Consider the following 124,364-nt stretch of genomic DNA (forward strand, 5'->3'; position numbering starts at 1 on the left):
GGTATTACCAAAAAAATAAGAATACACAAACACACAAGGAGAGCGCCCACAAGTACCGATGCAGGGGCAGGTGCTGGGGATGGGAGGGGGGCCAGGGGGGGCTCACAGCCACCCTCCAGTCGCGGTCGTGGGGAATGGTAAAGCGGATTTTTCCCCACTCAGGAACACTGACTATTTCCAGAAAGCCCAGCAGGAGGCAGGAGAAGCCTGGGAGAGCAGAAAGGGCGCTGGATTCAGAGTTTTGAAGACCCGTGTCCTATTCCTGGTGGTGCCGTTACTGCGTTGCATGACCACAGGTGAATAAATCCTCCACCTCCATTTTTGCAAAAAGGAGAAAATGCAGGTTGGGGGGTGGGGGCCACTGGTTGACATCACCTCTAACAAATTTTCCTTTGATAAGATTTCAAGATCGACGAGAGACTGTGTACGAGGCAGTTGGCGACGCAGACAACCAAACCTTCCTGTGCTCGGTTCATCATCTGTGAAAAATAAAACGAAGAAGAACAGGACCTACTTCACCTACTTTGTAAGGTTCCTGGAAAAAAAATAAGTGAATTGATATGTAAAACGCTACCTGGCCCTAGGTAATTGCCACTTGAGTATTTACTATTATAACATAAAGTGCTCTTAATTCCTTATCAGTCCTTTAAAAACCTCGTTAAGCCAGGCAGAGTGAGAGGAATTCTGAAATGGCGAAGATTCTAAATTATGGAATATTTTAAAAGCGAGTCAGTTTTAAAGTGCAGGGCATTTCCTTTCCCTGCCCCTTTAATTCTGGCCCCAGAGCAGCTCTGCAGGAGAGATCCCATCCTCAACTGCCCTCCACAACACCACCCCGCACACACCACCCCGCATACACCACACAGCACACACCACACCCACACCCACCCCACACACACCACCCCCCACACCACACACCACACCTGCTTTTTCAGTCCATCGCCTTATGACCAAGGTTCGGCCAGTCAGAGCTCTCCGTCCCCTGGGCTCAGTGATGAGTTCAGGAATAGACACCATTTTTCTCTAGGATCAATAACAACTGTGAAAAACTAGAATCTTGGAGCTACCTATGTCATCGTGGCTGTCACAGAGAGAGCTTGCCTGAGGAGGTGCCCGAAACAGAAGTGGTCTGAGCCCAGAGATGGAAAGAGAGTTCTGAGGGCATCATCTGAATTCCTGACCCTGACACTCCTGACTCCAGACCCACACTTCTGAGTAACATAGGCCAATAATCTACTTTTTATATCTTAAGCTGGTTTGAGTTGAGCTTCACCTGAAACCTTGCTAACGAGTCCTATGACAGGTATTATAGAATGTCTATCTTCTGTCCTGTGAGGCTCTAACCTAAATGTCTTTCTTTGTGGAGGAAAACACCCATCACCACAATGCATGACGGGTAAGTGCACCCGTTGTACAGATGGGGAAAGTCAAGGGAGTAGCATGTCAAGGTCACACAGGTGGCAGAACTTGATTAAACCTGGCCTAGCCAACTCCAAAGGCCATGCTTTCGACATTAATCCACATTACTTTCCCCGAACCCGCTCATTCCCCTCTGCCTGGAAGAATTACTCACTAAAAACAATGGTGTTCACTGTTGATTGGAGGATGGTTCCTGGACCAGCAGCAGCAGCATTGCCTGGGAACGGGTGAGAAATGCGATTCTAGGCCCCACCCAGACCTACCAGATCGGAAACCGAAGGTGCGGACCGTGAAATTGTTTTAACAAGCCCCCCAGGATAGTCTGATACACGCTAAAGCATGAGCGTTTCTGCCAAAAGTGAACAAATCGGCTTCATTTTAATTTAATTAGTGATTTGCTGAGCGCTGTCTGCCAGGGCTAGCAATATAGAAAAAGGCCAGATGAGGCCTTTGACCCTGAAGAGCTCCCAGCCTGGTGGGAACAGCCCAGTCTGCACTCCACATGCACCAAACCAACTTCCCTGTTTTGGAGGCATCTGTCACCAGCACCCTGCTTTCTTGGCCATGACAAACACCTTCAAACCTCCAGGCCTTCTCATACTCACCCCGCTGGCCTCTACCCTCTCTACCTGGAAGAATGTGGCTCTTGCTTCAACATCTGGCTTCAGCGTCACCTCCCTGAGGCCTCCCAGAAGAATCAAACACCCCTCGCCTGGGAGGGGTCCCACAACCCTTTCTCAGGGTGCTCATCACAGTGCGTTTATGAGCGGTGATTGTTGAACATGGGTCTCTCCCACCCAACCGAAAGTGATATAAGGGCAGGCACTGTGGTCTGTTCCTCTTCTACCCCAGAGCCCAGTGCTGAGCCTGATTCACGGTAGCTAATAAATATTCAGTGAATGGGTTAATAAGGGAATTAAAGGCAGCAGCCTCGAAAGATAGAAAAGGCTCAAAACCACAGTCTGAGAGGGTGGAGAGCCCTCCACTTTGCTATTCCGCGTGTGGTCCCAGGGCCAGCAGCATGGGCGCCGGCATCCCCTGGGAATTTATAAGCAATGCACAGGACCACCTGGACCCGCTGAGCCAGAGTCTGAACTTTAACACAACGCCCAGGTGAGGCGTGCATCTCAAAGCTTGAGGAACTGCAAGGGGCTGTCTCGCCCCCTGCGTTCATGCTTCCGGGAGTCGTGTGAAACACACACAGAGGCACCATCGGCTAAAGCCGCTTTCTCTTCCTCCTGGGAAAACTCCCAAACTCGACACCCTCCAGAAACCAGAGGGTCCAGGGACAGAGAGCCTCTTCTGTCCCCACACCCAGGGCACAGCTTGCCGGGCCGCCTTCTGAGAACAGATACACCTCTTCCTCTCTTGGCCGAACTCTTGGCACGGCAAAGGCTTTCAAGAAAGATATACAGAGCTTATTTCTGGTGGGAAAGTCTCCGCTCATCTAAGAACGGAATCAATAACGGCGAGGGGAAATCGATGGCTCCCGGAGATCGATCTCTGTGTATTTATGGAGCGCGGATCCCAGGAGGGAGAGGTGGAGGGAGGCTCCGGCGAGTGGGACAGTCTGTGCCTGCTTCTCGGAGATCCTGATTCCCGACCCGAGAATTATGGGGTGTCCTTTGTCTCTGCTCGATAACACCCTGGAGTTACAGAGCCATTTAGAAACGAACTGGCTCGTTTTTCTCCCTCCCCCTTGCTCAAAGTGACAGGTCGCCCCAGCCTAGGAGTTATGGAAGGGACAGATAGAGCACTGCTCATTCCATCTGGCCCCTGTCTGGCTTCACCAGCTCCCTCTGTCACCAGCATGGCCTGAAGCTTTAACTCCTCATCAGACATATAACATTCCATAAAAAAAAAAAAAAAAGTTGAAAAATTGAGGGGTAGGCATTTTATTTTATTCCAAGTATTTATTTCCCCCCTTGGAGAGAGAGAACATAGCTTTTTTTTTTTTTTTTTTCCTGAAAACTTTCCCATTTTTTTCCATCTCTCAATATGCCATACCTAATAATCCCATGAGCAGATGGAATGACAATGCAGGGTTTATGTTTCCCAAAATTAGCAAAGCCATCTAAAATTAGGCTTACTGCAGGAGCGGGATTGAGACCAGGCTCTCTTCCTCTCTGGGCCTCAGTCTCCTCACCCACGAGGAGGATAATCCCAACTGCTAAAGGCACTTCAAGGAAAAGTGCTTCATACAGTGCCTGGAGCATAGGATGTCCCAATAGTTCTTAACTGGTATTCATCGATGATGTACCATCGTGAGACCATTTAACTGCCACCCACTGCGCTTACATGTCTTGGGCCCCCGTGAGGCTGGTGTCATTTATCACAGGGAGTGCCCTGTGCGGTGGTTAAGGCTTTGGCCCTGCTGGTTATTAGCTGGGGATACGACATCAGGCAAGTCGTCTAACCCCTAAGCATCCTCATCTGTGACATAAGGATGATAATAAGGATATCATACAGAGGAGGAGGGAGAGTTAAATGAGAATATATTTAGAAACCCATCGGGAACAGGGCTTGGAATGGGGTAAACCACCATCACATTTCATCTTCGCAGAAACCTTGATTGTAATTGTCACTGTCCCCATTATACTAATAAGGCCCCTGAGACTCACCTACAGGAAACTGCTCAAGGTCGCACAGCCAGCCGGCAAATGGCAGAACCAGGAAGTAACCTCGGGGGTCTGATTGCACCGGGTCTCACTGATGTTGGAGTAAAACCAGCTCAGCTTCAGAGAAACCGGCTGGAGCTGCCCTCACACTTGCCCTTGAGCCCCCTGTGCCTGCAGGTATGGAAGAGAGGCAAGGTGACCTTGACCCAGAGGCTCCCTGGCCCTCTTGCTTCCTGCAGTGGGAGGCAGTACAAGGCGACGGGAGGGAAGGAGGAAAGAGAGGACAGAGCATTTATTCCCTGCTCCCCCCATGCCGGGCCCTGGTTGCCAGTGGCCGTCTTCCTCAGCCCGAAGCCCAGCTCCCAAGGGCCTCTCCTCCTTCCTGAAAAGCTCCCTTTCTTACAACTTCAGACCTAGGGCTGATAGAGCCTCCGGAAGCTGTCAGGCCGAGGCACCTTCACCATCCCTCGCAGGCTTCCTCAGCTCCACCTACACCTTGTAAACAGTCCCTTGAGCAAACTCTCCCCAGCCCTCCAGCGGGAGTGAGTGAGCCCTCTGTGGCCAGCTGGGCTTTCTGCTCGGAAAGGAGTCAGACTGACCCTCCTCTGAGGTGCCTTTGAACTCTGGGGATAGGTCCAGCTGGGCAGGTAAAACACATCACCTGGCCTGGGGTGTCATTTCCTTGTGCCCTCTGAGGTCCCTTTGGTCTTTGACACAGTAGGGCTCTCAGGCCACAGGCAGGAGCTTGGACCGGGGCCTTGGGGCAAGCTCGGTGTTTTTCTCAGGCAAGGCTGGCTGGTGGGGCCCCGCCTCCCCTCCAGGCTGAGGGCCCTGTTTAGGGCAGCTCTCCGGGCGCCATTCCCCTCCTCAGCAGTAGAAACCACGGCTCTGAATGGTTTACAGCCTCCCCCAAACCTCTCTACTCACCCCCGCCCTAGACGAGAAATCCTAAGGCAGAGGGTCTGTGAAGTGGGGAGGAGAGCGTACCCCCAGATTAATCCTGGTCCCCGAAGGGAACTCTGGAGAAACCTCCCAACACAGAGAGAAGGAGCGCCCGCACCCCCACTCCCATCCTCCCATCCCCCCCACCCCGGGAAAATGCAACAGAACGAAACGCTGGGTCTGACTTTAAATTCTAGCTAGCCTTTTCCCGTGGTCTTCAGGCAACTAGCTCCTGCTATAGATATGCTAATCGTTAAAGGAATTCTGCTCGAGGCTTGAATTTTTGGGAGCATCGCCCCGCGCCAGAGAGTGCCTCTCTCAAGGAGTTGGGGAAACGTGCAAAATAATGGTTGTTTATCCAAGATTTGAGGGAGCCTCAAGACCGGACTCACAGCAGCAGGGGGCGAATGGGACTGGAACAGAGATTTAGAGATTTCGTTCTCTTCCTTGGACCCCTGTTGGCGCCCAGAGGTCTGCGGTGTCAATCACCTGTTGCCCCTCCCATCCTCTCTTCCCTTGACAAAAAATAAGCAGCCTGAATGCTGGGCTCTCTTAAGATGGATTTGAGGAAGCCCTAAGGCTCCCATCTTCTGATCAATGAACCTTTCCCTACTCCAAACTCTGAGGTTTTGAATGTCAGCCTTTCGAAGCTTCGGGCACATGGACTTTGGACCAGTAACCAAAGGCGTCACTTGGGCAAACCCAACTGGCTTTTAGCGAAAGCTGCAATGGACTTCTGTGTTTGAGTCACGTGCATCACGTAACCTCTGGGGTAAGCGGCAGAACAGGTGTCAGTGAGCAGACCCAGAAGCCGGAGTTCTCGGAGTTTGAATCCTGGTTCTGCCTTTTACTAGTTTGGATAAGCTAATTTCTCTGTGCCTCGATTTGCCCATCTATATAAAATGGAAATAATAATAGTCCTCGCTCATAGGCTTTCTGCGAAAATGAAGTAAAAATATTCTATGAAAGCCTCTGGCGCATATTAGCACTCAGTAAGTGTCACTATTATTATCCCGAGCATGGTTCGCTGCCCACAGGACAGGCCCTTTTATGCTTTTGTATCTTCGCACATACTGTTTCCTTTATGTGAAATGCTGTCTCTCTCTTTCTCTACCTGGTAAACTCCTATTCATCCATCAAGACCCAGCTTAAATATCGCCTCCTCAGGGAAGCCACCAACAAGGATAAGGTGCCCCCTCCTCCCAAATCTATAGCAGCAGTTGTCAACCTGGGGGGCATCAGATCCTGAGAAGTTGAGGGAGTGCACGGGTCCTTGATTCAAATGCACACCTGTCACCCACTAAAGACGAAGTAAGTAAAAGGCCCCACGATGTAGAAACAGCTGTTCTGCCAATGGCTGCTGCCGCTGCTATGATCAACAAGATATGAAATAAATAAGAGTTGCTAAAGTCATAATAATCATGTCATGTAATTCTCCTATCCCTGCGGACTCAAAGTGCAAGGAGATATCTTAAAATTACATTTTCGCCATTATTTTGTGTCTGTGCCTTTAATACTCATTTTAAAAAGGTCTAAAGGACACACCACCAGCCACCAGTGCTCACTCTGGAGAGTGTGGGCACAGGAACCCCTACGAAGTCTCGGGGAACACTTCTGCTCCCCTGGATCCTTGGGGTGGGCTGGAGGGGACTTGCCTCAGGTTGGACTCCCCCTTTTCCCTCTGAGTACCCTTCACGTACGCTCCTCCTGCCGACCTGCCTCCCCACACACACACACTCCCAAAACTGCCTTGTGCTTGACTCAATTCTGGCACTACTGAAACCTCAGACACCCAAAGACGCCGAGAGAAACAGAAACTGAGCCAGTCAGTGCGGGACGGCACGAAAGCCAAACTCATCAAACATACCGTAACATTAAGGACCCTTGCAAACCTCGAAAAGCCCAGGTTTTCGGGAAAGACGACTAAAACAGAGCAGGGTGTTTTAAATTCCTTTTTTTAAAAAAAATTGAATAGTACTATTCCACAGAAGGCTTGCTAAGGGTCTCAAGGAAGGATCAGCCCAGGGTCAAGGCCAGGAAAGTTAGCAGGGCTGTGAGGTTCGCCCCTGGGGTGGCATCAGCAAGGAGGGCAGTCAGGGGACAGGCCAGGGCTACCTGTCTGAAGGGAATGGCAAAGAGTTTGGGCTATTTGATGAATGAGGCCTAGGGGTTGGGTACAGGTGCTACAGTGCCTCAGAAGATGTCAGGATGTGTGGTCAGCAAGAGGGGCCTCACCGTGGCAGGTAAGCCACCAGGCAGAAAGGGCCCCAATCAGTGGATGAGGACCAGAGAGAGAGTCTAGGCTCTGGGAAGGGAGTTGGCTATGGCTGGGCAGGATCTCAGGACCCCAAAACCATAGGCTGCAGGGTCAGGAATGCAGCACAGTACACGCAGAAAATCAGACACGAGTCAAGGCCAGGGCAACCTTGGCAGAGGTGGGGGTAAGGGTTTCAATGTGGCTGCCATGAAGATGCCCAGCGCCCAGCCCAGGTGCTCCAGATACTGGGCTTATGGCAGCAAGACTACCCCAGGCCTCGCTGGCCGGTGGGCCTGTGGACCCTCCTTAATCCTGTCGAGTTTGGTTCACAGAGCTCGTAAGGGACAGAGCTAGGACTTGAACCCAAATGGGTCGAACTCCAAAGCCAGCGACAGTGATTATCAGGACACATACATCTGCACTAGATGGACGACCACAGAACAGCAAACCCTGAAGGAACCCCCAAAATCTTTAGGCCCCCCCTCAGTTTATAGAGGAGGATACTGAGACCGAGAGAGGAGAAGGGTCCTGCTTCGGTATTGCTGGGACTACAACAAGTCATCCTGTCAAGAGCATGCTTCGGAAGGCGTTTCTGTGCGTGACATCCCCTTAACCTGCTGCCACTCCCAGAGAGGCCGTCTCATTCTGTTTGTGATGCAATAACAAAAATAACACAGACCGAGTGGCTTATACACAACAGAAATGTATCCCCCACAGTTCTGGAGGCTGGGAAGTCCAAGGTCAAAGCCACAGCAGATTTAGTGAGGATCCTGCTTCCCGGTTCGCAGATAAGCTGTCTTCTCAGCGTCACCTCACATGGTGGAAGGGATGAGATCTCTCTGGAGCCTCTTTAATAAGGGCACAAACCCCATTCGTGAGGGCTTCACCCTCCCGACCTAATCACCACCCAAAGGCCCCGTCTCCTAATCCCATCACATTGGGGGTTAGGTTTCAACATCTAAGTGGGGTCGGGGGATACAAACATTCCATCTACAGCAGAGGGACTGTCTGTTTCCTTCGGTCCTCACTTAGTAGAGTATAGTTTCATCACCAAGTGTCTGTGTGACCCTTAGCGACTCCCATCCTCTCTCTGGGCCTCGGTTTTCCCTTACTAAAATGACGGGATCTAGATCAAGTGATGGACGCTATCCAGAAGCCACGCCTCCTCTAAGAGTTGTCATTCTGTTAGAAAGATTCCTACAGCGCAGAATTTCCAAAGGGAGCAGGAGAGGAAAGAAAAGATCCTTCTTTCTCTGATGAACCTGTAAAGAACCATTAAGCACTCAAAAGTATAAAGCAACACAAAAATGCTTAGTAACTGCCAGGGATTATTTGTGAGGAATGGCAGAGAGAAAAGAAATGGGGAAAATGAACGATTTCAAGCCTACAAAGTGATTTTGCTCCCAGAGGACCTAAGAAAGATGCTTAAAGTTCAACTTCCTTTGAAGACAAAATGAAAGATGCAAAAGCCAGGGGCTGTGAACACAATAAAGTGAGAGCAAACATGTACCAAAAATATTTCAGAACGAGGATTAATGTCATTGTATTCAAAGATTCATACAAATAGATAAGAATAAACATTAACCCCTAGTGGAGAAATGAGCAAAGAAGAGTCAGTTCACAAAAGGAAAAATAAATAAGTGAATGGTTAATTTTAAAAAAATAAATAAGCCTGCATTAACAGAACTGTACATTAAAATAACAATTAGACACAATTTTTTTTACCCATGAAATAAGCAAAGTTGTTTCTTATTAAGAAATGTCCATTAAAACATGTCAAAAACTGAGACAATGTATTCCCCGATAGGTGTAAATTTGTCCAACATTTTTTTTGAAATGCATAATAATAGTCATTAAAAGTTCATATCCTTTGGTGATTTAATTCTATTCCTAGGAATTTAACCCAAGGAAATAATTAAAGACATGAACAAAGATTCATCTATAAGGATAGTCATCACAGGACTAATTATAATTAAAAAGTATCAGAAACTACCCAGACATTGAACAAAGAAATGAGTTAAGTACATTCATTTAATGAACATGAAACGCAAGCATGCATAAGAAGTCATATTTTCCAAAAACATTTAATGGCACAGACAATCACTCACAATATAATGTTAAATGAAAATATAAGACACAAAACTGAATACATAATAATACCCATAAGTAAAAATATGTAATTTTGGAATACATAAACATGGGTATGGAAGAGAACATGGAAGGAGATACATCATGTTCCTTTTTTAACAGTGAGAGTTTCATCAAGGAAAAAATGTTTAAGATATAAAAGGCCTTTGGGATCCTAAAGGAATGATTAGGCTGAAATCAGATTTCCTTTTAAATTATATGAAATAAGCTGCGAATTGTTGGGAGCTGCGCCCTTGGTCTCTCAAGCCCTCAGGCTGTGAGAACCAAACCCATGATAAACAAGCCTTTCCCAGAACTGGCTGACCACCAAAGGTGCTGATAGTCTCCTGCTCTCCCCCCCCACCTCGTACTTCCCCCTGTCCTTACCGCTCCTCACACCACCAGCTGAAGACCAATCATATTGCAACAGGTACCCTTTGCCTGCCCCCCTTTGTTCTTGCCGTATAAATATGTTTGTTATCCAAAAATAAAATTTGAGGCTTGATCAGAACACTGTCTTGCCTCCACTCTTTTCTCTCGTCCGTGTTACCCCTCTTTTCTTTAGGTTGGGTTCTCCTCGGTTCTCCCACCAAATAACCGGTCCCGCGGGCGGGACAGCGAATTCCCCTCTCTCCAAACAAAACTCCATAAAAAGAAAAAACATTATTAGTCATTCTATAAACACTGACAGAGCTCTTTTAGGTCCAATATTGTAATAGGTTTACAATAAGGATGTAGAGATGACTAAGTAAGAGACCCCAATCCCAGAGACCTTGTTTGCAGTCAGGTGTTGGGAGAAATATACACTAATAATTACAGTAAAGTACAGGTGACCCAAAAGAAACAGGAGCAGGGAGGGACTGACTCCCAGCACCCAAAAAGTGCATGTAAACTTTCTTGGAAGGAGGAAGGGGCAGATATTTGAATGAGTCATCAGAAGTTAGCCAGATAGACAAACATAAGGCAGAAAATTCCAGGTAGAGGGAACTCAACTCCATGTGTTGGGAGGCGAAACAGTGGTCCCCAAAGATGTCCATGTCCTAATCTCTGGAATCTGGGAATATGTCGCCTCATATGGCAAAAGGGACTTTGCAGATGTGATAAATGTTAAGGACTTTGAGATGGAGAGATTGGCCTAGGTTATCTAGTTAGGCCCTATCTAATCACCTGAGCCCTTAAAATCGGAGAACCTTTCCTGGCTGCGGTCAGAGAGAGATGTGACTACACAGGAGTGGTCAGAGAGACGCGACGCCACTGGCTTTGCAGACAGAGGGAAGGCTGTGTGTGACAGCCTCCGGAAGCTGCAAAACGTAGGGCAACAGATCCTTCCCTGGAGCCCCCCAGAAGGAAAGTGGCCCTGTCGACACCGATTCTTAGCTCAGGGAGGCGTGTTTCAGACTTCTAACCTACAGAAATGTAGCCTCATAAATTTAGGTTGTTTAAAGCCACCAGGTTTGCGGTGATTTGTTACAGTAGCAATAGAAAACTAATACATTGTGCAAAGGCGTGGAGATGGGAGACGGAAATGCATATGGAAGGGACTACAGTGAGCTCAACGGCACACTATATAATATTTATTGATCACCTGCCAAACTGCTTTGTGCAACACCTCGCGGAGCTCAGGGACCAGTGATTAAAAAGTTAACAGAGGGCTCTGGGAGGCTCAAAGGCGGGCAAGACCAGTGTGCCTGGGGCACTGGGTCATGGCTCCATCGAGAAGGAGACCACTGGGTTGGCCCTGGAAGAGCAAGTAGCCACTGACTTGGGAGAGGCACCTTCCAGGTTGAAGAAGAGCATGAACCAAAACACTGAAAATGCCTGAGCTTATCTGGGGAAAGGCAAGTGGTCCAGGGGAACCCAGAGTCCGGGCAGAGCTACGGTGTGGGAACTCCAGCCGGCGAGGAATGATCAGTTTGTGGAGGGACTTGCATGGTGGGTTAAGGAGTTTGAACTCCGCCCTGTAGGGAACAGGATGGGACACCTGATTCTTGGCGAGAATGAGCCTGCTTCTCTTTCTAAATCCCTGAGGAACTGGTATTTTCTGAAGAGGACTTCCAGGTCTGGGGTGGTGGGAGACACTCAGACCATGCTGGGCTGGGAGGCTAGGAGGCTGGGAGGCTGGGAGGCTGAGCCGTGGGAAGGCCAGTTTGGGACTGGCCAGCCCGGCTGGCAACGGCTTTGCTCACACCTGCCTCCAGGCCTCTGGGCAGCACTCCCTTTTCAGGAGGCATTCCCAAAGGTCAGCAGACAAGGACTGAAGAGCATCAAGCTCCCCCAACCTCCTTCTTCTTCCTCCAGACTAGCCTCAGTGCCGCTAGGGAAAATGTTTATCTCCATGCCTCCCCATGCACACTCTAAATCCCCCTTGGCTGTGCCTTCCCCCTCCACATCGAGGTCCCCGCTGTGTGCTCCAGAAGTAATATATGTTGGGCACATTCTCTGAAGGCATGAAAGGCTAGGGCGCAATCGTGGTACTTGGTCCTCTAGCTTTTTCTGCAGACCAGACTCTCCCAGAAGGTCCTTCCAGACCTGCTCGTGCAAGGCTACCTCTCATCTCCCATGCGTCCCCACTGTGCACTTCTCCTGCTAAATGACACTTACCTGTGGAACGCAGAGCACACCTGGGGTCTGATGCTCACCAAACACATCCTTTTCCTGGGTTCACGGCCCAGCTCCATTTCCCAGCCCCTCTGCATTAGGTGGGGTCATGTGCCTTGTTCTCACCAATGGAAAGTGAGCAGAAATGAAGTGTCCCTTCCACGACAAGGCAGTTAAGGGCCAGAATGTCTCCTCGAGGCTCTTCCTCTACCTCTCACTTCTTCAGAGGCTGTGCATGGGGCTCCAGACAGAAGGAACCAGCACCTGAATCGCCACCAGGAGAACAGTCTGAACAGAAGCATCCACAGAGGACTAAGCCCATTATGAGAACCTCAGGAAGGTACAGTCTTCTGTGGCCTGCAGGCAGATGCCCAAGGGCTGAAATCCGTAATTCCAGCAGGGCCAGGTCCTGAGGTCAGGGTGGGAGTGATGAGTAAGGACTCCCACGACCAGGCAGAGGACAGGTCTCTCCCCCCATCTCTGGACTTCTCTGTCTCTGCATTGCCACACTCAGTTTGCATCTCCTCCTCCATCGTGAGCCCACAGGTCCAGGTGGGGTAGTATAAGCCCAGATACTTGTTGCTTTTTTCTTTTTCGTAATGGAAGTGCCTGATCGAAGCTTCCACCACCAAGGCACCCACTTCAAAGACAGCTATCACCAATAAACACAGAACCAGCTCTAGATAAAGAGCCAGGCCACCACCCCGACTAAGGCTCCTTTGTTTTAGAGATTTTGGTTGATTTTCGATAACTGATCACTTATTTTTTTTCTATTCCCCAGCTTCAAATGCCTGCTCCTATGTTTTAAATTCACCAATAAAGGCTGAGCCTATGAAACCCTAAGACTCACCTCTACCCCAACAAAAGCAGAACCCCAAGCCCCACCCCTCTCTGTCTCTCTGTCTCTCTCTGTCTCTCTGTCTCTGTCTCTCTCTGTCTCTCTCTGTCTCTCTCTGTCTCTCTCTCTCTCTCTCTCTCTCTCTCTCTCTCAATTCACAAACTCGCTGTGTGGCCCCAGGTGTGCCATGTAATTTCCAGATCCTGCAAGTAATACACCTTTTATCCCCCCCAAAGTTTCCTGAAAACCATTGCTGAGAATGTCTTGTGTCGGGAGCCATTAAGAGATACTGAAGAAGTCACATAGCTGATAGCCATGAAGCAGCTGCTGAGACTGCTTAACAATGGTTCAAGGAAGCAAGATGTTAACTTAAACATTACTGACCCTGGTGGGGAGACTTGCATCATAAAGAAACCCTTTTAAGATAGTGGAATGTTTTACAGCCCAGAAAAGGATGTTCGTACCCTGAGGGAAGGATATACAGGAACTTATGTAAATGTCAGCATTCCTATGGTAATGCACTTTGTGCTTTGCCATTGTACTCTGTACTTTACTATATTGTACCCTGTGCTTTGCTATTGTATCCACAAACTTATATCAAGGCTGTGCTAAATAAACTCGGGCTGTATGCCCTCCCGAAGCGCTTTCCTATCTTCTCTTTTCTTAGGCTTCACCCCCCTCTTTCGGGTACTGATCGACTTTAGCTGGCTGGCTCCGGCAGTCTTACAATCATAAGAACCACAGGGGCCAACGCAACCACAGGCCGAGATCTGTACAAAACGGACGGCATCTGTTTGCCTTGGTTTCCCCAAAGCCAGGCTCAGTGGCCCCACGCATAGGAGAGCTGGAGAATGTTTACAGAAGAAACGGGTGGGTGGAGATGGATGGATGGATGGACAGACGGATGGACGAATAGACAGATAGACGGAGGAAAGACAATTGAGTAAATAAACAGAACTTGGGTATAAGGTAGAAATACAGTCCCAGAGAGGAGACAGAGCCCATCTCTGAGACACAAGATCAGATTAGCTCTAACAGCAGGAATGAAATGAAGACAAGGCGTCAGTTTTATGACCTAAGGTTCTGCAGTCCCAAGAGAAGACCGTCCCAGAAGCCGAGGGCAGGCCCAAGCCTTCAGGTCAAGGGCTTACAGCTCTGAGAGGCGGAGAACAGGGAGCAGGCAGGTAATGCTCTCTGAAGCCTCCTTCCCACCAGAGGCTGGGCTGTGGATCCTTGTGTCCACAGACTGCAGGCAGGATCGGCGGCTCTGGCCACCTTCTGGACAACCCCTGGAATGCCCCTGAGCACTTCGGTGACTCCTTTTTCCTTTCTTTTGGGCCCATGGGGCTTATCATAAATACTGTCTGCTTCTGAGTCTATAGGAGAAAATGCCTTCTAAACCCATTAAGTTGCTAATGTATGCATTCACAGACCAGAAAGAAAGGTGCGGGATTGATGGATGTACTTGTCATATTTACGGTTTGTAGCCATGTGATTAATGGGCTTTGTGGTTTATAATGCAATGCTCATCTCGCTCTCTTCTTCAAGATCCGGGTGATTTATAGGACGTGGCACTGCTGTGCATTTCAGTGGGATGACAGTGATAACATTTTATCACCCTGGATTATCAGTTAGTCTCCTCTGAGAAAAGGGTGCCCCAGATTCGGGAAGGGAACGGGATGGGGAGAGGGGATGCTTCTTGAGAGCATCTGAATCTGGCCACCTGGAGATCGTGGCCTTTCTCCCTGACGGCCGTGCCCTAATTCATCTCTAAGATGAGAGGCTGAAGGCACTCGGACACGGGACAGGATCAGGGGCCCTCCCAACCCAGAGCTTCCCCTCACCCTTTACCAGTGGGTGCCAAGGACCCTCGCGGGTCTCCTTACCCCCTCCCTGCCCACTCTAATCCAGTTAACGCATATGGCCTTCCTTCCGAGGGATTGCTATGGACGGACTTGCACCCTAAATTCGTATGTCAAAGCCCGAACCCCCAGGATCTCAGAATGTGACCATATTTAGAGATGGGGGTCTTTGAAGAGCTGATTAGGGTAAAGTAAGGTCATTGGGATGGGCTCTAATCCAGTAAGAGAGGAGATCAGGACAGAGACACACACGGAGGAAAGACCGCGTGAGGGCACAGGGGGACTCAGCTACCTACGAGCCAAGGAGAGAGGCCCCAGGAGAGACCGACCCTGCTGATGCACTTTGACCTTGGACGTCCAGCCTCCAGGACTGTGGGGACAGGGGGAGTCAGCCACCTACAAGCCAAGGAGAGAGGCCTCGGGAGAGACCGACCCTGCTGATGCACTTTGACCTTGGACGTCCAGCCTCCAGGACTGTGGGGACATAAATTTCTGCTGTTCAGCCCCCCAGCCTGTGGCCCTGGTTGTGGCAGCCCCGGGACACTAACACAAGGGACCCCCCTGGCACATTCGCATCTTTTCCTAAAAACTCCACAGCCCTCACCACCTTCTTACGGCGTGACCCTGGCCATATCAGTTAGCCTGTCCGAGCCTCAGCTTCCTCGTTCGTAAAATGAAAATAATAATGATAGTTATACTGAAGAGTGGCCGAAAGCATTATAGCGCTTAGTGTAGTGCCTGAGACACACCCTATGCGGCCTCCGGCTGCTACTCCCTCGGGCCAGAATGCCCTTCTCCCCGACTTCTCTGCCCAGTCAAATCACATCCCTCCTTCGAGTCCCAGCCCAAGTGCCCCTGCTCCCTGAAACCAATCTGACTCTCCAGGCATCGCTTCTCTACACGAGTCCCATTGGTGCTGTGCCTGCCTCTCTTTGCTCCACAAGCCTTGTCTCACTATGAGACTGCAAGTTCCTTTAGGGTGGGACTGAATCCAAGCCTCCTCTATCACCCATGCTTAGTGGTGCTCCATACGAAGACCCAGAAAGGCCAAGGGCAGGGCGAGCAAAAACCTGGAGCACAGGTATGAAGCCCAGGCATATACTGGTGAGAACTCGGTAACCAGACAGGACACAGCCAATTAACAAACCCAAGTGTGGCTCCGACCTGCTCACACGTGGTCACCCACCCCTCTCCCTTTCTCCCTATTTCCCGTTCTGCTTCCGCCCTTGGTCTGTCGCCCAACAGACATGAATCAATGCCCACGATGTGCCAAGTGCAGATACACACAAGGATCCAGACGGACAGGGCCCTGCCCTTGGGAGGTTGGAGCCTGGCGGGGAGTCCAAAAAAACGAGTCGGCACAGAAGTGCACAATTACAAATTTGACCTGAGCTATGAAGACTAAAGAAGGAAGTGAGGACCCAAGGAACAGGTGATACCTGCTCCAAACGGGGCGGTGGGGTTGCCGCTCCAAGGAACCAGTATTCGAGACCGGTAAAGGAGCAAGGCTGGCAGTCAGGGCTGGCGCTGGTCCTGCGGGGCCTCTGTGTAGATCAGACAGGGCCCTGAGCACGCGCTCACGGTGAGAAGAGATGAGGACCAAGAGATGAGGACCGGCCGGGGGAGTTCAGCCCTGCTTACCCCGCCCCCCCAACCCCCCCCCACCCTCCCCACCCCGCACCTTTCCTGTCCCCCTGCCCCGGGGCAGACCTCCCGGGGCAGACCTCCCCCTGGGCAGTTCACAACCTGCACAACTGAACACAGCATCCGTCCCCATCGGAGTATCCCATTTCTAGACTCAGCCCACATCTGGACTTGGATGACCCAGCAGGACTTTCTGATTTTGACCTTTTGTGCTTCCGAGAGCCTAAGCTCACGTTCATCACTGGCCCCTCCTGCTCTTGGCTGCCTAGATCACCCCTCGTCCCGCAGATCCAGCTCCGGACCCTGAAAAGCAGATGTTTGGTGGGAGCTCCTGGCCAGTGTTACCTAGGAGATGGCGTCAGGCCCCCAAACCACAGGGCACAGACGCCAACGCAGAAAACTAGTCGGCGAGTGCTAACTAGAAGTTAGGACGCGGGGTAAGCAAAGAGGGGCACTAGCTAGGAGCCCCTCAAGGGCAGGGACCACGGTGCCTTCATTGTCTGGCACAAGAAGAGGCATGCGGCAACACCCGATGGGAGGGGCGGGAGGAAGCGGGGAGGGAGGGAGAGAGCAAGGGAGAGGGAGGGAGGGGTGCGGTAGGGGAGGACAGAGGGAAGGGAGAGGGAGGAGGGGAGAACCTCGCTCGGGATCGAGAACCCGGACGGGCAGTCTGAGCAGCAGGTCCGTGGGGCAAGGGCGGAAGAGGGACACCAGTCAGGACCACTGGTGTCGTCCAGTTGGGAGATGACCGTGGACACAGAGCACACGCCGGGCATAGAGAGAGCGCACATAACTGAGATGGATTTGCTGACGGGCTGGATAGGGAGTGAGGAGGGAGAAGAAGGAATTGAGGATGATCTCTGAGTCTCTGCCTTGGAAAAAAAAAAAAATGGATGGATATAAAACCATTACCGAGGTGGGGAAGACGGGGAGAAAAGCAGGCTGGGGGCAGGGATGGGAGGAAGTAGAAGCAGGAGTTAGTTTTTGGAGTCGTAAATTGGAAATGCTTGTGAAAAAGATACGTAGAAATAGGCAACTGTCAAGTAGGCGGCTGCACAGAACACATCCGAAGGTCAAGTACGTGTGGGCTGAAGACGTAAATTACAGAGAAGTCGCGGTAGAGCAGAGGTCCATGGGGCGGGCCAGCCCCTGGAAGTTGAAGAGGCGCACGAGAATGCGAGGGAGCAAAGCAATAGGAAGAAGCCGAGACGGGGGGAGTGTGGGTCCTCGAAGCCAAGCATTTCTAGAAAGAAGGAAGGGCCGGCAGGGTGAAAAGCCGCTGAGAGGTCATCAAGACAAGAACGCAAGCCAGCCGTGGCCATCTGGGGTTAAAGCTTGCGGGAGATGTAGGAACAAATGCCTGATCTGAGTCAAGAGTAAACGAGAGGGGGGGAATTCGCTCGAGAGTGGATGGACGACAGGAGCAGAATAAACCCTCTCAAAGAGTTTTGCGGTAAAAGGGGGTAAAGAAAGGGGGGAGTGGTGAGCAGGAGGGGGATGTGGGGGTCGAAGAAAGGTTTTGTTTAAGATGGAAATGACTACGGCATGCGCGCATGCCGAGGGGAGTGATTCCGCAGGAGCGGGGAGAGCTGCTGGAGTCGCGTCCTCAGGAAGGCGGAGCATCTCTAGTGCACAGGTGGAGGGGGAGGCCTTGGCCCGGACAGCGCATCAGTGGTACCCGGAAGGAAACAGACCCGGACAGAGCAACAAGCCTCGCACACACGCGACGCTCAGCGTACGTAAAAATCACACTCTACCGCCCACTCCATCTCCGAGTGGTTCGGCCGTTTCTCATTTGTCTTCCTGGCCCAAACCCGCTGCTGCCGTCTGCTCGTCCCGGACAGACCCGTGGTCGCCCGCTGTGACTCCTCCGTGCTTTTCAGGCCTGCGTCCCCCACTGCTCCTCGCCTGGACGTCCCGCCGCCGGCCTCCATTCTCCACATTCCCATCATCCCGGCGACAACCAACGAGGTGCCGACAGGCAGTGCTGTGACAGGCGCCGGCCGGCAGGGGAATGTGGCCATGCCCTTGGGGGCCGCGTGGAGGATTCGAGAAGCCGGCAGCCCAGGAACTGGCCATCTGCACAGCCACACAACGTCAGGGACCTCTCGCCAAATGTTAATGAGATGTCTGAATGGAAAATTAAAATGCCGCGAGTCCCCGCTCTGCTTCCTCTCCTCTCTGGAGCAAGTTCCTTCCACGGCCACGTCCCCCAGAAATCAGAGGAGCGAGGCTGAGCCAGGCATGTCTGCCGGAGCCAGGGGCAGCCTTGATTGACCAGGGAACTGGAGAGCGCTGAACATCACAGAAGCATGCAAGGGACGCCAGGGAGACGCAGCCGGTGTTCACCGCGGGCTCCCGGGCCGGGGCGTCCCCCCGAATGTGCAGCACTACACGGTGGTCACATGGCTGGCAGAGGAGAGGGGCGCAGTAGGGGATGCTCCAGCTGGTTCTGCATGGTCAGAGCTACCTTCCTGGTCGTCTTTAGAGGGATTCGCCCCAAACGAAGCTTAGCTTAGCGGCCTGGGGACCCAGGGAAAGCCTCGGCCTCAGCTGGGAAGTGGTCGTTAGTTCGTTGGTCGGTAAATATTTCGAAACAGGAGATAGAGCGAAGGCTCCGCCTCTGATGCGTCAGGGAGAGCGTGACTCCCGACGGATGGACCTCTCCGTCTCTGCCTCTGCCCCTCCTCTTCCGTTCACGCCCGCGGCGTTTGCCTTTCTTTTTCCTTCCTCCTCGGTCTCCTTCTCTTTTCTGCCCCATCAGTCCCTCTTCCTTTCACTAGTTCTCTTCCTTCATTGCCATGCTCTTTCTCTCCTTACCCGCCTCCTTCTTCTACAACGATCAGGAGAGGAGGACGTGGGCATTAATATTTGCTAAGTAGCCTCTATTCCATGACTGCGAGTGTTACGCGTTGAACTAAAATCATTAACTAATACTTTATATATGCATAGGTTTATATACATAAATATAACATATATTCCATACAATATCCCCAAAGGGTAAAAATTAAAAATAATAATAATAATAATACATTTCCAGTATGCCAGGTGTTTTCCCAAGTATTAAAACACATTTAATCCTCACAATAACCCTAAAGCCAGGTGCTATGATTATCTCTTTTTCACAGATTAAAAAAAAAAAAATAGAGGCACAAGTAACTTAATGCCCAAAGTCACACCCTTCTGTACTTTGCAGAGTCAGATTTTAAATTTAAGCAGTCTGGATCCAAAGCCAGTGGCACTGAGACTCAAAGAGATCGACTGACCTGTCTAAAGTCACAATGTGGAGGAGAATCCGTAGGGCCAGAATACAAGCTCAGGAATGTCTGATCTTGCCTCCCATGACAGGATCCCAACTTGGAATGCAGAAGAGATGGACATTCTACACTTTATTCTGTAATGCCTTGTCAAATTTAGTTTTTTTAATAGGTAACCCTTGACAAATTATTTTCTCCCTATGGATCCCAGACTGTCACTAGGATTAAAAAATTCCCCACCCCTGACTCTACCTGAATCGTCACTCTTGAAAGGATACATACAATTAAGCATACTTCAGCTAAAATTGCCATGATCAGGTATTAATCGTGTTTTTCCTTTGAGGATTTACCAATGCCAGTGATCCACATGTATTAGATCATTTAACCAATGTATTTTGAGTGTCCACTGCATGTCGGAGATAAAGTATGTCCGTCCCAGCCCTTGAAAAGCATTCAGTCTGGAGGGGCAGATAAGGCAGGGCCATGAACTCTCAGTCAAGGCAAAAAAAAAAAAAAAAAAAAAAAAAAAAGTAATAGGAGCTGGAACAGGTAAATATTACAATGGGAGCTCGGGGGCCAAAAGGGTCCCGGAAAGCTTCGTAGGGGAGGAGGCACTGGAGCTGGGATCCTAAGACGCACTGGATTCGGATATTTCCTTTCTTGCAGACTCTCAGCACCACCCTTAGCCACCTTGCAGGTCTGAGGATGCAGAAGGTTGTGGAGAAGGGGCAGATGCTATGTCACGTCTGGAAGGTGGATTTTTATTACTGTTAACCCCCCTATGCTCACCTGACCTATATCACTTTATGTGGCATAATTGGTCTCTTTTTCCCAAAAAGAGAAGGAAAACATTTTTAATATATATTTTTTTCTGTTCCTAGTTGTCTCAAGACCAGAAAAAGAAGGCTAGTCTTCTTAGAACACCATTTTTATCATGTCTCTCCTTGGCTTAAAACTCAGTGCCTCCCCCACCCCACAGGCCTGTGGGACCCCATCCGAACACAGCAGCTTGGCGTGGAGGCCTTCCGCGACCTGGTTCCAGATGACGGTTCTGGTCTTACCTCTCACATAAGCACGTTTTTCACTCTAGGTGCACTGTGGGAGTGCCCCACCTGCTGAACAAAGAACAGAGACTGCTCTGAGGAAGAGGGTGGAAGAAGCACCCTAAGGACCAAAATAGCACTACGTAAAGACCTAGGATGTTCCCCACCAAGCTGGCCCTTCCCCGCTGAGGTTTCCTAACTGGCTGGAAAGAGAGGATAGACAGAGCTCTTCCTAGAGACTAAAGAGCTAAGCTCCAATCTTCACTGACTATTCTCTCTCTCAGTTCCAGAGGATCTGTTTGTCCTCCGTGGTGGGAAAATGTTTAAATCATAATGCATTCTTACCTCTATATTGAGTAGACTAGAGACTTCATGTGGTGAGCTCATCGAAGCTCAGGTTCCTTCTTAAAAACCTTGTTTTCAACTTCATTTCTATATGAAATTCAAAAATTTATCTTAGACTCACAGATCCAGTAAGAACAGTGGACTCCAAGCAGGATAAATACAAATAAATCCACACCTAAGCATATCATAGTCAAATGCTGAAAAGATAAAGAGAATATCCTAAAAGTATAAAGAGAAAAATGCCACATCATACATAAAAAGGGACAATAAGAAGAAGGACAGTTGATGTAGAAACAAAGGTGGCCAGGAAACAGTGGAGCAGCATCTGTGAAGCTCTGGAAGAAAGAAAATTCTGTCAACCGAGATGTCGACGTCCAATAAAAACATCCTTCAAAAGAAAAAGTGAAAGAAAACCATTTCGGACAGACAAAAAAGCCAGGAGAATTTGTCTCCATCAGACTTTTACCCTAAGAAGTGCTAAACCAAGTTCTTCCAGCTAAAGGGGAATGAAATCAGATGAAAGCCTAGATCTATGGGAAGAAAAAGAGAAAAAAGAACGATAAGGATAAACACGAGGGCAAATGCTTATGTCATTTCATTTATCTTTGTTTTATATATTTTAAAAGACTGTTTAAAGCAAAAGCAATATGGTTTTGTGGGGGTGTAAAACATACATAGAAGAAAATATACAACGACATATTTTGAGAGTACAAAAGACAAGAAGGAGGTAAAAGGAAAAACAGTTTTTCAAGGATTTTACATTGTGAAACATTATAATAGTACGTAAGATACAGTGATGAGTTAAAGATACATGTTATAATCTCTAGAACAATCACCAAAAACATACACAAAGAAGTACAGCTAAAAATAATGAAGGAAATTGAATACTAAAAAGCATTTGACTCACTCAAAAAAAAAAAAAAACTCAAGTAAGGAAGAACAGAGGAACAAAGAATAGATGAGACAAATTAAAAAACATATCAAAATCAATACAGAAGATCAATAATGTCATTAATGTAAAAATGACTAAGCATTCCGATTCTGAACCAGAGAGTTTTGAGTAAATGAAAAAAAAAAAGTGACCTAACATGCTATTTGTAACAAAAACATTTTAAATACGAAAGCGAATTAAAAGTATTAAAAAAGACATACCACTGACTACTAAGCACAAGGAAGCTAATGTGTCTATGTTAACATTTGGCAAAGTGGACAGAGGATAAGGGCGATAAACTTCCTGAAAAACACAACGTACCAAAACCAACAAAGGAAAACACAGAAAGTCCAAATGGCCTTATATCTGTTGAAGAAATTGAACTCTTAACCAAAGACATTCCCACAAGGATGTTTCTGGGTCAAGATGGTTTAACTAACGAATTGCAACCCTTAAGAAATAAGTCAAACCGTTTTTACATAAATTCCATCATCGGGTGACCTCCGCAAGAAATAGACCTTGAGACAAAGTTTCAGTGGTGTGGTTCATTGGAGGATGTTCTTGTGAACAACACCTATAATGGAGCAAAGGAAGAAAGACCGAGCAGAAGTTGAACGATGATGGAATTGCAGCAGCGGTGTCAGCCTCTTTGAAGTTGGCCCAAACGAAGGAGGGATCCAGATCTTTGTAGTCCTACATCAACTTAGTCACTGGGTGCAGACTGGGCAAGAAGGCTCCATTTGTCCCAGGGAAATTCCTGGGTAGGAGTCACCAGCAGGCACCATTCCCAGAAGCTCCATAAATGAGTCCTTCATTCCTTAAAGGCACATCTGGAGTGAATGGGGGTACACAGGATCTAGTACAGATTTTTCAAAAAGCGGAAAGAGAAGAAATACTTTGCAACTCATTTTATAAGGCTAGCAAAAAGTCAATAACAAAAGAAAACTGAAAAAGGTCTGACAAGAAGAAAAATTACAGGCCAATGCTCTTCTTGAACATAGATGCAAAAAGATCAATAAATATCAGCAAATTGAACCTGCAATGTAGTAAAAGGATAATATATTATGACCAAATGATGTTTATTCCAGGAATCTGAAGTTGGTTTAAAAAAAAAAAAAAAAAAGGAACGCAATTCACCACTCTAAAAGAATAAAGAGTGAAAATCACATAATCCTCTCAAAAGATGCAGAAAAGGCATCCGACGAAATTCAATTCCCATCATGATTTTTTAAATTCTCAGAAAACTAGAAATAGAAGGGAGCTTCCTCAATCTGATAAAGGGTATGTATGAAAAATAGACAGCTAACATCCCACTTAATAATGAAACACTGAATACTTTTTCCCTAAGATCAGAAACAAGTCAAGGATGTCTGTTCTCACTTCTACTCATCATCGTACTGGAAGTCCTATCCAGTACAATAAAGTAACAAAACGGAATAAAAAGCACTAAGATTGGAAAGTGACACAGAGTGACACCTTTATTTACAAATGAAAGTATTGTTTATACAGAAAACCCTAAGGAATCTACAAAAACACTAACAAAACCGACAGGTAAATTTAACAAGGTCACAGGATAACAAGACCAGTGTATAAAATTAACTGTTTTCTCTATGTACTAGAAAGGAACAATTGGAAGATTAAATTTTTTTAAACAATCTAATTAAGAATAGCATCAAAAATTAATTACCAGAGAATTATTCTAACAAAAGACCTGTAAGACCTCTCTATTCAACATTAAGGATCTAAATAAATGGAGAGATACCATGTCAATTCTCTCCAAATTTATTTATAATTCAATCCAATCTTAATTAAAAACCCAGCAGTCTTTTTTGAAGGAACTAATAAGATGATTCTAAAATAGATGGACATGTAAAACACCTCAGATGGCCGGAAAAGTCTTTTTAAAAGAACAAAGCTGAAGGACTTTCACGACATGATTTCAAGGTTTACAATAATGTTACAGGAATTGAGAATGTGTAGTAAGGCAGTGTAAGGCAAGGACAGAGGGAACTTAAAGTATGACGGAGACATAAGAAACAATCAAGATTACCAGGTATATTTTAAAAACAGAATTATATAAATAAAAAATATAATTAAAATTGAAAACTCAGTGGACAGATTAAATTAGAACTAGTTAAAGACGCAATCAGTGAAAGAGGAAATAGGTTTGAAGAAATTGTCCAAAATGTGCATGAGATAGAAATGGAGTTAGAAAATAAAAAAAGGAAAGTGAAGAGTAATAGAGAATAAAGTGAATATATTGAACATCTATCTAATTGGAATTCTAAGTGAGAGAATGATGAGGAGGCTATTATTTGAGGAGATAAGAAGAAAAAGGCTTAGATTTTACTGGAATTCGTGTAAGACATAAAACCAAAAATTCAAGAAACCTAAGAAAGCCCTGAGCAGATTATATTGAAGAAGAAATCCCCATCTTGATATATCAAAGGCAAATTTCAGAATGCCAAAGAATGTAGACTTCATAACGAGAAGGAAGGAGCATCGCCTACATGATAACCATTAATAAATACTTGCGCAGTGAATGGATTAAGTAGGAAATCCTAAAAGAAGTCAGAGGAAAGGGATCCATTACCTACAAAGGAATAAATAGACTGACAACTGATTTTGTAACAACAATGGAAACCACAAGTAGCTTAATATCTTCAAAGTGCTTAAAGTAACTGTCAACCTAGAATTCTGTACCAAGAAGAAAAAAAACTATACTTTAATAAATAAAGGTGAAATAAGGGTATTTGTGAGGTGGGGGAGAGAGAGAAAAGAGACTATTAACTAACAAACTTTCACAAAGGAAACTTTTAAAGGAGGTGCTTTACAAGGAAGAAAAATAATCCCGGAAGGATTCAGATACAAGTAGAAACAGGATAAATAAATGGGAACTCTATGGATAAATCTAAACAAAAATCGATTTTATAAAACACTCACAATAATGTCCAATATATAAGGTCGAAAAAAACAAGAATTATAATTCTGAACAATGACAAATAAGTTGGGAGGCAGGTAATAATAAAGTATTCTCATACCTTGCTTCGTTTAGGAGAAAGGTAAAGATGCTAATTAATTTTAAAATGTTGTCATATATATTTGTATACAGCCTTATATTTTGATCACAACAATATCACGCGATTACCTAGTAAATGTTATATAATTATATTACATATTTTATATATATATATGTAAGTGCGTGTATATATATTATATATATAATATATATATATTATATATATATTTCTAGGGAAACCCCCAAAAATTGAAACATAAGTTTAGTATAACTTCTAAACAAGCAGAGGTAAACAAATGAAATAAAGATAAAAATATCTCATTCAAGGCAAAAGAAAAGGAAAGAAAAAAACTAGAAAAAGTGAGATGCATAGAAAGTAAAAATTAGATGGCAGAAATGAATCTAAATACACACATACACACTTACACATACATACCACAATCAACATAAATGGGCTTAACTCTCCAATTAAAAGACAGAGACTATAACACTGGATTAAAAATCCAATTATATGAGTTGGAGAATGGATTCTACCTGGCAGCCCCTAGAAGTTTTCTATTCTGATGCAATCTCTGGGGTCAGGATGGGGTGGAACAAGGAGATGGATGAATATTTATTTGTCGGTACCCTACTTGATGTCCAAAAAAAATCAGTGTGGCTTACAGAGGTGCATTATAGTAAAACATGATTTTTATGATAAAATCAAAGCTAAAGGAAAATAGGATGAAAATATAAAATGAAGTCAGATTAGCACACAATGCATCCATAAAGCCTTGTGGGTGTTGGCTGGAGAGTTAACTTTGAGACTCCAGCAACAAAAGCAAAGAGGAAAACATGGGCATTTTTATAATATTCCCAATACCCAAAGCATTAAATCCGAACCACACAGAACAATGGCAGCTTTCCCTGGTGCTGAAACCTGAGAGAAACGAGTCTCCAGTAAAGGGAAAGCATTCAAGGTCATGGACACCATTTCTGATATATGCCCATAACAAACCCAAGGACCTATTTTTTGTTCTAGTTTGTCATAATGTCCTTCAGTGAAGGACAATATGAAAACAATTCTACCAGGACCAGGACAGTAAAGTCCAGATGCACAGCTCTCTGGTGTCCCACTTGATCCAAGGACAAACGTGTTAAGAACTGGGAGAATGGTTCTACTCTGTTTGGGCCACTCTGAGAATCCAATTAAAGCACAGGGGTGTAAGAAACACTTCCTGAAGGAGGAAGCGCATTTGCTGAGTCTCAATTCCAGTGCCCAGGAGGTGGTGCTGCATTGGTTTGTTACCTTTGGATTCCATTAGAGCTGAATAATAATAATATAATAATAATAATAACAACAACAACAACGACAACAATAATGGCAATTAATAATAACGGTAGCAACAAGAAATGCTTACATAGTATCACATACCAGGTACTCTTTAAAGCACTTGGACAAATTTCATAAACCCTTCCCCACCCACACGTTTCTTGGGCAGCCTTGTATAGATTTTCTTTCTCTAGAGAAGGAGTAGGCATCACAAGGCCATGGCTGGTTCTTTGAAGAAGTGGAGTAAGACGAAGACACCTGTCTCCTTGCCTAGGAAGCTAAGCGACCTGAGATGAGAGAGAGGAGAAGCAGGAGGACCAGCGGGGAGGGGCTGCAGTAAACCTGGTGAGAAGTGGTAGCGAAAGGATTAAACACACATATATGAACAGAAGAGGCAACAACGGCCGACCGATTTGATCCAAGGCGCCGTGGAGAGGGAAGACTTAAATCTAGGTGGCCTTGAACTCGCTGCTTTCTTCTTCTGTGCTCTGAGTCCCCACATGTAACACAAAGGCGTCGGGCAGTCTCCGATGCTCTGATCATGTGAGCTGGCACGTGGGCCCGGCAGTCGCAGGGCAATAGTGAGTGATGCTTATTATGTGTGTCGATTGATTTAAATTGATCACCTCGAGGTACTACCGAGCCTTCTGAATGAACACCGAGGAAAGAGATTAAATTATAGCCACCCAAGCTTTGTTGTTGAGCATCTTTTCTTCATTCCTCAGGGAGTTTTAGAAAGCCTACTATGTGCCATGCACCGAGTTGGGGGCCCTGAGATAAGAGAAGAGTCCCCCATCTGCAGCCCCTGATCTGGGGGATGAAAGATCTCTTCTCTAGACGCTCAAAGCCCAGCCTGGGAGGCAAACACATAAAGATGCAGGAAAGGCCGGAGGAGGGCGCTCTGCCTGAGTCCGCACGTGGGCTCTGGGGGCTCACAGGAGGGCTCGATGGATTCCCGTGCTGCACTTAGAAACAGGATGTTGATCCCTGGGAAAGCAGGGAACCCCACGAAGATGATTTTGTTCTCGCAAAAACCAGTTACGTCTTAAAACCGTATTGCATGGGGAGAAAAATGTCAGGGGGATTTGAACGCCATTAAAATGTAATCAGGTCTCTTTAAGCACGTTGGTTTTTTTTCATTGTCGGTTACAAAAAAAACACAAACTTTTGTCAAAAAGTAAATAAATAGCTGAATGCCAATATCGATGTGGAGAGGCGGTCCAGTGGGACGGGCAGAACAGTGGGGTAGGGACTTTGTCTCGTCTGTCCTATGCAAGTCATAACATCTTCACGGGTGTTCATTTCCTGGTGCATAACAGAGCCGTAACCATTCCTGCCCTGCTTCTCTCGTGAACTTCATGGCTACTGTTTTCTGAACACCTACCACACACCAGACACCACACTAGGAAGTTTACACGCATTGATCATCTCAGTTCACAAGGACAGACCGTTACTACTTCCCTGTGACTGAGGCCAAGAGGAGTTGACGTAACTTCGCGAGGTCAGAGGGCGTCGTGGTGTGGAGCTACGTTCTGTGCCCAGCGCTGTCTCGCTTGACGGCCTGTGCAACTGACGCCATTTGGGGGCAGATGGGAACGCCGAGGAAATAAACTTGGCAGACGCACGCCTGATTGGAAAGCACCCTGACCGCTGGGCTGAGGGACAAGGTGACACCATCCATTCTTTTGAACCACATCTTCCCCTGAACTAGGCAACTCCGCGGCCAAAATTAAGCATCCAAGTGTCCAAAGAAAGACGTAGGTTCTGAGCACTTGCCACTCAGTTGACGGATGCCTGTGAAGACATAGTCACAAGTGGCTGGTGTTGCATGAAACTTGACCCCCCGCCTCCCCTGGCCTCTCTCTTGCCTCCAAGAGCTTTTCACCCCAACCCCCAGCCCCGCAGAGCCAAGCACGCATGCAGACCCACACGGGAATCCCGAATTAGCTCAACCTGCCTCCCAGCTGCTGGATGAGCCTAATTAGACCAAATTAATAATTTATTCAAGCAAAATGAGACATGCCAAGAATCTCCAGGGAGGCTGTAAAATGATAATGCCGTCTTATTAGAGGAATGTGTCAACACCCCATGCCAACTCTTTGGTTCTGGGGGAGAAGTGGGAGGCCAGCAACTCTGATGTCGTTCACCTTCCGAGGCTAGCTCCTGGGTCCTCCCGCCTGCATCTCTCCAGGCGTGACATCTCATGTCTACGCACTCCTTGGCTCCCCCTCCTCCCAGCCTTCCTCCTCCTCTTCTCCCTCCCCTGATCCTTCTCCCCCTCCTTCCCCTCCCCCTGCTCCTCCTCCTGCTCCTCCCTCTCCCCTTCCTTCACCCTGACACATCATTAACCTAAACTCTCAAGATCATTCTCCCCCGGAAGAAAGGAAAGCCAGGCAACAGGCTAATATTTCCATGTCACACGCTGAGTGATTCTCACATAAAAATTAACAGGCACTTGACAAAGTCATAATTACTAACTAATGATGCATTATGCAATTTCCATAATGAGTCGTGTTATTGATATTTCTTTCCCACCCCAGTGCAGGTGAGGCCACCTTTATTTACAGGGAGAGAAATGGCCAGTCCACGTGCAGGCTGTTAAAAGGGAACTTTGGGAAGAGACATTCCTCTAACACTCACGCAGACCCAGCGCACACCCTCCCGCAGGCCGGTCGCCTCTGGACCTGATTTCTCTCTTCAGAGCAGCAGGAACAAAGCAATCAATGTGCACAATTGTCAATGTGAGGACATCGAGGGGTGGCGCTTGGGCAAAGTTCTCAAGTGTCCCAGCCATTTGAGGCATGTCGTGAAAGCAGATGCGAAAGTCAAAGACTTTTAAGAACTTTGCAAACAGCCTTCTTCACTCACTCCCCGTGCCCAAACCGCCCCTCCTGGAGGTTGTGTCTGTCTATTAATTCATTCTGCAGACCAGAGGACCGAGGCTTAGAGAGGTGAAGCAGTGAGCATGCAAAGCCGGGACGCAAGTGCACGGCTTCCGATTCGAAGCCTGGGAGGCTGTGCTGTCTCCTGGGCTCAGCAGGTTCAAACACGGGCTCCTACACAGGGTGTGGTGAGGACCAGGTAAATTCCTACTATTGTGTTATAAATTATATTACCAAGTGTTACATTATATTGCATTACGTTACATCGCGTTACATTATATTGCATCGTGCATCCCTCGGTAAGGTGGCGCTACTTTGCAGTTTACCCACAGAGGTCCCTGTTTCAACAGCTGCCCCACTGTAATTGCTAGTGCTGTTGTTTCCCTTCCCAGAAGGATCCCAGAGTGGATCATAAATTATATAGACTCCTAACTGTAAAGCCCCTTTGAACCCCCAGAGTCTGTAATTCTCTCCCTTATGCTGTCACCTCTCTCCACCCTCGTCAGCTGCAGGACTTGCTTGAATATCACTTCCACCAGGAGCCCTGCCCTGTGTCCCCCGAGCAGGCATGGTCCCTGAGGGAGAATGCCTGTTGGTTCCATCTGCCCAGCAGCGTGTCTCCTGAGCACCCGCCTGAGCTCCCCTCAGGGAACCTCTGTGGGTTCTCAGGGGTGGGCAGGGTCGGCATGTGACTCAGCCTGGCCAATCGGAGCATCCTGTCCACCCAGCCCACGGAAGTCAGTGTGGGAATGGAGGGTCCGCCTTGAGAGCCTGCAGAGAACAAAGCTCACACGGAGCGAGCTGAGCTGAGAGATGAAGCAGAGACCTTGTGCTAAAACCACTAGGATTTAGCTGTGCCCGAAGCCAACCTACCCCCAACTTGTCACTTAACTGAGCCAGTAAGTGTCCCTGTTCATTAATCTGGTGGAGTGGGGTTTCTATCGCTTGTAGAGGAAAGACATCAGAGTGCCTTGCACTTTACCAGTGACAACTCTTATCACACTTGCCTGGAGGTCCAGACGTGGCCTCTGACTCTCCCACCAAAACAAAGCCAAGGACAGCGAGACACCTGCCTGAAACCTCCCAACCCAGTGAGGAGCGTGGCCCCCTTCCTCCCATCATTGCTGTGTCCACAAAGGTGACCTCCTTAGAGAGGCCTCCCCTGACCGCCCCCTCTAAAATCGCTCCTCCCATGATGCTCTGCCCCTGAGGCCATATGGCTTTTCTTCTGAGCATCTACCCTGCCATTTTATAATCTTTATAATCAAACACTTCTGTTCGCTCATGGCCAGTCTCCTCATGAAAACGTAAAGTAATGGACCTCGCCTGGAGCAGGCACCTTGTTTCTTGGGTTCTCCACTGTAGGCACACTGCCTGGTCCCGCACGGCATCCAGTAACCATAATGAGCAAGTGAGTGAGTGACTGAGTGAGTGAATAGCCAGTGTTGGCTAGAGACCAGATGAGATCGTGGGTGCACCGAGCTTAATCGAGCACCTCGGTAAGGGTAGGGTGGCTCGATAATTGTGGGCTCCTCCTTCTAGCACCACTTTTTCTCTAATTATTCTTCCCGAGTGTTAACCACACCCGGCTCTACACCGGGCGCTGTAAGTGACGCAGCTCACGCATTCAGAGCTAGAGCTACAAGCTTTACACACATTGTTTTGCTTAAGCTTCACAGTGACCCCAGGAGGTATTACTATTATCATGCCCAGTTTACAGGTAAGAAAACTGATGTAGTTTAACTTTCCTAAGGTCACACAGCTAAGTGGCCGAGCCAGGGCAGGCGTCCTGGAAGTCTGGCCCCGGCATCCATCGCTCAGGCACTAACAAAACAGCCTCTGCCACGTGGAGACAAGGCAGAATCTCTGCTCCCAGCGAACGGGCCAGATACACAGAACAGAGTAAGTTCCCCATACCTGACTAATTGATCAATTAATTACCAATGCATTGCATTGGGAGGAGGGGAGCCACTCTGGGCCACAGAAGCCACACTCACTCAGCCTCCTCTCCGCGGTCAGCATGGATGTACCCTCACTTAAGCCAAGCGGTCATTTAAGTCATAATTTCAGCTTCCCGCACCTCTGGATAAATCAGAAAAAAAGGGCACTTTTACCTAAGATCTTTTCCTTCGAGGACTGCAAGGGGAAGAGGTAGGAGTCCAAGGAGGGAGGCAGAGGGGGACCATGGATTATTTCAGGATTAATTTTGAAATAATTTATAAAGTGACGTGTGGAAAATGGGCCTTTACACGGAGCCCGGTCCTCCACACTGCCATGTCTCCTCTCCCCATCCATGAGAGGTGCTCCCGCTTCCCTCTCTCTCCTCCCACCTCTGAGCCCTGTACGGCGGGCGCATTCCAGAGAGGCCAGGAATTCAATCAAAATTACGTTCCTCTGGCTGTCTCTCTGACGAGTAAAATGGTTCGCTCTCATTGGCTCCTGGAGGCTCGGGGAGCCAGGCGAGGGTTAATAATAATCATAATACTATGTCTTCGTAGACCGCTGCTCAGCAAGGAGCACCTGCAAACATTATCTTGCCGCCGCCTGTGTTGTTAACTGGTAACAGCTTTCAGCCCTAAGTCATAGGCTGGAATGAGGCCCCCGAGGCTAGTGAGAACTGAAAGCCGCATCTAAAACTGGCCGCATCCAAGGATCAGTGCTCTGTGCGAGCAGCAAGTGTTCCCTCATACCTGCCCTCCTGTCCGGAGATCTCAGGGCCTTCGCCTATAAGATGGCGCTCACCAAAGGAAAGGCAAAAGGCTCTTTAAGTGAGGAATATTTTCTGCTGCCCGTGATAGAACATTGGCTAACAAACAAACAAGCAAACAAGGGGCAATTTGGCAGAGTCAATTCGGCATCTCCAGATGTCAGGGCGATGTCCTTACAATTCTCCAGTCCTTTCCCTCATGGTTATGACATGGCTGCTACAGCTCCAGGCATCGGGCCCCGCATTCCAGGCAGGGCGAAAGGCAGAGGAGAGTGAAGACGCGTCTCTCTATCCCATTCACCAGTAAAGCACAAGCTTTCTTAGAAGCCCTGTCCCCAGGCCCAGCTGATGTCCACTTACACCTCATGGGCTAAAATGGGATTCCATGAATACAAACACACCTCGCTATACTCTAGGTTAATCATCTCACCATGCCTGCAAGGTGGCTGCCCCGGCCCACAGCATCACAGCTTCATGCGACAATGTCCAAAGACAGGAAGGAGCAAGTCTCCACCCTCTGCCCCTTTTTAAGAATAAGAAAAATTTTCCCAGCAGCCTCGCCGGCCAGTGCGCCTCACATGCCTGAGCCTCAACTCATCGCTGGCCAGGAAAAGGCGATTACCGCGTTCAGCCTACACAGATCAGCACACACTGCCCGTCCCCCAGCTAGGGAGGGGCCCCTGGGTCACCTGGGCACCCGTTACCCGGAAGAAGCCTGGATGCTATAGGAAGAAAGGAGGCGGAGAGGCAGGGAGTACGGGGGAGACAGTGAGTACGGGGGAGGCAGTGACTGCAGGGGCGTCTGCCGTGGATGCCTACACTTTAAACCCAGTCTCCTCCTTAGTTACGCTTCGCCCGTGGGCAGCTCATTTAATTGCTCCCCAGTGAGTCACTGCCTTATTCTGCTGTGTCCTTCGCAGAGCCCTCGTCAGGAAGGTGTGGCAGACAATGATGCCAATTCACAAAGCAGGGAACGAGAACTAAAGAAGCTAACCCTACCAGGTAGCGACAAAACCGAACTGACTGCCATGCACGAGGGACACCCCAGAAAAGGCTCTTTCCATTGAGACATAGTGTCTCCCCGACGAGGGTTACTTTGTGTACAAAGCTACTTTCCTTGGGAGAACCTGAAATCTCAATCTCTCTCTCCCTCCTTCCTTCCCTCACCCATGTCTATCTATCTTAGCCCTTTGCTACGTCATTACTCTTATTCCGTGTAACCCCTACAAAACCAAACTTCCTGGGGTCCTCCCTAAGCACAATAGTGCATTTGAAGACGTAGTATATTCTAAACTAATAGTCCTTACACTGCCTTTTTTTTTTTCTTTTGAGAAGCATCGCCAATCCTTACCTGGCCCCTCACAAAGCTTCTAAAGGATATTCTACCTGTAACATACAACAAACATCTCACAATCCTCTTTCTCCAATTCTCTCAATGTCTCCTGCGAAACCCCCCCTCCTCAAAAATCTTCTTCTCCCTTTCTCCAAACTTCCCCAAACTCTTCCCCAATCACAGTCCCCTTTAACTCCTTTCTTCCACCTTCTCTCAATTTTCAGATTATTTTATTTTATTTTATTTTATATTTTATTTTTAGACGAGGCAACCCTTGATTGACCTCACAGATTGCAAGGACCTTGCCATCTTACAATCCCTTATTTTTTTTATTCTTCAGCACCTGGTCTTCCTCGGTGATCTCCCACCCAAGTACTAACCAGGCCCGACCCTGCTTGGCTTCCGAGATCAGACAGGATCGATCAGGCTCGTTCAGGGTGGCATGGCCATAGACCAGATGCATTCTTTTTGCTTGGAGCTGTATCTGTCTGCATTTCCTTCTCTTCCCAACATAAATCAATCCAGCCAGCCTGAGCGACCCGAGCAACCATTTCTGACTCATTATCTCGGCCCTGCACGAGGGCCCAGGAATCGACCTAACCGAGACAGAAGAACCCCCTTCAGCAGCCTGGGAGGGAGGGGGATGCACCGTGGCAGGCGGGAATATATTTTCCTGTCCCAGTCACAAGTCAGAAGTTCAAAGAGCGTCTCACACCAGCGCTGCCTCTCGGAGCCCCCGGTGAGGAAGGATACGGTGAACGAGAAAACACGCAGAACCTGGCCCCACAACCGGGGTGCCTTTCCAGGGTCTGGAAAGCATTCCCTTTGCCTGTGAGGCGACTGTCACATTCACCCCCATTTTACAGCTGCAGAAATTAAGAATCAGAAAATAGAGTCGTCTGCCCAAGGACAGAGCCAGAAGGAGACCTGGGACAATTCTGGTGCGTGGCTGTGGCATAAACGAATGCCCCCTGGGACGCACATGTGCCTGGATGGATGGGTGGGTGAGCGCGTGAATGAAAGACTCCAAAACCCATCCAAGGTTCACCACATCACGCTGTCCCCAAGACAAACGCTACTTCCGAAATCTTGCTCAAAAACCTCTTCTCTGAATTTCCTTCTCACGTCGCTGCTCCCCTGGCTGAGACGGTGGCACTGGATGGAAGGCGATTGATTCCCCGACAGGAATTCCAGGGTCCATTTCGACAGTGGCATCGGATTTACCCTGTAGCCCCACAGTCAGGTCCCACCTGGGCCCCGATCCCCACAACCAGGGTCATTTAGCAGCCCTAGCTCTGCTGTGGGCTTGGCCCCACTGTCACATAAGACAGTGTGAGGCCTGAGCCTTGGCGGTGTGGATCTAAACACTAGCCACTCAGACAGCACCAGCATCTGCTGGGAGCTTGTGCGAAAAGCAGAATCTAAGGGCCCCACCCCTGACCTAATGAGTCATAATATGCATTTGAATAAGACGTCCAGGCTGCCAGCAGGCACAAGCCTTCTTCTAGGGCACAGCGCATGCTCCTAGCCTGATGACCCTTTCCTGGGCCTCAGTTCCACAACTAGAGTTTTGCCTTGTTTCCAAGAGAGGTTCCTACCTACATTCCACTTATGACAGCTATATTCTAGCATCGCTTCCTGAAAACCAAATGCTTTGGGGGGCCCTGCCTACCAGCCCGGGCTCTCTGGGCCTGGGGGCCCCAGTCCAAACTCCTGCAGTCTTATTAGAAGAGGGCAGCTTCCTGTAAGTCCACAGATCACGGACAGACTTTGGAATTAGAAAGACCTGGGCTTCAATCCTGAATTGACTATTTCGCTTGAAATAAAATTGCAAACTCTCCATCCCCAACCTGTAAAATGAAGGCAATAGACCTCTACTGCAGGATTTCTATGAGTAGTACATGGATCACAGAAGGAAAAGTCATGGGCCCAACGTAGGTGTTCAATAAATGTTAGTTCTGCTGCCCTGCCCCACCCATAGACAGCTGTGTCACACCTGCAGACAAACCGCCATGGTTTTGACATTGCGAATCAGGGATTAGTCCTCCCCAGTCTAGTAGGGTGCTCTGGGCTACAGGTAATAGAAGATCTAACCAAAAGCAGTTTAGAGGATAAGGAATTTATTATCTCACATAACAAGAAGCCCAAAGAAGTCCAGGGTTGGCAAATATAGTGGCTCAATCCTACCTTCAAGGACCCAGGTGCTTGCTTGCTTTCTGCTCTGTGATCTTCACCATGCCTACTAGGCCCAAGAAGTCTGCAGAACTTCCAGGCATCGCACCTCACATCCAGCAAAAAAGCTGTTCCTACCACGTGTGTGTGTGTGTGTATTTTTTTTTTAAACTTTCCAGAACAACAACAGACTTCTTCTCAGTTCCATGACCCAAGACTGGATTATATGCCTTAACTATTCACTGGTCTGGCCGATAATGACTTCCTCCTTGGGGCTGAGAAAGGGCCTAGCATGTAATGGAGCACATAGCTTCTCTGAGTCCATTAATCAACAGCGTCGCCACACACCTGCTTGTCAGGGCTGGCCTTCCCAACACTACCTGCTACACAAAAGCACCACCCAGGGCCCAGGGCCCAGAGCCACACTCTCGAGATCCCCATTCTACCTAAAGCACGGCCTCTCAAGCTCGCCTGTGCCCTGGAATTGCTTAGAGAATTTTTTTTTTTCATGCTGAGGCCTGGTCCCCATCCCAGAAATTGTGATTTTAATTGGTCTGGGGTGAGGCCTGAGCCTGGGGATCATTTAAATCTCAAGAGAGAAGCTACTATTTGAGAACCACTTGTCTGTGCCAGGAACTCTCAACCTTTAGGGTACATCAGAACAGTCCCCTGATTTCTGATCCGGCAGATGTGGGGTGGGGCAGCATTTCTAACAAATTCCCCCCTGGGATACCGATGATGCTGATCCAGGGGCCACACTTTGAGAACCACGGGTCTCAGATTAGTGCTTTTTAAACTTCAATGTGCTTATGAATCACTTAGAGAATCTTGTGAAAAAGTAGATGCTGGTCTAGTAGCATCAAATGGGGGCCAAAGGTTTGCATTTCCAATAAGATCCCAGCTGAGGTCTAGAATGGAAATCAGCAAACAAGGGCCTGTGGGCCAACCCACACTGTTTTTGTAAAGAAAGTTTTATTAGAAACCAGCCTCGCTGGTTCAGCCTGGGCACCAAGTTTTTATAAACTTCCCCAAGGATCTCCCAGGCCTTGCGTCCATCAGGTCCTGCGGTCTAGCAGGCCTCGGCTTCCAGGCTCCTGCTTTCTCAGCCCCGGCCGGGGCCTGAACTGTGCCCCTCCCCCAAAGAGCAGTTTGAAGGAGTTTCTGCCCATTCAGATAGGGAAAGTGTCACATACTCTTTGGCAATAAACAAAAGAACATTCCCATCCCTTCCCAGCTAAATCTCATCAGGACTGAATTTGCTAAAAAGTCCATCCTGCCCCCATCCCATTGAGATAGTCACCACTGTCTGGACTGAGCCGTAATATGAAACCACACACAGGATGTGCTTCTGAAAAAAAATGGAAATTGTGCCACCTGGAGAGAGGAAAAAAAAAAAAGAATTACTGGCAACAGGAAGAGTGGCTTTTCAGGCCTGCATTTCCAAATCAATGGGCTCCAATTAAAGGCCCCAGGAGCCCCCGGTTAAAATATTTGCATTGTCCTTTAGAAAACCTAAACCCCAGCTTTAGAAGAAAACTGTTTAAAAAAAAAAATCAAATGGGCACTGCTGTCAAGTCAAAAAATAAAAACAGTCCTGCTGTGTTCTCCAAACCCATAAAATACACGCCAAGAGTGGCCCCCAATGTAAACTATGGGCTTTGGGTGATTATAACGTGTCAAGCTCGTCCCAGTGTACCCCTGCCCTGGGGACGTTGATAAGGGGTAGAGGGGACGGGCGGGGGCGGGGGGGGGGGTGCGCTGTACGGGCGCGGCTGGGGGCAGCGGGTACATGGGAGACCTCTGCACCCTCCCTTTGGCTTTGCTGTGAGCCTAAAACTGCTCTAATAAACAAATAAACAGTTCTGCCACTTTCCAACAACACACTCTTGACCTTGGGGACTTCAAGAGACAGTGGGCGGGTATATAGTATTTTATCTCAAAGGCCTTTCCCCCTTATTCTAGAATCTCAGCTACCTTCAAGAGGACCCTTCCATCCTGCCCGACCATTAGAGCCGCCATCTCCCTCAGCCTCGGTGCCCCTGGCCACAGGGGGTCAGCTCTGGAAGGAGCCAGACTCAGTTTGGGCCAGTTATAGGATCGCAGCACCCTGGCCTCAGGAGACTGGCCTAGAGCTGGGCTTCTGACTCAGGCCGGGCCAATCAGAGCCCTTCCCTGGGATACTGGGGCAGAAAAACAATGAATCTCCATCCCTATCTAGTCACAAGGTTGATCTCTGTGAGGGAAGAAGCATCAGCAACCACGTATCTCATCATGGGGACAAAGCCAGCCTGAAAGAACGAAGCCGACAGACAAAGCAAAGATGGGGTGAAGAAAGAGGCCTCGCTTGTGTGGTTTGCACTGCCTTCTTGTGCTCCATCCCTGGCGGGTGAGGACCACGCCCTGGGGAGATGCTGGTCCCAGAACAGAGACCGTTGAAGCAAACGTGAACCTGGAGCCAAGCTCACCCAAGCCCAGAATGGCCTAGAAGAGCCAGAGCCAGAGAAGCAAATGCTTGTTGCTGTATGCCGGTGAGTTTGGGGTTGTTTATTACTCACCATTATTTCAGCAGACGCCTGACTGATACAGGAAGTAACTGCTATAGGAAGCAGTCACTACGCAACAGGCACTGTGCCAGGCGCTTAACACGTATCTTATTATTTAATCTTCACGATAACCCTATGAGGTAGATATTATTATCCCCATTTCACAGGTAAGGCAACTGAAACCCACGGTGGTGATCTTCCCGATTAACACTGGAGATAACGACAGAATCAGATATTGACACCTACTGACTCCTTACATTGTAATGCATGTACATTTTTTCTGCATATGCTTTTTTTTTTTTTTTTTTTTTTTAGAAAAGAAACTGTTTAACAGGGTCTCAGCCCTGACTCTGGGACGTCTGTTATCATCAGATCCATCGTAGTACAATGCGGTGAGCTCCGTGGGGACTGCGCTGTCAGCCAGAGGGAGAGGAAGTTCCTGCTGGCTCCTGCCAGGCTGAGGGAAGAAGCCTGCTATGCAGGTTCGATGTGTAGAAAAGGTCATGCGTAGCCCCTATTGACATTCAGTGTTGTTCTGACAGATGCCAACGATGGCCTGCCGAGGCGCCATCCTTCCCCTCCCCTTTGTTAACAGTACATCGGTTTCATTCAGGTGGCAAGTGACCCGCTCAGGAGGTGAACCATGACTGATTGGTCCAAAAGAGTCATGCAATCCTACTTCCCTTTTCCAGATACGGACCAGGTATGAGAGTATTCAACCCAGTTATGGAAAATAAGATGCTCGAGAAAGTCTACAGGTGCTCCTGGAAAAGTAATTTCTCCTTAACCATTGAGAGAGAGAGAGAGAGAGAGAGATCCTCTCCCTAACTGCTGGGTCACTGTGGCAAGGACGTGAGGCTCAAAGCTGAAGCAACCATATTCCGATCATGATAGGAGACGTCAGCCACCACACAGAATGACAGAGCAGAGAGACAGAAAGATCTGGGTCCGATGATATCACGGAGTTGTTGGAACTGTAACTACCTAATTCCCTGTTCCACAAACAATCTCCTTACACTTGAAGCCACTGGTATCTGGGTTTTCTGTTACTAGCAGCCACACTCATCCGTGTTAGTTATCTACTGCTGCATAAAATTACCACGAACTTAGCCATTTAAAACAATACACACTTATTATCTCAGTTTCTGGAAGCCAGGAATCTGGGCACGACGTAGCTGCGTCTTACGCTTCGGGATGGCAGGAGACTACAAGCAAGGTGTCTGCTGGGCCCGGGGTCTCATCTCATAAGACCCTGGTTGTGACAGGATTTGGTTGCCTCCTGGCTGTTGGCTGACAGCCACCTTCGGTTCCCTGCCACGTGGGTGCCTCCATAGCACAGCTCGCAATGTGGCAGCTGGCTGCATCGAAGCCAGCTAGAGAGACAGTCTGCAGGCATGACAGAGGCCAGGACCATCCATAGTCTATTCGCAGAAGCAACGGCCCTTCACCTTTGCCACATCCCATTGATTAGAAGCAAGTCACAGGTCCCACCCACTCACATGGAAGAAATTAGGCAAGGGCCTGAGTACCAGGGGGTGGCAATTACTGATACCTAGCACCCCTACCTAGTACCCCGTCCATATCGACGCATCTACCCCATTTATTCCGAAGAAAATCCTCCCCACCCACCTTGCCTGGATCCTGAGTCAAACAACCCAACTCCTAAAAACTACTTTTGAGGTACATGGGATATTTTGAATATAAACTACATATTAGATAATATGAAGAAAAGAGTGTTAATTTTGTCAGATGTGCTTACGGCATTGTGATTACATAAGAAAAGGATCATTTTTTTAGAAATACATAATAATGTATATAAATGCCATGATGTAGAAGTTTACTTTCAAGGATTTCCGCTGGGAAAAAAAGTTTTAAAAAGAATAGAACGAATGTGGCAAAAACATGATAATTATTGAATCTGAATAACGCATATGCAAGAATTCATTGTACTATATCTCAACTTTTGAGTATGTTCAAATCTTTCGTAATGATTTTTTAAATCTGGCTCTCCTTTTATAACCTCCATTATGCCGAGAACTCCACATTAAATACATGGGGTTGAGCTAAACTGTGTTGAGAACATAAGAGTGGCTCTGAGCTGAGGACAGGATTGTCCTCGAAGGTCTGTCCCCACTCCTCTCTCCATCCTGCCGCTGTGGCCCTGCCGTCCAGCCACACCTGGTTCCCCCACACAGATCAGCTCCTGCACGGCCCCACCCCAAGCTTTTCCATGTTCCAAACCTTTGCCTGAGGATGTCTTCCGACACCTTCCTTAATGCCATCTATCCATCTGGTCTCCCTCAGAACACGACTCAAGTGCCACATCATCAGTAAAGATGTCCCTGACCCCATCTGCTAAGCGGAGTGGACCCTCCCTCCGTGGATCCCCTCTGTGCCTTATGAAGATGAGTATTATAGTATGTATCACAATATATTACAACGATTTATCTCCTTGTCTGATTTCCCCACCAGGCCAAGAGCTTCTGAAGAAAACAAAGGTTTTTCACTCGCTTCAGTATCCACAGTGACTAACATAGGGCTTAGCACATGACAAGTACTAAATAAATGATTCGATGAATAACTAAATGAATGAGAAAAAGTCTAGTGCCTGTAACAATAGCTATACATCCAATTCAATCTACTGATCAGATGGAGATGAACCCTGGAAGAGCTTCAGCCTACAAAAAAATTTCTGCAACAGAGCCATGCCCTCCCCCACCAGGCTCCCTTGGTCTAACTGTGGGATCATCGCAAATCCCAAAACAGAACGAGACTCCAGGACACTGAAATTAGGACAAAGCACCACGTGCAATTCCATTGTGTGGCTCGGAAATAAGTACCAATAACAATTCCCAAAGAGAAGCTTCAGAAATTGTCTTAGAATTCATCTCAGAAAGGAGAGCTCTGTTGGCAGCCACCTTCTACGCAGGAGGTACTCGGAAAAATGGGGCTATGCGATCGAAGGCAGATCTGGGCTCAATATCAAGAATTTTCATTTAAAGCTTGAGTTGTACAATAGTGGAACGAGCTGCCCCCATAGAATCTGGAGTCCCCCGGCTCATCCAGAAGTTAACAATGATTTTCTGAGCACCTACTGGTCCCGGTGTTGGATTATTTCAAGGCACAATACAAGCGGTAACTAACCGTGGGAGATGATACCGCAGAAAAGCCGAGACAAAGCCTGGGTGATCCCAGGAACTCTGCAGGGGGGGAAGGGGGGCTCTCGATCTGCTCCCAGATACTGGACCAGACGACTTCCAAATGTAAGATCTGTTTTTCTCATCCTAATGATCCTTTCCCAGTTAATTTCACGTAGGACTACTGGCTTCTAAGGATCTCTTAGAGAGACTGGAGAAGATATGGCATAGTAAACTTATATCGCAACAAAACTGGGGGTGGAGAGAATGTAAACTTGAACCTGTGCTCATCCTACTTCCTCTGCACGTAGGTCCCTTGTCTGGCTTAGGTGCAGCAGCACCACTCACCTCTCTAAACAAGCATCACCTCCTCTATCAAGACATTCCTGACCCTCCTGACACTGGCCCTGTAACGAGGTCAATAATAGGACAGCAGCTGATGAATGTGTATTGAGTACTCACTGTAATCAGTCATTCCATCCTCCCATCCACTCTCAGCGAGGGCTATTCCCATTTCACGCATGAGGAGCCTGAAGTGGAGCCTCTTGCCCAAGGGGCAGGGCCCAGATTCAAACACCAGCAGTCTGACCCCAGAGCCCATAACCCCGCCCATTCTCCTAGCACAAGAACACTCTATCGGCGGACCTGTTCGACACTTCTGTCTCTCCCCGCCAGTCTCTGAGCTCCGCAGGGCTGGGACCTGGTCTGATCTGTTGATCCGTCTCTGCATCTCTGCGCCTCTGATGCCTAGCTCAACACCTGGTGCATCTTGGACCTCGCAAAGCCTTGGGGAATGAATGAATGAATGAATGAATGAACGAACGAATGCCTCAACCTCACACTGGCAGCCGCCTGCCACAGTGATCAGAAAATCCGCAGTGCCTTTGACTGTGGTTATTAACAAAGCATCTCAGTGTGGGGTAATGAAAGTTACGGTGTGTGCAGTCTGTCCGCACAGCCTCCCTCCGTCTCCATGCAAGCACGTCTGAGCGGCCAGATAACTCACACTGAGATGTACTTAAAAGGCATTTAACTCGGTTCTCATGTCTGCCGACCACGCCGGTTGCTCACGGTAACCTATTCCGAGCATTACCATTTTGATTTCTAGCGTTGGGACAGTGGCGGCTTGGTAGGGTTTTTTTCCCCTCCCCCCTCTCATCAGTTGAGTTACTGTCTGCTTTTGTGAAATAAACTGCTACAAATTGAGTTACCGGCACTCTAAAAATGGGGAAATATATTCTCAGTGTTATATGGGCAGCTGACAACGTTACGGAAATAGACAAAGTGTGTGCCCAAGGTTATGTGAATGGTGATGAGTAGTGATGGATGTGGTGAGAAGGGGAGGGTGGGCAATGGTGGTGGCCTCAGGCAGAGACACTCGCTGGGTGCTCTTCCTCCTACTGCACCTGAGCTCGGGGAGTTTTAAAGGTAGGATGCTGGAAAGATTAAAGCTATGAGGATGAGCAAGGGGGCTAACTGCTGGAAAAACCAGCTTGAGGCACAAAATCAGCCCAGTCAAAAGTGTATTGAGGACACTGTCGGTGCCCCGACTAGGACCCATCTCCCATATCCAAAGGCCGTCGCTGAAAACTGTCTTCGGAAGCCTGCCTCAGGCTACTGGAGTGGCTTTGAAGCTTTGCAACACCCCCGGGGCCAGCTCTTAGCCAAAGATTGTCTGGTGTGAGCGGATGAAAGCCCGGCAACCTTGCTCAGAGTGGGGACGACTGGGGACGAGCTCTGAGGTCCAGCATACACTCCAGAGCTTCCCGCAGAATCAGACCGATGCTGGGGCTTCATCCAGCCGCACGTCTGCTCGGCTCGCTCTTCCCTGTCTTCCTCTCCCAATTCGCTTACTGCAGTAAGAGATGATGTCGTGACACCGGGACTGGCTACCCAAAGCCATTCGCGCCCTCCTTTCCCCTGCCCCCCTCTACCACAGAGCCTCTAAAGTGAAGGAGTCACCCACCCTGATCCCCCTGCAGCCGGGGGAGCTCATGCCACACAGTTCTGGCCAACAAGATGCAGATGGAAGATCCTAGAGAGGGGTTTCCTTCCCAATTAAAAAGACAAAGGCTGCCAATTAGGGGTTATGGCCTAGAATGTGGAAATGACACTTGGAGAAGCAGCAGCTATCCCGAGACCATGAGAACCAATGCCGAGACTCAGAACGGGGGAATATAAAACGCAGGAAGAGCCAGGGTCCTTAACGACACCCTTGGTCTTCTGTCCCAGTCCCGTACTGCCTACTCCAGACTTCTTTTTGCACGTGGTAAATATACCTTTTACCTTTCTAAGCCACTGTGGCGGTTTTGCTGTACTCGATCCTAGCCGATACGATGAGGGTTTGACCCCGAGAAGCTGTGGAGGATAAAGGGTACAATGTGGGTGACATGTAGGTGATATGGCCGGTAGGAGATCTACCTGTGATAATCGATACATAGGAGATATACGTAGGATGCTTAACTGATGTAATGATGCCTGATTGGACATGAGAGGAGAAAATCAGGGATAAGAAGGGACTACCTTTCCCTGAATAAGGAACAGAGGACTAGAAGCAGGCTTTCGTGGACAGAGGTAAATAATCATTATTTTAATAAGTTGCTACAGACTGAATTGTGTTTCCCCCCCCAAAAAAAATTCACATGTTGAACCCCAGTGCGATGGTATCTGGAGATGGCGCCTTTGGGAGATAATTAGGCTTAGATGAGGTCATGAATGCGTGTCCCTCATGATGGGATGAATGACCCTATAAGAAGAGGAAGGGACGCCAGAGCTCTCTCTGTGCCACGTGAGGACATGGCAAGACAACGCCAGCTGCAAGCCAGGAAGACAGTTGTCGCCGGCAACCAAATCAGCCAGCACCTTCGTCTTAGACTTCCAGCCTCCAGAACAGTGAGAAATTAATATCTGCTCCTTCAGTCACCCAGCCTATGGTATTCTGTAGTGGCAGCCAAGCAAACTAATACCTAAGTACTCCGTACGGTGCTAACGAATGGGTTTTTTCTCCTATTGTCCCCAAATTGTGCATAAACCCCCGAACTGAAGACAATGAGCACCAAATACTCTAAAGAGGGCTATGTCACAGCCAAGAAGGATGAGCTAAGAGAGGACAGAAGCCCCTCTGCTCCCCAGTCATCACCCCTCTCCAAATCCCTCCAGGCTCGACTCATGCGGAAGAGCTAGAGGAATTCAAGGGGACTCCTTGGAGAAGGGAGCCTTTGAACCAGAGGGAGGGGGCTGCCGCTTTTCCTTTCTTGCCACACAGCATCTCACACACACACACATACACCTCAGCCAACTGCAAGAAAACCACTTACAAAGACAAGGGCTCTGCCTCAGTTTGCGTTTCCCCAGAAGGAGACCTTGAGATGGATTCGAGGACAAGTGACCTCCTTGAGAGACAATCCCAGGAAACGCCAGGAGGAGAGTGAAATGGAGAGCTAGAGAAGGGAAGGCCGGGAAAGGGGTGTGGTTATGGAGCAAGTAGCCCCTGTGAGCACTGGGAGATGAATCCTGCTGGGGAATGAGGAGGGCAGTGAAGAGCACGCGTCCCCGCCATGCCCTGGGGGGCGAGGGCAAGGGAACTGGGTATTTATCATGTGTCGTTGGTTCCTGCTGGGGTGTTGACTCTGCACTTTGGCTGCCACTCTTGCCGCGGGGCCCACAGAAAGCTCTGGATTAAAGAGACACAGGGGCCACCACAGAAGCCAGCCAGTGAGCACTGCGGAGCCCAAGGGGCCGGGCGGAGCTTCCAGCATCCACAGAAACCACCAATGAGAACTGCGGAGCCCAAGGGGGTGGGCGGGGCTCCCAGGGTGGGCGGAGCTCCCAGCATCCACAGAAGCCAGCCAATGAGGCCTGCCTGAGGAGCCCAAGGCGGGTCGGGGCTCCCGGTATCCGCGCCAGTCCACCCAGGAGAAAGGAAACTGTGTCCTGTGTTGAGGCTGCGGACCTTCCGACCTCCCACTAGATCTAACTGAACAGGGGAAAAAAAGAATTGGAGTTGGACACGGAGGAGCAAGAAGCTGTGCGTTCCACTGTCAGCAGTGGGGGTTGAGGGTGGTCAGAGGTGCCCCCACCTCCCCCAGAGGCATGGCCGGCGCCAGAGGGCAGGACAGTGGGGATGTCTCCACGGGCCCCCTCTGCTCTCATCATTCCCTAGCCCCCTGCCAGTGCAGGTCCCTGGAGCCACAGGTCAAACCTGAACTGGAGAGAGGAAGGTGAGCACTAAGTTGAACTTGGAACTGAGTTCTTAACATCCAATAACCGAAGCGCTACAAGACCTGCCTGCCACGTTGTTACAGGAACATGGTAGCGCACAGTGTGTCTCCACCTGGCTAAGAAGGTCCAGTACTTCCATCCAGAGGACAACCAGCCACTGAGTACCAGACACAGAGCCAGGTGCCGCCATGGGTGAGTTCACGTCGCCCTTTCAACAACCTCACGAGGAACGTATTACTGTCCCTGTTGCACGGCTGAGACCGTGACACTCAGAGAAGGTCTCCGGTTTGTTCAGGGTCACACAGGCGACTCATAGCAGAGTGCAAATTCAAACCCAGATTATTAGATGAACTTTGGATGCCTTCTCCACTGACCGGTAGGTGGAAAAACACATTACGGTACATCCACACAACAGAATACTGCTCAGTAATAAAAAGGGAAGAACTATCGATACAGGACAGAGCATGGGTGAATCTCGAAAATGTTATACTCAACAAAAGGAGCCAGACCACATTCCATAGGATTCCATTTATATGAAATTCTAGAAAAGGCAAAATACAGTGACAGGAAGTAGATTAGTTGTCTGGGGCCAGAGATGGGGGAGGAAAGGGAGCATAAGGAAATTTGGGGGAATGATAGAATCGTTCTGTGTCATGATTGTGTTTGCGGTTACACTGCTGTGTGTGTTTGCGAAAACAATTGGCCACTTGGAATGGTAGATCTCATTGTATAAGAATTAAACCTCTCTAAAGCTGATGAAAATCTTGGATGAACCGTCAGAGCGATGAAAGGGAAATCAGAAATGGTGTCCGAGAAGTGACCAGAGGGCTGTTATCTCAGTCCCGAACTCTTTCCTGGCTGACGGGGCCCTGGAAACCACGGAGGCAAAGTGGGAGGACGAGTGAAGCTAATGGAGGCAGCAGAGGAAGATCAGGTGAAAAGGGAGCAGAGTCTTCCCCGCTGCTTGAGCGAGAGCAGAGGTCGCTGACCCTCTCCCTCTCCCCCTGCCTGCTGCACTCACCCAGGTTATCCCTGGTTCTTCAGACACTGACTCCACTGAGGACTCAAGACCTCCCCCAAGCGTGTTAACAGAGCCAAGGAAGCTCTGGCCACAGTATCGCAAGGGCTAGAGGGAGAAGAGAAATAGAGAAGTTAAAAGAAATAGAAAAGGGGGACGAGGACAGGGAGAGGAGCTCGAGCAAACATCTGGCTGGAAGGAGCTACAGAGATGAATTCTAGGCCAACCTCCCCTCCCCCCCACACACTTCGAAAGCTGAGAAACTGAGGCCCCAGAGGAAGGAAAGAGGGAAGCAGCGGCACTGGTGGGTGCTGACCTGTCATTCGTTTATTTGACAGCCGGTTTCAGACAGCATACTGTGGTCTGCATACCCGGGAGCCAAGGTCAAATAGGGCAGAGTCCAGCTCTGTGGGAGCCCACAGCCCAAAGCTGGGGACAGACAGGTCCTGCGGAAATGTACTAGCCGTGCTGCTCAAGAGTATGAGTGTCCCAAGTTCCCAGCTCTGAATTATCAAAGTGTCTGCATGAGACGGGGTGAATACAGATTTTGAAGACCTGAAGCTTATTCAGAGCCCTCTTATGAAAAAATAATGCAAAACTGAATTTTAAAAGAAAAATGCAAGGGGTCTGTGCAGGTGAGACACTCTGAAGCTTAAGCTTTTTTTGGCTTTTACAGAAATTTCTCCTCTGACCACACTAAGTTCGAAGGGAAAGTACTTCTAAAATTGGGCAAGCAGCACCCTCTAGTGGACACAAGGAGGAAAGCCTCAAATTGCCCACAACCTCTCAGCCACACCCACCTACGCATCACAAAGCCAGGCTGGTCTATTTGGCTATCAACTAACTTCCAGGAAATTTCTCCTCAGCCTATAGTCGCACAGTTTACTTGTAGTCTGATTTGAGGCACCTAACTACCCTTTTCAGCTTCAATTCCCTTTACCATAAATAAGATGCATCTTAATAAGATTAAGTATGTGTGTATGTCAGAGGGTGGCTCTGAGGATTTCATAAGCTGACTCACGTGGAGGTGCTTTACACAAAGGGCATTTGATATGTGAGCTATTTGTCAAGAAAAATTTATTGAAGTTGACATATTTTTCTGCTTCCGCATCAACTCTTCTGAGGAAATCACTTCCTATGCACTCAAGAAAGCCTACCCCGGGCCCCAATTACACTACACAGTCTGCACGGGGACTTCATGCACCTCTCTGCAGACCGCAGAAGAGTAAGAAGGGAGTCTGTTCACTCCCAGAGTCGCCCCCAGCATTTCCGTGTCACGTGGGCCATCACAGGCTTTAGAAAAACTAAGGATGATGGATGACCGGAAGGGGCCCCAACACAGACATGAGACAGATGGAGCTAAAGGAGCATTTTCTTCTTTCTTCTTCTTCTTCTTCCTCCTCCTCCTCCTCCTCCTCCTCCTCCTCCTCCTCCTCCTCCTCCTCTTCTTCTTCTTCTTCCTTCTTCCTCTTCCTCTTCCTCTTCTTTCTTCTTCGTTTCTAATCATATTTTCACATAATTTCGGATTTAGGAAAAAGTTGCAAGGAGAGTGCAAAGACTTCTCAGGCACCCTTCCCCCAAATCCCCACGTGTGCACGTGGGCCTCCCGGGCCTTACTTACCCTTCTCAACTCCCCAGAGAGGGGAGGGCGTGTGTGCTGTCTTCTGAACCATCTGGAGTGAGCTGAAGACCTAATATTCCTTTGCCCCCAAATCTCCAGTGCTGATTTTCTAAAAACAAGGACACTTTCTTACATAATTACAGTCCAATTACTCAAAATCAGGCAATTAACATAAACATAATACTATTGTCTGCTGCATGAATCTTATTTAGATTTCTCCAATCGTCCCAACAATGTCATCTATACAAAGGGAAATCCAGAATCATACCTCACACTGAGTTGTTTTGTCTTTCTAGTCTTCGTTAGAGTACAGGCCAGTCAAATTGTAGTATGTCTTTCATTCTGGGTTGGTCTGAAGTTTCCTCATACTTAGATTCGGGTTGCATGTCTTTGGGAAGAATACCAAAAAATGTATAGTGCCATTGATGTACTGTGTGACCTTGGAAATATCACTCGACCTCCTGAATGTCACACTCCTCCTCTGAAAACGATAGGATGAGACCAACCAAAAGGGGCCTGAAATGTGGATCTCAAACCATCCCCTCTACCCTGCACAGTGTAACCGCGTCCCCGGGTGGGCCTTCTTGAGTGCCCAGTGAGCGGTTTCTTCAGAAGAGCTGATGCGGAAGCAGAGTCGGCATCTGGGAACGAGTCCTGCATTTGCTGGGAAGTATGGAAAACTGACAAAGGTGTCTACTACGTCGATTTCTCTTCCACTAGACTTTACTAGGAGGTTGCGGCTTTGAGAATATTTTGACAGCAAAATTCAAGAGGTGATTAACATTATCTCAGGAGGTACATCATCTAAGGTTGAACATCATCTTTCATGTGCTCATTCGCCACCTGAATGTCTTCTTTTGTTAAACGTCTACTGAGGTTCTTTGCCAATTTTTTTAATGGTTTTTGTTTTTTTTTTTTTTTTTTTTTTGCCACTGAGTTATATGAGCTGCTTTTATGTTTTGGATGTTAACCCCTTGACAGACATACGGTTGGCAAATATTTTCTCTAGTTTAGTAGGTTGCCTTTTCATTTTGTTGACCAGTCCTTTGCTATGCCGAAGTTTTTTAATTCGGTGTAATCCCACTTGTTTATTTTTACTTTTGTTGCCTGAGGTTTTGGTATCATATAAAAAAATAAAAATAAAAAAATCTCCCCAAGACAAATGTCCAGGAGCGTTCCCTTATGTTTTCCTCCTGGAGTTTCATGATTTCAAGTCTTACAGTTAAGTCTTTCATCTATTTTGAGTTGATTTTTGCGCATGATATAAGAGAAGGAAGGACAGGCTTTGGGGTCCAAGCTCCCCAGCTGGTCTGCCTTCTTCTCGCCAACGTTCAGTGTCTCCTTACATTTGTTTTGCACGGAATGTCCAGAGTTTTTAATTGTACTTAGCAGGAGGAATAGGGAAAAGTCTATCAACTCCATCTTCCCAGAACCAGATGACTTCTGGAGTTTCTTTCACATCGTTCATGCCTCTGGTTAGCATGCTTAATCTTCCTCTCCCTTCTGGAACATACAAATATAATTAGTTTTTAGTGTCCTTGTCTACTCATTCTAATACCTCTGTCTTTTCTGGGTCTGTTTATATTGATTGGTTTTTCTCTTCACTATGGGTCACATTTCCGTGCTTTTTTGCATGCCTCGTTATTTTTATTGAACGCTCGATAGTGTAAATGTTACCATGTTGGACACTGGATATTTTGTATTCCTATAGATAGTCTCGCACTCCGTTTTAGGATACAGTTCATTTACTTAGACACAGTCAAGAGTGTTTAAGCTTTGGTAGGTGGGATTAGCACAACCTTTATTCTGGGGTTAATGTCCCCCCACTACTGAACGCTCTAGCAAATATCCCATGAATCCTGAGGTTTTTCTATTCTGGCTGATGGCAACCTGAACTCTTCCTAGCCCTGCATGATCTACAAAGGTTGTTCTCTCTAATCCTTTGAGCGGTTTTTTCTTCCGGCCATTGGTAGTTTCTTTGTACACGTGCACTGATCTTCAGCTGAAGACTCAGGAGGGCTCTCTGTGGTGCCCCAGATCTCTCTCTGAGCAGCACTTCCTCTTCAATACTCTGCCTGAGAGTTCCGGCCACCTTGACTTCCCAAACTCCCAGCTCCATCTCAACCCCCGGGCCCCACCTGGGTTGCCCCTCCCTGCACTGTAGTCAGGAAATTCCAGGCCAGAAGCCCAGACGACTGTAGGACTCACCTCACCTCCCAAATCTCAGAGACCCCTGTCCTGTGCTGCCTGATGTCTAGTAGCTACAATCCCTTGTTTCAGATATTTTGTCTAGATTTTTTTAAATTGTTTCAGGCAGCAGGACAAATCTGGTCCCTGTTATTTTGACTTGGCTAGAAGCGAAGTCTCCCAGAGATGTGATTTGAGTGAAAAACACAAGTTGTTACCAACGGGTACATCCAGTTCTACACCACTTACGTTATCTTTGTAAAATGGTGCCAGTATGGTACAATATGACATAACACCCATACTCAGGAGAATAAACCTTCCAGGTAGTGGGCACTGCTGTGTGAGTACTGTGCTTACCTTATTTCCATTTTGAGAAGAGAGGGACTGGGGCCCAGAGATGCCTAGTAACTTGCTCAAGATCACACAGCTGGAAAGTAACAGAGTTAGACTTTAACCTAGGAAGTCCGGCTCCTGAGTTCGTGCCCTTAGCCATTAGTTGGCTCTGCCTGTCATGCATATCTGTGATCAGAACATGGACAGGTGGGACACACACCAATTTTAATTCCTCTGAGAAGAGAAGGGGAATTAGTTGTGGGTGCTGGGGACAGGGATGGAGCTTAAACTGTGTTCACATGTTTTCTTTTCTAAAAGAAAATAATAATAATTTAAAATACAATTTAAAAGCTGAGGTTATTATACGTAGAATAATGTTGGCATTTGTTCAGTCCGGGAGGTGGGTACATCGATATTTGTACTTTGAAATATAATTTTTAAATATTTTCCTGTGGAGGGGAGGAGGAAAGATGAAGTCAAGGGCCACTATCACAAGCTCGACATGCCTGACGGGAGAGAGGGGCAGGCAGGTCAGGAGGAGAAGGCAGGGGCTGGCCCCACCCCTTCCAGGCTAAGCACAAACTCTCCGTGCGGCCCCGACCTCCCCCAGCCCACTCAGAAACTGTCCCCACGGACAGGGACATGCCACTGCTTGTCATTCTGAGGATATGGTGCAGCCCTGAGCCTCCTTGCCTTTTACAGGGTTTTTCCCTCCAGGAATGCCCTCCCATCCTACCCCAAGGTCAAGGACCAGCTCAAAGATTTCCTCTTTCCTGAAGCCTGGGGACCAGCCAGAGTACCCAAAAGGGAAAGGATAATAAAGCATGGGAGGGGCAGGGGACAGCTTGATGGAGCCTCCCCGTGTCTTTCCCATATTCTCAGACAAGCTCCTCTCCAAGGCCAGAGGCATGCTATGGGTGGTCCCAGGTTCATGTCCTCATCATTTGGATGAGAGACACAAAGGATCTCTTGCCTCCGTCATCTGAAGTTTTAAAACAGCCCCAGGAAAGCTCTGGCAAAGGTATTATGATCACCTGAAGTCTGGGCAGTGGTGACAGATGGATTGGGCAGACCAAACCCATCACTACTACACCTTCTGCAAGTCTCCCAAGCAATTGTCATCTCTGTCTCCTGAGTCCCCCCCAAAAAAATGATTTGCCCCACTCTTCATTCAACAGCTAATCAAAGGATCCATTGAACACCTACCACGTGCCCAGGGGGACAAAGGGGACTTAGAGCCTATCCCTGAAGACTAGGGAACTGAGGTTACGCAAAAGGGTTGTTGCAATGCAAAGTGGGAGGTCAGGAATAGAAGCGTGTTACCGAGTGTGTGGGCACCCCAGAGGGTGACTTTCACAGGGGGCATTCCAGCTACACCTTGAAGAATAAATAGGAGCTTTCTCGGTGAAGAGTTGGCAAAAGGCGTGGAGTTTGGGAGACACAGACAAGGGAATGTGTGCACAATGGCGGGGCGCACGACGGAGCACTGCAAGCCCAGGGGACGGTGAGAGGGTCCCTGGGGCTGGGGCTGGTTTCAAGGGATGTGAGAATCAAGGCTGGAGAGGAATTTGAGACAGGATAAGAGAGGCCGTGACTGTCTATGGTAAAGGTTTTGCTCTTTGTGGTGCAGGCAGCATGGAGCTACTAAAATTTCATTAACTAGAGCATAACCTCATCTTCGCAGTGCTTTATCCTGACAGCTAGCGAGGAACAGACTCAGCAGTGGAGAGGGGGACCTGAAGGGCAAAAATGAGTTAGGAAAAGGTTGTAACAGCCCAATGAGGGATGAGGGCATCTATCGTGGGGCATCTTTCTTTTCAATTTGTATATGTTATTTATGGATTTTACAGTTCCCACAACACACACACACACATGCATGAATGCACACATGAGAGTAAGCTCCTCAAAAGCAGGAACACAGGAACACTGCCTCCCTATAAGAGATTTATTATTCATCTTTCAGAATAGAGTCCTCCATTCTTTTGTGGACCTACTCCTGCCCCATTCCTCGTTCTGCCAAGAACAATCCATCACAATACTGACTGAGCTAATGACCTCAAGCCAGCCAATCAGAGTTCTTCCCTGGGATTTTTTCCCCATAGACCTAGTGTGGGGAAGCCAAAAGACAGACTTAAGACGTAAGTCTGTGGCCATGGGGATGGCCAGCCTGAGACAGTGCTAAAAGGGATGGATCTAAGTCCCTGGCCTCAGTTGTCCAGAGGGCCAGCTTCTCTCTGGCTCTGAGTGTGTGTGTGTGTGTGTGTGTGTGTGTGTGTGTGTGTGTGTGTGTGTGTGTTTTTACATGTGCCATAAATTTATTCTCGTCTCTTAAGGTAGTTTTAATTAGGTCCCATCAATCTCAGTCAGGAGGCCCCTGACTAATGTGTGTACCCATCACCACATCACCTGTCAGACTTAGCTCAAAGAAACTGCTCCAAACGCATCTGGAAAGAGCCAAGCATGGAAAAATGGTTGGAAAAAAGAAAAGGTCCAAATCGAGCACAACTGGATGGGCCACCACTGGCTACTGCCATGCACTGGGCAGTGTGACTTGGGTCGGGTGGACCAGAGAACAGCCCCAGCCCAGGAAGCAGCCAGTCTTCACACATCTCAGATGTCATCCCCAACTCATCACAGGACAAGGCATCCTACTCACAAAACTCACTGCAATCAAGTTCCTCTCCATCTCAGGCTACCAAGAAAATTCTCCTTTTTCTCTTTCCAAGTTTCAGAAACAAAAGAATCATAACGGGATATTCAATAGAGAACATTTTTCCACTGAGCCTCAGAGGAAGGCCTTGCGTCCATTCCAAGAGCTATATGACCTCCTGGCTCCCACCACCCCTCCACTGCTGACTGAGCTACGCTCCAGGGTACATCTCATCAGAGAAGCCTCCCTGATGACTATTTTAAAGAACAACCCTTCCCACTTCCACTCCCTCCTGGCTTTTTTTCTCCACCTTTGATCATCACCCATTTATTTATATTCTGCTCTCAAGCCCAACTAGAATGGAAGCTCCAGAGAGCCAAAGACTCGATTTTGTTCACTACCCTATTCTCAACACCTAGGACAGTGCCTGATGCACATTTTCCGTAAATATTTGTTAAATGAACGAATGAGTGTACATGCAGCGATACAAGCCTGGGAGCAACTCAGTAGAGAGCAGACTGAGGAGTGAGTGACTTTCAGGTCTACAGGGGGTTAAGATGAGTAATGACTTGATATGTCCATCCTCAGGGGGGGTAAAAGAAAGAACGGGACAAATGGGACTCATGAAGCATTCAGGTCAAAACTAGTGGCATAGTTGGGTAGACAGCTATCGTTTTTGCCCACCTAGCACCCATTCACCGTTCTGACAATAATCTCTGATTTTCCTTGAGTCTACCTTACTGTGGGGGAAGAACATGTGACCTGATTTAGCCAATCAGCATAGCTCACACCCTTGTTCACAGCGACTGCTGTCCGTTTGGACACCTGATCCAATTTGCCAACAGGAATAATACCAAGACATCTACCAACACAAGTCGGAAAAAGACACTTCCTCTCCAGGGACACTGCTAGTAGTAAAGACGATAAAGTCTGGAGCTGTTGGAATCACCATTCTGAGCCTGATAACAAAGCTAACTCAGAGGAAAGCACCCTAGAGAGATGTCAAGAGACCTGAGTCCCTCCTGGGATCCAGTCATGCCTGATGGTACTGGACATTTCAATAAAGCCAACTGATAAATTCTCTTCTTCTGAGAATGACTTCGAATTGGATTTCTGTCACTTAAACTGAAAACATCCTGACCAACACTGAAGAAGAGGAGAAAAATACATCCTTAAGGCTCTTCAATACTTCACAGGGAAGCCTCACATCAGACGAGGTGTCCCGGGAGTGCAACCCTGTACGTTCCGGTGAAATTTATTGCCTGTCTTTTTGGTGAGGAGGATGGGGGTTGAGGAAAAAGAGGCAATGATGCTAGTTTCATTTATTATTTGCTACGTTTTCAGAATAAAGTCAACAGCTTTGTCTCAAGTGTTTTAACATCTCAGCTTCTCAGTTGTAAGAGCTATGATTAAACAGAATCTGATTTTCTACTTAGTGCAGAGGGAGAGAGAGCATGACATGGCGAAAAGACCGCCGAACTGAATCCAACAATCTGGTTTCTTTCTAATCTTCATCTGATCACCATTTGGCAGTGTGGTCTGAGACAAATCATCTTGCTTCTCTTGACTTCAATTTCTAAGTCTGTAAAATGAGCGCAGTATAACTATATCGCTTTCAGGCACCTGTCCGATTTTGGAATGGCAAGGCCACTAGGATTGGGCTTTCCAATCTTCAATGAGATCTAAACCCAAGAAACATATCCACGTGCATAAACACATAGTTATGCATACAGTATTATGGGGTTCACAACTCTAAAAGCCCATCTATATCTCTAACTGCTCCACTCTACAGTAACTAGGACACTTCTGCTTGTACTCCTCTGGTGACAGGGAGCTCACTATCTCACAAGGTAGCCAAATACAGTTAAACAGTTCTAGGAAAATTCATCTTCATATTGGACGAAGATCTGCACATCGTAGTTTCTACACATTGGTCCAAATTCTCCAGACAAACACGAAAAACGCGTCTCTCTACTGTATGTGACATCCCTTCATTTCTCTGAAGACTGTTTCTAACTTTTAAATGCAAATAACAGGAGAAATGCAGATGATCTGCCATGCAAATTATTTTACAGTGTGCTGTTATAAAGATTCTTTCACTTCACTCCAAATATGCCCGACACCCAAACGTAGAGGCTAAATTCCTAACAGGCACCACTGCATTAATGGGCATGGATCTAGGTTTTGCAAAGAAGAGAATTACTGTATAAGAATATCTTGAAACAGCATAGTCTTCCGGAAAGGGCACTGCATTACGAACCAGAAGACCAAGGGTAATAACCTGCCTCCCATTCTAGACACCTGTGTAGCGCTGGGCAAGTCACGTAACCTCTCTGAGCCTGTTTCTCATCTGTAAAATGTGACGAAATCTACCTCAAGTAGCATGCAGTGAGGAGTCAATGATAAAATGTTTGTAAAGCTCCTCGCCCAAGCTAGGCGCAGAGCAGATACAAGCTCTGAGAGCACCGGGGTGCATTCGATGCGATCGGCGCTCTCGCCTCCGGGATTCCCCTTCGCGAGCCGGAGTCTGCGCTCTGGGCTCGACTGAGGCTCCCTGGCCGCTCGCGCTCTTCTCTCCTTCTCCAAGATGGCGGTGGTCGGCGGCGCGGAGGCGGGATCCGGGCGAGCTAAGTGAAGGTAGCGGCGAGCACAGCCCCCACGAGACTGGGCTGGGCCCCCACCCCGAGGCGGCGGCGGCCCCGACCTGTCGCCACCCGCCGCCCGCCGTCCGCGACACTGCCCTGGGGGCGCCCCAGGCCCGTCGCGGCCTAGCCCAGGGGCCGAGCCGGGGACTGGAGTAGCGGCTGCAGTCCGCCCCCGGGAAGGGGCTGGAGCGGGCCGAAGGAGGAAGGCGGGCGGGCGCTGTTCAAATGGGGAAGGCGGGAAAGCTGCGGGGCCGGGAGGGGGCGTGCGGCCGCCCCGGGGGCCTGCGGGCCGGGGCCGCCCCTCCCCCTGCCCGCGCCGTCTCCGCCCTCGGGGGCGCCGGGAGTCCGCCGGGGACGCGGGAACCCGGGTCCCGGCCGCGGTGCGCGTGCGGACCCGGGGTGCGGGGTCCCCGGGGCTGTCAAGGCGAAAGGGCGCCGGGAACGGGGCAACGGGAGGGCTGGGTCCTTGGCTGGCAGGGGAGGATGCGAGTAGCTTTATTTGCACAGAGCTTTGTTGAACTAGCTGTTGCTGTAAAACAGCCGGGAGAATCCCATTGGTTTGCCGTGGGGACCACAAAAGTGGTGGTCCTGGGGGGCTCTTCGTGATAATAACCTGGTGTCGGCACTCTGCGTGTGGCCCAGTTTGAACGTGCCTTCGTAATGGTCTGCTTTCTCCATAAGGGCCCATTTCCCCCTACAGCTTTTACTTGTAGATTCACTTTATTTGATATGCAAAAGAGAAACATCTCCCTCCTTTCTAATGGTTAAGCTGCTGGCCGACTCTATACCTTCATAGCAGAATAAATAAAAAACTGAAGCCCAAGTCGAGCCTGTTGATTGGAGGAGGCTTATCAAAATTCGTATTGCTGGATTTTTGGAAATGTGTGTTGTCATCCGATCTGTGCGGTGGTCGTGGTTCCGCTTAATTGCACTGCAATGAGAGGATTCAGTCCCCACCCCGGGCTGTCGGCATCTCTGCAGTTTCCAGAGCTGGCAGGGGCTGTGAGTGCTGCATAGGTAGGTTCTTGGAGAGGGGAGTGGCAAGAATTCGGAATCGCTGTTCTGAGATTGGAGGAAACCGCGACGAGTATGAGAAGATAGCACCTGCTCATATCCTAGAAGTAACAATACCAAAAATTCAGACACTGGCAACAGCTGGATGTGCATCTTCCTTTTCCTACGCTGCCTGGCAATCTGAGTTCCTGAAAGGAGTTCTAGAAGAAGAGAAGGTGGAATCTGGAACAAGACACTCATCCTGGACCAGACCTGGATTTAGGATTTGACTCACTGCCGGGTTTCCTGGTTCACTTCGTTCACTCGTCCAATACTCATTTACATGCTGGGATAAAGAAATTTGTTAGTGATTGCCGGGGCTTGGATTACATCAAAAACATCTGGAAAAAAAAATTTTTTTTTTCAGTATTTACAATTTGAACTTTCAAAATAACAAAGTACTTACTGTATTGAGGATTTGAGGTTTTTCCCTAATTACTTTGGTAATCCAGAAAGCTGTGACCGGACATGATGCGCATATGCTTATCTACGAGAAGAAAGCCACTCTGCCCCCCACCCCCGTTTTTTCATATCCTGAAGAAAAGTCCCAAGAGTGCCATCTAACAATTTGCACATTTTATAAGTACACATTTTTTTGATGGGATATTTCTTACTTCCAAAAGCAATATGAAATAATGAACTTTTACTTATGTTGTCAAGTCTTTGCACACTGAGAGGAACAGAATTGTAAAATTATCCCTGCCTCTTGGAAGTTGTCAACATCGAATTCTATAAACCAAAATTATGGAATTCAGGAGAATGGGTTTTAACACCTGTTTTATATTTGCCAACATTTAATTATGACCTGTTTTCTGATGCGAAAATCAAACCTAATATTTTTCATTTTCATCCTCACGATCTGCTGCCTAAGCCTGCACTCTGAATTTGCCATGGACAATATTCAAGACCCAGAAGGAATATCGGGAGTCCTGATCTTATATAAATGTTGCCCTAACTCTGCCTTTCTTCCACACTGTTGCTTAAGACTTTATCTGGTTTCATCTTTCTTCTGTGAGCCAGCAACCAAAACTTACTCCTTGGCTGCAATATCCTGATGTTAAAGAACTTAGAAATTCAGGGTCCATCAGTTCCCAGCTGTGAGTGACACAATCCATTGTGTTTAATGTCAGTTTTTTTAAGCTCATGGCTGTCCCAATTTTTTAGTGAATTGGACTTGTCTCCAGGCCACGTTTATTTTTTCTTATGGGTTATTTACTCCTATAATTTATAAAATGCTCTCTAATGTTTTTTATCAAAATTTAAGTAGCAGCAGGCCTAATTCCAATACATGATGCTAAAGCAGCACATGTCTTCGGTGTTGGCGTGTGCCTCTGAGAATCAGCTCCTAATTTTCTGTTCCCTTTCACAACTTTTTATATTTGCTGGTAGTTTTTCAAAGCAGTCACCTACCTGTGAGACCATGAGCACTTTTTCATAGTTTAGTAAGTGGCCATTGTTTTCTTTCTCGTACTGTATTCGGAACTTTATTCTGTCGCTCCGTTTTATGTTAATTTTGGTGTTACCAAAAGGAAGGCCTGGTTATAAACTCAGGTCCTGCCTCCGCTTCTGATAGAAGTGCATTTTGTTGACAATAGGTGGTGGCCATGTTGATGATGATGAATATTTATGATTTTCCCCCCATTATTTCTCAAACATTTTTTGCCAAAAATTACTTGGCATGAGAAGCATTTAACTTGAGGTCTCAAGTTGTGATATTTCTTGGCATTATCACCATATGAAAACTAAGGGCATCTATATATTTTCCCAATAAACTTGATATTTCAGTGTCAGTGAAATGATATACTCTCCTCTCAAATGAATGGATATAATTCCAGATGACATTCCCCCTCCCATTCCCCCTTTTGGAGTTAGTGCCACTTGGGTGGAAAGGGGAGGACAGTAATACCTATTTGAGAAAGTTTAATGCTAAACACGAAAAACTGGCTACATTATGTATCTTGCCTCCTTGTATTTTTACATGAGGCTTGATCTCATATCCCATCCATTTCCTTTGAAAAAGCCTTTAAGGAAGCAGTTCTCCAGTTTATCTTTAAAATAGCTCAGTTCATTGCATTTCTTTTCTTCACTCCAGCTTCTCCTACCTTGACCAAATCCATTCTTAATTCCACTTCTTAGGGAAGTAAAAAAATGCTTTTTTATGTTTCTTTCCTTAATCTTATTTGTAAGTCACTCTGGGTAACACTTTCTGTTTTCAACTTCGGCATGTCTGTGCATTGTATTTTATCTGACTTGTGCAATGAAGTCTTTTCGTTTATTTTAACTGTAATTTATGAAAGTTTTCCTTGTTAATTCATCTCTTTCACAAGTTACTAATACTTCAGTATTAGCCACACCTATGTGAAGGGATTGGCAATGTCTCATTGAAGTGTCCTTCAGCATTTCTAGATCCATTATAGTAATGGAGGTAAAATAAAATTTAAGTAAATGGCCAGTCCGATCAACTTTTAAGCATTTTCCTCACTGGATGAGAACATGTTCAGTAATCCTTAGTGTATAATTTTTAAATTTCCTGCAAAGACTTTTCCTGCAGGAATTGTGACATTGCCTGTCCATATGTATTTTAAGAACTTTACCTTAGAGTGTAGTTTATGGCTCGTCATCTTCAAAGTCGACATATAAATTTGAATGCCAAAAAATAATTTTAACAAATTCAAGATAATACTTAGAACATTTAAATTATAGTAATTCTTCAAATTAGTTAATAATTTCGTCACTCATGGACAAATGATAATTCTTTCACCTAGCCTTTAAGAAAGGTTTGATAGTGTTGAAAGCTATCATATGGCCAACTAATAAAAGAAGTCTACCTACTTTTACATTTTTGTGACTTTGAGCAAATTCATATAGCCCAACAAAATGCATACCAAAAAAAAATGCTTTAAATATCTTTAATATCTCTGTTATCATTTCTGTCTAAAGTGCAGTACAATAGATTTTAGCCTGTCACCAATCCAAATGGTAGGATTTTATAGTCTTGAATGTGTGGTGTAATCTGTCTTCCTCTGCATCTTGCTTTATCCATGCATTCTGTGACCATACCTGAACCTCTCCCTCTGACTTAATGTCAGTTTTTACCTTCTCAGTGTTGTCAGTCCTGTTGGCATTTCAGAAATCTCACAATTTTGCAATATTTTTACGTGTGAAGTATTTTATATACTTCCCCAAACAACAACTTTAAAACATGAATCAAATCAAATTAAGCCAAGTGTACTTCCTGCAGTTTCAACCCCAGTATATTGACAAGTAGAATGAGGAGGTGACAAGACACCCCTTTATTTTTTGCTGCCCTTCCAGTCTGCCCTTGGATCACTACGCATTTGCATCTGGAAGGTTGCTTCTCCACAGTGATTTCGCATTACAGGAGGGTTTTCCTTCTTTGTTTCTCAGACCTGGTCCTGTAGACGGGAAGGAGCCTGGACACAGTGACATTCTCAAAGGCCCTGCAGGACCGCCATGGCTTATGATGACTCCGTGAAGAAAGAAGGTATGACCCCTTAATCTGAGAAGCATTTCAAAGGGGGTGTCCTCTTCAGTCCTTGCAGCCCATGGACATAGAGGCCAGGACTGGCCATCACAGCCTGGACTCCCAAGTGATGACCCAGAGCACTGTTAAGCCTCCACGTCTTCCCCAGACTGGGCCCATGGAAACGAAAACCAAGACAGGGTTCCAACACGAGAGCCTGAAATATAGTAGTGTATTGGGGTGATCTCCTGCAGCACTCGTGGTCCTTGCCAGCTCCAGTGTGCAGGACTTGGGGGCTAGGAATCAGACTGGACTCCCACAGAGCAGCACAGCGCCTGAATCCTTATTCTTTTCAGCCTTACCTCTGCAAGTCTGTGTTCACCTACCAAATCACAACTAAGAAACCATGTCTGAGGATGTACATTGGGCCTTTGCATAGCATAGAACCATTGCTTCTTCAGGTTTGATTTTTGTGCTTGCAGCCAAGTCATCAAGAAATATTCTTGTCCCCTTTTATTCCCATGGACTTATTAAGATTATTTTAATTTAGAATCGGAGAGATTGTTGTATTACATATGTGACGACTTGGTTGTTAGTTACTTTCTCGTTGCTTTCCTTTCACAAATGAACCTGTGCTTCTCAGATTGCTTTGATGGTGATCACAGCTTCGAAGACATAGGACTAGCAGCTGGCCGAAGTCAAAGAGAAAAGAAACGTTCTTACAAAGATTTTTTAAGGGAAGAGGAAGAAATCGCTGCTCAGGTCAGGAATTCTTCCAAGAAGAAGTTAAAGGTAAATTCTAAACATTTGAATTAGTTAAGTTTTAAACTACATATATTTCCTAATATTTGAAGAAAGCAATTTCTTTTAAACAATCTTAAAAAGTAAAATAAACATCATCCACATCTAGTTTTTAGTCTTTTCTGTGTTTTACTTTGTTTTTCAAAGTCAGATCATCAAAAACCAGATTGGTTCCAAACTGCTTTTGCCTCATCATCTTATTCATTGGTCAATTCTTCTTCCTCTTCAATTCCAGGATAGCGAACTTTACTTCTTGGGCACGGACACACACAAGAAGAAGAGGAAGCACTCCTCTGATGATTACTACTATGGAGGTGAGGATGGGAAAGGGCAGCAGGTGGGACAAACACATCACTGGTTCTTGGAGTCGGGGTAGGGGAAGGGATCCAGATGTTGCTGACTCAGTGGCCTATTTAACAGGACAGTGGTTCTTGTTCTGAGTGCCGATAAACCAGTGTGAAGGAGGAGAGAGGTGGAGGGCTGGTATTTTGGAGGATTCAGCATAGAAGAACAGTCTTCATTTGTGATACACCAGGTACCAGGTTCCTTCTCTCCCCAATCATCCACTTATCTTATGCCCATTGTTATCTAGCATCCTTTTGCCATATGTAGTCCTAGGCCCTCTGGCCTGCACCTGTGGGTTACTTCTCAAGCCAGTACATATCCACTCACGGACCAGCTTTTCTTAGCTGTATTATGCACAGAGCTGACAAAACTAACTCTTTACTAGAATGGGTTTGTCCCGAACACAAACAAACTACTCTGTCTGCAGTGTAATCTAAATCATAGCTACAGTTGACCCTTGAACAACGTGGGGGTTAGGGGCTCTGACCCCTGTGCAGTTGAAAATCTGCATCTAATTTTTGACTCCCCCAAAACTTAACTACCAGTAGCCTATTGTTTACTGGAAGCCTTATCGATATATAAACAGTAAATTAACGTGTATGCTGTATGCTATACATGTTATGTACTTTATTCTTACAATAAAGTAAGCTAGAGAAAAGAGTGTTTTTTAAGGAAATCATAAGCAAGAGAAAACATTTATATCATTCATTGAAAAAAATCTGCATGTCAGTGGACCTGCGTAGTTCAAACCCGTGTTGTTCAAGGGTCACCTGTACTTGTAACGCCACCACTGTAGTCCATTCTTCTGGGTATGATCTTTTGGTTGCTTGTGAAGACTCAGTGAAGAAAACAACTTCAGTGGTGAGAACTCTCTCCAGGGTCAGAGGCAGAATCTACCAAGCCTCTTCGTCTCTGAATGTCTACCAAGCACATCATCTCTGAATGTCAGGAACCAGTCGAAGGGCCTCCCCTTAAGTTATTCCTGTTAGCTTCTTCCTCGTGTTAGTTGGGTGTTTTTGGCACGAGAGGAAACTTGTTGGAAGTTGCTCCATCATATGGACACTACTTCTCTTAATTATTTCTAGATATTTCGTCTTTGGAATCGTCACAGAAGAAAAAGAAAAAATCCAGCCCACAATCTGCTGATACAGCTATGGACCTGCTGAAAGCTATCACTTCCCCAATGGCCGCGAGCTCCAAGCCCTCCAGAAAGACAGGGGAAAAGTCTTCTAGTTCTTCAAGCCATTCAGAGAGCAAAAGGGAACACCACAGGAAGAAAGTCAGTGGGAGCAGTGGGGAGCTATCCCTGGAGGATGGTGGTTCCCACAGATCCAAAAAAATGAAACCGCTCTACGTGAACACGGAGACGCTGACCCTCCGTGAGCCTGATGGCTTAAAGATGAAACTTATTCTCTCACCAAAGGAGAAGGGAAGCAGCTCAGTGGACGAGGAGTCTTTTCAGTATCCCTCTCAGCAAGCGACTGTAAAAAAATCCTCTAAGAAGTCGGCTCGGGATGAGCAAGGTGCTTTACTCCTAGGACACGAGTTGCAGAGCTTTCTGAAAACAGCCCGGAAGAAGCACAAGTCATCCTCAGACCCACGTGCATCTCCTGGCCCCGAAGGCTGTGGGTCTGACACCTCCCAGTTCCCAGAACCCCACAGTGCTAACCTGGAGCTTTCTGGGCTTGAACCTATCCTAGTAGACTCAGACTCGTCCTCTGGTGGGGAGCTGGAGGCTGGCGAGTTAGTGATAGATGATTCTTACCGGGAAATCAAGAAGAAAAAGAAGTCGAAGAAAAGCAAAAAGAAAAAGGACAAGGAGAAGCATAAAGAGAAACGCCACTCCAAGTCCAAGAGAAGTTCAGGACTTTCTGTCGCAGCAGTTGGAGAGGTCACAGTGACACCTGGCCCGCCCCCCAGCATCCCCTACACTGGAGCAGCTGCCCCTCCTCCGTCACTTCCTGGCCTCCACACCGAGGGGCATAGTGAGAAAAAAAAGAAAAAGGAGGAGAAGGACAGAGAGAGAGAGAGGGGAGAAAAGGTAAAACATTTTTTAAAGTGTGGTTGGGGGTAAGAGATGAAGCAGGTTTTCCTTGATAGTAGTAAGTGGATTTGGAATTAAGCAGCTGAGGTGAACCCCTGGAAATGTAGCAAACCAACTCTCTTAGAATGATACCAAGTATAAAATACTGCCAGTGACTAGGTCTGTCTGCTATAAAAATAGGAGCAATCATAATTATTCATGGGTTTTCTTAATAGAGTTGTCCCATTGTGCCAAACACAGGTTTAGAAATACTGTGGCTTATTCTGACTGGTATTTAGAATTCATAGAATGAGCCAACCGCGTTTCTTTTCATTCTGAGCAGCTCAGTTTCTTTCACTGCCTGCCTGGGGCAGTCGAAAGATATGAAAGGTATTTTATGAGTTCATTTTGAAAAATGGGTTTTTGAAATTAGAAGAATAATGACCAAGTTAACAGAATAAGCTACTGGCTTTCCAGTAACTGGTGTTGGCTACGTTCTTGCATTTTTAGTGTCCAGTGGGTGTTCACCGTCTGAGAGCTTGCTCTTTGCCAAGCCCAATGCTGCAGTAGGTGCTAAGAGGTGCAGAGCTGAGCAGGACTTCGTTTTTGACCGTTGCGAACGCGCCGTTGAGATAGGAATGACAAATTGGCCACCCTGGTTCGATTTTTCTTCACAGCTTGGAAAATGCCTAGCAGTTGTACTTTCGGGGATGATGACTATGTCATTAAAGGTTTCGTTTTTTAAAAAATGTTTTCCCCGATATCAAAGTAATATATCATTTTAGTAGAAATTTAGTAATTCAGAATAGTAGAAAAAAGTCAGTCATAGTTTTGCCACCAAAAGACAACGGGTTTCTTCCTTTGTTTATACATCTGCAGAATGAAATGTCAGATGAAATCTGAAAGAAAAGCTACTAAGAAAGAGAAAATCAAGTATATTAAGAATTTGGGAATGGCAGTTTCATTTCAGTCTATAATCAAGGTGCAAGTTATTTTTCCCACTTCAAAGGGTGCCTTTTAAGAAAGTATATATGTCTCAGAAAGAAAAAACAAAACTATACCTTCTGAGCCAAGAATCAAAGTGAGCATAAAGAACTAGATAGTCAGATACTAAGTCAGGCTTTGTTCATTTGTTTATTTGAAAATTTCTTCAAGAAAGAGCATATATTCTGTGTAAGATTCTGTTTGTCCTAGGAATTTTCATTTTAGTGATACATGATAATGTCATAAACTAATCTTACAGTGCTGAGTCGGGGAGGGAAGGGTAGTCAAAGAAAACTTAAAGAAGAAATAGGAGTTCAGTAGAAGGAAATGCATGGAGGCAGAGAGACGTTTAGGAAGTAGCATTGCAAAACAAATGAGCTCTATCTAGGCCTGTGTTTGTAACTGCCTGGTGAATCCACCTGGATGCCTTGGGTACCTCAGACTTCTAACCTGCATCTCCTCTTCCATCTCTTTTTGTTTTCCTCATGTCCTACCAGTCAGCCCACACTCAAACCTACATGTATATTGCTTTTCTCAACACTTTATTATGAAATTTTTGAAACAAAAAGAATTGAAAGAATTGTACAGTGAACACTATATGCCACGCACTGAAATTCTACAGTTGATATTTTGCTGTTTGCTTTATCATACACCTTTCCATCCATGAGTCCATCTTGTCTTTGCTAATGTTAAGTTCAAAGTAAGTTGTAGATATCATTCACGTCATTCACCCCTAAATACATCAGCTTGCATTTCATTAACTTAAGCCCACATTGTTTTCAGAGCTCTTTTATATAAAACTTACATACAGTAAAACACACAAATGTTAAGTATACCATTTGATGAGTTTTGATAAATGCACACACCTGTGTGACCAAGTCTCTATCAAGAGAGACTTTACCACCATCGCACAGAGCTCTCTTACCCCTTCCCAATTCCCACCCCCTGAGACAACCACTGTTACGATTTTTTTCATCTTGTGGTTCACCTTCTTTATGGTTCATGTTTACATTTCCCTCTTACCTGCCCTCCTCTATTTCCACCCAAGTGTTAAGCCTGATATTCCTCCTCCTCCTCAAACAACTTTCACACCACTGTCTTGAGCCTCATCCTTCCCTGTACTTAATGCAATAAATGGCCTCCTTTCCATTTTTTCCTTCATGCGGTTAATCTTACACATCAATACCAGAATGGTCTTAAGTACCACTTTGATGATGACAGTCCTCCATTCAGCAACCTCAGTGGACCCTTACTGCCTTTATGTTAGACTGAAAGCACCAAGAGGACCAGGACCATGTTTCTTGCTCTCCACTCATCCCTGGTACCTAACCCGCAGTCGTGCCTGTGGTAGATAGGCAGTAGATACTTGTTAAATATCAAAGTCCAAACCCTTGGCCAAACGTTTATAATTATCGGTGACTTAGGCCTAAACCTCCCTTTTCAACTTTACCTCTTATTAGTCTGCTTTATCTACACTGTGTGGGGACTAAACTTGTTTCCCATACATTCTTACCTCCGTTCCTTTGCTCATTTTTTTCAGAGGCCTTCCCCTTCTGCACATACTGATGCTATGCCTTCCTTCCAAGACCTAACCAAATGCTATCTAAGGCATCTGGCCCTCCAGTCAGAATTACCTTCTGTACTCCCATAACACTTTACTGTCTCTCTTTCATTGCACTTATTTTCTTAATGTTGGAGTTATCTTTGTACACGTTTCATTTCCCATATTAAAGACTATAAGCTTCTTACAGGTGTTTGAACTCCTTGGGGACTATTTTAGTCACCTTAATAGTGCCTCTACTCGTCAGTGTCCTTGGTACACTTCTTGTGATATATGTCAAATGAATGACTATATGAGCAAAAACACGTATTGAAAAAGCATGTTGGGAGCAAATTGTAGAGAATTTTAAATGCCAAAAGAAAGGATTTGGCAGTGGGCACTTTGGGCTTGTGAGCAGGGTTTAGACGTGCTCTAAAATATAACTTAAGAATAAAATAATAGAGTCATACCAAGGGGTTCAGACTGGGGAGAGACTTGAGACAGACCACCCAGGAGGTTTTTATAGTCCAAAGTCACTAATAAAAGCCTTAGAAATGAATTTGAAGAGACAGAATCAGGGGAGACTCTGAAAGAAAAGCTGATGATCTGGCAACTGGGCTTGGATCTTGGAAGTCAGAGACATAAGTATAATGATGTCCCCTAAGGTTTTGAACCTGGGTGCCTTGGAAAATAAAATTATAGTTTTCTCAAGGGTAGAGACTATTTACCCCCTAGCAGTTGCTAGTGAAAAATGAATTCTAGTTTATGGCAAAAAAAAAACAACAACAAAAAAAACCCATTATGAATCAGTATCTGATCACGACTGTTCAAACCTGATGTGGTTATATTTTGAACATAGTCATTCATTTACCCATTAAATATGTAAGGACACATGCTGTGTTTCTCAAACCTGACATATGCCTAAAAATTTCCTGTTGAGTTTTAAAATATATCCTTTCTTGGGTTTTGTTTCAGTATAAAACATAAGTGCCTGAAAGTCCACCTAGAGGTTGAAAGGAATGCTTCAGGAGTGTCCCTCAGCCTGCAGTGAGCCGAGACCAGAGAGCCCTGGAGATGCTCACGGCCTCTGTGACCCTGTCCACCTTAGATTATATGACCAGGACTGTAAGAAAAATATAGAAGCAAAAAGAATAGCTGGTTTGGGAGAACAGGATAAGTTAGGTTTAGATTTTAAGATATAAGCATCAAGAGAGTCGACATATCTAAGTGGTTAAGAAAGTGAGCCAGGGAGCCAGACCCCTGGGCTTCAAACCCTGACTCCACCCCTTACAAGCTATGTGGTGTTGGACAAGTCACATAACTTGTCTCCGTACGCTGGGGGTGATCACAGACCTGCCTGATGGGGTTCTTAAGGATTAAATGAGGTAATACAAGCGTTTAGGGCTTCCGTGTGGCGAGGCCTGGGCGCCACAGCAAACTCGAAGGGGTACTGCTAGATATTTTAAATAAATTTCCAAAAGAGACAGCAGTACTTGACATGTGTCAGATACCTTATGAACTACTAGCTCAGAGTAGTTCAGTTTCAGCATTTATCACATTACGTTCCTTTCAGTAACGCCATTTCTTTTCAAAGCTGGGATTTCTGTGATTGCTGTGATCAAAAGCACGTGCCACGTGAAAAGCCACATAGGCACCGTGAACCAGATAGTGTGATGCTATGTGAAACTAGTCCTGTTGAGATGTATAGATGTTTTTAAGTTAAAGAGGTAGAGTATAGCGAAGTGGCTGAAAGCGTGGACTCCTAATTGAGCAGACTTGGTTCTTAGTCTAGGCTGCTACTTACTAGCTTTGTTCTCTTGAGATTGCTTCCTCACTTCTCTCATTTGTCAAATGGGGTCATTTAGTTTAAATTAGGTGATACAGGTAACAACACACTTAGCGCAGGGCATGGCTCAGTGAATAGCTGTTGTTACAGTTACTGTTGCTTTCATCCTAAATTCTTCAAAGGCACAAAATACACTTGAAAACATCTTCTTAAAATTTTAACCACTCATTTCATATAGACTAAGGAAGAAAAACTCTGCTTTTATGGTTTTGTTTTGCTTTTTACTATGACACCCACCTTTTCGGAAGCAAACTCGGCAGTGATCTCACCTATTTGGAAAACGGTGAACCAGAAAGAACAGGCTTTCCAAGGAGCAGAAGCAGGTGTTGCAAAGCCCGTTCCTACAGCTGCTTGGACAGCTTCATGGGTACTGGGGGAAGGAGCCGGGCTCTCCAGTCTGTTCTCTCAGACTAGCCAACCAGTACTCAGCCTGCTTCACCTGCAAGGGGGTTGTGATGGTCAGATGCGGTCAGACAAATGAATGCACACTCTGGCCTTTTTACTCACAATTCTGAGACTTTCTTATTCATTCAGTGCATATCCTGCATTCACAGTGCCCCAGGCACTTGGCCAAATGCCGTGAATACAAAGATGAGTGAGACAGTGTCTGCTCTCAAAGAGCTTTGGGTGTAGAAATAGAGGTTGGAAAGTATTCAGTATATTGAACCTCATCAGAGTCGTGAGCTGAGGGAGCACAGGGAGAGCCTGGAAGCGTCAGAGAAGGTTTCCTGGGGGAGGTGTCATCTGAACAGAATCTTGAGGCCAGATGGGAATTAAGGAAGAGGGTGGTAGAGCTGAGTAAAAATTAGTAAATTACAATAATAATAGCTATATTTATAGAGGTTTCACCCTGTAAAGTGTTCTAAGCACTACACTAAGTTTTTTATGATATATCAGTGAATTTTCACAAGTACCTAATGATGCGTAGATATTACCTCCATTTCACAGAAGTAAGCTCAAAGAAGTGAAATTACCTTCCCTAAGACACCTGTTTAGTGGCAGAACAGGAATTTGAACCCAGGTTTTTCTGATTGCAGGATCATGCAGTTTCCACTATACAGGGTTTAAATTATATTCATTGGTGTATTAGAGATAGAAGAAGTATAGAATACATTTTAGAAAGATTTCCATTCAGAATGGCCAAAATAAAAGCTTTGGTGTGAAAACTTTACTTCTCTGGCACCATCTCCTTTAACCAGATCAGATTTGTGGATCTCAGTCAAGTTCATTCAGAAAAACATCAGATGGTTGTGATGGTTATGAGTATGGGCTCCAAGCCAGACTGTCTAAGTTCAGATGCTGGCCCTGCCACTCCCTAAATGTATGACTGTAGTTCTCAGTTTCTTCATCTTTAAAATGGCAGTAGTGATGGCACTTAGAGTTGTTAGGAGGTTTAAATGAGTTTCTACAGGTAAAGCTTTTATAACTGTCTCTTACGCAGTATTAGTATCAGTGAAGAGGTCGGGTTCCAGTCATCAGAAACAAGCTAAGTCGTATTTTTAAGATTCAAGGTTATATTTTGCCTTAACCCCCATATGTGTTATCCTTTAAAACAAGTCGTTAAACTAGAGTCATGGATGGACTTGAAGAGGGCTTTTCTTCAAATTCTCAGAGTCCTATGACCTCAAAGAGTTAAGCAGAACTGCTTATAAAGAGCATTGACAAGTTGTTCTTTGAAAGGTCTTGTTTTTGTGACATATGTCATCGAACATTTAAAAGGATGTTCTGGCTATAAAGTTACAACATTCTGAGAATCACTTAGTAAGTGGACTTGTTGCAAGTCATTTGCTACTAATAAAACAGTATCCAAGTTTTCAGAATGTTAACATTTCATTAAAGGCGAGTCCATGTTATTCCAGATGCAGCCACTGTGATTCACTTGCAGAACTGTATGTTCAAGAAAGTCTAGAGTGGAAATAGTGGCCTTGCATTTGAATCACGTGGAAATGTTTTATATGTATAGAGATCACCCATTGTTTGTGTATTTCTAGCTACTAAATGTGTGCCGTGGAAAAATTTTAACCCCTTAAGTTTGAATTTCGAACTTAGGTCCACAGACTGGAGCTGCATCTTGCATAATGGTTAGGTTCTAAGGTCAGCACATAAGGTGAAAACTGTTACTTTCCCTTGAGACTCCCTTAGGAAGGCTCCACAGTGGAGGCCAGCAGATTCTGAGTCCAACAGGTCAGCCCGATGCAGCTAGATATTTTCCTCTTCAGCACCAGATGAAATCATTAGTGTATGTTCAGGAGCCATAATTTTTTAATTATTTTGAATAGTGTTAGCTCCAGACAGAATCACACGTGATTGGTGGTGAGTTGCACACACCGAGAGAGACCAAGAACTATCTGGGGAAAGATCTATGCTCTGTATCGCACTTTTCACCAAGGAACAGATTCTTAGAGTGGAATCACCCAGACTAATCATACATGTGTTAATAAATGCACGGCAAAGTACTTGATAGGTTACTTTTTTGTTACCTTTGAAATCTTTCCTTTTCAGTCTCTGCTTTTTCTTTGCCATTGAAATACTTTTAATATCACACGTAAGAAGAGCCAGCCACTTCTCATGTACTTTATTCATGATCAAATAGTATATAGTATTAGTTGAAGCTGGGAAAGGATGGTGGGCCTTTAAACTTTAAAGTTCATGTGTTTTCCACTATTTTGTGCTGCATGACTGCCTTAGAATAAGATTTGGGCTTTGAGCTGATCCTCTTTACCTACTTACTATACCCAGTACAAGTACTCAATAAATACTAGTTTATTTTCAAGAGGAACCCTTTCTTCAGTATGTGGATTTGGATCTAATATTTTGGCCAGGAGTTCTAATGAGTTGTGTAAAGTTACCTTTAATTTTATAGTACAACTGTAAATAGCCTTGTAGAATAGGGAGCAGTAACCTTTTATAGTATTATATCATGTTTGAGAAAACATTGTTAAAACCCCTTGCAAGTTTTATAGTATAATCAAATGAGCTCTGCATCTTCTCAAGCACATATCCTTTCTACTGCTCTCAATATTTAGTAGTGAGATTGAGTCTACAGTTGAGAAAGATTTGGCTATGTATAGACTTCCACAGATTATTCTTTCATCACGTATTCTAAATGTCAGACCTACTGATAACCCGTTTTTAAAGATTAGTTTCATTTTTTTTAGTTTAAAATTTTTGAAGCTAAATTTGTAACATGCCACAATTTTTATCTCCAAAGAAGTGCCATCTCATTCAAAGCATTTACTGTGGAAGGTATTATGTGTTTCCATTCCTCAAAATGGTTTTAGAATTCCTTTTAGAATTAAAGTCTGAGCCATCACACAAGCTTTTTAATTGCCATCAGTCCCAGCCAGTCTTTGGTAGTTATTTTATGAGAACAATATTAGGTACTAAGTCAGGTGAACAGAGTGTCTGATTAGGCTTAGTTTAAAACAAGATACAACTCCACAAAGTCATGAGACAGGACTGACAGTGTTATTTGGTGGTCTGTTTTTGGTCATAAAATCTGACTTTTAAGGCAAACAAAAGTTCCCAGTAATTTTTAAAGCACAAAATATTCGTGTCATTTTAATAACTGCAAGATCAGAAAGGACTATCTTGGGAGGACTTATCATCATATTTTGATATTCAAAGATGAGGTTTAAAGGAAAGCCATACTGAAAACATCTAGTTTGTCAGATAAAGATTATAAAGGGATAATCCCTTCTTTTTAAATAGTTATCTCCCTCACCCCTACCCCAGTAAAGAAGCAACATATTTTTTTTTCTTTGGCCCATAATGCATAGCCTGGAAGTCAGGCTACCTAGGTTGTAGTCATTCTGGTGTTATCACTAACATAGTCGTGGGACCCAGGCAAGTCACTATTTTCTGAGTTTCCTTTTTCTGATCCTCAAAATGAGAGATTTGGACAGATGCCACCTAATGTATCTTTTCAGATAGGAAAACCTAACTTTTTTCCATCAGTCTATGGATAGTTGTAAATGGAATGTATAGTAAGATATAATCTTTGTTTTAAATATCCCTCATTGAACTGGCTCTTAAAAACCATGCTTTGCTCTTGAAATTGTCATGATAGAGTGAAGAATAAACATGCTTCAAGTAGTACAAAGCAGTTTATTGAAGCAAAAGAGGTTCATTGATCTTACATTGACTACCAGAGAATTGTCTTTATTTATTTACCTCTCACCTTGCACCACAAGAATGTGAACAATAAAATAATGATAAACTACAAGTGACAGTAAAAACAAGATTGGGGAAATTATAAGAATTCAAAACCAGAAGAACCAAAAAGAAAAAAAAAAAAAACAGATTTGGCTCTTGGTTTTCAGAGTTAAAAGGGAAATTACGTGGTGGTGACTTTCAAAGACGAGAAGAGTGACAGCCCAGGAGAAGTAGAGCATTTTCTTAGCACTTAGTTCTGAAAGAATATGTAAAACGGGATTTTGTGTAAGAACAACAAAGGGCTTTTCAAATGATTATCACGCAACTGCAACAATCTGAAACATCTAAAAATAAGTTAGCGTGTATTTTTTACCTTCTAGAAGTAAAACTGATAGTCATATCTGCGTGATAAGTAACATGGATTAAAAATTAATTTTCCTGTGTAGGGAAGCTGATTAGTAGTTTAGAATTCTTTTATGACAAAGTGTAGATATCTTTCCTATTTTGTGACCAAGATTCAGGGTTACTCGACTTTGGTTCTAATTAAGTCTTACCCTGTTCTATTTTTATGTGGCACTAGCCAAAAAAGAAGAACATGTCAGCCTACCAGGTGTTCTGTAAAGAGTATCGTGTAACCATTGTGGCTGACCATCCAGGTATAGGTAAGAACATTTCTGATCTTTAGTTTTTTACTTTCCATTTGTATCTCTGAAGCAGTGCAATTAATTCAGTCGGTCAGCAGGCAGCTTCTTCCCATAGTATTAAAAGAATACAGATCTCATTTTTTTTCTCAGTTCTGCAAGTCATTCACCCCAGCCATAAGAGATAAGCTTTTCATTTATATTTCTTAAACTGATAAAATGGGAAACGGAGTAAAATTAAATGTTGTGAGACACAGTACATAAATATGCAGTTTACCTCTAAAACTCTACAGTTGGCCTTTTCATTAAACTGCCCTTGGGTGTGGAGTTATAGTGAAATGACTTACATTGTTCATATTTGTTTTTATATTAGGAGTTAGTGAGGTGAGAAAAACACTGCACTCTAGACCTTGGACAAGGTACTTAACCTCTATAAATCTCATTTGCCTAAGATGTAAAATAGCTTCCCGAACTTCTCATCAAGGCTGTTGTTCAACATGAGGCACAGGTCAAATCCCATAACAGATACGAAGGAGCTCTATCAAGACTGGCCTTGCTGTGCCAGGGGAAGGGCAGCACACACAGCGGCAGGGCTGCTTCCGAGATGCTCTCGGGAAACTCGTGTGTGGTTCTGAGCTCTCAGGAATTCAGTGAAAATCTAATATCTGTTATCAAATTTTACTTATTTTCCTTAACCTAAATTGATAAGCCCTGTATCATGGGATCAAATTAAACAACACTATAAAGATGCCTAAGGAATAAATTCCCAGAGAGTAGGTGTGTGAGGATTTGAGCCTCTCATGACCACCAAAACAGCCCCTTCCCTACAGAAAAGAACCAAGAAAACCGATGGGGTTTGGTTTGGTTTGCATTTCTGAAAAAATCTTGTGCTATTTAAATCTGATTTCACAGCTTTTTTTCCATTTGTTGCTCTCATCAATCTTCTGTTTTGCTCATAGTAAAACCTTTACTTTATGGGTTTTTTACTTTTTTATGCCAGATTTTGGGGAACTTAGTAAAAAACTGGCTGAAGTATGGAAGCAATTGCCAGAAAAGGACAAACTGGTAAGTATACTTTCTTATGAGCACATTTTTTAATTGCTTTATGCCCTCCAAGATGTGTGATTCTCCTATAGGCCATCCAGTTGAACAGTGCGGAAAATAGTGAAAAAAATGACAAATCAATGGAAAATGGTTTAGTAGAAAAGGGCATTAACGTTGGCTGGTGCCAGTTTATTCTAGGTGAAGATTTAGCTGTAGGGAGGCTGTCTTTTCTAAACTCTTCTCATTTTTTTTTTTTTTTTTTTGCAACAACCTTGCCTTTGAGCCAAAATATGACCTAACTTGGGCAGTGATTAAAGTGTTAAAAGAGAATCTAAAGTCCCATTACTACAAATACCTACTCGGCAGTCAAGGTCTGAGAACTGAGGAAAGTCATCCAGTTAGTAGTCACCGAAAGGAATAAAAACGTGGAGACTATGTTTACTAGGTACCCAGCTTCCAGGTCGTCATCCTCATCAGCTGCTACCAAAAATGTGCCATACAGTCCGGATGCTAATAAGACAATGAATGACAAAGTCACGTCTGAATCCTTCAGAGTCATTTTCCAATTAGATGATATGAAAGTGGTCTGGGAATTAAAATTACCATCTTGCCGTAAGGTACAGCTCATCTAGGTGAAACAGCTGACATGTTTTTCACTCAGGTAGATTATCTTTAGTTTCTGTTTCTTGTGTCAGTGTTGTCCTGCTATGGCTATTGCTAAGCAGAGGTTAGAAAAAATATTTAAACCACATGGACATTACAGTGAGCTAGATGTTTACTCCATGATTTCACATTACGGTCTTAGAATGATCTGAAACTCAATGCTGACATCTGGCCATTGGCACTGAGAATGTTTGTAGTCCTGTAATCACTGTCTGAAGCCTGCTCAGTGACCCTTAGCTGAAAGGTTAGCATTAACCCTCCGTCTGCCCCTCCGACCCCGCTCCAGTGTTCCCTTTCTTTTCTTCATTCTATTCTTCCATGCCTGCTTTCCCTTTTACTTTTCTTTCTCTTTTAATTTATTTATTTTGCCCTGATCTGATTGCAGATTTGGAAGCAAAAAGCCCAGTATCTGCAACACAAACAGAACAAAGCAGAAGCCACAACTGTGAAAAGAAAAGCCTCCAGCTCAGAAGGTTCCATGAAAGTAAAAGGTAGCGACCACATCCCTCTCCTGTTTTTAATTATTTTCCTTAGAGCACTGTCAGTTTTCCTTCCTTACTGAGAAGTTGGGAGAGCAGCCTAGATTAGAAGCAAGTCTTAATACCCAGGTATTACTGAATATTATAGATTGCAAAAAAAGAAAACTAGAAAACGGAAATCAGAAGTCAGGAAACTTTGTAAAGGCCCAGAGTGTAAATATTTTAGACCTTGTGCATTGTCTGTCACATTTTCTTTGTTTTATCTGTAACCATTTAAAAATACAAAATTATTCTTGCCTCACAAGCCATATAAAAACAGGTCATGGGCCAGATTTGGCCAACAGTCCATAGTTTTGCTAATGCCTGGTAGAGCTCATAAAAAGGGAAAATCAGGAAAGACATTTTTGTGGTGTTCAAGGCCATATAGCAAGCTTGATCTCTTGATTTCATTTCTGTTCTCAGCTTCCTCTGTGGGAGTACTGTCACCCCAAAAGAAATCCCCGCCCACCACCATGCTGTTACCAGCCTCGCCGGCCAAAGCTCCTGAGACAGAGCCCATAGATGTTGCTGCTCATCTCCAGCTTTTGGGAGAGTCCCTCAGCCTCATCGGACACCGCCTGCAGGAAACTGAGGTGAGCACAGCTGTCAGCAGCATGACTCCCGTGAATGACATAGTTTGAATCCATTCAGTCCATATATATGCATTGAGCAACTACTTTATGCTAGGTTATGCCAGGTATTCAGGATATGGTGATAAAGAAGATATTTAGTAACAGAAACATCTGAAGATTTAGAATCAAAGTTTACACTAATACCATCCTATTGAAACAGCAGCACAAAATAAATTAGAATACCCTATAACATTTTTTCTAGTTTTATTGAGATATAATTGATATAACCGTTTAACTTATTTTTAAAAAATGCAGTGGAAAAAGTACAAATCCTATGGAAATTTTGATCACTTGTACTTCTAAGACAGTTTTTCTGCACATTTCCAGCAAGGTTTGGATTAGATTATAGAGAATTAAGAGTTCCTCTACTTTTTTGAAAATTGGTAGCAAAGAGGGAAATTGAGGTTCTCAAGCTCTTCATTACTCTGTACTTTACTTGACTTGTACAGTGCGATGTGCCCTAGGGAGATCTTTTAAACTTCAATTTCAAAATCACTTAACCTGCAGAGCTGTCATGTTCCTTTTCTATTATCATATTCAGTTTCTAATCATACTGCCCCCGTGGCTGACTCAGGAGTGTAGCATGTCAGTTTTCCTCTGGGTTCTAATAGGAGACTGCAGCAAAGAAATCAGGCTAACCTGCTAAAACCGTTTTGAAGCGAGAAATCAGTGTAGGAATATGAAACTGTTCACTTCTATGTGGAAGTTGACATATTATTCAACAAATAAAATGCCAAAGGCCATATGAGATAAAGCTGTATCTGAGTTCTTTGGCTAGTTTCAAAAATTTAGCAGGTATTGAAAAAGCTAGAGTACTTTCATGTAGGCTTAGCTATTTGAATGGATATAGATATTTCCAGAATAAAATGTTATGGAATCCTTATTTGTTTTCATAGATATTCTTATGTTTTCTAAAAAGTTAGAATTAAACATGGTTTATTGTATGCACTGTCCATATTCTAGATTTTTCCTCATATGTTCATTTAGTTTAGCAAATAATTTGTTGAGTACAAAGGCATTATTCCACAAACTTGGGGGAGAAGGAAATCTGAATAGCTTCCTGATTATTTCCTATCATCAGGAAACTTGCAGTCTAATTAGAAAGAGAATAGATACATAATTAGAAAATTAAAAGAAGCCAGCTTCTGTGAGCATTTGCTGTTACAATGCATAGTGACCAAAAAAAGGGAAAGAATTTTGCAGAATCTCTAGTCCACTTTTCTTTACATAAGTCTTATTGAGATATAATTCACGTACCATAAAGTTCACCTTCTTAAAATGTAGAACTTAGTGGGGTTTAGTATATTCACAGAATTGTAGACTCATCACTAGTTCCAGAACATCTTCATTACCCCCAAAAGAAACCCTACACCCATTAGTAGTCATTCCCATTTCTCCCTCTACTTCACTTTTTCTGACTTTAAGTATTTGCATATATCCTCACAGTTTTACAATTTTCACATATCACTTATACTGTATTGCTTTATATTTTTATGTAAATAAATCTGCCCATGCTTTCAGAATGATATTCTCAATATCACTGTGATGTTATTTTTCTAATATACATCAAAATGAATGTATATCAAAGTAATTTATGTTCACCTATGTGCCACCTGCAATTACATGCTACCTTTTAAGGAACATTGACTTTCTATAGTTTGTTGGTTGAAAAGATTGACTTACCTGAAGCCTAATTAAATTAAGTGACTATTACTAGCCTACATGGTTCCTGCCCTCAATTTACTTATAATCCATTAGGAGAGTCAGACATAAAATGTTAGCTATAATTAGCTGTAGGGTAAAAGTAATTGCTAACTTTCATGGAATGCTTACTCAGCCAGCTTTGGTTCAGAGTTCTATGTATGGATTCTTTCATTTAATTCACAGTGCACCTTTGAGAGGCAGAATTTTTATTCCTATTTTATGAAAGAAAATAGGTTAAGTAACTAGCTCTGGAGTTTAGCCCGCAAATACTATAACAGAGGCTTGGATATGGTGGCTCAAGGTACGTGCTCTTAAACTCTTGCTGTACCGCTTCCCTTGGCGGAGAGAGCTCCTCCTGTACAATGGACAAGGAATACAAGGGAAGGAAGGATCAGTAGTGTCCTTGAGACTGGGCACTTCTATGAATGGCAGTGACCTTAGCAGAGAAAGGGATGCTAGGAGGAGGGGTAGGTTATTTCTCATTACAACACATTGAAATTGAGAAATATCCAAAATGAGAGACCTAGCAGCCAGCCAACCAGAAATGCAGTTTTGGCAATGAAGATGTTGGTAATAATAGTAATAATTACTGATACTTTGGAGCCCTTACTATGTACCAGACACCATCCCAGCTACTTTATATCTGTCATTGACTTAACCCCCTCCATGCTACAGGTGTTGTTAGTGTTCTGTTTTCCAGGTACACCAAAGTAAGCAGCTTGAAAAACGAGTGAGCCAGCCAGGTGCTGGCCCCAGCAGTCCTGACCCAGAGCTCAGTCTCAGAAGGACTCTGCTATGCGGGCCCCCTAGGTGATACATCTTCACAGTACTTGTAGTTGAAGCAGATTACACAAGAGCTGGGCAGTGGTATTTGCAGCAAGCAATCTTATTTCTTCTCTCTTTGAATCAAAGATATAGACAATATGAATTGTACAAGATGTTAAAATTTGAAATGAACCATATTTACTTCTTTTTGAAAGTGAATAACCACCCAGAAAAAAGTACTATCATCAGCTATCAAAAACCACATGTGTGCATGTTTATATTAAATATTAATGTGTAGGACTGTAGAATTCTCAGTTACGACATGTGAGCTATATTCGTTGCAAAGAAAAATACTTTTGTATGTATGATCCCTACAAATCTTCCCAGCAGCTGGCTGAAGTAGGTAAGGCATTTTTTACTATTCTTTAGGGGTTTTTTTGTTTAACTATTCGCGACTAATCCAAGGTCACATAGAAGGTAAGATGGGTAAGAAATAGAGAAAAGAAACCTGGACTGTATCATAAAAGTTTTCTTCTTAAACAACTACAGACTTCTTAAAGCAGATCCCTCACATATCTGCCACCAGTTTCATAGAACTGCCTAAGGCTTAAAGAACCACATGAAGAGGTCAGCCGCAACGTGGAGGGAGCACTAGGGGTGTGATTTGAGCTACAGCTCACTCTCCTTAATGCTTTCCATTTCAGGGCATGGTGGCTGTGTCTGGCAGTTTGTCAGTGCTTCTGGATTCCATTATCTGTGCGCTTGGACCCTTGGCATGTCTGACCACACAACTACCTGAACTGAATGGCTGTCCCAAACAGGTCTTGGTGAGTTTTCCTTGTTCTTCTTGGATTTCGGGGGCCAGACCCCTTGGGAACCAGAGAGGCCCTGCCTTGATGAGCCCTGTCAGGCACAAAGCCATAGGCTTCTTGGCACATGACCCATAGGCTCCCCAGGAACACGGTAGTGCATTGTTGAGTGCATGCCACGCTTTCAGTGAAACTCGAAAACGTGCCATTTCCTAAAATAGTCCTTTGGAGAGAAGCATTCTAGCCCTCAGATGCAACTCCTGTGTCTCCTGTTTGCTCTTCTACACACAAAGAAAGTGCAGGAGTCCTCTGCCTCTTTTACTAGGATAATTGGGAAAAGTCAGCAAAAAAGCTCCTAGCATAATGCACAACAGGGTGCCATCTTCATTCCCCCAATTTTTCTTTCTCCTCTCTCTCCCCTGTACAAAGAACTATGTGTCAAGGAGCTAAGGTATAGTACTCTTCAACTGAACTTTTTTCTCATGTTTTGCAGTCAAACACTCTAGACAACATTGCTTACATCATGCCTGGACTGTGACAGCAAAGAATCCTGGGACAGAAACCTTATCCTACCCCATTGCTGGTTTGTGTATATATGGCTGTTCCAGATCCTTTCGCTGGCCCCTGGGTGTAGGTTTTAAATTTTTATATACATACGTATATATATATATATATATGTATAATGTACAGTATATACATAGGACTGTAACTACTCTGCTTTTAATAATTTTATGAAATGGCAAAGGTTTAGCCAAGAGGAAACCTTGGCATGAATATAGGCTTGGGGTTTTTTTCTCCTGTGGTGGATAAATCTGCCTTAAAAATCAATGTAACTTAGGGGCTGGGGGCTTGTTCTGGGTGCCAAGTGCATCTCTTTATGGACAGCTAAAATGTGATTTTTTTTCCAAACTCACTTGTACCTCCAGACCCATCTCTGACCATTTGCCTTACCTGTCTTACAGTCTGAAATGTAATAGGAAATATTATGGGAAAAGGCCAGTTGACTGAAAGTACAAAGCCTTTCAACTTGAAGCGACCCAGGTGGGAGGTGATAAAACCATTCCCATCTTAGAGTTATTGCAGCGGCTTAGGTGAACTTGGTAGGGGGTTCATTCCAATTCCTGCTATATAGGTGTCCATGTCTTGAAAATTATTGTAATCATTGGTACCGTTGGCAGCCTCAGGAGGGGCCAGGGAGTTCTGTGAGCCCTGGCAGCACCGTGGAGAGGGTAAAGCTGTCAGTGCCACCAGCTGAACTGCATATATTATAAGCTGACCCAGAATCTTTGGTCTGCAAAACGAAGGGCTAGTATCTTCCATTGGCAGCATTCGCTTGGCCACCAGGTCCTCGCAGGTTCTGCTGCTTCGCTACTTGGTGGTTGTGGAAGATGAACTTTGCCCAGCGCGATTCTTGGGTTCATCTTATCGGCCCCCCTGGTGGGCAGATACAGTGTTCTGCATTCCACACATAAGTGAATTGCAAAAAACGTACTCGATTCTCATGCAGGCTTATTTATGTACGTGTGTGAATGTGTGTGAATGTGTTTTAATTATGTGTATTTAACTCTTTAAAATCTCTTAGATTTTAATTTATCCTGTAAATTTCTGTATATATAATTTAATAACAAAAGCCTCCACCAGCAACAGCATGTGGAAGATACAGATTTGTTTTTCTTCCTCCCTTCCTTTCTCTGACCTCCTCTGAAAACTCCAAATCATTTACATTTTAAGGTATCATGCCTCAAAAACGAATTATTATGTCAGGATTCTAATTCTTTATAATTCAATAATGTCAAGAAAGTAAAATAAAAAGGAATGTTTCCATTCCCAGCTGCCCTTATTTCCAAAGAACCAGACTTTTGCTTCCTAGTTCCAAAGAAGACAGTTGAGCGCATCAGGGTTGTTTTCACATGTGGTGTGAGATTTCCTGCCAAAACCCAGCTCCAAGGTAACTGCTTTCCTCCCTAGGCCTGGACGGAGCTCCGAGCATCAGAGTAGACCTTGGAGGACAGTGCAGCCAGCCTGCATCCTTCCCTTCTCCCCTCCGGTGTGGTCATGGGGCTGTTTCATAAAGGTGTTCTGGCTGCTGAATGTCTTGCTCAGCTCAGAGAAGTTTTGGGATTTAATTGGGGAAACAGAAAGAAACAGGAATGTTTGGGAACCAAAATCGAGAACAGAAATCTTGTTTTGATTTCGTGTTGTTAGAACCTGTACCACGCCTCATCTGTACCCATGGAGATTTCCTGTTTGACACAGGGTGTGAAGGAAGACGTGGATTAGTACCGAAAGCAGTCAGTCCCGCCATTGTCATTTGTACACATTAATGACATCCTGATGAGGACTTGCTTTTTGTTTTCCTTTAAAATCCAGTCCTATTGTATTTGTATTTAAAAATTTGTATACATTTGTATAATAATCCGTACCTTGTGGTATTTGGTACTATTAGAGGAAAATCTTTGGATTCAGACCTTCTTGCAGTTTTATATCATTGTTTTATTTTGTTTTTTTTAAATAAAATTTAGTGGTTTGATCCAAATTCCATTACAGTTGTATAAAGAAATAAAATTTTGTACTTATATTATTAAAAATCACATTTTTAATATTTGTAGTCCAGTCTCCGCTATCTTTTCCCTGCTGCCAACCAAAGTTGTTTCAAAATTATAAAATCTGTCTGTTTTTCACATTATAGCCTATGATAATTTTCTTAAAAAGAGAAATCCATCTGGAATAGAGGTCAAGTTTCTGATCTTAACCCTGGACAAGCCCGATCCCTGCTGATCTCAGAAGCTAAGCAGAGTCAGGCCTGGTTAGTACTTGGATGGGAGACCACCTAGGAAAATCAGGCGCTATAGGTGTAAAAAATAAAAAAATACTGGATTATAAGCTGACAAGGTCCTTGCAGTCTGCGAGGTCAACCAAGGGTGGCAGCCTCCTAAAAGAAAAATTTCTGATCTTAGCCATTTTCCTAACATACATCTTGCTTTGTTTCTGTTAACTTTTAAGTGTGGAGTCTTTCGTGTTCTCTCTTGCAAACTGCAAAACTAGTGACTGATAAGTGTAGCTCTGTTCATTGGCAAATAAAATTATATGTACATTACGGTGTTTCCTTAAGAAAATATCACTCTTGGTAAGGTTCACATCTGAATTATGCTTAAATATATTTCATGCTGTTTCAGTAGTGTCCTGACTTAGTGATACTGGATAAGTCACTCGATAGGTGTCCAAAGTCCCGTCTGTGAAAACTGTGTTAATGTTGCTTCCCTGTCTCCACGTCGGCAGCCAGGCCCCCTAACATGAACATTTAGTAATACTGGGAACATTTAATATATGGAAATTTGACCTTTTTCAAGGTAAATGTTTCAGTGCAAACACAACATGTTAATAGACATAGTGATGATTGAAAGGCTAACTTCTCATAGAGAAGTAGCAAGAAAGCCGTATTATAGAGAGTGATTTGCATATTTTATCTCATTTAATCCTCTCAAAAGCCTTATAAGTATTATCCCCCTCTACAAAGGAGACAGATACAGAAAGGTTTTCTTAAGGTTATACAGCTAGTAAATGGCAAAGCAGACCCAAAGCCACTTTCAAAGTTAAATCTTGTACGTAATTCATCAGACTCTCTCCGTTATCTACACTACTGAGCAAATGTGATTGTAGGAAAACTATTAGACTTTTCCATTGTTCAGATGTCCTTTTGTCCTACCTGGAAGGCTGGCTGCTCACTTCTTGTCATACTACTGCCTTTAAACTTTGTTGGCAAAGTATCTCGATTTTTGTCTAACAGTACGTACCTAAAGGATATAAGAGGTTATGTTACACTTATGCAGTATGTCAATCTAAAGGGAGGTAAACATTTTTACCTTCAGGAAGGCATTTGATATTAATATTGCTAAAACAAAGGGAAATTTTTACTTTTTACTAAATGAGTTTGTTGCTTGTTAGCACTTTAAAAAGTTTTAAAACATCAGTTTCGTACTGTATTTACATTTGCCGTTTATATTCCTATCAAAATCCACCACTTCTAATTGAATAGCTATATACTATTCTGTTTGCATGGAGTTAACAAGTTGGGGAGTGGGGGTATGTGGGTTGTTTCTGCCTTTTTACTATGGAGAATAAAACTAACGGCTATTTTATTCTTGGCAGTAAAGCTAAGATCTTCTGCCCATAATCACTCTAAACCAGGGTGATTCAGGAAGGCAAGAACTTCTGGTAAGTCACCACCCAAACTAATGGAAGAATCCAAAAGAAGTTCATGCTAAATAAACTCCATATAACCAAGCAATATTCTTAAATGAAGAAAAATATGGGTAGTACCTGACATGAAGACCATCCTAAATGTACATGTCCCCCATAGTCCAAAGACCATTAGTGAAAGATTGATTTAAATTTTCTGTTGCTCATTGTGCTAGAGTGGAGAGCAAAATAGACATAGTATCCCAGCCCTCATGAAGCATCTAGACTAGCTGAAGGAAGCACATTTATTAACAAGTCTTATGCACTTCAAAGCACAGGAGTACCTGACTTCCATAAAGTTTTTATATTGTGCAGTGAAGATAACAGCTCTCAAACAGGCTGACACATCTGTTAAACACGTTAACACAGAGAAGTGTTTTAAATTCTAATTTAGGTTTTCCATCCTTAAATTTGTGCAGTCAATTTACCGGCCTTACAAATTTAAGAATCACAAACATGATCAATAAATACTAAAGCCTCAAACTACCAAAACACTAGTTATTGTATCTTTTGGAGTGCCTGTCATTAGAAGAAAAAAACAATACAGCGGGTATCTGATGTGCAAGTGACATATCTGAAACATGCCGCGACAGAAAATAGAAATTTCAAAGCTGGGGAAGGCCTTTGAGTTAATTCTTAACTTGAGATCTACAGCTGTACTTCAGGGACCCCAGAAACTCCCTGAAGTTAAATCGTGTCTCTGTCTTTTCTCTTCAGAAAGGCTCGTGGCTTCAAATTCTCAAAGGAGCCTGTGCCCTAAAAAAGGAAAAGTTGAGTCCTTGATCTAATTCCAGCATCCAGAGAAAACAGATGCTCACTGAATCACACAGTAAACGAATGGCAGAAATGGGTCCCAAACCCTACTCGTGACTACATCTATATGCTTTCTTCCACCTTGGACTCCACCCCGTCCCAAGTTGCAATTCACTGAGTTAGCCCTCAGTGTCCAAACCCCTGGACCTCCGACCTCATGAAGAGTCCTGTCAGTGCAGGGAGACAACAGGTTAGAGAGGCTGCCAACCTTAGCGGTGGGTGTATAGTCAAAAGAATAAGTACTAAAGGCTGACACGTAAGAGTGACAGCTGTAGTCTAAGCTTGCTCTGTAACCTTACCCAAGCCATTTCTGTGGTTTGAGATCCGGTTTTCCCGGCCTGTTATGAAATTGCTAGGCCACGCCCCTAAGCCCACGTCCTCCCCCCCAGACCCCCTACCGCGCTACGTCGTGCGTGACGTCCGCCGACGCCGAGTAAGCCGAAGTGAGGTCACCGCCCTCCGCCTCTGGGCACCCGACCCTCCCTGTTAGGGGCGGGGCCTGCGGGCAAGCGCCAGACTCCCTCCGCCCCGCCCCCACCGGCGCCACCTCGCGGACCATCCGGCGTGTCACGTGACGGATCGGCGGCGCTGGCGGTTGCTGTCAGCTGATTCCACGGGTTCGTGGCAGCAGCAGCCGCAACGATGGACTTTCTCCTGGGGAACCCGTTCAGCTCTCCGGTGGGACAGCGCATCGGTGAGTCCCTGGAGCCTCGGCCAGCCCTGCCGCAGGGCTTGGCCCCCATGGGGCGCCCCTAGGTCCCCACTTACACACCAGAGGGAGGCAAGGAAGGGGGAACGAGGCTGGCGCGTCTCTCCCCTACCTGGCCCCGCCCAGTCTCCCGCCCATCTTGATTGACAAAATTCGTGGTCCACTAGGAAGCCTTGAATTGTGATGGATGTCTATGGCAGCCAATAGGCAAAGACAGAGGGCGGGTCCGTCCGCAGCATAGCCTATGTGCGGCTGGTGGGGTCGCGAATCCAGAAAGTTTAGAGGGTTAAAGGGGCAGCGTGGTTTTGCAGTCCTTGATCGCCTCTTCTGATTCCCTCGTCTCCTCTCCACTTCGGGTTGCGCTGCCTGGGCTCTTGCCATCTCCTGTCTTGCGGGCCCTCTGGACACGGATACCTGAGAAGGGCTAAATGTCATTCTCCCGGGATCAGACACTAGAGCTCGGCGTCTGGACGGCGACCTGCGGGGTGGGGGCAAGGAACTCTGCCTTCCCGGGCCCCGCCTTACACTGGGAACCCGCTTGACCCAGGTGGGCACACTTAGAGACAAGGTCTCAGAACGAACCTTCTCTTGGCAGCCCTCACCCACCAGCATCAGCTCGGCCGCGTAAAGTGTCCGATGCCCTGAGCTGCTGGCGATCCTAGTAAGCACTTAATTGGGCCTCCCGCGTTTATCAGTAGATGAGACAGCCGAGCCCTCTGGCCGGAGACGCCGGCTTACTCAGAGTCCAGATCTGACTCTTGCTCGGTCTTGACGGGAGACTTACTGGTTCTTTAACGCTGTTTCTCTATGCTGAGGTTTCTTCACCTATAATTAGGGGACAACAAAGGCCCCTAATTCCATGGGGTTGTTGTGAAGATTAAACTCGTTAATAAAGTACTTAAAACAGTGCCTGGCACATGGCCAATGCTATATACAAGAAAGTGGTAGTATTTATTGTCGGTGTTACTAAGCTACAACCCAGTGAGGCTTGGCTGTCCCTGCGAATGGCTGGACAGTAGGTCTCATAGGACCTCACTCTTGTGCACACCAGCACACCATGAGAGGACCCACAGGCCGTGGCCCAAATAGCTAACACTTCTGCGACAGTCTGGCAGTGCCTCCTTCTTGCATGAGGAAACTGCAGGTAGTACTAAGAAATTCTCTCTTCATCATTTTGGTGGTGGTTTTTAGCCTGAGGACCAGACTGGGAAAATTGGATCTTTCAGACAAGACATTCTTTCCATTCTTAATATCTTGGAAGGCTAACCTACCTTAAGTCTGTCGACCAGCTCAGTGTCGTAATTGCTACGTTGTCTGTTTGCGGCTCTTCTGAAGTTTTGTAATCAAATCTCTCTGAGAAGGGTGTGGCAGAGGGTTTACACACCAGGAAGCTCTTGGACCAGCTCAGGATGACCAATGGCCAGCTCCCACCCCACCCCAACTCCTACCTTCCCCACACAACACACACTGAGGTTGCGCGCGCGCGCGCGCGCACACACACACACACACACACACTCACACTTCCCAGTGAGTCATTGTTTTGGAGCTGAAAAGAGAAGGCAGCTCTTCTTTCATCTTTATTTCTCCAACTACAGATCCCACTGCTTTGGTCACATGCCAAGTTTGAGACTTACTACTTATAAAACAAACAAAAAAACTCCGTCTTTCTAAGTCAACCACGTATTCTTAAGGCCTCCTAGGAAAGCTCACCAGGACTCTAGGCCTTAGAGGGTCAAAGAAAACAGCTTCATTATTTTTTACCCTGGAGGGTTGTCTACCTTGGGCAGGAAATATTTTGTCCAAAGAAAATACTGCTAAATCATAATACCTTAGCACAAACCAAGTTTTACTACCAGAAGGATCCTTACCCTGGGGCTCTTAAACCCAGTGTTCTCATCTGAATCCCCTAGAGGTCTTATTAAAGCTCCAGGGGCTGGGACACACCCCCAGAGTTTCTGACTCTGTATGTCTGGGGCGGAGCCCTACAATTGGTATGTCTAACAAGTTCCCAGGGGATGCTAATGCCACTAGATTGGAAACTGCATATTGAAAGCCTCTATTCCAGCCCATCACCTTCATTTCACACAGGAGATGAGGCCCAGCGAGAGGAGGCTGGAGACTATGACTGCTTTCACCCAGGACCCCAGTGAAATGATCCGAAAGCGGAAAGGAACTTCCCAGAGCCACTGAAATTTAGAGCAGAAGAGGCTGTAAAAGTAGAATTAAATGAAGACTCTCTGCCATTCGAGTTGATGCCCTCAGTATTTCATATGTTTCTTTTAGACAAAGGCAGAAGTACCACTGATTGGCTGTGATTATTGATGACGCAGTATTAGCTGCTTGTATTTCTGTAAACAACAGGCGTAATCTCTGCCCAGGCCTGCCGTCTCCATCCCTCGTTAAGGGTAGAGCCCCATAGAATTGGCATCCGGAGCACAGCAGGTTCTAACGGTATTCTCAGAGTTCTCATCCACCCCCCCCCCCACACACACACCTTGGTGCTGCTCCCTCTGCCTGGGCTGCCTGCTCCTGTGCACATCCTTCAAAGGCCCAGGCATCGTCACCTCCCCGAGCCCTTCTCTGACCCCTTCAGATCCAGCTGTTGCTTTCGCATTCTCCAGTCACCCTAGCTCCTTGGGCTCTTTCACTGCCTTTGGGCTCTGAACCTCTCTGTTTCTCCTGGGTGGAGTGGCAGTTACAGCAGCATCCACCTCTCAAGGCGGTTGTGAGAACAAAGTGGGGTACTCCCTGGACAGAGCCTAACACATTGTGAATGTGTGTGAAACAGTAGCTGTTGCTGTCACCGTCATTCGTATCATTTCCACCATCATCACACAAATAGAGCACTGTCCTGTTCTGTTAGTAGTTGCGCGCACGCATCTCCCCAGTTAGAAGGGACTTCTTGCGAGCAGAGACTGCACCTTACTTATCCAGACCCTCGGCGCCTAACACGATGCCTGGCTCCTAGTAGGAGGGAAGAAAGGAGAAAAGGAAAGTAACAGTTCGTGCTCCAATGCCAGGTGCCATGCTAGTCTCCTAGGTATGGTGGCCCTATGAGATCTGGCTTTTTCCCCCCATATCACCAAAAGTAGATGTGAGGGAAGGTATCACTGCGGAAGGTCTCCCAGCTCATCAGGGTTGGAATCTGGACGCAGAGCCCCGCTCCTCTGCTGCTCCCTCACCGGGCTGCCTCTGGCTGACCAGTACTTAGTTCGAATTTACATTACTCCCACCCTCCCTGGTTACTGGCCACCCACAGATGAGCTTTTCTGACTCTGACTCAGACTTCCAGATCACTCACCCTAACGGGGAGTAGGAGCTGCCTCCCAGGGGCAGCAGCTGGGCCCACGAGCGTCTCAGAGAATTAGCGCAAGGCGGTGTCGACACAGCCCTCTCCTTCCAAGGATTTCAGAGCCCTGTCTGGGTTTTCACCGAGGATACACCTTGCTGGCTGTGGTTTGTAGACAAACGTCAGAAGGCAGCCCAAGAATCCGTTTTCCATTTCTGGCTGTCAGCTCACCCCAGCACTCTGAGCCAGAGACCCAACTGACTCTTGAAAGCAAGCAGCAAACCAGCAGAGACTGTAAATGCGGGCAGCCCTGGGGACCAGCCCCCCACTAGTTGGGGTGGGGATAGCCAGGTGTGACAGGAAAGCTCAGAGCCTAAGGCTGCGCCCTCGGGTGGAGTGGAGAGAGGGGAGAAGTAAGGGAGAGCTGCCCTCGGATCCACAAAGCCTCCAGGCCACAGGAAGGAGTCAGGAGAAGAGACACCTCGGGCCCTCTGGGGTGTCATTTCGGGAGCATGAGCTGGAAACCAGCTGGACGCTCAAGCGGAGTTGTCGAGGGGCCACGAGGCTGGGAGGCAGGAGCCCTGGGTCCAGCTCCGTCTCTGTTCACCTTCCCTCTGCGCTGCCCGTGCCTTTGTCTGTTTTCCTCTAGTTTCTAGAGGACCAGTGAGGAACAAATGAGGGGACAGAGGAGGACAGAGAAGGAACGATACGAGAGGGAAAAAAGAAACTGATAGTCATTGTAGAGGAATGATAGAACTGATTCCACAAGGCGCGGAGGGTGGGGTGTGATGTTACAGGAGAAGGAGCTCAGTGCCAGCACACATACCTGTCCCCAGCACACATACCTGTCCCCAGCACACATGCCTGTCCCCAGCACACATACCTGTCCCCAGCACCTCCAAAGTTGGAACCAGCTGCCTTGTTCGGTAATGAGCTCCCCACTACTAGAGGTGTGAAAGCAGAGGCCAGAGGGTAGGAGAGCTATAAAGAGGATCCCTGCATTGCCTGGTGGGGTGAACTAGACCAGTTTCTGCAGACTTTCTATTTCCGGTTCTGTGGGCCTTACGGCCTCTGTTGCACACACTCAGCTCTGCCATTGTGTCACAAAAGGAGCCACAGACGATGTATCAGTGAGTGAGCGTGGCTGCGTTCCAGTCAGCTTTGTTATGGACACCGAAATTTGAATTTCGTATAATGTTCATGTCATGAAATATTATTCTTTGGATTTCGTTCAGCCATTTAAAGATGCAATGACCATTCTTAACTTGGTGGACCATACAAAAACACACGGAATTTGACATGTGGCTTCATAGTTTGCTGGCCTCTGGGTCAGACCAGCTGACTGGAGCCAGAATGATGGAGGGCAGAGTTCTTCAAAATGGGGTCCCAGAGCACCCACAGCAGAGATGTGTGAGGGTCCTCTAGCCCTGAGCCCCTGAGTCAGATCTCCACCATCTCCCACAGTGTGCCCCGGGGAGCCCTCACGTTGTGAAGCTCTGGTTCCCTGACCCGTAAGTGCTGGAGCCAAGTTAGAGCCCAAGTCTCTGTCTTGAGAATCACAGGGAATGATGTCTAGAAAGGGCTTTGTGTCTGCTGGCCACGTATACACATAGCAAGGTGACCAGGATGAGCTCTTGAATCGGACCAGGTGGCTTGAGTCCTGGTTCAGCCTTCACCGGCTTTGTTACCTGGGGCAAGTTACTTAACCTCTCCCATCTTCAGTGTCCTGTCTGTAAAGTAGGGGTAATTATAGCCCGTGTCAGTTGGAGATATGTTGCTGTGTTGGGAGGTTGTCATGTCCTTCTGTGGTGAAACAGCCTGGTGCCTGCCAGACAGTAAGTGTCCATGATCGTCAGCACTTGTGATGTTTCACTGGTGTGATCATCACCGCTGGGGCACAATCTGAGTTAGCGGCAGAGCCAAGGTGGCACCCCAGGGCTGACTCCAGTGCAGCCTTTGTGTTGGTCTTGGTGTCACTGGAAACGTCACTGGAAACGAGCAGTCACTGGCTGGGTGGCCGCCACATTCACCACGGTCAGGTTTCAGGCCCTGGGGTGGAACCGGTTCTCACTTGGGAATTAGAGCCTTCGCTTGACTGTAGGGATGGAACTGGTAAACAGGTTTTGTTCCCTCACTAAACTCAAAGAATAAGAGTAAAGTACTGGATTTCTGCTGTTTTGGTTTTAGAAAAAGAAAACAAAAACCCTCAATGTCTTCTAATTAGCGTGGGGCCATCACCCCATGAGAAGCAGGGGGATTCAGGACAAGCTAACGCTTTACCTCCTTTCCCAGGAGGTCTCGGTCTCGGCCAGCGCTCTCCAGACTTCTGCCCTTCCTGTGCCACCTTGATGGCTTGCGTCTGCCCCGCACCACCTTTAATTTTATTTGTATAGTTTTTCCTTTGGTTTTCAATTTTGACCTCCTCCTAGGTAATTAGATCCATGAAACCATTACTTTGATGAGCTAGTTCATGTTTTTTTATTTTGTATTAGATTAAATATGTAACTCTACAGATGTCTTTAAGTTTGCCCATGAGCCCACCTGACATAATGCTGGAGAGCACATTTTGATTGCTTGGATGTAAGCAGCCTGAATAGTGTCAGACCTTGGACCCTGCATCAGAAGATCTATCTGGGTTCAGCTCCACCCCTTCCCGGCAGTGTCCCCCAGGCAAGTGACGAAACCTCCAAGGGACTCATGCCTTTAATGGACGTAGGAAACTTGGCAGTCGACAGAGCACCGACAAGTGCCATGGAAAGCCAAACTGCTGTGCGGGACAGGAGGACAGGAACTGCACTTTGCTCCTGGTGGGGAAGGTAGAACAGGGGAGGAAGGGGGCGGAGGAGCTGGCCAGACCACGCGAGGCTGAGCCTGGGAGAGTTTGAGGGTGGACCGAGTAGTCCTCTGTTGGATTGGAACTTGTTGTTAGTATATACCCCTAGGGTAGTCAACTGGACTGGGCCTGGGTCCCAGATATTTGGTCAAATACTATTCTAGACATTTCTGTAAAGGTATTTTTTAGATGAGATTAACACTGAGTAAAGCCAGATTACCCTCTATGGTGTGGACGGGCCTCAGCCAGTCAGCTGAAGGCCTTAATGAAAAAAGAGGAATTCCACCCGCAGATGACCTTTGGACCTAGGCTGTGCCTTTTCCCTGGGTCTCCATCGTGCCAGCCTACTTTGAGTTTTTGGACTTGCCAAACCTCCATGATTACATGAGCCAGTCCCTTAAAATAAGTGGGGGTGGGGTAAGGGAGGGAGTGGAAGAGAGATCAGTAACATCTTTCACATTCACAGAATGTGACATATACATACACCTTGGCCAGCCACGTCAAGCCTTTCTTTGCTCCCTCTTAACCGGGATAAGTTTTTCAAACTCTCCTTCGTCTAACTGAAATATTCTTCAGTTAGGTACTATAGTTAGTTACATCCACTTTAAAATTGCAGGTTATCGTCTGTAGAGTATTTTAGAGTTCGTCTTGTGGCCTGTGGTTACACCGTGGCAGGGGAGAGGCAGCCAGGGTTTCGAAGGACTGACTGCTCAGCAACTTAGGAAACCGGTGGGACTTTCCGAGCCAGGGCTGGGAAGAGTTGTTCATTTGAAAATTCGGCTTCAGGAGAGTTTGCTGTCTGTGGGGGGACAATGGATTCTGCATGTATGTGATTTAAAAGTCTGTTTTTACGAGAGTGCTTGAAATTCTCAAACAATTCTCGGTTGGTATTTTTGCAGTCGATAATGACGTTTGTTTTGGCGCTTGCTGTGTGCGAGGTAGGATGCGAAGCGTTTGAAGCACATTCTCCTCCGTCCTCCTCGCACAGCCCTGCAGGCTCAGTGCTCCACTTATTCCCACTCTGCAGAGGAGGGGGTGAGACGCAGAGAAGTCGCTGCCAGCACACCCCTGGGGGGTGCCAGTAAGGACTCGAACCGGGAGTCGTGTGTGGCCAGATCCCACACTCCTGACTTGTCCACTTCATCGCTTCCCCTTAGAATTGAAAGGGACCTGCCGACTTTCCTTTCCTTACGAGTGAGTGAACGTCTGGGTTTATCCCTGGCGAATATGTTTATAATGGTTCTTTGTTTCTCCCCGCCCCACCACCCTAGTTAGCACATTGGTTTCATCCTGGTGCTCAGCCTCAGTTATCAGGATGTGCAGATGAAGCTGCCGCAAAACCTTCCCCAGGGGCTTCCCACTTGTGTCTGTCTCAGTGGCCAGAACTGGGTCACAGGGAGACTAGAAAAGCTAAATGCTGTAGGCCAGCAGAAAGTGTCTTTCACCACGACAAACTGTTGGAGTCAGCTCCATGCGGTGCAGTTAATAAACATCTAATGTAGTCCCAGGTGCATTAAGACAAATACCGTCTCCATCGTGGGCTGGCGAGCGAGTTCCCACACTGCATCTCCAAATGGACAGCCCCGCCGGCCTGCATCCCAGCAGGACTGAGCAGACTGGTGAAGGTTCCAGAGACCGTGTCCTGACTGGAGTGGCCACAGGAACCTGGGGGTGTTAACATGGAAGACAGATTAAGGAGGGACATGATACTTCCTGAAAATATTCAAAGGACTGCCAATTCGAAGAAAGATTAGGATTCCCACACATCAGCTACTAAGGGATCAATGGGGGCCAAAGGGTGGGAGTATTTCATTTACATTAAATTGCTGTAAAGGGTTATCGTCCTGGTGAATATGGCCTCTTCATTCCGTCACTCAGCAAACATGCACTGCAGGTTTGTCACAGGCGCAGTCCCATCTACTTAAAGAATTTGGTGACTAATGAGCTGTGATCTCCACCCTTGAGCTCACAACCTAATGGGAGACACAGACAGAAACAAGAAATCCATACTGTAGAGTTATTTTAACAACTCCACTAAACAGAGCTTATAGTTGTGGTCTGTACAAAATGCCGCTGGCCCAATGAATGAAAGAGCAGGCGCTCTGGGGGTTCAGGGCAGGCCCCACCGGGCGACCTGACCCGGTGGGGCCTGCCCTGAACTGGGCTTAGGAGCTTGGGTTTCGGTGGAGGCAGGGGGAGCACATCCCTGCTCACGAGCAGGGAAGCCTGGAGGAGGAGGACCGGGGGCGCCAGCAGAAGGCTGCGCTGGTGAGGAAAAGGGCTGGGCCGGGTCTTCCCCCAGGGAAGGCCAGCCAGGCTCCCCTCAAGTCCAGGGTGGCTCTGGTTCCACAGCGCAGCAGTCCCATGGGGAGGCCCCGGCAGCAGATCTCAGCAGCACACGATGAGGAGTATCAGTCAGGGTTCCTTGGCTGCAGGGGACAGGAGACTCAGCCACCGCGGGCCGAGCCCCCCACCGTGCATCTTACTTGCCTAACGAGAGGGCTGTTGGTGTGGCAGCTCATTGCTGTCTTTAAACACTAGGCTCTCTCTTTCTCTGTCCTTAGCACGTTGGTGGTTTCCCCTGAGCTTGTGACCTCCTCAGCTCCAGGCGCCATGGCTCCCACGCTAGCCTCCCAAAAGAGAGGAAGGAAGGAAAGGGGGAAAAGAGTCATTTCCTTCCCTGGGCCGTGCTCTGTATCCCAGGAGGGACTCCTCCCTTCACTGCTGACCAGCAGACACCCGCTTACTCCCCAGCGATCGGAACTGGTCGCTTGCCCACTCTTGACCAGGCACTGCAGAGGGAATGAGATGGATGCTTTGGGCAAGAGAGAAGGGAGGGATGGCTACTGGGTGGGCCAGGGAGGCGTCTGCCACTGTGGGTCTTGATGTGGTTCCGTCCCCGATTCCATCTTCCCAGCATAAGGCTGGACTGTCCCGAACCATCGGCATACTCCCCTCTGCCTCAGCAGCCACTCCTTTCTCCTCTGGCTGCCTCACTCCCTCTTGAGGCCTTCGGCCTCCCTCAGGTCACTTCTTCCCAGTCCCTGAGACTGACCCCCAAGCCCCTCTTCTCTCCTTCCCGTCGTCCTTGATGATTCATCACTGATTCATTCGTTCAGTAAATGCCACTCCTCTGCCAGAACGTGCCTCCTCTTCCTTCGCCAACCTGGCAACTCGTGCTCTGTTCTCAGCTCAGACGGTACCTCCTCGCCGAACCTTTCCGGTTCCCTCCACAGGTGTTCACCCCTTCTCGCGGCTCCCGCACCTCTGTGTACTGACCTCCGTCATCTCACTTATCCATTTTGCACTGCAAGTGTTTGTCCAGCCGTTTGTTACCCTGACTTCTTTGGGACCTCCTCAAGGGCAGGAATTCCTTTCTTCTTTATCTTCGCTTCTCTAGCACCTGGCACAGGGCTGGAAAACAGTAGCTCTGAGTACCATGGAAGGGCAGAGAGGTGCGTGGGAGGGGACTAGATGGGCAGGAAGACGTCATGTAGGAGGCGGAAGGAAGGGTGGGTGGGATACGGGGCCGCTAAGGGATGGAGGCAGATGACGGGTGGGAGATGAACAGAGGGGTGGGTGTTGCAGCGAATTCCAAACACCATTTCATTCATAAATATTCCAGTTCATTTTTGTGTAAAAACGAACAAATAAGCCATAACCGCTATACCATTACACATTTTGAAAAATCGTACAGGCGTGTTTTTTAAAGCCTTAAAACAGTAAAGACTGTATAGAAATCTTACAGAGGTTCACTGTGGTTCCTTCGAGTGACATGAATAGGTGACTTTTATGAGGAAAAGGTGACATTCAGTAAACGAGGTCCTGAAAGGAAATGGCTGTGGACGCCCTGGCTGGGGCACCGGCCATAGGAGGCGGCTCTCAGAAAAGGGCCTGCAGGAGCCACCTACAGCTGACACAGCATGTCACTCCTATTCTGTCCCTGTCCCGTGCGTCAGTGAACCCCGCCCTAGGCTTGGTCACAGTCTAGGGTAGGACTAGGTCTGCTATTAGCGTTGGCCTTTGAGACAGTTCCTTATTATGCCTTACTCTTAAAATGTACAGCTGAAACTTATTGAATTTCATTAACCGATGTCACCATAAACAAACGAACAAACAAACAAGTTAAAAAAAAAAAAAGACAGATCCTTATTTACAAAGCGTATTTCATTGAATGTGAGACACCATCGGAGTGCTAAAAAGAAAAGCTGCCAGCCGAGCTGTGACAGGTCGTTCGTAAGAAGCATCCCAGTGTCACAGGGTTTCAGGAGTGGGAGAGGGAGCTCCCGGTCAGTGAAACACGGGAATGTTGTCCAGGCTGGGGGTGGAAGGGGACTCCGCGTGAACTGGAGCAGCAAGGCCACCTGGAGCCTGTCAGCCCTTCCACGCTTGTTGAATGAAAGTAGGCTCAGTGATGGAGGTGTCAGAGTCCCCCCGAGGCAGGGAGGGACGTCCTCCGACGGGGCAGAGCAGAGAGCACGCAGGTTTAGAGCCGCGCAGGCCCTGCTTCGCCCCTTCCCCAGTGACTCGTCCACCCCCAGGCCTTGGGCATCCGCTGCCCCTGAGCATGGTGGGCGGGGACTGCGGGAAGCAACACAGGAGTCGGTGCGCGGAGCATCCTGCTCAAGCTGACATTCGGTGAGCGCTGGTCATGTTGTCACTGTTATCCATGATGTTACCGTCACAGTGCAAGATGGCAAGTGACGCAGTCTGTCCAGTTGGACGCAGTGCTGAGGGGCTGACTCGGGGGGAGGGCCTTAAAAGATGAGCGTGGGCGGCGAACGCCGTTGCCCCTTCTGCGTCTGCGCATGCAAATCTCACACCCCTTGTACTGTCTGAGCACTTGGTCTTTTCTGTCACAGCATTTTTGCCTCTTGTAATGTCAGTGGTGGCCTCCCACTGGCTGTAAACGTCCTGAGGGCAGGACTTGGTCGGTTTTGCTCCCCAGGGTCTCCCCAGGGCCTGGACGACAAGGGTTGAGGTGTGTTTGAGAGGCACATAGCATACTGGTAAAGAGTATGGATTTGGGAACCAGACCTCTTCGGGTTCGAATCTCTGCTCTGCAGCTTGCAAGTTGTGTGACCAGGGGCAAGTCACTGACATCTCCGCGCCCGGTGGAGTCATCCCTGGCCTGAGGGCTGTGGGGAGGGGTAGCGGGCTTGGTGCGAGGTGCCTAGTCCCACGCCCGGTGCGTACCGAGCGCCCGGGGAGTGTGCCGCTGGTGGTGCAGGGTGTCCTCGTCGTCGTCGTCGTCGTCGTCGTCATCTGTGAACCAGTGCCTGACTGAATGGAAGAGAGGCGTTCCTGGCAGAGGCCAGGGCGAGGCAAGACAGGACAAGACCTGCAAAATGGGGAGAACGCAGCTGATCGTGGCCGAGGTCAGGCCCAGATGTCCCTCTCGGTCCTTAAAGAGTTTAGGTTTTGCCCCTCAGGCAGTGGGGGGAGGAGGGATCCTGGACAATTTTTAGACAGAGGAAAGTACTGCTTGGATTTGTGTTTGAGGAGTGTGGAGGCGATGGTCCAGGCCTGGGGGAGGTGACGGGGCCTGAACCAGAGCTGTCACGGTGATGATGGAGCTGGGGGCAACTCTGAGGTGTTGAGCTGAGCATCTGGAATCCACAGGACTTGGAGACTGTTTGGATGTGCAGGGTGAAGAGAAGGTTCTAGGCTGCTCCCCCCACCTCATCCCCAGCTTTCTTGGGGAGCGGGAGGTCACACCATGATGCTGACCACAGTTCCGCTGAGCACTGCAGAAATGGCCTCCTCCAGAGCAGCAGGAGGGGCCTGCGGTCCTCCAGCTATTTGGGGCCCCCCCGGGGGTGAACAGGCTGGGAGTAGGGGTCTGGAACTGGTGTGTCTTTCATGGCCACCCCTTCTTGTTCTCGCGCCAAGTCATGGCCATGGCACTTAGTTACTGGTCACTGCTCTTCACCCGACATTGTACATAACTTTGTCTGGCTGAAAAGTTTCAGTCGGCGGTCTTATCTCAGTTTGACAAATGAGAAAACAGACACTCAGAGGGCTTAGATCCTTGACCGTGGTCTCCGAGCGAAGGGGCGGGGCCGGACTGGTCCCAGTCCAAACCCAGGCCACCGCCCAGCCTGTCAGTGCCTGCCACCGTGTCGGGCGGACTCTCTGGAGCCCTCGGGGGGGGGGGGTGTCTGCACCAGCCCCCACATGGACAGGACGGGCTACCAAGCAGACAGGTGCCCAGCGATCCAAACCCACAGGGCAGCCAGCCCTAGACAACAGTGTGGCCTAATGGCCGGCGGACGTTTGCAGCGCTTGGCTTCCTCGGGAACTGGGGACGAGAGCAGAACTGCTACTGGGGCTTTGAAGGTTACCGCCAAGGTGACTTCCCGACTCAGGCAGGAAGTCGGCCGCCATCCTTTTGGAGCTGGTAACCATCGTCAGTGTTTCTATTCCCCTTTCTTAAAATAGCCAGCCGAGTTACTTTCGTGGTTAAAGACAGAAACAAAACTGTATCCCCAGATTCCTGTGGGTTTAAATTTCTGCCCTTAATAGAACACACCTACCCTGTGGAAACCTTTATTAAGGAAGTTGTGCCGCTCTCCCATCCTGCAGTCCACTCCCAGACGTGAAGGAAGTTGGCCAGTGACGGGTGGACGGGCCCGTCCCGGTCTGGCCGTGCCTTTCCTCTGAAATCGCTCCCACGGGTCTTGTCTCTCTCTTGCCTCCTCCCCTGCCCCTTGCTCCTTAGGCTGACCGAAACGCCCCTTTTCCCCTCATCCCCGCAAAACACTTCATCGTCTGAGTGGCTCTGCCCACCGCCGGCACTCAGGACTAAAGGCCCTATCAGCTGTGCTCAGGTTGGCATCAGAGCCATGTTCCAGGTCCTTCTGCACCCACCTTGATTCCGCGGGGTGGCATTCATGACTTATAAATGTCCCAGCTGCCCCCTTTCCAAAATGACCATAGTTCTTTCTAAAACCTTGTGCTCGCACCCTCAGGAGAGGAGAGGCGTCTTTGGTTTTCAGGGGCTCCTGGGACAATCGTACGGGGATCTGATGGAGGAACCACCGCGAGGCCTGCCGGTGGAGCCAGGGGTCCGGGAGGAGGGGACAAGTGGCCTGAGGGTTGCAGAGCTCCCTGACCCTTGATGAGAGGTGGGGCCAGGGACATCAGTGGCCGCTCCTCCTCTACCACCGTGTGACATCGCTGCGCCTCCGCTTCCTCGTCGGTTAGAGGAGGGCGATAACGGACGCCTTACAGGGCTGTGAGGGCAAATCCCATTCCTTACGGTAACAGCTACTGGCACTTGGTGCTACGCAGCCTATAACTTGGGAAGTTAAAGTGATCTCGCTGTGGAAGGGCCTCAAGGCCTGGCTGAGGGCTGGGGGCGGGGCTTTTGAGGGTTTGGGGCACAGGCCAACACGGTCACTTTCAAGTTTCAGGAAGTTCTCTCTGGGCAGCAGGGAGAGCCGATAGGGAGGAGCGAGGCAGGAGGGGCTGAGGCGGTGGTCTGAGAGGGTCAGGATGGTGGCCGGCTGGGACAGTGGCAGAGGGCAGGGCGACCAGGGAAAGGGTAGGGCGGAGAGACAGTCAGGAGCTAGAATTGGCAGGGCTTCGTGGCCAGTTAGCGGTAGCCCAGGAGTCAGGATGACTGATCCTTCAGGCCCGTGTGACTGGCGGTCACTGAGAGGGTTCTGCATGGGTGATTAGCCACCGCTCCCCCAAACTCACCACCCTCTCTGCTCAGAGGGGCACTTGTCTAGCTCTCTTTGGCTAATCCCATGCAGCTCGGTAAGTCCCCAAGGATGGGGAGTGTGACACAAAGAAGCCACCCTCAGGACATAGTTGTCAGGTGAACAAGTGTCTTCCAGTGCTTTTAAAGGGAGCACTTCCTTATCCCCTGCCCCAGCCGTCATCTAGGGAATAAAGCAGCCCACCTTGCTGCTGGGTCCCTACCTGGAGGCCTCAGCTGCCCGGCATGTGTCCTGGGCCACCCTTGCATCCGTTTGGCCACAGGACCCAACGAAGGACCTGGGTGGTGGAATGGAGTCAGGCTAATTTCAAAGGCAAGGTCACAGAAGCCACAGTTATGAGACGGTGACTGTGCTGGCCCCGCCCAGGCAGAGCCCTGCAGGACAGGCCTGCCTGCCCAGCCAGAAGAGGGCCCTGCCCAGCCACATGGTGACAGCCCCACTCTGTCCTGACAGGCCCAGGCCCAGAGCCTTGGCCTCTTTGGGTGCCATGGGGTGAGGGCCACCATTGTGTTCTGAGTGCCTGGAGCTGGCCAGACACATCAGTGCCTATACAGCGAGTGAGGAGCCGCTTAGCCTCCCTGGGCCGCAGCTGCCCCTGTGAACGGGGCGCCAAGGGAGCCTCCCGTGTAGGATGGTTTACCATCACATCACGTTCTGCGTGCCTGGTCCATCGAGCGCATTCGTGGTAGACGATGGCTGACCCTGCTATGGCAGCAGGTCTGCTGAGGCCGGCAGGTAAGCGCGCACGCCTCGCCTGGAGCCAGGGTCCGGAAGCCAAGGAGACGGCCGTAATGGAGAGGGACTCGGAGAGCGCCCTGGGTCAGGACACCAAGGGTCTCACTGTCTGAACCTTAAAACATGAATGAAATCCTGCCTCGTCACGCATGTGTATGTGTCGTATGTGGAAAAATGTGCGTGTGTGCCTGACATGCCAGCCGGGAGTGACTGTGCGTGATAGAATGTTGCCTGGAAAAAGCTGTGTGCAAAATCGTCTGTGCACACTGTGGCAGGACATATCTTACAAACTCGTCTGCATGCAGACGGAATCTAGAAGCGTTCAGAGGTCTGTGGTGAGCGAGGGACGGCACTTCCCTTTTAAAGGACGTCTTTGGATGTCCGGGCATTGTCACTTCCCGCATTCATCATTCACCTACCGCCTCTCACACTAGAGCGAAGAGAAGGAGGCCGGCCCGGCCCCTGCACGGAGCACAGCTTCAGCAGCTGGTCACGGACCCTGGCCTGACAGGCCTTGAGAATCTCATAGCTGACCCTCGACCTGGAAATCTTACCCTAAGAATCAGCACAACCTGAGCTAGATAAAGATGATAGTTGCACAGCATTGCGAATGTACTAAATGCCACTGAATCATACATTCTAAAGTGGTTAATTTTATATTATGTGATTTTCACCTCAATTTTAAAAAAAGGAACTGCCACCACTCGGGAGCACCTGTTTTGTTCCAAGTACTTTCTGGATGGCTTGTTTGTGTCATCGCCACTCCTCAGGGCAGGTCCGCAGGGTGGCTCAGTGTCCGCCCGGTCTGCAGACAGAAACCGGCTCAAAGGGGACGGGCAAGGCCAGGCCACCTGTTGGTAACGGAGCCTGAGTGTAACCACACCATGTCCTTGCCTTGGTAGTAAAGAACGTCTCTGGGAGACGTGAGAGGGAACTGGTTACAGTGGGGCCTCTGGGAAGTCAGGGCAGGGGGCAAGTGAGGCAGGTAGATTTACTCTCCACTGCATGCCACTTTGGAACTTTTTGAACCATGTGAATGGTTACCAAATCAGAAATATTTTATTTACAAAAATAAAACACTTTCCATGTTGTCATGTCAAAGACAAGCACTCTGAGGCCATCCCTGCTGGATTCCTGTCCCCACTCATCCGTTTGGCGCTCTGAGCCGCGGCTTCCTCAGCAGTCAAAGGACAATGGTAGCCCAGCCTCACATGGCTGCTGGTGAGAATTAAGTGACAAAATGGGCCAGGGCAGGTAACACAGTGCACGCAGCGCCGAGCCCATCTCGGGCGCCCAGAAAGCATCCATTGTCGTCTCTCCTCTCCATCCCCATCACCACACAGTCCCACCCCACTATGTGAGTTTGTCACCTGGGACCCCACACGCCTTTGTGACTTATGGTTTCTTCTCCTCAGAGAAAGCCACAGACGGCTCTTTGCAGACCGAAGACTGGGCCCTCAACATGGAGATCTGTGACATCATCAATGAGACGGAGGAAGGGTGAGGCTGGGGCCCAGGCGGGGTGGGCCACTGTGACACCCCGCCTCCTGCCAGAGCTCCCCCACCCCCGTCCCGCCACTTCTGCACACATAGGCAGACCCCCCCCCCCCGCCTGTGGCCCTCAGTGTCAGAAGGGGCTGCAGAGGTTGTCAGAGCCCCACCCCAGGCAGGAATGTGGCATTTTAAACATTGTGGAACCGAGATCCTGTCCAGCCCTCTCATCAAGTGTGCGAGAGGCCCAGAGGTGCCAGGCGTGCAGCTGGCCACGGGGCGCTGCCAGCCCACACAGCCTCTCAGCAGCAGCCCAGCCAACCAGAGCTTCTAGAACAGCATCGGGGCAGCATCGCCGTAAGACAAGGCAAGCCGGTGACTCTTAGCACGAGGAGGCAGCTCGAGTACTTTTCTGCATTTCGCGTTCTGGGCTGTGTGTTAGGGACTCCCATCTTCGTCAGTGAGCAAGAATAGACTTTCATTTCCTTAAGATTTGAAACCAGCAGGGAGGGTCGGGGGTCACGGGGAGGGCAGTGAAAGTGAAGCAGAACTGAGAGGCTAATAATCATGGCTGACCTCTGCTAAGCATATCCGGTGCACAGGTCGCCGTGTCCTGCTCAGCGCCGAGGAGCTCTGCCAAGGTACTTGCGTGGTGAGGGGGAGGCGTCACGGCCCTGGCTCCTGATCCCTGACTAGCCATCACAGGCCAGCTGTGTGACCTTGGGCAAGTCACTTTACCTCTCTAGGTCTTTGTCCTCAAAGGCAAGCTCTTTTCAGTCCTAAGCCCAAGGCCCTGAGGGGAGCAGAGAAGGGATGCAGGGTCCACTGTCCTCAGGACAAACCTGGGAAGGGCCGGGAGGGGTGTGATGACCACAGCCAGCAGGAAGTGCACCCAGACGAGGCCTCTCTTCTGGAAAATCAGGATCAAGAGTTGGAGCAGGAACTCATTTCCCTCTCCATTTTTCACTAGGCGCTCTCAGCCAGGCAGTGCTTTGCATGTAGAGGGCAGGCTGGAAGCAGGCAGGGGCCGGGAGTGCCCAGCCCAGGGCCCAAGGGAAGCTGTGGGTGTCCACATCACAGCCAAGGCCAGTCAGGAGAGTGCAGTGGCTGCTGGACACCTTCCGGTATCCCCAGCGGTGCTCCATGGGCTTGCCATGGAGCTAGGAGGGGACATTTGTATCTACGTCTAAACTCATTAGAGTTGGAGGAGATAGTGGTGGACAGATGGCAGGGCCACCAGAGAGAAGGCAGGAGGCAGAAAACCTCATGGGGCCTCTCAAAAGGCCTGGGGCTTCATGAACGTCGGGGCTGAGTCACTGCTGGGGCCTTGGAGAGGCAGGTCCCCACCTCCCTTAGAAACGTTGGCAGAACCGGGCTCAGACTCACCTGGGGGTGTGCTGTCGATTTGAGCCCCTGCTGTGTTCCAGGCACATCATGAGGCATGGGGACCCAGCAGTGAGCAAAGTAAGCTTGTCGTCTAAACTTTGGTCTCTGGTCCACTCCCCCACTGCGGTGCGGCCTGCTTGTCATCCGCGTTGTGCTCCTAGCAGAGTACTAGGCACAGTAGGCCCACAGCAGTGGCCCACGAGCCTGAACTTCTGATTACAATGCCGCGCCCTTTCTCTGGGCCACTCTGAGAAGTGGAGACAAGTCCCTTTAGAAGCTGAAGTGGCCGCAGGTGAGCAGCCCAGCCAGGGGCAGAAACCAGCTTCCGCCAGAAGGAGCCCAGAGGGTGAGGGGCTGTCCCAGGGCGCTGGGTTGAAAACTACCCTCAACGCTTCTGGGACAGGGTCCCACCCCCTTAGGACCCCGGGTCCCTCCCACTGCGTGTCCTCTCCATCGCAGCCCTGACGGGCCTCCACGGCTCTGCCCCCTCGTGGGGTCCGTTCCCAGGAAGGCTCTCCCACCACCTCCTCTCGTGTCAGGGGACCCGTGTCAGGGATGCTGACTCTCCTGACTTGCCCTTAACTGATCAGCACTGACGGACCGACAGACACTCGGTCAGACAGCAGGACGGGCCCCAGCAGCCCCTTGCTGGCCTGGGAAATGTTGCGTTCCTGCAGCGTGTTGGGCCCCGGGAGGCAAGGTGTCAAACAGGCTGCTGTCCCTGCCCTCTGGGGGGATCTTCTGTAGCCAGCAGGCCCTGGTGAGTGCCCCGTGACAGTGCATGCTGGGGAGACGGGGGCTGGGAAGGCATGGCGGGGGACGACGTGGACGCTGGGGCCCCGCAAAGGCCTTTTAGGCAAGAGCGGTCTGTTGAGACAACATTGATTTCGCCTGCATGGGACTGAGGGGCAGGGAGCAGGGCTGAGGCGTGGGGCGTGGCCGTAGAGGTACAGGTGGCACAGGGAGAGCAGGCTGCCACCGAGGCCTTCAGGGCTCCCTCTGCACGTAGGGGCGCCCACCCTCCCTCCCGCGTTTCTGCCCCTCCCTTCAGCCTCCTCCTCACCTAGCCTGCCCATATTTCAGTTCCTCCCCACCCCAGGGCCCTGGTCCGGGCTCCGGCCTCTACCTTAACCACTTCCCCTGCCCCGCCAACTGGCTCCATGTCACCCTTCACGCTCAGCTGCAATGCTGCCCCCTCAGAGGAGACTTCCCTGACCCCTCCCCACACCCACTCGCTCTCAGCACAGGACCCACTTATTCCCCACACTTATGCCTGTCTCCCAGGAACGTGTGGTCTTTGAAAGCAGGGCCATGTGGTCTTATTCCTCAGCGTGTCCCCTGCACCCAAAGTGGCGCCGGCACATGTGGGCACTTAAGACTTGAGTGGAGGAGGGATGGATGGGTAGGGGAACTGGCCGGGGCGGGGCATTAGGGTTCTGTGCCCATGGGCTCCTGCTAACCGCCAGTCTGCATAAGAAGTCCCCGGGGCATGGTAAGCAGCAGATCTCCTGAGAGTTTGGTTCAGGTGGTCAAAGGTCGGGGCCTGGGGTTCTGCATTTTTACCAAACACACCTCCGCCCCGAGGCATTATGGTGCAGGGAGCCCAGGGACCACACTGAGAATCCCTGCCAAGTATTCGTGGTCCCCCGGGAGGATTTTGGTGGGGCAGCAGAGAGTGACGTGATTAGAACCCGGAAATGCAGAAAACAGATGGGACCCAGGAAGGACATTCCCATTTCCCAGCGCCCCCGATCTCAGGCAGACAGCCTCCGCGCAGGATAAGGAGGTCCCGTGCCTCAGCTCATCCTATTGTCCTCCGCCCAGTCCCAAAGATGCCTTTCGAGCAATAAAGAAGAGAATCATGGGGAATAAGAACTTCCACGAGGTGATGCTGGCTCTCACGGTGAGTACCCTGTCTGTCCGTGTGTCCATAGCAGGACTAGAGTCCACTGGGGATGGCCTACCCTGGGCCCCGCAGGACTCCCAGCCACCACGGAGCTCCTCTTCCAAGGGCTGGGAGGGAAGTTCTGTGGGCAAAGCGTTGTCCTGTCTACAGGCATGAGTGGCAAGAAAGGCCATTTGGAAAAAAGTTCTCTCCAACCTATTGGCATGGGGATCAGGCACCCCGAGGCCCACATTCCTCCAGAACCAGTCACGGAGAGCCTGGGCCACAGGACCTGCCAGGCAACAGAAGTTCAGTGAACCCAAACTTCTCAGGGGGCAGAAAGCCTGGCAGGCCCTGTTGGTGCTGATTGGTACTTGGACGCCCAGAAAAATGAACATAAAACAAAACGAATGCCAGGGACTGAGGACAGTCCTCGCCCACAACAGGACTAGCTAGGTGTAAGTGGGCATCCCGGCTGTCGGGGTGGCTTTGTCTAGGGAGTGGGGGACAAAGCACTTTGTCCCCGCCTCCTCCACAGCATTGTCAAATCCAGGTGAATCTGGCGACTCTGAAAAGCAAAATCACCTTCTTCCAGGCCAGGAACAAGGGGTGGGAGGGAAGGTTAGCACCCTTTCCTCAGGCCACAGGGTCCCCATTTGAAAGTTCTCTTTGGTTTCCACCCAGAGAGCCTCCACCTTCCCTCCAGACTCTATTCCGCTCAGAAACAGCATCAGGACAGGATTCTGTGGGCACTGCCCACACACCGCCCTTGCCCACCCCAGTCCCCATCAACCAGTCCCTGAATCCCGCATTGTCCCTGCTGGTCCACATGCCAGGGCTCACCCCAGGAAGCCCCTCTCTCTCAAGCTGCCCTGAGACATGAATGTGAGGTGGGGTCCTGGGTGCACACCCTCCTCTGACCGGTGCTCGCGGGCACCTCACGGCATCCAGGTCTTGGAAACCTGCGTCAAAAACTGCGGGCACCGCTTCCACGTGCTGGTGGCCAGCCAGGACTTTGTGGAGGGCGTGCTGGTGAGGACTATCCTGCCCAAGAACAACCCACCCACCATCGTGCACGACAAGGTGCTCAACCTCATCCAGGTGAGTGTGGGCGGGCGGGCCAGCTCCTTCCCCAGGGAGAAAGGTGCCCATGCCACTCTGCCCTTTCTCCGTCAGCTTCAGTCTATTTGTCATCTGCGGCCACCTTGGTTGTCTGCTGACTGGACGTTCTGAGTGCGGGGAGTGTGGAGTGGGGGCTGGGGACATAGTCACAGGACCGTCGAGTCAGAAACAGAACTTCTGTTCTCTGCGAGGCGGGGAGCTGAGCTCACGTGGGATTCAGTGAGCAGCAGTTACCGGCCATGTCCCCTTGTTCCCTCTCAGTCCTGGGCTGACGCGTTCCGCAGCTCGCCCGATTTGACAGGCGTAGTTGCCGTCTACGAGGACCTGCGCAGGAAGGGCCTGGAGTTCCCGATGACTGACCTGGACATGCTGTCACCCATCCACACGCCCCAGAGGGTAAGGAGACTCACGAGGAGTGCAGTGGTCAGCAGAGGGCGTCTCCGCCCTACTTCCTGTCAGCCCTTGACCTTGGCCCTCACTGACTGGCCTCACTCACTGACCCAGTTGTTTGCCCTCTAGACCGTGTTCAGCTCAGAGACACCATCAGGGCAGAGTTCTGTGGGCATCGACACCAGTCATCGAGGCGACTCCAGCCAGCACACGGCCCCTCTGCCCGCCCCGGCCGTACTCCCCAGTGACACGCCCATAGCGCCAACCCCTGAGCAGGTAAACAAGCCTGGGCCAGAGTCACGTGTCCCTGGCCATCCCCGCACGTCGGAGGATGGCCGGGGGGGCGGGGGGGTTGCCTGTCAGACCGCCGTGGAGCCTCCGGTCAGTCCTCACAGCAGCCCCACAGGTGTGTGCTTCCTGTTTGGGAGATGAGGCTCAGAGAGATACACTGACTTGCCCAGAGCCACACAGCTCATCAGACAGTGCTGGGATTCAAGCTCAAGTCTCTTACTCCAAGCAGGCTCCGTCCTGTACCTCAGCTGCTCGCCAGCCACGTTCTCCGTGGAGCATGTCAGGCAGCACCAGGCAAAGGAGGTGCGCAGCAGGCGGCCTCTCCAACCACGGCTGCTCCACTTTCTGAGTGTGGTTTGCTTGTAAGACTTCATGTGAACAGAGGTTCTGACTAAAACTAGTTTTAAGACATCCACACAAAAAATAATTTCAGAAACCTCTGTATTGCATCCTGATGCTTCCACAAAGCCCCAAGAAGGTTGGCGGCATAGTGTGAGATCCTTGGGGGCCAGCCCAGGCCAGCTTTTCCCAGGGCCTGTGAGTGGCGATGGAAGATCACCCCCTCAGACCGAGCGGCACACTGGCTTAGTCAGCCCCTGCCCTGCAGTTTCTTCCTCCCGAAGCTGGAGGCAACGTCACCCACCTGTGGACTGTGGACAGTTTGTGCCAGGCAGAAGCTACTCCCTACAAGGGGCATCTATAGCCTTAACCAGGTTCAGCTGAGTGCTCAGTCACTTTAGACTGAGCTGTTGGGTATGGGTCAAGGCCACGTACCGTCCGAGTGCCCCCCTGTGAGGTGTTTTACAAACTTCAGACCTGTCACATCAGCTAAATGTAAGAGCTAGGTTGCTGAAAGCGCTGATAAGACACAGCTGTATGATGGAAACGAAAGTGAAACTTGACTTTCCAGAGCACACCCACTGATCCTCTGCACGGTATTGTTCGGGTTTATAAATAAATGAACTTGCCAATGGCCTTTCACACCCTGACCTATTTCAAGAGAAACTTCTGTACTTTGATATCTTACGGCAAGTCTATAAAGTTACCTCCCAGAGTTATAGATATTATTCGTTCTAACTGGACGAATAAATAGACGTACATAAAAATTATAAAAACACCCTGCGATCCAAAATTAATTTATGATTCTAACCCATTTGCCTAAAGCTAGTATCTTTGTGGATTAAGACTAATTACATCTAGCGCAAGAAGGTTCTCACTAAACACAGCTGAACAGTCTTTGTTTAATTTCAAAGTCCCCTTTCGTCTCCTGGGACATGGTATGACTTTGAGGCACACAGTGGTGTAACTCCCAGACCCCGCTATAATTGGGTCCCACCTGACCTGCACGCGCTGGCTTTGTGATCGGTAGATTTTCCACTCACTTATACCAGGAGCGTTCGTTAAATAGGCCAAATGTATCAAACGTCTTTGGGGTTTTGGAAGGTGTCAGCGAACTGTCACAGACATGCCACCTGTGTCTGTGCTCCCACATCTCCGTCTGTGAAGGCTGGGACAACGACAGATACCTCGTAAGACCGGTCCACATACGTTAAATGCTGGGCACTTAGTAGGTGGTCAGTAAAAGGCAGCAGCTATCGCAAGCATCATGAATTCTTATTCTGAAACCACCTTGGTCACACAGAGGCATGAGCATTTCCCAAGATGTAAGCCACTCAATGCTAGACCCATGAGATATTCTTCGATGAGGTGCTTCAGCCAGATCAGTTTTGGAATTTTGATACCGATCCGTTCCTGGGATGTCCACAGTGTACACATAAAAGAGACTAAGCACCCTGCAGAGCCCCACAGCAGAAAACACTGGCTTTCCGTCACCTCACCTGTACATCCTGATTTACGATGATTTTCCAAGCCAAGACCTGGGATCCTGTGATCATTGAAAACCTGTGATCATTGAAAACATCGCCTTAACAAGTGCTGGATCTGAGTTTCATACTCAAGGTGGGGCACTGGGACTCATCCTTAGAAGAACCTGGGACACCAAAGCAGACCAGGACCAAGATAAAATCCCATCGACCAAGGAGGGAATCGGGCCTGCTGACTCCCCCCTCCCCTTTGGGGGAGCGGCCCCCGGGGCCTCGTTAGCTGCCCTTGGACCCAGGAGATCCTGGAGCCTTCCAGCTGTGCAGTGCGGCGCATTCACCCTCTGCTTCTTTCCTCCTGGCCTCCCCCTGCACCAGGCTCCCCGGTTTGGAGATGGTAACGGTTGGTAGTGCCTCTGTGGGGGGTGGTAGCAAACCCACCACGGGTCCCTCAGTGCAGGGCTGTGCCCGGGAGCCGAGAGAGTCTGCTGGCAGGCCAGCAATTCTAGGCACCGCGCCCAGGGCCGGTCGCGCCAGGCTCTGTCCCTGTGAGTGGCAATGCCTCCAGACCGCCGGCCTCTCTCACCGGGGCCGATGGTGTGTTTCAGATTGGGAAGCTGCGCAGCGAGCTGGAGATGGTGAGTGGGAACGTGCGGGTGATGTCGGAGATGCTGACGGAGCTGGTGCCCACCCAGGCAGAGCCTGCAGACCTGGAGCTGCTGCAGGTGAGCACGCATCCTCCCCCCGGGTGACCTCGTGCTCATTTGCCCACACGTGTTCCTTCCACGCCCACGCTTCCTCCGAACTCCTTGGTCACCATGGGAGCTGTTAAAACCAGGGACCTTGAACTCCATCAGATTGGAATTCGGGGTTCTGTAGCTCTCTGGGCCGAACAGACTAGCCCCTCTGCCTCAGTTTCCTTATCTGTAAGGTTGCACTAATCATAGCCTTTATGGTACAAGTTGGGCATGAAAAATAAGGTTTTGCCCTCCCTGTGCCTGGTTCAGAGTAAGGTCCCAATAAATAGTATTGAGAAAAAGCCAAAAGATGAGGAATGTGCAGGCGGGCAGGAGAGAGCAGCTGGCCTCCGGAGCCGAGGCAGGTGGGAGCTGTGGGTTTCACTCCTGTCTGTCACATGGCATTCCCACAGTCCCATCCGCAGCTGGGGATGGGGGAGGCACTGGAGCAGAAGGAGCCGGGTTTGGGGACAGACACCTTCCCCATGGAGATCAGTTCACAGACACTCCGAGAAAGCTCGGGGACCCCAAGGCCCAGGGGTCTCGTTTCGGGTTGGTCTCCTGCTCGGCCTCCAGCTCCTTGAGGGCAAGGCTGTGTTGTCCCCATCCCCATGACCCTGCGCCTAACCGCGCGGACGCGGTGTACTTGCTTAGTGGTCCTGGCCTTCAGACGGGAGTAAAGTCGGAGCCTCGGAGTTGAAGTGTGAGGACTGCACGAGTGTTTCTGAGAGAAGCCTGAGTGCGTTAGGAAGCAGCAGGACCAGTTTGGTATTAATTTGGTGAATATAATTTGATAAAATGTCTCAAGCCAGGGTAGATGGGCAGGGTTGACACAGGGACGGCGCACGTGCCCCGAGCACTTCCCATGCGCCAGGCTCCGATGCGGACGCTCGATCCACATCCACACACTTGATGCCAACCCTCTTCCAAGAGGCAGGGAGTCTTATTATCCCCATTTACCAGGTCAGCAAACTGAGGCAAAGGGAGGCCATGTACCATGCCCAGGGGCACGTGGCTTGTAAGCAGCAGAGCTGGGATTTGAACCCAGCGGCCTGGCTCCAGCCGCTACTCTTCTGCTCTTGAGAGGGCCAAGAAGTGGGAACGAAGCCATAAGTTTGTTCAGTCATGGGACGGAGAGAGGGGAGGCCCGCCGGGTATCGACGGTCACTCAGGCCCACCCTGCCCCACGCCGAAGGCAGACGAAGAAGTCCCGGGAAAAGAGGGCCTTGCCTGCGAGGGGGTGGGTCACGGGGTCCAGAAAAGAACCAAAATCCACATTGGGGCAGTACCTAGTCCTAATCACACCTCCAGGAGAAAAGGGCTGGCGAGTGGCCACAGTCACCAATGACTGACGACTATCTCTTTGGACTTCAAGACCGTGACCCAGGCACCTGTCCACATGGTGGTGGGGACCCGAAGAAACACTCGGTCCTGCAAATGGAAAACTGATGATGCTTTAAATTTTTTCCTTTGCCCCAAACAAGTTTAAATCTGTATTACTTACTGATTAAAAGTCAGTCAGCGACACCGTAACTAAATGCATGTGGGATCCTGGAACAGAAAATGGCCATTAGTGGCAAAACTGGCGAAGCCTGAGCAGGGTCTGTAGCTTGGTTAATAGCATTATGCTAGTGTTAGCGACTTGGTTTTGACAAGTGCCGGCCAAAGAGAAGCTGGGCGAAGGATTTATGGGAACTCTCTGTAGTCTTGGCAACCTCTCTATAAACATAATTTTTCCAAAGTAAAAGTTTTAAAAAAGAAATAAGTCGGTGAAAAAAATGAAGCAAAAATTCAAAATCATAGTTGGTGGGTAATAGTTGGAGTCATCCTGTTCATTTTTTATGTTTTGGTTACAAATACCCCAGTATACCTGGAGAAGTTGCAGTTTGTTCATCCAGCCCCCTGGAAGTCTCCATTTTTCAACTTGGCAAAGAGGCAGCAGGAAGCACTTTCCTCTGAAGTCTGCGCGAAGCCAGGTTCAGCCAGCAGCACCGCTTCACGTGTGGGCTGTGTCCTGCGTGTTCGGTGTGTGCGTGGAGCACTTGGCGGTGTAAAACCCCGGAAGCTGTCCTGTGGAGCTCGAGATCCAGTCTGGAAGCTTCTCTGTCCTCCACAGCACACCCAGAGGCCGGGCCGTCCGTTAGAGACGGCCTGAGCTGGGCCCTGCGGCCACGGCTGTCTCCCTTCCTTCCGCAGGAGCTCAACCGGACGTGCCGCGCCATGCAGCAGCGGGTCCTGGAGCTCATCCCCCGCGTCGCCAACGAGCAGCTGACGGAGGAGCTGCTCATCGTCAACGACAATCTCAACAACGTGTTCCTGCGCCACGAACGGTAGCCCACCCCTTCCCGCCCACGGCGACTGCCCCGCCCGTCTCCTCGCCCCTCCTCTCTCTCCTCCTGGTCTCCTGTCACCGGCTGTCCTCCCGTCTCCCTCTCCACCACCGGCCCGGCCAGCCGGTGCACACGTCCTCACCTGTCTTCCAGTGTGGACACGCTCGCCCAGCCTCCCACCCAGCCCTCATCTCCTTGCCGGAGTTAGTCGCGCACCTGTGTCCTTGGTCCAGCCCCCACAGGTGGCCGCAGTGGTGGCTGAGACTGTGAGCCCGCAGCCCGGCCTGGCCTTGCTCACCTCACCGCTCCCTGGCTCTGGGGCTTTGGACCTACTTGACTTAATTAGGGCTCATTGACTGCAAGCTACTTACCTAAAGCTTTTTTGGCTGACTTAAGCAGAAAAAAGAATTAATTAGGAAAATAACCTCTATTAAATGGGTAGCTCTTAGAATCCAAAGAAGTGTGAAACAGTGAAGCCTCCCAACAGAGCAGGAAGGTCAGATCCCAGGGCGGCTCAGGGTCTCAAGGGCCAAAACTGCTGGACCATGTCCCTAGGGTATCGCCATCAATAAATGGCTCCACACGCTTGCTCACCTCGTATCATTGTGTTCGGGAGTCAGCACCCCAGGAGAAACTCTGATCGCCTCAGCTTTGCTGTGCTCACTGGTTGGGAGAGGCGAGGGCCCCTTGATGGCAGTCCCACCAGGGTCACAGGTAGAACAGCTCCTCGGAGGAGCACTTAGGGGCTCTCAGAAAAGGAGCGAGAAAGGGGCGCTGGGCCTGCAGGAATGACACGTCCCCCTCACTTCCTTCCTACCTGTAGGTAACTGGGAGTGCGCAGTGGGGTCCGTGGTGCTGAGCAGCCAGGGAGAGCGTCCCGTCCAGGGCACCAGTTATCCCAGCCCCCCGCCCCCTCCCCGGGCCCTTATTTATTTTGTATCTTCATTAGCAGACACTCTCTGATTCTAAATCAGTTGAGAGTGGGGTGGAGCTGCTGCGGGCCACATCCGCCTGGTAGCTCCTGCTTGGTGGCCCAGTGGAATAAAAGAGTCCCCTCCCTGTCATTTCAGGGCGTGGGCTCTGAGATGGCCCAAGGGCCCAATCTGGGTGACTCCTCTGACACCCACTGTTATCAGACCGGCGTTGGCCTGGTTCTTTTCTGCTCACAATCATTCTTGGTGTATTTGCTTGATCCTCACATCTGGGAGGCAGGTCCCACCGTCACCCCCTTTTTAATAGACAAAGAGACCTGTTAGTCACAGTTATCAAGTGACAGGGTTAGGACTCGAACAGACCCCAGACCAAGGTCTTCTCGATCCCGCTCACCCGCCGCCTGGCCTGCTGAGGGTAGTCCGAGTGGCTCCCCGCAGTGTGAGGATGGGTGTCTTTCTTACACCACTTTAGAGAGCCACTGGCACACACACGCGCACACACACACGCGCGCACACACACACACACGTGGATGAGTATATTACTGAACACGTTTCATAAAGCTACTCGCCTCTGCCGCGTGCTGTGCGTTTCCATCTCCTTTTCTATCCTATTCCTACTCATTTCCTTACGCTGGTCATGACTAGAGTGGCCAGGTAATTGATAATCCAAATTGGGACACTTTTGCAAGTGAAAGAGAGGCACTGTTAATAACTCCCTGGGGACAGGCATCAGCTAGGTCTGTCCAGGACAAACAAGATGTGTCCTCACCCTCAGTGACCCACTGTGCTGAATGTGAGGCCTGCAGGGGGAGCAGCTCTGCCCGGGCGGGGCCCAAGGGCCTCTTGGCCTGTCTCCCTGACTCGGCTCTTCTCTGTCCCGTAGGTTTGAGCGGTTCCGAACAGGCCAGACCCCCAAGGTAAATGGCTTCTTTCCTGTGACTCGATCATGCCCGGGCTAATAGAGAGAAGGAAGTCTGTGCTCACCTCCCCCCGCCCCCTGCCGCCAGATATCCTGGACAGGATGTGCCTTCTTATCCAGGCTCCTAGATGAGTCCCCTTTTAACTATGTCACTACCAGCTGATGCCCAAGGGTCTTCCCCGCTCTCCCAGAGGGAGCAGCGGAGCTAGAGGGGAGGAAGAAAAACTCTTACATCATAGCTGTCAGGGCCCTGGTGACAGCTCCTTGGGCAAAGACTGCAAGTGCCAGTGCTTGGGGAGGAGGGGAGGAGGGGAGGAGGGGAGGAGGGGAGGCGGCTGCAGGGAGGACGGCGTTGGCATCTCCCTCCCTGCAGGCCCCAGGCGAGGCTGAGGCGGCGGCTGACCTCATCGACATGGGCCCTGACCCGGCGGCCACCGGCGGCCTCTCCTCCCAGCTGGAGGCAATGAGTAAGTACGGGGCACCCCTGCAGTTCTAGGGGTGCCCTCCTGTTATATACATGCTGGAGCACCAACAGCAGAACATCAGCCCAGACCCCTCCTCACTGAGGTCCCAAGCTGAATCTTGCTGCAAGGTTGCACACCCAAGACAAAACGATGGGACTCTCCCTCACAGCCCCTCACTGCTGGGCTGGGGTGGGTCCTCTCGAATCTCAGAACCCCACCTTTCTGAGATTGCCCCCGACTCCGAATTCTCCATGGCCTGAGTCATCCGAGTGAGCTTGGTCACGTCGCTTAAGCATTCTGTGTCCCTCCTCCCTCCTCTGTCACGGGCCGGAACGGGCCCTTTTTCACAGGTTGTCATTAGGACTGAATGAGCTCGTACCGGAGCCAGGCTTAGACCAGTGCCCGGCCCAGAGTGCACTCCTGCTACATGCTAGCAATCGCCAGTGTATCGCCATGATGAGTTTTAATTAATATTACTGACTGCTTGCTTCATGCCAAGCCCTGGGAGATAATTACGAGAGAGGAAGTGACTGTGCCCCATCTGTACGTCCCGCCCTGTGTCTACCCCCACCCACGCCGCTTATCCAGAACCACCCCTGGGCCTGGCAGGGGATGGCTCAGCTGTAGCAGGATGCCAGGACTTTTCCGTGGTCTTTCTGTCCCTGCAGACCTGGACTCCAGCAGCGTGAGGGCTGGCCTGCAGTCCCTGGAGACCTCTGGCCGATTAGAAGATGAGTTTGACATGTTTGCGTTGACACGAGGCAGCTCGCTGGCTGACCAACGGAAAGAGTGAGTGACCTGGCCCTATCCTGGTCCCCTGCAGCTTGGGTCACTCTCTATCAGGGGAGAGCCTCTCTCCGGGTCCCTGAACCTGGCTTATTGGTGGGCACGCTATGTAGAAAAGCATGCAGCCCCTGCCCCTACTTCTTCAGGATGGCAGAGTTTCTTGCTCCCTAAGTCAGTCTTACGTGGCCTGAGGCCAGGTGGCAGACTGTGCCCCACAACCAAGGCTGGATGGGGGAAGGATCGCCTGTAAGTTGACCAGCTGTGTGCCAGAATCTTATCTAATCTGATCAGATGAGGAAACTGAGGCATGAAGAGACTGGGCCATTTTCCCCAGATCAGTCAGCTAATTGGCTTACTAGGTTGGGAGCCCAGCGCTGTCTGGTTCCCAAACTGTCTCTGATGCAACCCAGGTCCTCACTGCACTGTGCACAATGCACCAAGCCCTCTGGGGCAGGCAGGGAGGTTCCTGATAAATCCTTGGGCTTGTCTAGGCATTTCTGTTCTTCCATAGCCATCCTTAGTCTCCAGAGAAGTCCCTGTTGCCCCACTCAAATCTGCCCATTCTGCACCAGAGCTAGAGTCCTGTCCTCCCATAGGGACTGTCCATTTACAGGGAGATGCTTTCAGCAGTCTAAGCATGTGGCTGAGTGTACCAGGGCCGGCCCCTTGCCTCAGCTTCCCATGATGGACTGCACACAGGTGTGTCCGGGAGGCAGTGTGCCAAGGCTTGTTGTCAGTCCCTTGCTTATGACTCTAAGGCTGAGCTGGTGGCAGCCAGGATGGACAGCCAAGGAAAGCTCCAAATTAAGGACACCCCCCACCCCCGGCTCCCTGGTTGTTGTCCTGGTGTCTGGGAACTGTCGATGGGCCTCCAGAGGGCCAGAGGTACCCTCCGCACTGGCAAATCCACGTGTAGCCCGCCTGAGCTGTGAGCCACATCACTGGCCTGGGGCAGAGTCTGTACTCCCAAGCCCAGGTGCTCTGGGACCAGCAGCTCATGGTTGCCATGGAGTTAGGGGCAGTATGAGCTCCTGTGCTGGTGGAAGCTAATGAGTCCAGTGGGACCTGCAGCCAGGAGGGTGCCCTACCCATGTAGGCCCCAGCAGGCGGCACACTGGTCACACCAGAGAGCCCCTGGCACCTGGTCCAGCTCTCCAGCCTGGCTGAGGTTTGCTGTCGCACTGTCACTGCTTTGGGGAGCAAGGCCCTGAGGGACAGAGAAAAGCACACCCAGAGCATGTTCTCCAGGCCTGCCAACTCCGGGTGAGTGACGTGCATGCAGACCACTGCCATGCTACGCGAAGGACTGTCCTGGAGGGTTACCAGACACCGCGGCCTGGACGGTGGCTGGAGAAGCTCAAAGTGGCCCTTTCAGGCCATGGGAACAGCACGTACAAAGGCTCAGATGCAGGGACAGCATGAGACCCCAGGGGTAGGGCGGACGTGCTAAGACGAGGTCACGCACCTTCTCAGGTCGTAGGCCGTCCTGCAGGCCTTCCTGGGATTGGTCTCTACCCCAGCAGAAAGTGCCCTGCAGGGGACAGAAACGTGCCCTAGCTTGGAGTTCTGCTTTCCTGTGTTCTCCTGCCTGACTGTCCTTCCCTCATGCTCCAGCTGGCCCTTCTAGCCCTGGTCACCTGAGTGGCATCTGGACGCCTCACCTTGCCCTGTCCCCTGGGACTCTGGAATCCTCCCAGGCCCTTTCCGTCTCCCTGGCATGCAGCCCACGCCTCCCTCCGGCCTGCGCCGGCTCTGTCTCTGCTCGCTGGAAGCCAGCTCCCTGTCAGCCCCTGTGTTCCTGCTCCAGCGGACACACAGCTGACACAGTGCCAGCCTCTCTACCTGACCATGCCCTTCCACTTGGGACACCAAGGGGAGTGCCAGGGGCACCTGGGCAAGCAGGTCAGGGACGCCTTAGACAGGCTTTGCTGGAAGCAGGGGGCTCTTCCTCAGCTTTTTCCATATCATCGTTCTGGGAACCCGCTCCAGTTCCTCCCAGAGTGTCCCCAAGTCCAGCCCTGGCCACCAGCCTCCCTGGGACCATCTGAGAAGCAGCCCTTCCTCCTGAGCTGGGTGTGGGGCTGCAGACACCACCCTCAATTCTCACGTGACTGGCATGCCTGGTACGGCAAGGGCGTCATCTGACGGCTGCTGTGGCCTCTGTGTTTCAGGGTAAAGTACGAAGACCCCCAAGCTACAGACGGCCTGGCTGGCGCCCTGGACGCCCGGCAGCAGAGCACTGGAGCGGTGAGCAGAGGGCCCTGCTGCCACTTGGGGCCTGTCCTGCAGAAAGGCCAGGGAACGCCCGCCCTGGCTTGGCATGTCCACATGTGGCTCTCCAACCTGCCCTTTGTAGCCAATGTAATTGTTGCCACTTCACAGTTGAAGAAACAGGTTAAGTCATCTGCCTAAGTTCACACACAAGGAGGGTTAGAGCCAGGGCTCCGTCTGTGATGGAGCTGGAGCCCAGCAGCCTGGGCTCCCGCCCCGGCTCCACCGTCCGGCCGTGTGTCCTTATGCAGACGACTGCCCATCCCGACCGTCGGCTTCCCCGTCCGTGTCCCGGGGCTCACAGTGCTACCTGCAGGTTTATAACAGGATGCACGTGGAGGTGTATCAAGGTGCTTGGCACAGTGAGAGTGCGGTCAGTGTTCTGTTTCACGGCCTCTTTAGAGACCTGTTCTTTGCGGGAGAGCGGACGGGGGGCCGAGAGAATAGAGAACAAGAGCTGCAGTGTCGGCCCCGCTCCCTGCCCGCCTTCCCGCCCCACAACCACAGGCCTGACCACGGGAGGCACCCCGGGCGCCATCTTAGCTCCATTTCGTTGCTGACCGTAGTGAGTGGCAGCCACATGCCAGCACTGAGCACGCTCTGTGGGCGACCCCTCCCCCTTGGCAGGAACTCCAAGCACAGTTCTCATATCTTTGAATTTATTTCTCGATGCCTTTCAGGCAGTGACAATTTCTGTCCCAGTAAATGGACAGAGGACCTGCTTGGGAGGTGGTTAGAAACAGCAGGACCTGGGAGCTGGACAGGCAGGGGCAATGAAGCGGCTAAGATCGGTGAGGGCCAGGGGCTCCTGGGGCCAGGGCGGGACTGGCTGGCGGGAGACGAAGCCTCGGGCGAGCAGGAAGACTGGGTTTTATTTTGTGCGAGGCCAGCCTCGAGCAACAGAGAACATCGATCCAACTGTTATTTTAGAAGGGTCCAGCATGGAAGCTGGGAAAGCAATTCGGAAGCTGCAGGAGCCACTCTCCTGGGTGTCCCAGCTAATCCCCAGAGACGTCCCCAGGCTCTGAGGAGTCAGAACAGGGCAAGACCTGGAACACTGTGCAGGCAGCACGAGCAGGGGAAGCAGGCGCCTCCCGGGTGCGGCGTGTAACCTGCCCCCCCGCAGAGCACATTCGTGCACCGCGTCTCAGGGCCTCCCGTCATTTTTCTTCGTAAGCAGTCGTTTGTCGAGTCTGCGCTCTGTGCCAGGTCCTATGCCAAGCTCTCTGCATCTCCCCTTCACTGAGTCATCACACAGACCTTTAAGGTGTGTTGTTATCCCTTTCACAGATGAGAAAACTGAGTCCAGAGAGAGGTTAAGTGGGACAACAAGTGTAACATCCTTAGCGTGGTGCCTGGCACATAGCGAAGTATTTAATCTTCATAGTACTGCTGTGTGGTCATCGCACTTACAGAGAACACCAAGGCTTAGGGTTGTGAGGTAATCAATCTCCCAGGGGCTCACAGCCGTTGGTCTGTCTAACTCCGAAGCCATTGCTGGTGACAAGAACTCCAGATGGCCTGCAGAGCTCGAAGGAGAAATGAACGCTCCCCTGCTCAGCCTCCCTTTTCCGAGAGCCGTCATTCCGGCTCCAGGAATTCAGCTGAATCCAGACCGTCAGGAAGCCTGCTGAAAGCACTTCCCTCTCGGGCCACCTGGCCTCTCATGGGCCCCTGCCCATGACTCCACAGCCCAGCGGGCAACAACCCCACCCAGCCTCTTCCTGTTTCAGGCGAGGGAGCCGTAGCCCTGAGATGGGCATCACTTGCCCAGGGGCACACAGCTACTCAGAGACATGGCGAGAACTAGAATCCAGGTCTCCTGGCTCCTCCACCACCTTGCTGTTGGCCACAAGGAGGAAACACACGATTGCAGAAACGCAGAAGCTGATAAGTTGAGGCTCATTCATCTCTGATGACTTGAGAAATTGAGGCGCCTTCCACCAGATCAGGATATGACCTTCTTAAAACTGTCAGTAAACACCTGTTCCCAAGGTGCTCAGGTCTGGCTGGTGGCAAGACTCCCACGGAACAGTCAGAACGTGATTCTAAGCAGCCCAGTACAGAACGGAACCAGTGCCAGCTCCATGGCAGCCAGTGTGCGAGGCCCTGTGCGGGGTCTGACCAGGGTGGGGAGGCGGTCACAGGTGACAGATCAGGAGGAGCCAGGACTCTCATCTTCCTCTCCTGCCTGTCTGCTCTGGGCCCCTTGGGAACCTCCAGTTCGCCCGTCAGTAAAACATGAGGGGACTGCGTAGACCAGTGTTTCTAAGCCTGAGGTGCCCATCAGAATTTCCTGAGAGCCGGCCGGCAGGCCAGTGGCTGCCTGCTCCGCCATCCTGGGGTTACTCAGGCCCACCCTCGGGATCTTTTGGGGAAGAGAGGGAAAGCTTCACCCAGCCCTTTTAGGGCTCTGGGGACCTAGAGGTGTTGCGGTGCACAGTGAGACACGCTCTGCTGCTTCCTGTCCCCTTCCACCGGCCACCACACCCGCCACGCAGCTGCACGAGCGTGTGCACACACACAGGCCTCGTCAGGTGGCGGCAGGCCGGCACCAGTAGCCTTGGCCCTGCCCTTCCCACCGCTCAGTGTGACCCTTTCTCACCCAGACGGGAGGCAGCGGTGAGAAGGCCCTCAGTGACTGGATGGTGAGACAAGGCATGGTGAGGAGGGGCCAGCAGGGAGCTGGGGCTGCCACTCGCAGAGTCTCACCCGGTGGTAGCGGCTAGCGTCGGAGGGAACGGGACCGTTAGACCCAGAGGAGAGCGAGGGCCGCCTGGGAGCCCGCGGCATGGTCCCGCTCCCTCCACTCCTGCTTCCAGGGACCCTCGGTGCCCCCTTCTGGCTCCTGACTGGGAAGCAAGGCCCAGGGCAGCTGAGGTGCCGGGGGCTCGCCTGGCTCCGGGCCGGGTGCCAGCAGGAAGCTGAGCGGGAGCTGCTGTGGGCAGCCCAGAGAGCTTGCTGCTGGGAAGTCGGCTCCTGCCTCTTCTCTCGGCTGCTTGCTGCCCGCTGGGGCCTCAGGTGCTGGGGACAGAGCTTGGGGGCGGAACTGGCTTGGTTGGAGAAGACTCACTCTCCCTCTCTTTCCCAAAGTAGTTAACTAGTAACTAGCATTTCTTGAGCATCTACTCTATGCCAAGCACTGTGCTAAGCTCTTTATATCCATCATCTCGTTTAATCCTCACAGCAACCTGGATGGTAGGTACTGTTATTATTCTCTTTAAAGATGAGTGAAGTGAGGTTCAAAGAAGTTAAGTAACCTGCCCAAACTCACAGTGTACCAAGGGGCTGAGCCAGATTCCAGTCTGACTCCGAAGTCTGTGCCCAGAGCCTCTGAAGAAGCATTCAGAGAAGGCAGCCTCCAGCCCCTGTGCAGGAGTCTTTGTGGCAGAGCCTATGTCTTTGTGGCCCAAAGTGAAATGTCCCCATGCATAGCCACAGCCCCCCTTTCCAGGTCACCTCGCCACCTCCCTCCACTCCAGCCCTTCACCATGAGCTCTGTGTCCGCAGACGTGCAGGAAGACAGGACCTAGCACCCCAACCTTGAGGGCTGGCCCCTCCCTGGACTCAGTGCATTCTTCTGTCACTGGGCCTGCCTGGGGTTGGATCCCCACCCCCACCCTCAGTGTGAGGAAGCTAGATGTCCATTCTCTCTCCTGGTTCTGCTCCAGCTGTTAAAAGACCCCTCCCCATCCCTTCTTGGCCCTACATGCCCCTTGCCCTTAGCCTGGAATTAGGGGTCCCAGGCAGCTGGGCAGGAGCCATCTTGGAGAGAATGCCAGGATCTTGACCCCCTCACCGCTACCCTAAAAGCAGGCAAGGCAGGTCTGACTGGCCCCATTTCAGAAGTGAGATGTCTGGTGGGTGACTGCCCCAGGCCACCCGGCCGGTAGACCCTGAGCTGGTGGGGTCTTGGGCCTTGTTGCCCAGTGCACTGCCCCTCCCCGCCTCACTCTCCTCCGTTCCTTCCAGATCCCCGTCACCCAGGCCTGCCTCATGGAGGACATCGAGCAGTGGCTGTCCACTGACGTGGTAAGTCGGGGTTCGCCCAGCCAAAGAGCAAAGGCCCAGGCCCACTCCTCACCCACCTGACGGCTCCCATTTTTCTCATTTGGAAGTGGCTGGTCATGGGGGCAGGATAGACAGCCAGTGGGTGACAAGGGGAGCATTACTGTGGGACACCTCAGCAGCTGGAAGTGACCCGTCCCCTGCTGGGTGCCCGCCTCTCCTGGGCACCTCCCCTCCCAGAGCAATCTGCCAGTGTGGGGTCCCAGCGGGTGTCAGGCCTCTCCAGAGCCCTGCTGGCCCCCCCAGCATCTGCCACCCCCCTCTCTGGGCACCAAGAACCAAGTGCCTGGGCACTTCCAGCCCCAGAGGCTGCCTTCTGCAAGCCACCAAGACCATGTTTCTGCCCAAGGGCAGGCAAGGGTCCATCTCTTTCTGTCTGGTGGTGGCAGAGGCTTACCCGCTCCCCAGTCCCCAGCTTGAGTGTGCCTGGCCTCAGTCTCTGGGCGTCAGCCTTTCTACCACAGGGGAGTCCGTCCGCCCCTCTGGACAGTGAGAGGAACCCACTGGTACCACACTGTGCCTGGCACTCTGCCTATAGTATCCCATCTTAGCTTCCCAACAACACTGCGAATTTTACCAAGCAGAAAACAGGCTCAGTGGCACCCAAGGCCAGGTGACGTGGGTTGGGGATGGGGGGCCATGGTTCAGGTCTGGTTCACTCTGGTTCAGCAGCCTGAGCCCCGCCTCACCCTGCCCAGCCCCACCCCACCCCACCCAGCTAACTTCTGCCCCCTTCTGCTTTCTCAGGGGAATGACCCGGAAGAGCCCAAAGGCGTCACCAGTGAAGGTAGTGGGCTCTGGCCCTGGCCCCGCCCAGCACCCCATCCCCTGCTCTGGTCTCAGAGCCCACCCCCAGCCTCTCTCTTGTTTCTCTAGAATTTGACAAGTTCCTGGAAGAACGGGCCAAAGTGGCTGATCAGTTGCCCAACCTCTCCAGCCCCTCAGCCGAGGGCCCCCCGGGCCCCCCTCCTGGCACTGCCCCTCGAAAGAAGACCCAGGAGAAAGATGATGACATGCTGTTTGCCTTATAAGTGGGGTCTGGCACCCTGCAGCCCGAACCCCCACTGCTCCCACACCCCTTGGCTGGGGCCTCTCTCCCTCCTTCGGTTTTAAGGCTGCTTTGGGGGTGGCTTGTTGCTCCCTTCTCTCTTCCTTGAGGCTGCGCCATACTGTCTGGGGCTGTGAGGAGGCAACCAGATGAATGGGGGGAAAGGTCAGTTCTACGCTGGAATCCTGGCCATTCCTGCCTCCTTCCCCGCCCCAGCCCACCACTGACTTTACCGAGACCTGGGAGGCCTGGGACAGACATGCCGGCTGCTTGGTCACCCTAAGGTGACCCTCCTTGTCCTGGGTGGTCTCATCCCTGGACCCATCCCCAGAAGACCCCTATTCAGAGCCCACACTGCCACTTGAGGCCTAGCTAGAGGCCTGAGACAGAAGCTTCTGTTGCAGCCTCTGGTCCCTGCCTGGGCCCCTGCCTCATGGGGCCCGAAGGCTCCGGCCAGCTGTCGAGGGCAGGTTTTGTGTCCCTCTGCTGAGCTGCACACTGTCCAGGTACGAAGCTGCACATGGCGGGGCGAGAGATCCTCCGCCCCGGGCTGCAGGGGAGGCTTCCGGGGTGCCTGGAGCCCCTGCGGCCCCCGCAGTCTCCTCCACTGCCTTCTCCTCCACCCCTCCTCTTCCCACCAGGCATGGGCCCAGCCGCCTGTCGGTTGACGCTCTTACACTGGGAGAGGTGCCTTTTGTGTCCCCGATTAAAGGTAGAAAACCACCCTGCTAGCGCGTTCAGTCTCCTGGTGGGAGGTGACCTCTCGGCCTCAGCGGCGGCAGGGCCCACTCTGGGCTGGGGGCGGTCCAGGAGGTGGGCTTCCGCAGGTGGCGCAGGCGGAGCAGCAGGCCTGGGCCCCCGGGAACACCCTCCCCAGGTACAGGTGGGGGCGGCACCCCCCCCCCCCCGCCCCCCACACCTCACACGCAGACTCCAGCCACGATTTGCCCTGCCAGGAGTCCCCATCGCCCTCCCTCCGGGTGACGCCCCTGCACGCTCGGGGCACCTTCACACTGCTGCCCCCCTGAGGCCAGCTCCCGCCCTGCAGCAGCACCGCAGCCGTCACGGGGCGGGGCCGCGTGTGGAGGGTGTGGTGTGGGCGGTGTGGGCGCGTCGGGGGTGCCTGTGCTCCTGCAGGCGGAGATCGGGCAGCCGTGCCCTCGGGCTCATGGACCCGTCACAACCCCGAAGTGGGCACCGTCTGGTCTCACAGTCACTGAGGCTGCTACTCAGTCGTGTGAGCTGCCCAGCTCAGGAAAAGGCACAGGTGCAGTTTCTTATCACATGCTGGGCACCTCCTCATGCCTCAGTTCATTGCCGTCATTTTTCAGGTGACAGCCCTGAGGCTCGGTGTGGATGGCGTGGCCCACGGCTCAAGGAGCTGGGTCACGGGTCAGGCGCAGGGCGTCAGTGCCTACCTCAGTCCCGGCAGCTCGAGAGCGCCAAGGCTCAGGTGCCGCCTTCTCCAGTCTGGAGTCCACACCAGGCTCCTGAGAGTCACCCGCGAGGCCTGTCAGCGCCTCCTGGCCCAGCCCTCTGTGGCGGAAGGGCAGGGGGCTGGTGTGGGGCTGGCGAGATCGGTCTGGCTGGAAGACCAGCCCGTGGAGGAGAGCAGAAGTCGGCGTACCTGGGCCCAGGGGCACCTGGGCCGTGAGTGTGGCCCACGTCTCTGCCAGCGCTGGGCACACAAGGCCAGGCCCAGCCAGCCCTCCAGGTGGAGCTGGGCAAGGAAAGCAGCTTGGGGACAAGGACAGTGAGACCCTGGGCTTGTCCATCCTCTCAGCGGGGGAGGAGGGAGACCGAGCTTCAGAGCTTGCCGCCCAGCCAGGCCTGGAGGAAGGTGACCACCGAACCTTACCGTCTGACCCACTTCCCAACCTAAACTACCTCTTTTCGTGTGGGGGGAGCAGCCATGCCCCTCTCCCCCGGGCAGCCGGCCATCAGCGTTTTGGGAGATGGTGGCACCCCGGGCCCTTGCCCTCCAGTCATACCACACTCGGCTGGTCCAAACGGGGGATCACCTCCTACATCCTGCATAACTTACCTGTGCGCTAGCCCAGGTCGCAGGACGGCTCTGGTTTTAACCCGGTGCGAGGTGTCTCCTGGATGTGGCCCACCCTTGCGTGTCATTCGGCAGGTGACTGCCATGCTGAGGGGGCGGAGCCTGCCAGCCCTGCTCAGAGGCTGCTGTCACTCAAAATTGGGACGACGCCAAAGTTCGCGTGCCTTGCTTTCTGTCTCTTGGCCCCTTCTCCCTGGCTGCACAGAGGCACCAGCTCCTACCCCATCTGATCCCGCTTTACATCACGCAGAGGCGGCCAAGTGCTGGGGACTTTGGCCCTACTCCGAATGGCCCCAGGCGGCTTTATCTTGCCGGCCCGCTGCCTCCTCCAGTCAGAGCTCATGACAGCGGATGGCTTCCAGAGGCCCCAATCCTTGAATGCTTCTGGCTGGCTGTCAGCAACGACACACCAGACCTCCAGCGTCCGGAGCAGCAAGCTGAGTCTTGCGCCTGATTCCACATGTTGAATGAAGGCCCCTAAAGCACTTGGGTTTTGTGACCACCTTTTTCATAATATAATATGCGCCTTTTTCAGTCGGTTGGTAGCATCTGGTGGTCAGATCAGAGAACCCTGGCAGTGATCCGTCAGTTACTCAGCTGGGCAGGATTGCTAGGCGCACACACTCATACGCACGTGTGGTGGGGCAAGCCGTCCCGGTGAACTCTGACTCAGGAAGCACAGGCATGTGTCCCAGGGTGAGGACTGGGGCCATCTCACAGGAACAGGTCAGGGATGGGCTCCCTCCCCTTCGTCTGCAGCCCCCAGCTCTCCCAGGGCCTCCCTCCCCTCTGCACTCACATTCAGCTGAGCTGCCGTGTGCCGTACCTGGCCTGGGCCTTTCCCTACCTCACAACAGCCCTGTGGTGGTGCTGGTTTCGACCACTTACAGGTGGGGAAACTGAGGCTCCAGGAAGCAAGGACTCGCTAGTCTCACACTAAATAATGGGAGAGTGGGACCCAACCCTTGGCGCACTGTTGCCTCTCCCTGGCCAGCCCACACCCACCGCCTGCCTCCCTCGTCCTGTCCACCGGGCAGGCAGCGGCACCATTCCGCAGAGGTCCCTCAGGGAGGAACGGGGATTTCCCCGGGATCCAAGCCCAGGCCGCCTCTCCCAGGGGCAGCAGGAAGCCCAGGGAACCCCCAGTACATGGCTTCAGGGGCTCACGGCCCTGTTGGTGGCCAAAGCTGCCACGTCTTTCCGCTTTTCCTGTGTGAGGTGTCCCCTGAGCACCAGCCACACACCAGGCGTGGTCTAGGTGCTGAGAATACAGAGGTGAATATGGCCAAGTGCCACCCCGGGTGGGTCACATGGAGGGGAAGGGGACAATAACAACGAATGTAAATTTG

At 49.1% G+C, this 124,364-nt stretch overlaps 2 protein-coding genes, 3 long non-coding RNA genes and 1 pseudogene across 13 annotated transcripts in view; 4 read left to right on the plus strand and 2 right to left on the minus strand.

Annotated features, from left to right (window-relative positions):
• Nucleotides 1–546, plus strand: part of LOC107519222 — a 6,085-nt gene extending 5,539 nt beyond the window's left edge. For all 3 annotated transcript variants that reach the window (XR_004955977.1, XR_004955978.1, XR_004955979.1), the window contains 2 exons: nt 163–296; nt 401–546. This is a non-coding gene — a long non-coding RNA (uncharacterized LOC107519222). The remainder of the gene's footprint in view (nt 1–162; nt 297–400) is intronic.
• Nucleotides 547–33,465: 32,919 nt separating this feature from the next.
• LOC118614059 lies at nt 33,466–33,588 on the minus strand (annotated as a pseudogene).
• Nucleotides 33,589–55,579: 21,991 nt separating this feature from the next.
• HMGXB4 (HMG-box containing 4) lies at nt 55,580–81,270 on the plus strand. Of its 7 annotated transcripts, XM_016161743.2 has the most exons (12): nt 55,583–55,653; nt 60,123–60,219; nt 60,842–60,990; nt 61,235–61,313; nt 61,420–61,534; nt 62,430–63,385; nt 72,473–72,554; nt 73,534–73,598; nt 74,626–74,731; nt 75,182–75,351; nt 78,564–78,686; nt 79,162–81,270. In XM_016161743.2, exons 6-12 carry the CDS (start codon nt 62,498–62,500, stop codon nt 79,204–79,206), a joined length of 1,479 nt encoding a protein of 492 aa, XP_016017229.1. In that variant the 5' UTR covers nt 55,583–55,653; nt 60,123–60,219; nt 60,842–60,990; nt 61,235–61,313; nt 61,420–61,534; nt 62,430–62,497; the 3' UTR covers nt 79,207–81,270. The 7 variants fall into 7 exon arrangements, with proteins under 7 accessions (XP_036093316.1, XP_016017229.1, XP_016017224.1 ...); XM_036237423.1 differs by lacking the exon at nt 60,123–60,219 and having other exon boundaries at nt 55,580–55,653; nt 79,162–81,268; XM_016161738.2 differs by lacking the exon at nt 61,420–61,534.
• A 1,742-nt stretch (nt 81,271–83,012) lies between these two features.
• On the minus strand, nt 83,013–84,237 carry LOC118613772. Its single transcript, XR_004955833.1, has 2 exons — nt 84,119–84,237; nt 83,013–83,663 (listed from the first exon to the last, which is right to left on the minus strand). It is a non-coding gene; the product is annotated as an uncharacterized LOC118613772 (long non-coding RNA).
• A 35-nt stretch (nt 84,238–84,272) lies between these two features.
• Nucleotides 84,273–121,676, plus strand: TOM1 (target of myb1 membrane trafficking protein). The gene is made up of 15 exons (XM_016161735.2): nt 84,273–84,414; nt 100,429–100,513; nt 103,715–103,793; nt 104,727–104,876; nt 105,159–105,293; nt 105,417–105,563; nt 108,007–108,123; nt 110,332–110,465; nt 112,281–112,314; nt 112,690–112,783; nt 113,449–113,569; nt 115,738–115,813; nt 119,810–119,869; nt 120,653–120,692; nt 120,782–121,676. Exons 1-15 carry the CDS (start codon nt 84,363–84,365, stop codon nt 120,934–120,936), a joined length of 1,479 nt encoding a protein of 492 aa, XP_016017221.2. The 5' UTR covers nt 84,273–84,362; the 3' UTR covers nt 120,937–121,676.
• On the plus strand, nt 84,810–92,390 carry LOC118613773. The gene is made up of 2 exons (XR_004955834.1): nt 84,810–84,976; nt 86,518–92,390. It is a non-coding gene; the product is annotated as an uncharacterized LOC118613773 (long non-coding RNA).
• Nucleotides 121,677–124,364: the final 2,688 nt, after the last annotated feature.

Source organism: Rousettus aegyptiacus, unplaced genomic scaffold (genome assembly GCF_014176215.1).
Source record: "Rousettus aegyptiacus isolate mRouAeg1 unplaced genomic scaffold, mRouAeg1.p scaffold_m13_p_2, whole genome shotgun sequence".
In the NCBI taxonomy this organism is placed as follows: domain Eukaryota; kingdom Metazoa; phylum Chordata; class Mammalia; order Chiroptera; family Pteropodidae; genus Rousettus; species Rousettus aegyptiacus.

Excerpts from the sequence above, each read along its gene's own strand:
- HMGXB4 (XM_016161736.2), top strand. The coding sequence starts at position 60,189 with ATGGCTTATGATGACTCCGTGAAGAAAGAAG. Across the intron at positions 60,220-60,841 it reads TGACTCCGTGAAGAAAGAAG|ATTGCTTTGATGGTGATCAC; the intron begins GTATGACCCCTT and ends TGTGCTTCTCAG. Across the intron at positions 63,386-72,472 it reads AGAGAGAGAGGGGAGAAAAG|CCAAAAAAGAAGAACATGTC; the intron begins GTAAAACATTTT and ends ATGTGGCACTAG.
- TOM1 (XM_016161735.2), top strand. The coding sequence starts at position 84,363 with ATGGACTTTCTCCTGGGGAACCCGTTCAGCTCTCCGGTGGGACAGCGC. Across the intron at positions 84,415-100,428 it reads TCCGGTGGGACAGCGCATCG|AGAAAGCCACAGACGGCTCT; the intron begins GTGAGTCCCTGG and ends TCTTCTCCTCAG. Across the intron at positions 112,784-113,448 it reads CTCCCAGCTGGAGGCAATGA|ACCTGGACTCCAGCAGCGTG; the intron begins GTAAGTACGGGG and ends CTGTCCCTGCAG.